This window comes from Etheostoma cragini, chromosome 7 (assembly GCF_013103735.1).
Source record: "Etheostoma cragini isolate CJK2018 chromosome 7, CSU_Ecrag_1.0, whole genome shotgun sequence".
NCBI lineage: Eukaryota > Metazoa > Chordata > Actinopteri > Perciformes > Percidae > Etheostoma > Etheostoma cragini.
In genome coordinates, this window is record NC_048413.1 from 21,690,058 (window position 1) to 21,791,755 (window position 101,698).

Here is a 101,698-nt window from a genome sequence, read left to right on the forward strand (position 1 = left end):
TGTGATTGCACATCCCTGCATCAGCCGAGACCTGCGGCCTTATGGAGCTTTATGTTTCGGCAGGTTTCTACACTGCCTGGCTGCTTCCAGCGGCAGTGGTTGGAACCCTTGTCTTTGTGTCTGGAGTCATGTCCATGGGTACAAACACACCAGCGTGAGTCCACACACTACACAGTATAATTGCCAGGTTTGATACCATCATGCCTATACAGAGACCTGTACCTAAACCTGCGCTTACCGATCATTTCTGGCAACCGGCACAATAGCCATAGTCCAGCTCTGTAAAAAGCAAAGACATGAGATTCATGAGATAAAACTCTACTTACACTCTTCCTCCCAAATTATGTAAATCACCCACAGTTTAAGAAAGCATCAAAGCACGGTCTGTTCTACATAAAAACAAACCCCATAATTATTCAACCCACATGGGCATTGTCTGTGCCCAATAGCTTATGTAGTATTTATCACCACCATGGGCTGTACTCCTTCAAAGCATTGTGGAATTACTGCTCTTTCAGAGTAGTATAACTTAGATTGTTTGTAGCCTAATATTACCATGTGTTTACCATTCTCTTTCTATGACAGCATATTCCTCCTGCTATAAAGTAAAAAAAAGAGGAGGTGAGCGGGAACGGAAGACGTCTCAATCTCTCAGCAAAGGAAACATCCAAATGTTTCAGATTCAGGGGGTTCATTAGTTCAAACTATAGATTTAAATTGTTGATAAGTGGAGAATGGATGGAGAGCAATCTGCAACAGCAAACTACAGCCATCTTATTTGATAATGGATAATTAGTGCAGAATCATCTCACCATTACATAAATAAGGAAGGTAGACTTTTCTTGTGGGTCCGGCCTTTATTTGTGCAGCATGGGTTGTCATGGTTTCAGTAACTCAACTGAACAACTGTAAATTAGAGCAGTAGCTCTACTCGCTGGCAGCAAACTGAGAGACTGATTTCAACACTTTCCATCTCTTCTGTTTTCTCTCTCAATCAATATACACCCAGTTTGTGTGAATACAAAATATATCACAATTAACTCACCCAATCTCTCAGCACTGACATTGATAACTATGAGTTTAGTTTCTGTCAAATGTGCTAGGCCACCTAGTACAACAAAATCTGAAAAGCAGTCCTATTTTGAAAGCTTTAAAATACATCTCCTCAGTTGTAACTAATCTGTTTCTATGTCCCTGTCAACAGTAAGGACATCTGTAACAGCGGAGCTAGTTATCTGATGTGTCCTCTCTGTAATACATGCAAGGCCTGGAATATGTCTGATATCTGCACAATGGCCAAGGTAATAAGCTTTAAAAACATTTCACTTGCCCAGTTTTTCATCATAATGCAAAAAGACTTAAAGTTGATTTACATTCTGCATTGCAGTTGGGCTACTTATTTGACCACCCAGGTACAGTACTCTTCAGTGTGTTCATGTCCTTCTGGGCCGTAACCTTCTTGGAGTACTGGAAGCGCAAGATGGCCACCCTGGCCCATCACTGGGACTGCATGGACTTCCATGAAGAAGAGGTCTCACATTTCCTTTTTGCTTGCTTTCAGTACGAGTTTGACCAATCTAGTCTCACACATATAGGGCCCTAATTTAACGATCTAAGTGCATGCCGTGAAGCGCGAGGCGCAGGTGCGTTTTGGGGTGTGTCCAAATCCACTTTTGCTAGGTTGACAGCGGAAAAAGGGTCTGTGAGCTGGCCGCATGATTCAAAAGGGTTTTATTTAGTGTCTTCATTAATTCATAGGTGTGTTTTGAGCGTAACATGCAATAAACCAATCAGAGTGTCAACTCCCATTCCTTTAAAAAGTATTAAAGACAGACTAACTTAGCTAAATAAATACATGGATACAATATACATATCACAACATATCCTTGACCCAGGTAGACAGCGGTAAGGTTGAAATCGACGAATTATCCCTTTAAGTCTAATTAGGTTATTATTTTGCTTTTACCATTTTTTACGCAGAAGTTAGAATAACTAAGAATATATATATTTTTTCAATTTCTTTTTCCAATATTATTATCATTATTATATATATGTCATTATATAAATATATATATGTATATATATACAATTTGTTTATCTCTATTAATTAACACATTAACACTTTTCAAGCCCCTGGAGGGTTTTAGGCAATTCTCCTTTACATTTACCTAGCAACTTATACTGTACATTATGTCCTTTTACTTTTTATGTGTAAATAAAGAAAAAATACTGTTATCCTGAACAAACCACACATCAAAACATGTAAAAAATAAAAATAATTCTCTCATCTTATGGAACTCCACCTTTGGAGAAGCTACTTTCTACTCATTGGGTTCCCAGACCTGAGGTCTGCAGCTGGACCGTTCTAAGAAAACCAGCAAAAAGTGTGTTCATTGATACTGATGTCATCAGTGTGTTCCCTCAGGAGCGTCCTCGTCCAGAGTTTGCAGCCATGGCCCCAACTTTGGAGCCAAACCCAGTGACTGGCGTGAAAGAGCCCTACTTTCCAGAGAAGACCAGGTTTACCCGCATGTTCACTGGCTCCATGGTTATCATCATGATGGTGAGACCCTGTTTACAAGTGTTTTAAAGGCAGATGTGCTGCCTTTTAAATTTAAGCGTTTCCCCAGTGTATTGCAAGCCTGGTGGCCCACCGGGCCTGAGTTGCCCCCCATCATGCCATAGCCACTGTGAATTATTTTTTTAATGTATTTTATGTATGTATTTTATTATGGGATTTTTTTCGTCTCTGTTGGAAACTTAGACAGTCATATTTTCAAATGTCTAGTTAGCTTTTAGCACTGACTTAATGTAGGGCCATATGTCACAGTCTTCTTATCGGATGAATACAGTGCAGTTTGTTTGATTATCGTGATTAATTACTTTACTTGTTTCAATAGAAATAATTACATATTATCTATGTACAAACATATAAACGGATCTTATTCTTCCAAGTCATTGTCATTATACTTGGTTTCAGTGAAGAGTCTCAGTGTCTTTGGATCTTTGACTTTTGTGATTATGAAAAAGAGATTACGAAAAAGACAGGTGGGGTTCACACCTGTGTGCTATTCCATTGAATCCTGCAGTGGTAACTGAACCTTTCTCCAATAATACATCCAGGTCATTTGCCCACAGGGCTGGATATGATCTGATAATCTTAACTGTACACCATATGCTTAGTCTCAGGACCAACTTGTTCTTGGACAGAGATTTGAGGATCAATTTACCCTTCCCCTGACAATGATGATGGAGGTTAAAAACTGAAAATGCTACCATGGCAGCAGGTTGGTAAAGGCAGCTGCATAAAATATGATCACTTTCTGTTAAGCAAACCAAGAAGAGTGACTAAGAATTACGCCGATCCAAAGAAAAAAACTATGGGAAGTGGTGTAGTCATTACTGGCCTTTTGCACCATTCAACTTGATGATGTGCCACATAACATGTAGCAGCAAGGGCGCGGAAACCTGCATAAATGGAGTGCGCCTCCTAAACCTCACAAAGAACAATTTAACAGAGATGTCCAAAAGTTCAGAATATTTCTCTGCTATTCTTCTTCAAAAAACCCACCAACTGTAATTTTTTTGACCCCATTATTTGTCTATGTCGTCCCTCTCAGCTGTGTGTGGTAATGATCTTCCTGGTGACGGTGGTCATGTGCCGCGGTATCATCAGCTTGATGATGTTTCGTACTGGGAGCCCCATCCTGCGTACAGAGGTATTTCGGAGCTTTTTAGAATTGTGTGTGTGTGTGTGTGTGTGTGTGTGTGTGTGTGTGTGTGTGTGTGTGTGTGTGTGTGTGTGTGTGTGTGTGTGTGTGTGTGTGTGTGTGTGTGTGTGTGTGTGTGTGTGTGTGTGTGTGTGTGTGTGTGTGAGAGAGAGAGAGCACACTTTATATTCATACATGTGTGTGATCTCCTCCTCAGGCTGGGACCATAGCCAACATCTCCAGCAGTATTGTGAGTCTGGGCCTTATCTTGTTGATGGGGCAGGTCTACACTGCATTAGCTGAGCAGCTCACTAAATGGGGTAAGAATCAATACTGCTCTTTAACACCTCTAACCTCAATGCTTGAATCAATTCAAGCATTGAGGTTCAATTTTCATCTAAATTCAATTTCTCAAAATTCAATTTCTTCTCATTGGATCTCCACTAACTTAAAGATGAGACTCCAAAACTTCCAGCTCATTTCCTGGATCCTTTTCAAATAGTTTTGACTATTGTTTTTTTTAGATAACAATATAGGGTTTATAATATACATTATTGTATGTATACAAACAACATGCACAGTCATGCCACACAGGTTTTAAGCAACCCACTTGTAGAGCTGTAACAATTTCAAATTTCACTGTAAAAATCAATTGTCTCAGAAAAAAATTGCAATTAGCTATACATTTGTCTCTTTTTGTCCAATTTAATAATATGTATTAATGTTTTTTTTTTTTTTTACTAACAAGTTAAAGTTTTCACTGAATCCCAACTAACAATTACCATCAACAGTCATACCATGTAGGACCTTAGCAAATAATTGCAATTTAATAAGGAAATGGCGATTATACAAAATAAAATGTGATTAGACAAGTATTTAATAATTGTTACAGGCCTCCCATCTTGTGAAATAAATTAATCTAAAGGAGAGAACAAAGGCAAACAGTGAAATTATTACTCTAATTTGATTTCAATGTATTTGTCCGTGTATTCTCTTTGGCAGAGATGCACAGAACACAAACCCAGTATGACAACGCCTTCATCTTCAAGGTGTTCATCTTCCAGTTTGTGAACTTCTACTCATCCCCCTTCTATGTGGCTTTTTTTAAAGGAAGGTGAGACACAAGTCAGTCTCATCAGACACACAGATATTATTGAGAAATGTTGAACATTCTTTACCAAATAGGATTTACGCTGTCATAATTTACCCTTTTAAACTTACTTCTCTGTGTGTGTAGGTTTGTGGGTTATCCCACCAACTATGGGACCTTGTTTGGGATTAGAAATGAAGATGTGAGTCTGTATTTTACATACAATACATGTCAAAGGGAGGAAGTAATCCAGATCCCTGCTGTTATATTTTTTCTAAGCATGTAAGAAATATGATCATCCATTGTGTCATATCTCTGTTTCTGTGTCTTCAAACTCATTGCAGTGTGGTCCCGGGGGTTGCCTTATTGAACTGGCTGAGCAACTCTTCATCATCATGGTGGGAAAGCAACTCATCAACAACATTCAGGAGTTCATTATCCCGTATGTTTCATGTCCAATAAGTATATATATATAGATATAAATAATATATATACATATGAATTTGTGCTTGTATTTAGGTTGTAAATGTCTACAGAAGAGACAAGAAATAATCAAAACTATGTAAACAAAAGTGAAAGGCAGTATTAAAATAGAATCCGATAAAACATGAGCATGACCTTCCAGTATTGAATAAAAGCAGTTCTATATTAATGTCATTGTCATGTTTATTGCATATATAAGCTACAGCATGTCTTTCTGCACTGACAGTAAAGTGAAGGCCTGGCGTCAGAAGAAAACTTTGGCCAAGGTGCTGGGTGATAAGGCTTCCCATGAGCCTCAGCGTTGGGAAGAAGACTACCAGCTGGTGGAGTGTGAAGGCCTGTTCGAAGAGTACCTGGAAATGGGCAAGTATTTGCCACCTTATCTTAAGTACATGATGTCACTGCCATTCAAATGTCAATGACATTATTATACACTGTTTAATGAACATAATTCCTCTAAGGAGTTGTCTGCTATGTTCATATATATATATTTGTTCTCCAGTGCTTCAGTTTGGGTTCGTCACCATCTTTGTGGCAGCGTTCCCCCTTGCTCCGCTCTTCGCCCTCCTCAACAACTGGGTGGAAATCCGTCTGGACGCCCACAAGTTTGCGTGCGAGTACCGCCGGCCCGTAGCAGAGCGTGCCCAGAACATCGGAGTCTGGTTCAACATACTGGAAGCCCTGTCACACCTATCAGTCATCGCCAATGTGAGTCCATTTAATATGATATCCACACCAGACTGGATGCTAATCTCTTTTCCACAACATTATTCTTTTTTTTTTCTTTCTTCTTTCCATCTGCAGGCTTTCCTAATAGCCTTCACATCAGATTTTCTACCTCGTCTGCTCTACCAGTACAAGTTTGATCATGATCTCAAAGGATACGTCAACTTCACCTTGGCTTATGCCCCACTTAACTACACTGAGTACCCCATGTGCAGGTACACTGTATGCTGATTGTCTAAATGCATGCAATCTTAAAGTGGGGGAAACACTCTTTGGTTGGAAATTCCATATTTTGCCTATAATAGATATATATAAAAACGTTTTAAGTTAAATGTTAAAAAAAATCACTTTTGCTAAATCTTTGTTTCAAAACAAAAGCAAGTTTCAAAAACAAGTATAAATGTCAAAGTTTTGGTTTCAAACATGAGGATTTCAGTTCAGAGACTTGACCAACAGAGAGCAGTATAACTGATGAACACATTGTTCAGTTTGTTGTTGTGTGCTACTGCTGCTGCATTCACACCATCACGTAGCCTGTTCTGCAGTAACTCTGCATTTTATTTATTTTAGATATAAAGCGTACAGAGACAACGATGGAAACTACTCACTGTTCTACTGGGAGCTTCTTGCCGTCAGACTTGGTTTTATCATTGCTTTTGAGGTATGAAGGCACCTGCTTTGTCTCTGCTCGTTTGTTTAATTCTGCCTGTTTCAGTGATTTAAATGCCCATATTTTGATGTGGGCATTATCTCTGTTGATCTGTTTGACTTTATCTTTGACCTACATCACTATCCCCAGTTGTGCTTTTGTTCCCAGGTGCATACTTGAACTACTGGCAATTTAGCTCCTTCTCAGTGTATGTTTTAGTGTTTCCATCTTATGTAATGCTTACTAATATCAGTAGTTCATGTTATTTTGTAGCTGATGTGCCATTTTACCATGTCTCCTTTCTTTGACACTTCCTCACTTTTTCTGTTTTCATCTCCTTTTCCAACATTCCAGTACTTTTTTTAGCATCTACCTTAGGTTCCCTATCTCTTTCAAAGTTTTTATTTATTCAGTTGCATCCATTTTGGCCCTGTCTTCTTCATTTAGAAGTCAGCCAGAGATCAATACCCATTTGGTGTGCTAGTGTTTGCGTATGGCAACAGGACAGTGTATGTGGGATTGGCTTATAATTAACTATAGTGGCAGTGCTCAAACTAATGAAGAAACATGTCACCCAGTGCAACAGTGTGGCTCTATATATGAGTCTTTAGCAACACAGACACCACTTGTTATTTGGATCAGTTTGTTGTTGGTTTTGGTCTTTTAATGGGATTCGTTGACATTAAGGAAAATAACCTAACCTTATTACTGTGCAATTCTGACCTGTTGTGATCCCTGAAGTACTGGGAAAAGGAAAAGAGTAATTAGGACAGTCATAGTTAGAGGATGGCGCAGGGTATTTTTCTGTCATGGAATTCTGAAAGAATATTGTAAAGTTTAAATGGAATATTCCAGATAGGAACGTTTTAAATGAATATTATCTCAGAGGAAGATGAGGGATCACTCGAAAAAACATGGGACTCTCATAAGGGCGGAGGAGAGTATTCTTAAGGTGGAGTAGAGAGAGACAATAAGTATCTAGGGTAACAGTTGTTGCTCAGACATTTGGTTGTAATACAGATTTCAACACTAAATGTTTTCCACAGCTTCACATGTGATTTCTAACTTCTTGTGTACTCAGGGTTCAGACTTCAGATTTCGGGACAGGAGAGGCAGTTTTTCTCAGTCTAATGAGGAGCTGAAATGTCCTGCTGTTTGGTTGTTTTCCCTCCTGCAGCATGTGGTGTTCTTTGTGCTGCGAGCCATCGACTGGATTGTGCCGGATGTCCCAGAATCCCTGGAGCTGAAGATCAAGAGGGAGCGCTACCTGGCCAAGCAGGCTCTGGCTGAAAACCAAGAGGCTCTGTTGGTGAGTCGAGGCCGAGGGGCCGCCCCTGCCACTCCGGGCACCTCCAGCCCAGGTCAGTAGAACATGGGACACACACACACACACACACACACACACACACACACACACACACACACACCGACACCCACACACACACACAGTGCAGTACAACACAAACTCATTCATAAAACTGGTCACTCTAATTCTATAAGAAAAAGTTCAGACGTGAGCAAGCTAGAATCTTAGCCTTCTATATCATAATAAGTATCAAATGATAAGTATTACTCCAAGTTATCCTCTAACTTTTATAATGTCTAGATCATTCAAAGGGTCAATTCACCCAAATCACACTAAAACGTATCTTCTCATTTGGCCCTGTTTTTATGTAGTCTCACTGATTTTTTTAGATTTTAGATATCTGCCTCTCAAATATTTGCTGCTATTCAAATACAACAAAGGCGACAAGATTTTTTTGGGTGCTTTTTCTTACCAGAAACAATGTCCTTGTTATTATCAATAATACAGGCATTTGACCTAAATATCACAATTATATTGTTTATGTTTGATGATCTGCAGTATGTTGTAGTCCCATTTGGTTCCACACAGTTGATCAATGAAACAATGCAACATCAGAGGTCAAAGGTTACATACAGTGGTCAGCCGGTCACTATTAACTCACATTAATAAATTCCAGAGTTGCGAGGCTTTTAAAAGCTCACCCATCCCTGCACACACCTCCACAGAGCATTTGAAAAGTACCTGCGACTGGTTTGGCTATTGTAAATGGGCTACAAAGCTGCACGCAACATTCTTAATTAAAGGAATTCTGTGTGGGACCTGAGCCAAATATGTCAGTCTCAGATTAATGTCTATATATCCGAAGACCGTGAGAGCTGTTGGACTAGTTCATATTAGACCTTCCTCTATAAAAACTGCTGTTGATTGATAGAGGTGTGACAGACAGTCATGAAAAAAAACATTTCAATCAAGCAGTAATCAAGGAACAGGTAAAATACACCCTTTGTTCAGATTCTCCACCTGTGGATTACAGCCTTTACATTCACATTTTATCTGTGGTGAATACAGTCCCATCCTCATCTGTGTGCGTGTGTGTGTCCTGTGCTCTGACCCATGCTGTTGTCGTGTGTCTCATGTAGTCATGTTGCTGGATCAGGCCAGGTGAGTACTACATAACACGTAAGTAAATGTCATTCTCAAGAAGGATTTTATTGTTTCAGTAACATTAACTTTGAGCAAAATTGATCTAATTAAAATGGACTCAAGTCTATAAAACATTCAGTGGCATTAAACCTGAAATACATACAGTACTACAGCACAGTTTTCATTTCTCGCCACAACTGTATTATCAAATGTTATATGTGATAAATAACTACATAAGTGAACAGGATATCTGTAAAAGATAGGAGCCCAGTTTGGACAGGGTCCTTGCTCGGAATTATAGTTACAAAGTATTGTGTTAGGCTTTACGTTGCTACCTTTTGGTTTAAAAACAAATATCTTTTGCTAGGTTTTATACCTCTAATTCCCACTGCTCTTGCGTTTCAAAGCCTCTAAAACAGAGAAATTTGAAACACTCCTGACCGTGATGAGGGTAATAAAGTTGAAGCATTAATATTGTATATATTTACAATATCTATATGAGTATTTTTTAATATATTGCAAAATAAATGTAATACATTAAAGAAATATGAAATTTCATCTACTCTCCAAATCAATTTTGCTTGGAAATAATTCATTTTGACAGCATCATTTTGTAAAATAATAAGGCAGAATAATCTTGTCATTATGATATGATACCACTCAGTTGATAAACATTTAAATATTGAATTAGAACCCAGCCTTAATGCTAAAGTAAAATAAACTTCAAGCAGGCACAAAACATTTTGGTAATTAATTAATACTACAGCCTTGTCAGTGTAAATTATCTCATATATGTGTGTAAGCAACAACAAGACGTTGGAAGGCTGCACACAGTCACTGTCTGGCTGTTTATCAGAGAAGAGTTGTAAACATAACTTTATCTCAGGGGTTATACAATTAAGAAATAATACTGTATGTGAAATAGTAAGCTTTACGTGGGTGTATTTTTTAACTTTGGACAGGCTAGTGGTTTTGCGCTATACTAAGCTAACTATGTCCATATTTAACACACAAACATGAGATTGACATTGATTTGGTTCTCGGAGAGAATGCATATGTACGGATTAATGTTTTAAAAAGCATAGTAATTGAAATAATGTGTTTTACTGCCAATGTTACTCCATTGATTGTAGCAGCCAGCTGTAATTCAGTAGCATGTTGCAACATTTTGACTGTTTTTTTTCCCCTTCTTACATTTTACAGTAGTCAGTCTGACTGAACTAATTCTCTCTTCTGTCTCTCTGCTCCTTCCTCCCTTCCGTGTCCAAATCCAACTGCGCTGTCTTCCCTGAAGCAAGCAACGCGTCCTTTGGAAACATGAGATAGGACTCCAGTGTGGAAAACGTTTGAGGGGATGTGGCAGGAATAAAAGACACTCCTTCACATCTGGGATAACATGAGTGAACTCTTTCACCTAAATGGAATACTGTTTCTGCACTAGCATTTTGTTTTCATTTTACTAATTTGCATACTGCCTCACAGACATTATGATAAGCAGGTGTGTAGTGGAGTCTAAACTTTTTCATATGGAGAACACAGTTCATATATACAGTATGTGATGTATATAATAGGAAAGCAGCCTCTTGGGCAAAATGCTACACTCTCAAAGTTACAATATGACACGCATAATATGAAGCCACATCCATGCCAGCACTGCAATTAGTTGTGTTTCTAGTGTTCTAGTGGCTAACTACAGTCGCAGCATGAATTGTTCATTCTATCTGTTTTCAGATTCGGTTCAGTGTATTTAGAATTTTACACAGGCATGACACCTGTAGCAGTGTGCGTCGGACCCAACCAGAAAGTGTGGGCCCAAGACCTAATAGTGTTACATTGATGTCATATATTTTTAATGACATTAAAGACTAACCTAATCCCCCCCTTAAAAAAATCTTGTTTTTGCTGTCCTCCTGTAGTTTAAAGGTCCAATGAAATGCTGCTGTTTTGATGTTTTTATATATCCCAAAGTGGTCCCCCAATGTATCTGAAGTCTCTTTCCCGAAATCCAGCCTTGGTGCAGAATTACAGCCACTAGAGCCAGACCCACAATGAGCTTTTCTTGGGATGTGCCATTTCTGTGTCTGTGGCCTCAAAGGGGTGATAGAATGCAAAACCGATTTTACCTTGTCATAGTTGAATAACATCTATTTTCTGGGTAAATAAGACATACATACAACCTTGAAATCCCATTGACCCCTCTTTACAGGAAAGCGCCATTTTGGGAAAACACTCCTGACCATTCTTACAACGAACTCTGTGCTTGAGCTATGTTACTGGTTACTGGTTGCACATTGTTTGACTGGTCACGAGCGTTATAAGCTAATTAGGGGTTTGTGCTAAAACTGGTCACATTTGATTAGCATGAAAAATTATCCCAGAGAACGGTCGACTCGGTACCCATGCATTATTAACCCATAATTCATTTTGCGACGGAATTGTCCTTTAAGGTTGGAGGACAATGCAGCAAAGGCCCAAATAAGACTAAGTCCAGGTACGGGTCAAACTTAAAAAACGCTGGTAGCGAAGTTAGAGTAGTTGTAGTCAGGTTCATTATAGTTGAATCAATAATGCAAAACATAAGTAATCATGCTAGAAAATATCTGGATATTTTAGTCAAGAATTTTTGCTGTGTACATAAAAACATAATTATAGTTAAGTAACTCTCAAGGTGCATTTCAGTAAGAACCATCCAATCACTGACCTAAAATTCTTTGACAGATAACTCCGGGTCACTTTTGCCTAAATTTGGCAATTACGGCCTATATTTGGAGCCTCCCGCCAAGTTGAAATGTGTCAAACTAATGGCCATAAACCTACAGTAACCTTACATTGTCCAGGACACTCTTTTGCGTTTTTATGTTTTACGTCTTTCTAACTCCACTTTCAAGCCGAGGTAACCTCAAGGACATCATCTGGGTTATTTTCTCAAAATCTACAAATTCTGTGTATTCCTCTCCATCATGAGTAGACTGATCTTTACGTGTAAAATCAGAGGAGTGCCCCTTTGAGTTTACATTGTTGTTGTTTTCTTAATGATGACTTCTGACTTAAGGTCAGGTTAAGTGCACCTTTTTTTCAATGTTAATTTTATAAATGGCTTGGATTGTGAGCTTTTCTTATTCTGTTGTCTTCACTGTAATGAAGAACATCTGCAAACATCTGCACCTTTGTATGCAATGAGGACACATATACTGTACGTGTTTACTATCCTTGGATGCTGAGCATGTCCGTCTTTTCTACTTGAATCCTCTGCAGAGTTGCTGCTATAGGATACTGTAAACAGCAGTGAAATAGTACCTCAATATAGGACATATTTTCTGTGTGAGCTGTTTTTCATTTAATATCTTTTAGACCAAAATAAATGTAGTTTGATGAATGCATATACCTTCTCAGCGTGTGTTTCTGAAATGCTAATATGTTAGCTGGGATATACTGTTCTCACTGTGCTTTAGGGATGAACTCCATGTTACCATGCCTTCCTACCTTCTCCACTTTCTTTTTTCCAAACAGACAGACTGAAAAAGAGGCAGTGATTTATTAGGAGTCAAAAACAGACAGGTGTTTGTTGATGATTTCTTTTTTCCTCCCCCTCCTCCCCTCACAAATTAAACCATTGCTGTGGCCTTGGGCAACTCCTGACTTTTATTTTATCTCCTCTTCCTCTTTACCTTTTCTTCACCCTTTCCTGCATTATCTCCTCCCTCTTTTTGTGAGTCTCTTTTTTTTACTTTTATCTATTTTTTACATTTGTCATCCTCATTTTTTTATGTACTCTCTCTCCCTTTCCTCTCTCTTGGCCACAATAATTTTCTGATTGTTATGATTGCAGTGCGTTCCTCTGCCATGGCCTGCAGGAAGAGTGAGTTAGTACATGTCAGCTAGCACAGGTATGCACTGTGGACACTGGCTGGCTCTTTCACCGAGTGGGGAGGACACCCTTGCATGCATGGGCTGCAAAACCAAGCTCCAAACCAGCCACAAGGTAACGATGCAGCAAACGACACGCTGCAACACTGCATGTAAAGGAGACCTGCCTGAAAAGTAAAATGCCCCAAAAACATCTTTTATATGCATTTATGAGACCAATCAGTTACAAGCTACAGTAGGTGATATGTCTGAAATCAATATAGTATATTAATAAGAATATGTTTGCAATACTAATATGCTGTATTGTATGTAGAATATATACAAAATGGTATTAACCAATACGATCAACATTTTTGATCAACATCAACAAGTCTGTCTGCTCCCTCCTGTTTCTCTTTCTGTCTCAAAGCAGGTGCTGAAATGAGACACTAAATAACTATTAGAGTTAGAGGCAGGGCAAGAGAAGGGGAGGAGAATGAGAGAGCACTTCCCCAACAGTAGCAGAGAGAGGGAGGGAAAAGGAGCAAGAGAGAAAGAGAGCAGAGGAGCTTAGAAAAGGGATCTGCATTGTAAGTAACTCTGGGAGCCGCAAGTGGTGGCTGTTTTTCAACCTGTTTTTGTTTTCCCAAGGAGGGGTTGAACAAAAAGGAGAAGAACCAGTCAGAAAAGCACAGATCTACAGAGTCTGAGCTGAGTTTCAAAAGAAATACAAACAGAGAGCAGAACAGGGGGGAGCAAAGCCGAGAGGAACACAAGGCAGCAATGGATAGCAGAGTGGCTCAGCCTGACCCTGGGATGGCATGGATTCACACACAGCTGCTGGCTACCACCCAGCACACACACTAGGCTGCTAACACCGATGAGGTATAGTACTGAAAAACAGCAACAGTAACTATTAACAAAGCAGAGGAATACTTACACAGTCCATGGTCTTTTGTTCCAAGCTGAAGATTTTGGCTGCTTAGTGAAAGTTGAGCTGTGCCATTTGCCTGAGAGTGGAAGCTCTGCTTTGTGTGGTGCACTTGGGAGAAAGTTCTCTGCAGCTTGTCAGGTGCATTGCATTTATCTGACAGCATATATGCTCTGAATGTGGGTTACATGAAACAACAGAGGTATGGAATGGGTTATCAAGACAGTTTGCCTGGATATTGTTTTGACTCAACTAATAAAACAAGCTGATTTTTATCAATTATTTGAATATATGCATGTGCATTACAGTGAAATACAGGATAATATGTGACATGTTTTTTACCTGCAACACAGCCAAATATCCAGCACAAGTAGATGCATAAGTAAGTGTGATCATTAGTTTTATTATTCATTTATTCTCCTGGAAGAAGTTGCTGCTTGCATTGATAATGTTTCCAGCAGCTCCCTAGGCGGTGCAGAGGGAGGTGAGTCTTGAATGTGATGGTTACAGTGCAGCAATAAGTCGTTGCAGAGCGGGGCAGGTAAGTGCACGTCTGGAGTATGTTGGATGAGGGGTTGTTAAAAACTGTACATGGCTAAAACTTCTCTGTTCTTCTCCAAGGGATGTTTTAGCATAAGACTCACAGCTTCTCTGCCAGTAGCTTCAGGACGAAGACAGAGCCCAGGGTTGTTAACTGAGGAGTGCATCCGTGTGTTTATGTGCTCTTAAACATGTAAATGCGTTCATGTACATATTTGTGTTTCTCAAAGGCAGTGCACAGTGGTTTGGGTTTTCTTTCACCCTGTCTCACTGTTTGTTTGTTCACTCACGTGGATCCTCCGACTGGTCAGAGTTGTTTACACGTTTTTATGAGAGATGCGCAACAATGCAGTCATGCCATTAAGCAGCCAGGTTATGATTGTTTATTCCAGAGAATCTTTTTCTTAGTATGGCAGTTGTGTGACCCAACTGTAAAACACATTAGCACTTTCACTATTTTTCTCGACATCTTCCAAACTCCATCAGTGAGAGTGCACGCTGAGGTGACGACTGACTTTTTTGTCTGCCGTCCAGATGACTAAGTGTATTGCCATGTGAGTTGACGGCTGCTGCTGCTGCTGTGTGTCTGTGTGTATGGATGGTGCATATTTTGGCTGAAGCACACATAGATAGCTGTGGGTGTTTTCTGGATTATCTGCTTTACTACAGAACGCACCAGCTGCAAATTGGGCAAACGTGTACCAGCACAAAGCAACAAATCAGGACCTTCAACGGTTTTACTGCACTGTATTACAGGCTGGAGATCCCCTGTGTGATGGCACACTACTGATAATAATTATTCTTTATTGTCATCACAGTGGCAAAAAGTGTGAGGGATTTTATGTGATCCGTGATTGAATTTGGAGCCTGTAAGCACAGTGCTGTACTTAAGATTTCTCTCTGCATGCCTGCTCATATCACACACCGATTTATAACTCCGCTCACCACAGTGCTCCTCCCTTTCCCTACTTCCTCCCCCACAACTGTATGTCTGGAGAGCACCTGCCCCATCACCTGCCACTCAGACAGTGGCTGTCTGAGCGTGTGTGTGTGTGTATGCTGTGTGGAAGCGTTCCAGGATGCCACACCTCACCCTCCTTCTGTCCCATACCTCCCTCACCTCCCCCAGCTAACCTTGCATGCAAATGCTACCTGTGCTTCTTGTGGTGTTAACATTCATAAAGATACACTCAGCTGCTTACCTAAACATGACTGTCTCTGCTCTGTTTTGCACTAAAATCATTACACACCATTAACTGAAAGCAACCGGCGCTTTAAACATCAGTGACACCAATATTTGAGGAGGCCCTGTCACTTTCCAGGCGTTTTGGCTTGTGGCCTAAATAGCAGTGGCCTTAATAGCCCATAATAGCAGCCCTTGCTCCTGCACGTGTATAGTTGAGCTTCTTTGTTTGTCTTCTGCTTCGGTTTGGTGGTCAATTTCAGAGGAATGAGCTTGCCGAGTCATCCAGGGAATGTGAAAAAGTATCTCTGTGTGTCGGAGGGTCTCATCGGGGGGGTTGAGTGCCTCTGAAGTTGGACATGAACTTGTCTTCGAACCTGGACTATAAAAGAGACCACCTACTGTGTTAAACCCTGTGCATTTGGTGAACAATGATACAGTAATGTGATGGCTTTGATTTGTTAAGTTGAAAAGTTGATTTTCTAAGACAAACAAAGAACTGTAACTGCACAGGCTCTGTCATTTATTAGTTAATCTGCATTTTAGAGAATATGTGGCCCATGCATGAAGGTTAAAACTCGAGCCCAGAGGCGATGTGTGCCGAGCTCTACCCCGGCTGTGTTGCTGCACACCTGTCTGGCACTGTAGCCCTCGGGTTATTTCACATTGGGACTTGGCCAATAGGAGGCTGTGTTGTGTGTGTGTGTGTGTGTGTGTGTGTGTGTGTGTGTGTTTCACTTTTATAATCAAAGGAGATAACACTTTTCTGGCTCAGGAGGCGTTGCTTCTTCACTAAAATGTTAGTTTTTTTGTGCCTTCTTGCTCTTTTGAAATAAAAAATGTCAAACCTCTCAAGTAAAACAGCAGCAACTCTTCTTTTTTTCTACATCTTCAAAGGTGTATCTTTCTTTCAATTCATCACTTTCCTCCTAATGACGATGCTTGTATTCAGAGTTTGGCTTTAAATCGTTTATAGTTTTAGCTCTGGGGAATAGTGGAATTGTTTCTGGATGGGCAGCTTGTTAGGTGTGTTCTACTTTTACCCGATCACATTTCAAAACAACGAGCAGCTCAGTGGACGGCTTGTCCATACCTGTCCAAATAATAAAGCAAGAAGTATAGGGTGGTGGAGGGGGGTGAGGAGAAACTGCTGGTCCTCAGCTGAGAAAAAAAAGTGGAGCAGAGAGCTAGAAAAAAGAGAGAAACTAACAGAAGAATGCCGAAGATGCATCTGCAACTTGTTGTAAAGTAGGTCAGCCTCTTCAGTGTCAGTGACAAAGGATCAGATTGGAATCAAAGTGCTCTGATTTACACTTTAAATACAACAGCCGCCCCCTTTTCAATGAATTTAAAGCAGAAAAATAAAACCCCAAACTGAAACTACAGCAGATACATGAATTGCACACCTCCTTTTGATGGTATTTGTACTTTTCAGTTATTACAAAGCTTCTAACGCTATTATGATTGGTCGATCAACAGAAAATAAACCACTAGTAACTTTGAGAATGGATTAGAGGATAAGGCTTGGCGTTTTTGATTCACAAAACAACTTAAACATTTAAAGGACAAGTTTGGTTTATTTATTACTTTGTTATTGTTAAAAAGTCCCATAAAAGGACCCAAACCAAAAGTGCATTAGTCCATGGACGATTTTAGACCATCAAGCCCCCCTTAAACGGGGGACGTCTAATCTGCCAGAGGGAGAGCAGAAGTGTGGTTGTAAAGTTTGACGTTGGTAGTTTCCCGATCCTAGAATCCATCCCTCAACACTTTCCTTCCTCCCTACTATGTGCTTTTAGCCCCATTTGTTCCTACTGAAAACGTAAATTTTAAAAAATCTGTCACAAATTAGATTTCACATTTGATAAAGGCTGAATAATTCTCTTCCTAAAAACTACCAGTCACTTTTGTTTTTAGCAAACTTTACACAAAATGGAGTAAACAGTGCATTTGATTTTTTTTAGCTGTAGAGTCACATATATTTGGTGTTGTATTGAGTATTTAGAGCTGCAGGATGGTGCATGGGAGATTGGCTCAAAATTAGTCTCGCTTTTCCAGACCTTCCTCCATATTGCTCCACAGGAGGGTCTGGCTAGTCCAAACAGCATTGTGGGATTGGAGAAAAAAGTGCTCTGGTTTATTGGCATTTCTCCAAACCAATTGCAGTCGTCTTGGGCAGTGCTAAGAGCCGGACAGAGCCACAGCACTGCTGCAAAATAGCCTCAGAAAGGAACTTGATTTGGTTAGTTAATCTTAGTCCACATAAATTGACTGGAGTTTAAATCTTCCAACACAAAGAAAGCTAAAGTTAATGGACATCCAGTCGAAAAGAATGAAATCCAGCGGCACTCTAGCAATCCCCGATGTGGAACTAACTCAAAATAAACTACAGCCTGTGTGTATGCGTGCGTGCGTGCGTGCATGCATGCATTTGGCGTGCGTGCGTGGTGTGTGTGTGTGTGTGTGTGAACAGTGTGGCTCATTAATGTGAAATGTTTTTTGATAACAATGGAGTCTTTTTTTTATGGAAGGATTTAGCGCAAGAAAAATATAGAAAGTCACTTTTCATCAAATCAATTTGTCAAAAAGTTGCTCATTGGTCAGGATCTGCTGCTTTCTATCTGGTTTGTATAATTGTAAAATAAATATCTATGGGTTTTGGACGGTTAGTCAGATTATTATAATCTTAAAATCTATTTCCTGACATTTAATTGAAAAAAAACAAATTTTTGAATCCACAGATTAAACGATAATGAGCAGAACCATTAGTTGCTGACCTAGAAGTCTAATGATGGGTCCCTTTGACAAATTCAGTACTTGCTCATCACTTCTATTACATAGTGAGATATCTTTTCTTGGAGAAATTGTTGATAACAGCCGTATGAAACATTAAATGGACTCATGTTGAGATATGTATTTGAGTCAGGTAGCTATTTGAACATATCTTTAATTTTGCATATGTCCATGTAACCTGACAATACCTCCTAGATCATCACGCTTCTTAGAATCTCATCGCATACAGATAACCATTGTCTGTCAGAAGGTACTGATTAAGAGATTTTCTGGATTTACTGTGTGTTGGATCCTTGGCCCTCCATCGACTTGGTAGCTTTGGCGACTTATGACAAAGCACCATAATTAGACCAGGTTATTTCCATAAAATTGTCAATAGCTCCTTTGTTTACTATCCTGGCTGAATGTCTCCTGTGTCTCAGCTTATCTGTAGTTGTTATGGTTGAAGAGCAAAGCCGGGGGGGAGGGAGGTTAAAGGTCTAAAAGTCTTGCCGTTTACATGTGAGATGGTCACCATTTTTTTAGGCTTTTAAATGAGAGATTGCTGTTTGTCCGTTTCTGTTAGCCGGAATCCCAATGGGGCAGACAAGGTCAGGGAAGGCCTCTCTACGTTTTGTCGCTTTCAATTAAAGACTCAAACACACACTCACATACAGGTGTGCCTTGTGTGTGTCATAGCTTTGTGTGAATGTAAGCCAGGTTGTCAGTATGCATCTTCATAGTGTCTCAGAAGGTCGTGGGTAAATTGCCTGAGGCTATAGAGGCAGATTAGGAGGACCCACACCATGTTTACACATGGTGTGGGTTCTTCCCCCCCAACCCACCTCCTCTGTAGCCTCTGGGGTGCTCACCTGTCTCAGTGGGTGGAGGCTATAAGAGGAATGAATACCCAAGAAACTCCCTGACCTGAATTTACTCAACCATTCTCACAACATTCAGGCATCTGATCTTCCCATGAAGGTTAGTGCACCACCTTCACATCTGGTGAGCTTTCTCTGATTGGAATTCAAGTTTCGCTCAGCAGTTTGTTTTGATTGAGAGATTTGAAGATGAAGCCCATTAAAATACCAAGAAGACACTTCCTGGATTCCCATCCAGGTGTTTTAGGTGTAGGGTATATTTGAAATGTAATGCAAAAAAAAAAAGTCAAGTTATGTGTCAGCTGGGTCGAGGCAAATCACTTGGCAACTACCAATCATCTAATCATAAGGGGAGACACATGGGAGAAACATTTAACTGTTTCAGAATATGCAGAGCCAAATCATTTATTGACAAATCAACTTTCCTACCTCAAATAAGCATAAAAACGTATTGCATGATGTCTGACTTTTATCAACAAGTTACTAGTTGCCCTTAAATGTTTTTATGTCAACAAGTCATCATTTTCAACCTAATAATTGGATGGAAAACACGCACACAAGACTGCAAAAAGCTGTGGTGAAGTTTTTTTAGCTGTGGTGAAGGTTTGTATTTTTAAGCTATTTTAGATCCCTAGCAGTCTTCCACTACACAGCCTGCTGCATCACTCTGTAAACACAAGTATAGTAATATATTTTGCACTGAAATGTAGCACAAACACTTATAATTAAACGTTGTAAATACTTTCACTAATTCCAGTTTAGAAGTTAAAAAATTAGTAGTTCTTGTTGGCAAGTTAACAGAGTCCCATTGCTATTCCCAAGTTTTACAAAATAGCCTCTGAGCGTGGTTTTCCCAGAAGTGATGCTAAATGATGTCATGTCTTGTCTCGTCAGACAAAGCTGGGCTCTTTAGTCTACTGCTTGGCAATTAGTGGTCTGATGTGACCAAGTTAAACTGCAATCTCACACACACACATGAGCTGGTCACACCACACTGTCGGGACACTTTAGTCTGTCTGACCAAACACACCAGACGCTGGAGAGAAACTGTGTGTGGGGGAAGCGACTGATGCTATAGGAAGTTTCCACAGTCTGATTATTGTTAGATGAAATATGAATTGGTTGGATTTCCAGATTTTTATTACACACACCATATCACTGCAAACAATTAGAAATAGTCCTCCAATATGTTTTTTTTGTGACCTCCATCTGTGACCAGTAGGTACTGCAACAACATAAAAAAGCTCACAGTGTCCTCTTACAGATTAACATGTTCATGTTACCCAATTTCAGATGGGGTGGGGGGGGTTTAATATTATTTTGTTTTGCTCTAACTGATCAGTAGCAAGTGCATAGCATCTCCTTTGCAGCACAAGTTGCTGTAGGAGCAGCACTCATTTTGCACGACAATCAAGAATGGGTAATAGGTTAACCATTCAATTAAGAGTGGTTATTTGTTTAAACTGGCTTACGACAACTTGTTCAGCTGTGTGAATTTCATCAGTGCAGCTTTTTTTCTGACTCAAAAAACACAAATAGACAGGACAAAACGATGTCCCCACCTCCTTAATCCTGCACACAAAGCTCGGATTTGCTCTATCTGGAACCATGATTCTTATACTGTGTATCACCACACAAACTACTGGAAAAAAGAATTGCTTTGGGATTTGTTTTTTTGACATCACAATTGGAGTTTTTTTACTTCATATTTAATATGGGTTGCACCCAGGGGTCACTTCATTGTTTTTCACTAGATAGTGTAGAGAGACAGATAGGAAAGGGGGAGTGAGAGATGGGATGACACGCAGCAAAGGGCCGCTGGTTGGATTTGAACCCTGGCCCCTGCCAAAGACTCAGCATACATGGGACGTACACTCTACTGCAGGGGTCTTCAACGTTTGTTAAACCAAGGATCCCTTAACTGAAATAGACACGGAGCAGGGACCCCCTACTACATATATTTTATAAAATGAAGTTTATTACACTAAACTGGGCCTACAATAACAAAGGGCGGCCTAAAGCCTTTATACATACCATTTTTGCATAGAATACTAAGCTATTAAAATAGGCCTATAATTGTTGCTATGGTTTTATAAATCATGTTTTCATTTTAAAACATGCATGTGACACAGTAAAACTTTAGGATTAACTGGAATTTGGATGGCTACCTTAGTGACTATACCTTACCTATATGCCAGTAAGCCTATCTTCAGTGGGGATTTATATTTGCTAATAAAATGTTGGATTCACTTAAAAAACTTTCAAAAATCAACAATAATTTGGAGGCCCCCCTGCATTGACTCTAAGGACCCCTAGGGGTCCCTTAACCCCTGTAGAAGATCCCTGCTCTACCGGATGAGCTAATGGTTGCCCCGGAATACTTTTTTTTTTCAAAGCAGACTGTTACAGCGCCCAATAGAAATCAGGCCTTAGAAAAGCACAACCTGACGACATGAAAAGTGCGCCAACTTGCAGAGATGGCAAAAGTTTTTACTTGCTGTACTCAAATAGAAGTACAGATACTTGTGTTAAAACATGCTCTGGTAAAAGTAACAAAGTACAGGCTTGGAAATGTAAATAAGGTATAAAGTAGCCTTGCAAATGACAACCATTTTTAATGCAAAGCTACCTGGACCACACACATTACTAGAGTGCATGCTAAGAAACTTCAGTGGACATGGAAAAAAGGGTCTTTTTATGCTGTTGCTTACATTTAAAATGGATTTCTGCCAATAGGCCTAAAATCACATGTCTGATGATTGTGACAGAGACTGGGACTCCAGGTTAATAAGATTTGGACGAGCAGCAAGATATGAATTCAGTTGTGATTCTGTGAGAATTCACAGATCCAGTTTCTCTTTTTTAGTCCTCCCCTTAACATGTAAAGGAATTTAGATGTATGTGTGTGTTCAAATATGGCTTCTGGAAAGAAAATAAAAGAAAAAAATTCTAAACTGACATTGATGAAGAAGTTCCCCATACTTTTAGAGTTATGCAGCACATTGGTGCATCTCAAACATGTATCTCAGATAAGGCCGAGGATGATTGAGAATGTCTTGCTACTTGTCTGCCCATCTAAGGGATCTCCGTTGTCTTCATTCAATCATGTCGCCGTCCGTACTACGATGTGCTACCGTTACCGCCATCAAGCCGCAATGATTTGCGGCAAATGAAGGCCGCCGAATCTGTCGAGTTGTCTTGTAGTGGTGCGCCAAGTGCAACGTAGATTCCAATCCAATTAGATTGAATTCGGTATTGATGACGCAAACAATAATAACTGTCACTCCAGTGAAATGATTAAAACTTGAGGACTAGATTTAGGACTGTATTTAAAGCTGATTCTGGTTTACAACTTTGCCCCAGGTGTTTCTGTTAAAAAACGGACGGAGACAACTTCTCTCTGTTGATGCTTCATTACAATCAAGCAACAGTAAACGTGGGTGTGGGTAGCTCTGCTATGGCTGTGTGTCTGTGTGTGTGGTTTTGCAAAGAAATAAATAACATTGTAAAGGCTACCATACCCAATACATAGGAATCATATACAGTATATGCTAGCAAATAATAACAATAAACCCACTATTTACATTATCTTAATGCAGTGTAACTGTAGCATGTAAATAATGCACCTAATATACAAGCGTGAGCGAGGACGTTCAACTATCGCCATTATATCGAATCAACAGCCACATGCAACCTAGCTAACAGATGAAGAACATAGACAACAAAATCCCCAGCTGACTTTCTTTTGAATTTGCAAGAACTAAAGTCCAATACAACAACAGGCTTAAATGAACTGCCGACATAAGTTACAAAACTCACAGTTCTCAAGGAAGGACCTCACGATGTGAGGCGCCTGTCTGTTTCTAGTCTCCGACATGCACTCACAATCTCACCTGATAGACGACCTTTTGTTCAAAACTAAAGTAACAAGCCAATTTTGTAAAATGTAAGGCGTAGAAAGTACCGATATTCGTAATAAAATGTAAGGAGTAAAAGTAAAAAGTCGCCACATAAATAAATAGTAAAGTAAAAATATCTGAAAAATGTACTTGAGTACAGTAACAAAGTATTTGTACTTCATTACTTCTCATCTCTGCCAACTTGTGATGTCATCTAGGTAAGGTTCATGTTGATGTTTCAATGATATGAATGTTGATGTCTGACCAATGTGAAGTGACGTCTGCCCGAAGCAAAGACCTAATAAGCCTTGCAGGACCACACTGAGCAAAACAAAGTAGATTTCTTATTTCCAAGTCCCAGACTGACAACTCATATACCGGGCAGATATTTCATAATCATTTTCCTTTCTGAAACAATAAACGTCTTTTATACTGCAGTGTTACTGTCACACTCAACGCTAACATTAGAAAACAAAACCGTTTAGAAATGCATTTCTTCACCTTCATGAACCACAAGCAGCTCCAACAGTGAATCCATTTGTTTTAACTCTCATCTCTCCCCTCTGGCAAACATCAAACAAACTTTAATTATGCGATTACACAACATTTTGCCCTGTCGTGAAGCTGAATCAGCAATGGATTTATGCTCATATTTATGTGATACACTCCATTAAAGGATTATTCTGAGACATTCACAATGAAATTTATCACAATTAAAAATGCTCCTCGTATGGCTGATGGCATTAAAGGCATGCCAGAGTGCCATTCATTAACTGCTGTATGCAGACATGGCGTCTTAGAGCAGCCTAGTGAAATTACAGGGGAAAACACTGGCAACAAAGTCCATAACAGTCACAAATAACAGCCTGCTATGACAAGGGAAATTACATGTCTTTGGAATTGAAATTTTAATAGCGCGATATAAGTGTATCAGTGTGAGGAATGTGCAGCGTAGTGTAATCGGATGCTTTCATGTTTTGATAAATGTCGTGGTGAGGCTTTATTGTCAGTTTTTGGGATCTTTGAGGTTTCTTGATCAAATAAGCAGATAGCTAATTTTCTACAAAGAACATGTTGATTTATGGCAACTTGGCTGTTGATGGAGGATTATGTGAACATTCATTCATTAGCATAGTATTGAAAGAGAACACAATTATGGAAGCTGAGATATCGTTTTTTTTCTAAACAACACATTGTAGACTTGTATGTGTAAACTAATATTTAATCTGATATGGCAGACTGCGGATAGAGGTAAGTAAAGTTTTGTTAATGATCTACATTTACATCGGGATTACAGTATAACCAGCCAGCAATCACATCCAGACACCATTAAGCTTGTGTCATTGTGTAGCAGTGGTCTGGATGTGTTTATATGGCTCAGTGGCTGCACTATATGAGTGGATCAGTATAAGCAGTTCCCACACCCTCTCAGGTGTCCTGTGCTCAGGGCAGCCTGGCCCAGGTGATAAAGGCGGCCTTTGTCTACAGCAGGGAACAGGTAACCATTTGTGCCTGCACTACTGTGTGTGTGTGTGTGTGTGTGTGTGTGTGTGTGTGCTTACATGCATGCAAAACATGTGTGTGAGTGCTGGAGAGAAACCAAGAGAGAGCGATAGGATTGACCATAGTCTCATATTCACAGCATACAGCACATGTGCAGTTGATAAAAGGGAAGGTAAAACATTATTTTTCAGTCTGTGATTCTCCAAGCAGAAAAAACACAAAATAAACAAAGTTATATTTTAAGGAAACACATTGATTTATGCCTTTGTCCTCTTTACACTTCTTATTATGTAAATTACAGGTGTAAAGTTTAATGTGATGCTACTTTAATGTAAAATATGTGTATCTCATAAAGATTTACTGTGTGTCATAATTATACTTAAACTCTAAATGACAAATACAAAGGCATTATTGGAGGGTATAATTTCTTTAGCATTATCCATGACAAGGAGGCTGCAGTGTATGTGCATGTTGTGGTTGTGGTAAAATTAGATAAAAAAGTTAACAATTAACATTCACACAATGGGACTCTGTGCCCCACATTGCACACTATACAGTATACTAATTATGTGTTTTAAGATTATGTAACTGTCATACTGCTTGATTTTTAAGTGTAGTTTCGATGGCTAAAAAAGTCCCACAATGCAACATACAAAGAGGAAAATGGTAAGAGACTGGTAAAAAAAAATAAAGTTATGTGACTGCTTGGCAACTGTTTAGAAAAAAGAATAAAACCTAATTTAAAAATAGTTGATTTTTTATTCACTATTTGGGAAATTTTAAGTTTAAAAATGGCATTAAGTCAAACTCACTTTATTATTGCCGCATTGCTATTTGAAAAAATGTCAAAAGAATTTTGTCTTGACAAAACATTCATAAGCCACCATGGACGAGAACTTTAAAGTGCTAGGAAAAAAGAAATATGAATGTCTACAATCCCATGACAACTCAACAACTCGTGATATGACTCCCTAACAGCTGCTCAGTGAACTTGTGCTGGGACTGTTTTATAAACCACTGTGTCCAAGGTCAAGAATGAACTTTCAATCTCTGATGAACTGTATGCCTTTGGGACACAATAGCTACTTTTCTCAGCTAAAGTTGCTAAGATAACTTATTGCTAGGTATGCTAACTGTGTGGGAGTGGGAGTGTGTTTGGCTGCACCCTCTAAAAAAATAGAAAAAAGAGATACACAGTAAACTGAGATTCTGACAGGAAAACTACTCTGAAAGTAGTTATTGTGGCAAGGCTAATTGATAGGCTAAATGCTAAGCTAGCTACCGCCTTAATGAAAACATAAAAGGTTTAAACTAAGGCCTGGCTAGCTGCTTTGTCAGAAATAATGTTAATGTAATCAACAACATATAGAAAAATGGTGTACCGTAACCTCTTTTGGTTATAAGGTGCCGCTTTTGTTTTTGTACAGTACTTTGAAGGATACAAAATGATGTGGGCCTGGGACTGTTGAGAAATGTGACTAAATCAAAAATATAAAGCCAGCCTACCTCTGCATCCCTCTGTGCATGTAGTTGAGACCGAATGTGTTGTGTGTTAGCATCTGTAAAGTTCCTGTTTATCTGGTGTTTAATTCAGGAGTTGAGGATTACCTGTTCAGGAAGCAGGAGGGTAAGAGGAGCTCCACAAGTATGTGTTTTAACAGCCTGTCAGGAGAGCTAACTTTATAACCCGCTGCTGAGTTTTAACAGACACTCACTGTGAATATTCAATCAGAAAAAGGTTTCTGCTAGCTAATGTAGGCTGACAGCAAGGCAAACCAACAACCAGACTGATGGGTGACTTTAAATCTCAGGTGAAAGGTGAGAGTGCTGAGGATGTGCTCTCTTCCTGTCTGTCTGTCTGTCTGTCTGTCTGTTGTGGTATTCTGTTTGGAGCGTGTGTGTGTGTGTGTGTGTGTGTGTGTGTGTGTCTAGATGTTAAGTACAGGTAGCGTGGAGAGAGGTCTTTAATTAGAGCAGAGCAGGAAGACATAGCTCAGAAGACACACTAAACTTAAGTGTGTGTGTGTGTGTGTGTGTGTGTGTGTGTGTGTGTGTGTGTGTGTATGCAGGTGCGTGTGTGGTGTGACTGGGAAACTTCCTGCACACGTCAATAGTTTCAGGGTCCATCTTGCTAATCCCAGGTGTGTGTGTGTGTGTGTGTGTGTGTCTTTGTGTCTTTGTGTGTGTGTGTGGTAAAATGAGGCTTCATGAATCCCCGAAAAGCACAGAAGCCATTTTAGAAATTCATTCCTCCGCCAACTCCATCAACTAATCGTACACAGACTGTCTGAATAGGTTTATTATTTATTATTTACGGTTGTTGTCTTACTCTGGCAACACTGAGCCACATGGATAAAAGTGAATTGTGTCTAGTCAACCATATCTATTTGCTGGGTAAGGGGTTTGTCTCTGTACTGGTTTAGACTTACATAACTAGTCTATTTGTTTCAGTTATTCCAGGTTTCCCCTCTTTGCTCCTCTGTTTGCTTAATGTCAATAGTTCAATCACCCCAACTAATTTTTAATTTGGATAAATCTTTGCTCCAACCACTTATAATCTCCTATGAAGCTTGCAGTGTGCCACTAAAGTAAAGTTATGTTCTGAATGAAGAATGGATTTGTTTTTCTTTTGTAAAAAGAAAATACATTTTGTAAAGTGATGAAAATAATGACACTAAATAATGACAATTATTCTGTAGTATTAAGGTTGAATGTTAAGGTTAAGGTTAGGCTACATCATCTTACATTCTTTATGCTTTCCCAGTTTTACTTTTAAGAGTGAATTGTGTCGTACCAATACAATTATTAGTATTATTTTGAGATTATTGGTGGAGGGTATTGCAGTTTTTTCTAGGTCAATAGAAGGGTCTAAACAAGATAGTGTTGAGGCTCTTTCCTTTTTAAAAAGTGAAACATAAGATTTGACACTGATAGTTTTATACAGTTTCTTGTAGCATAAGCATCTAACACATTGATTTCCTAAATTTGCATTTGAATGAGACATCCATAAAGCCAAAAGAATTGATAAACAGATCATGTGGAGTAGTGGCCTGAGAAAATACGACAGACAACCGTGTTAACAACAGTTATTTTTTCCCTTTCTTTCCCCAGCTCCCATGTGTTCGTTCAGCCATGCTTCCTGGGTATGGATTCTCACCTTTTCCTGATTTCCAACCCCACCTTCACGCTTTCCGCTGCCGAGGAGAGAGTCCTAGCATGTGGATCCCTTGCTCAGGAGAGTCCCAGGCTCTGAGCGAGGCCCAGGAGGACAGGCCTCTCCTGCACCCGTGCCACCACAAGCATGTCGCCGTGTGCCAGCAGGAAACATTGGCTTTTATTGAGCTACAACCACCAGTAACTCCTATACTTAACAGTCTTGGCTCTCAGAGGCCAACTGTTATTCCAGAGGCACAATACACAACACACTCTCTGCCCCTGAATGGTTTCAGACACACACTAAATGAACTAAATGACATGCAGAACAGCTGTCACAGGACAGACAATGAGCATGTAGCCCTGTTAAATTTGAACTCTCATACACCTGCGGGTGACTGTGAGCTTAAATGCCATAATGGTATCAGGACTGAAAAACCACATGCTGTCACAACAGTGTGCCGTCCTCATCACGCAGCTCTTAGCCTGCCTCTGCCGTTCCCTCTGTCCTCTCGATACGCAAACCGAGACTCTTGGGAATCTCAGATACATTGCTCCCCATCCTCGCCTACAGGTCCCGGGTTTCAGAGCCCAGACTCCTCCCGGCTCCAGAGGAGGACATCACAGGGTTCACTGAAAGAGAAGTCTATCCGTGAGTGTACAGCTTTTTTTCACTATGGACAAAGTTGACATGACAAATTAGGCTTTAAAAGCTTTTACATGTGTCCTCTGGAATAAAAAAAAACAGTTTTCTTGTTTACAGGGCGAAAGATGCAGGTTTATTCCCCAGACAGCCAGAGCGATGACTCTCTCAGCAGCCCAATCCTGGACGCAGACTACATCTTCCCAGGACCTTTTGCATCTTTCCTGGAGGAGGACCTAAGTGGAGTATCTTCCCTGGAGGCCCTTTCAAGCCCCTCACAGACCCTCACAGACGGTTTTACAGATTTGCCAAACCTTGGTCACGATGATATTTTTAATCTACCTGCAGAACCACTGCAGATAATAGAGGACCCAATGCCAGGGGTGGGGGAGGACAGCGGGAGTGTAGAGGCTTCAAATGCCACAGGGGGGAGCTTTTTGTCACGCGTCGGTCGTCATGGGGATCAAGAACGGCGGCGCTTCTCAGCTTCAGAACTGATATCTAGACTGCAGCTTTCTCAGAGGAAGAGCTCCTTCACCTTGAAGCTGGGGAAGTCACTGTCTGCACGGGTAGCCTCCAGGGACAGACAGAGCTCCAACAGCCTCAGCCCCAACACGGACAACAAACATCATGGTAACATTTCTTTGAAAGCAAGTCCATAAACCTTCCCCTATATGTTACAGAAAACAACCAAGAGCAATACAAAAACCCATTACAAATAAATACCACAAAGTCAGGTTCAATGTCATTCTCCTTGAGCAAAGGCAAAATATGTATGCAGTTGGGTGGCAAATGGAAGTAAAAAAACTGCTGTGAAAGTGCAAAGTGTAAAGGTTAACAACTTCAATGTCCATGCACATCACTCAATGTCGAACCTCAACCGTCAGCGCTGTTGGATAAAGAAAACTTGGAAAAACTTGGAACAAGTAGAATTCTAGAATTCTCAAATTCTTGATTATTATTCTAGTGCTGAATTATATATTATATATAATTAACAGATTAATTGTAAATGAAAATAACTATTTTGGGTTTAAGATGCTGAATCTATGATCACCGTGTGTGTAGCTCTGGACCTTTGTTGCATGCCATCTTCCTCTCTCTGTCCATTCTTCTCTCCTGTCACCTGTCTTCTCATAACTCATTACAGGGTAATGTGTCTGAAAACATACTAGGAAAAAGAAAATATATGTTACTCTCAAAGTAACTAGGTAATGTATACATGTTTGGTAGATTAAAAAGAACAAGAAGAAACAAATAGGTGAACTGTGATAAAACAATAAAATAAAATGCAGCCGACCATGTCAAGAAGCTGTTGCTGGAGTTTAACCTTTGAAGAAGCACCCAGAAAGCTTAAAACGGTGTGCATTGTTTAATGAACCTTAATTAAATGAGGTCTATTGCTTCATCCCTGGACATAGTCTCGCATTACAAGACCTTCCTCCACAGAGCTGCAGAGGAGGTTCTGGCTAGTCCACACACCATTCCGGGATGGGATGGTCCGGCAGGCATCCGGCCGAAATGAAAGACATCCGGCGGAATTTCCAGCGGCATTTGAACAATCCTGAAAGTCGAACGACATGGATAAAGATTAGCTTGGACCTAACCTCTAGAACTTCTGCTTTCATTCTGTTTAGATAAGTCCAACTCCAAGCAACGCAGCTCAGGAGGCTCTAGTGATGGCGCCCCCCACAGTCCTGTAGGACATGCACCTACTCTGCCCAGCAGTGACAATGGCATGCCTTTGCATCGGTGGAGCACAAAACTCGGGTAAATACCGATTTAAAATATTGCCACACATGAACTGCAAAGATTAAAGAACATGTATTGATGTCAGTTCACATTTTCTTTCGCAGAATGCGAAAGAAATCCATAGAGGAAGACTTCTGCACGCTTCCAACTGTTTCTAGTTCAAATCGCTTATCACGGTTTTTGCCTAGTTGTGAGTTTCCCTGAACTATTTGTCTTTTTCAAAACACCTGATTGAACCAAGACTTGATTGGATTTTTTTGTAATATCCCTCTTCACTTTCCTGCAGCAATTTTGTACCAGGAGTACAGCGACGTTGCCATCAACAGAGAGATCCAGAGGCAGCAAGGGAAGGAGCCAGGCACAGAGGAGGAGGGCCTCAGGGATGAGGGGTCAGACGGGACCCCGTCTCCTTCTAATCTGTCTCCATCCAGCTCCTTTCGCTCATCGAGAGGCTCTGCTTTTGCACTGTGGCAGGACATCCCCGATGTTCGAACCAGCGGCCAGCTCGACAACTTTAGCAACGAGGAACGGAAATTACAAGAGGTGGATGAGACACTGCAGACGGTCACTGCTGTTTAATAGTGCATGTACTGTAGATAAGTGGCTGACTTCTGTGTTTTCCTCGACTCAGGCAAAGTTTGAGCTGGTGACGTCTGAGGCGTCGTACATTCGTAGTTTGACGATCGCAGTGGACCACTTCATGTTGTCGCAGGAGCTCGCAGAGTGTCTTGGAGCTCAGGATAAGCAGTGGCTCTTCTCCAAGCTGCCTGAAGTCAAAGGTGTCAGTGAGAGGTGACGTAACATGCTCTTGATGTGCCTCTGCTGCCCATCTCAGTTCTTTATTTTAACTTGTCAGCTATCATGACTCCTTCTCTGAGTGTATGTTCTGCTCACTGGGTGCTTGTAGGTTTCTTCAGGACCTAGAGCACAGGCTGGAGGAAGACATTCTGCGTTTTGATGTGTGTGACATCGTTTTGGAACACTGCCCGGCTCTGCGAAGGGTTTATTTACCTTATGTAACCAACCAGGCGTACCAGGAGCAGACCTACCAGCGTTTGCTGTGAGTAACTGCTTTCATCACATGTACAACATATCAGCAGTTTGAAACATATATGTAGCTGTAGCTAGGCACTATCTCTCTGCACACACTTGCAGCTGTAGTGCATGAAATACAATTGTTTCCTGTCCATGATTCCCTCTAAGGGCGTTCAGGTGTTATTTTACACCTGCATGACTTAACTTGCAAAAGGTTCATCTACAGTAGACGAAGCTGAACATTTTTTTCTCAGGGTAAGAAGCACTCTGGAATTTAGACACACTTTCACTAAAAGTCATTAAAGTGTTTTTCTAAATGAACACGCCTTGTCCTCTCAGGCACGAGAACTCTCGTTTCCCCGGAATCCTGGCTCGTTTGGAGGAGGACCCCATCTGCCAAAGACTTCCTCTGACCTCTTTTCTAATCCTCCCATTTCAGAGGATCACACGGCTAAAAATGCTGGTGGAGGTACACCATCAAACATTCACTGCAAAAATTCATGTTCACACTTGAAACCCAATTATGTGAAATTGTAAATGGGCTCATATTTGGACCAGCTGAGAAGCAGGGTTTTTTTCCTTCCCCAACAGAGCATAAAAAGAGTATTGTTTACTCTTTTGGCTTGTCTTCAAAAACATCTTTATTTTTCAGAACATTTTAAAGAGGACGACACCAGGCTCCCGAGATGAGGACACTGCCACGAAAGCTTTCAATGAGCTAAAAAAGGTGGTGATTATCATCTGTAATAGCCAGTTGGATGAGTACCAGTATTATCACTGCTGAGGCACAACAGTAATAACCATGTTGGTATGTGTCTTCTTAGATCATCAAAGAATGTAACTCCAGTGTGCAGTCAATGAAGAGGATGGAGGAACTTATTCACCTCAATAAGAAAATCAAATTTGAGGGAAAGGTAACTGATTTTTTGTAAATAGTCTTTTTTTTATCTTCTTTGTTAACATGTTTTAGTGTTTCCTATTTCGTAACTTATTTCCTTTCTTTGTAGATCTTTCCTCTGATCTCTCAGTCCCGCTGGTTGGTAAAACATGGTGAACTCCTGGAAGTGGACACTCAGACAATGAGTATTTCCGGATCAAAGCTCAAGTTGCCCACCAAGCCGGTGTACCTCCACCTGTTCAATGACTGTCTCCTTCTGTCCAGGAGGAAGGAGTGAGTGATATGCAGCTACTACAAAGAAACCAGGAAATAAAATCAAAAGATCTGTAGCAAACAGCACCACACATTCCTCCTCTGATATTAATGGTCTGTTAATAACACGTAGGCTGCACCAGTTTTCACCAGGATTATCTCCTTTGTCTACAAACATAAATGTACACCATTCGAATAATTTGAAATATGCCACAACCACATACAGATTCTACACATACATGGCTTTAAAGATTGAACAGCTGGTTACTAAGGTAAAAAAGTAATGAATAAACACCTTTTTTTTCAGTACGTGGAAGTTCATGGTGTTTGTGCACGCCAAAATAGGACAGCTGAAAGTGAAGGACCTCAGTCAGAAGCTGAAGGGCATCTCAGGCTTCATCTTCCACTTGCAGCTGTGTGAAGGCCAGCAGCTCAAACACCAGATTCTGCTCAAGTCACACACTGAGTGAGGAACAACACTCTCTCTACAATAATTTAGCTTCGGTTGAAACTGGATGCTTTAGCCAACGGTGCTGTAACGGCCCTTTCTTGTGTCCATCCAGGAGCGGGAAGCAGAGATGGATCACAGCCATGTTTCCATCTGATCCGCGCGAGGACATCGAGCAAGCCAGCGAGAATGATGGTCAGTAGAGAGCTTTTGGTGAACAATGAATCGGTGTACATCTTTTAATCTTCTCATTCATCTTTTTCTTGTCTTTTCCTCTCAGATATATCCCAGGTTCAGTGCATCAAAAGCTATCAGGCCCAGGAGCACGATGAGTTAACACTGGAGAAGGCAGACATTCTTCACGCTAAGACCATTACAAGTGATGGTAAGATTTTGGACAAAGTCCTCTTTTAGATAACCTGCATTCCACCCTAAACCTGCACGTACATTACCATAATATAAAAAGTCAGGTCTGTGTGTCCCACTGGCCGTCTGAGGGTATGAGTAGTGGTTTGTTTGATGTCTAAGGTTGTCTTTCACCAGGCTGGGTGGAAGGCATCAGACTGTCTGACGGGGAACGGGGCTGGTTCCCCAAAACCTACGTGGAGGAAATCACAAGTCGCAGCGCTCGCCTCCGCAACCTCCGAGAAAATATCCGCATCAAATGTGTCACGCAGAAACTGGAGGGGGAAGACTAACCTCTTTACTGCAATTGGTTGTGTATCAAAGGGGAATTTCTGTTACTAAGTTGCATTTTTAAGCTTCTGGATCATTAATTTTAGATGCATGTGGGACCTACGTTATAGTATGCAGGTGCTAAAACAAGACAAGATTTTTGACTGTGTGAGCATTTTTATTTAGCAAGCTAGCTGCAAATACATTCAGCTTTTAATGCTCCTGTACATTTGAATATTTAGACAGACATTTTTGTAACATTGAAGTTACTTTTTGCGGAAGCAATCACTTCATGCATGCTTTCTGTGAATGCAATCCATGACCATTTTAAAGTTTGAGAAACACATGCACATTTACTAGCACAGGTAGGAATTTTAACCATATCCAAAGGAAAATGTGTATATTTCTTGGTTCTTGTCAGAGGAGAATGTGACTATATTTCTTTCTGTCTCATGTGGCCAAAAGTCCTCTTAGAACTGTTTTATGCAACTCAACTGAGTTATATGAGGTGCAAGAGATTAACTGATGTAATGTTACGACATCACAAAGTCGCTCAAGGCAGATCCTTCTTCTGAGTTGCGTTAGGACACATCAGAGGTCTTTTATCTTTTGATTTTGTTCACACTGAGTGCTGCTTTACTGTCAGAAGGCAGATGAGAAGTTGCCATGTTGTGTAGTCCACTTGTTCAACTAAAATGTACAGTGGTGGTTAAGAGAAGAAATGAATGTCTGATGGGTTTTTCATCCATTTCTGATTTTGATACACTGCAGTGCGTCAATGTGCTACAGTTCATTGATCATGTCAAGATGTGCATTGTTTAAACATCCTTGCCTTTTTTTAAGAGGACACCCTGCCTGTATATGATCTGTAGTAACAATTTGGAGTGCATGATGGTTGTCCAGACAAGACAACTGCCAAACAGTGGTTAGATGAATTCCCAATACTACTGTAACATATATGAAGGACAGACTAGCCTCTTCACATGGCCACACTACACCAATGTTTTTTTTCTGTCAGTGCCCTAATCTGATTAAAGGATTAGGCAAACTACATTCTATATTTTTATAATTGTCAACAAATCCCTCAAACAGACCAAAACCAGCAATTAATTTATCCCTAAATCTGTGGCCAAAGCCTAATAGATCTTCTTTCTCTGTGCCATGGAGCAACATTGTTACACTGGGTTACATGTTCCTTCATTGCTATGAACACACACACACACGCACACATACTGTATACAGAAAAGTCCCCAACAAATGCACTATTTACTCCTGTTTGAGGAACATTTGCTAAAAACTATAGTGCCCAGCTGATTTAGGGAATGATTTAGCCTTCATTAAGTATTGAAACTATATATTTCTGACTGATTTTATAGTTTTCTGTTGTCAGTAGTAACAAGCTGGGATTGAGGCTAAGCTCCACACACAGGGTAGCAGGTCAGACATTGTTGGTTTTGTTCCTTTCATGACATTTGTTGCAAAAAAAGATGAGAAAGTAAGTGTCCTTTAAAACCCATACATTTTACACCAATACCAGATTCACATTGGAACACATTTACATTGACCAGTTGTATGGTAAAAGTGTAAGTTTCGCTTCATATGTATGTACTTTTAAAACTTTAGCCCCAGTTAAATAAAAGCAAGACATTGTTGCAGCAGTCTAATCATACAGGATCAAGTAATAATGTCATACACTAATCATTGAATCATAGGCCTATGTCCACAGCGTTCCCATCATTACGTGTAAAAATACCCAAATGACCCACAGTACAGTGTAACTGAGCTGTTGCCAATAAACCACTATAATCAACACGCATATGTAAACTCTTCCAGTGGCACATGAAATGTTTATAACCCTTCTTTCTATATCTGCATCGTTAGTTGTAATTTAAGCTGTTGCTGTTGCAACTTATGTATTTATACTCCTCTAGCTGGTTGTTCTCTAAGGAGATTCTGATGTAAATGTACTTTACTGTAGATGGCTTTATGTATAAAGAAAATTATTCATTTACTATTATGACTGTAACTTATATGAACAAAGATTCAACAAATATTACATTCCTTTCAAACCATACAAACCTTTCAGTTTCCTTTCTGTTACAACAAAAAATATAAATACTGTAATACACTGGATGTTTGCTGAATCTCTGCACACTGTAAATGTTTAACTACTGAAATAAATACTTCCATTTCATGTTTTAACAGTTTATTGTGGAACAAGTCAAACATCTCTAAAATTGCTACATCTAACATTTCTTCAGCTTTGTTATGGCCTAAAACTGGGTCATGACTCTGTTTCTGTTTGTCCGCACATGAAAAGAAACTATTAGTATCTTTTTTAGTCCTTCAGAGGGTCAAATCCCCCAAATGAATCAATGTGGTGAGAATATGTCAGAGCCTCCTTACTGCTGCACTTATTTTGTGGCACACTTAGACATAAAAGTAATATGTACATACTATCTACACATTATTTCATATTTATAATTACATTACAGTCAAGCTTTTCCCCTTTGGATAAGTCAGCTGCCTCCATTGATGTGACATTGGTCGGCTGTCATTATTGGCTCCTGGGACTCCTTCCTGCTCCTCTGCAGCTTTGGCATGATTGGAGGTGCAGCGGGACTCACAGTAACGTGGCTGCTTCTATCTGGCTGCAGGTCAAAGAGATAATCTTGTTGATGCAAAGATGTTGAACACCATTTAAAGGTATTCAACATCTTCTTGGCACATGAATATGTCTTGCAAACACAAACACATTTTTTGGAAAATCAACAAAACTTTGAATTAAAATGCTTTGGAAGTTAAAAAATGGTTATCTTCCATCTACCAAAACATGTTGTATTTCCTATAAAACCCTGAGGAATTTCAAGCTGCTTCCAACTGCATTTCCACAGAACACCCACAGACCAAAATTGACAAAAAATAAACTAGAATGCTTTTGATCTCAAACAAGTTTGTACAAGTTGATTTTCATTCCAAACTTAACCAAACCAGGAGCAAGGAAAGTTGATATGCAGGACTGTAAAACAGTGCAGCATGCATTAAAAATGGTCAGCAGTGATGGAAAGGCACTGTATGTAGTTAATGGGCTATAGATCTTAAACCTGCATTAACTGATTGCTTGGACCTCTGGTGGCAATACAAACAAAGAAACTACACCCAACATCGGTCCACTAAATGCTTTTATATAGCGCTTTCATACTTTATCTCTTCATGCACCCATTCACACAAACACACCAATGTAATGTAAGGTGCTTGCCTTCCCATTGGGAGCAATTTGGGGTTCAGTGTCTTGCTCAAGGACACTCCGACATGCAGACAGGAGAAACCAGGGATCAAACAGCCAACCTCAATGGATGACCGATTGTACCTCCAATCTACAATCCCGTTTTAAGTTCACCTGAATAACGTACTTTAATTGGTACATCCTGCAGATACAAAGCAGCATAAGCATTTATTTGGTGCAATGTATGTATGTCCAAAATTCACTCGCTTTGTTTTGGACTAACTCAACTGAGGGAAATATCTGGCGCTTGAGCTGTTAAATGCTCCTTTGACAAAGTAGTGAAAAAGTCACAAAGAATTTACCAACTCTGCAGTTCCCCCAGCTCCATTAGGTCTTTTAGCTCATTGTTTTAAGGCCAAAACATTGTTCTGATCCATTTTATATTCCTTTAAAGATATCAGACAGCACAGTTCTAACCTGTTGTAACTGAAACATCAGGTTCCGATAATCCTCCAGACAGGTACAGGAGACTCGCAGGGGCTCCACCATCTCACCTAAAACACAAAAGCATTTGTATGAAATACTTGTATTCCTAGCTGCACTTTTTTTTCTATAATTCAATTGTACATTTAGCTAAAAATGTATCAAAATGAATGAGTGTATAGTATACCTATCAGCTCAAACTCCAGCCGCCCAGGCAGGGCTGACCTCTCCACTGCTTTGATGCTGTGTCGGGGCAACCTGCCCTGTTAGAGATGACATAGAAGAGAAGGAAATGCCTTAAAATAAATAACTTTTTGTACATGATCATGATTGTACATGAAGAACCTCACAAGCTACTAACTGAAATGCATTGACTGACGTTGTAGGCGGCAGGTGTGAGTTACAAAATGTTCCACCCATGCTTTATTTTGTGTCTCAAAAGAACAAGCACTGTGTTGAGATTACCGGGACACATATTCATGCCACAGGGGTTGAGGAAGTGTTATTATGGATGTTTCCCATAGAGTCATTTTACACTACCTCATATCTTATATTCAAACGCTTGTTGTCAACTGACAGTAGCAGGAGGTCTTGAGGAAAGAGAACAATCAGTCTTTCTTGGAGTCCCTGAAAGAACAAAGCAAACAAACAATGTTGCTGTTACTGCTATTAGCTGCAATGCAGGTGACAAATTACTGTGACATGTAAAATAATGTTCTCTATAATATAGTACGGACACTTATATTTACCATATTTGCATGTGGCACAAGTACCTTTTTAAAGAACAATTGTAGTTTATCATAACTGTCTTAATTTTGTCCATTGATTATATTAGTAATAATTCTATTGTACTCTCCGAGTCAATTGCTACGACATGCTTTCATGGCTATGTTGCTATAAAGTCAGAGGGGGCAAGAAAAAATAAAAATTATTTGGCTTTATTGGGCTTTGTTGTAGCCATATTTACACTACACTTACCATGTACAATGATATCAGAATCAATAAAGAAAATGTCAAAATTAATCAAATAATACCTTAGTTGTAGTTAACTTAAGTCATTTATTAAAATAAAACAATCATTTCCATTTTGATTTCAGATACTAGCACAGTTAATGTGTTAAATAAATGACGATATCACTTTGAGCAGCTGCTACAAGGACATGCCACTTTGTGTGCCAGCAAGTCAAATTTAACATGATACCTGACTTGCTTGAAGGTCCAATATTCTGCTGATTTTCAGGTTCATACTTGTATTTTGGGATTCTACTTTAACATGTTTACGTGCATTAATGTTCAAAAAACCTTTTTTATTTTTCTCAAACTTTCTTTCTGAATATACCTGTGGTCACACTCTGTCTAAAACGTTCAATTTTAGCGTCAAGCCAGCCAGGTCCAGAAGTAAATAGTCTTAATGCTGACAATAAGTCATTATTGTAATCTGTGCTAATTTGCCGATTCTTACATACAGTGTGGAAGAGTATTTCTTACCTGTCTCTGTGTGTTGATGACATGGACGATAGATGTGTATCCCGGCTGACCCATGTGCTGTATTGGCGAGCCCTCCCACTGCCATATGGGAGCTTGCAACAAGTACTTTTTCAGTTCTTCTCTTTTCCAGTGCTCATCACAGGGCAACTATGGGGGAAATATGGTGTGTGATCAATTTGTTAATTACAACTTAACCAGGCTGCGTCTTCATGTAGAGTTGTAATCAGATGAACAGCAGTAAGTTAGTCATTACAAGATAGGAGAGCGCACAGTGGGAGGGACTAATGGGTTTTGCCAGTGACTTGTATCTTCTGTCTTCTATGTGTTGCATCCACTTCTGTAACTCTCCAGCACTGGAACATATGAAGATCTTGGAGTCCACCATTGGACCTGGATGACAGAAGGAACAACGTAAATCGGGCTCAGTACTTTACAATGTGTTGGTGTGTCTTAGCTGAACTTGAAAATTTCCACTGACTTACTGCTGATCTCAAACATGGGTGGTGAATGTGACGTGTCAGGGTCCAAGGAGACAATTTGAAAGGAAAGTCCAGAAAGGGGAAGGATGCCCTGCAAAATAATAGAACTCAAAGTGTAAGAAGAAGAAAAATGCATGTCATTGTGCTTTAGCGTCCTCCAATCTGAAAAGATTATTATGCATTTGTATTATTATTGTCACCTTAAAAAAGCTCTTATTGCTCATGTGTGGTTGTCTTTTTACACATCCAGCAGATATGGAGTCCTCCTGTCCTATTCCCTCACCTTTTAGTTTGATTTTATGCATTCAGCAACTCCTGAGAAAAAAACTTATTTATGTACATTTAGCAGCTAAATGTTCCACTATTGTCATCAGCTAGTCACTGTCTGTCTGCAGTCTGGTGCTGGGCAGGTAAATGACAAAGGGTTTATTAAAGGTTTTTCCTTGAAAACAGCTGCTTCAGTTTCTATGCTCCTCATATCTGGAATAAACTCCCAGAAACCTGCAGATCCGCTGCTACTCTCAGTTCTTTTAAATCAAGGCTCAAGACCTTTCTTTTAATGTTGCCTTTCTTTAAATGACTGTTCATTTCTTTAATGTTTAATTTCTTATGCTGCACTGTAACTTTTATTCTTGTGTTTTATGTGTCTTAATGTTTTTATTTTTAACTGTTTATTTATGTGTTTTATTGGTTTGTATTTTTTTAACAATTTTTTAACTGATTTTGTGTAAAGCACTTTGAATTGCCCTGTTGCTGAAATGTGCTATACAAATAAAGGTCTGTTGTTAAATAAAACATATTTAACAAGTGCTGCTTACATATGTGGTAAACTCTTAGCCACTATTTTACATTTCATTGTGTGAATGCAGCAGCATTTACAGTATTGTTACCCAATTCGAATATTAAGCTTTTTTCTTTTTCCGTTTAAATGTCAATGGTGCAATCTTCAAATTCGCTTTAGGCTTCCTCAACTTCGAAATGCTACTTCTCCCACATACCTTTACCTAGAGATGTCATTCAAACTTTACCTTATTTACAAAAAATGTAGCTACTAGAGAAGTATTCAGCTTTTTGATATCTTTCAGTTGTCACATCACTTTTGAAATGTAGTGCTTCTTTCAAGCTTTTTCTGCATTAATAATGGGTGTGTATTGCATGACTTTTCTGTGGAGTTTGTATTTTCTCACAGATTTTCTTTGATATACTATGCTATGACTTTTTGCAACATCCTATACTATGATTTTGTAGCGTTTTTTGACACAGTATACTATGACGTTTTTGACATTTCATACAATTATTTTTTTTGATATTTTAAATTCATACTATGACTATTTTTGACATGCTATACTGTGAGTTTTTATCACTTTTTTGGACATACTACCCTATGACTTTTTTCTACACACTATACTATGACTATTAATAACTTTTTTTCAACATACTATAATGTGACTATTTTCAATATAATATACAATTATTTTTGTCACTTTTTTCAACATACTATACTACTAATATTTTTGACATGCTATACTGACTCTTTTCAACATACTATACTATGACTTTTACATAATATACTTTGACTATTTTCAACATAATATATTAGGAATTTTGTATTACTTTTCTCAACATATTATACTATGACATTTTTGACTTGACTTTTGTCGACATGCTATAATATGACATTTTTTGATATGACCATGCTATGATTTTATTTTAATCACCTTTTTCCACATACTATACTATGAGAGTTTGTGATGACTATGACTTAATCATTTTTATTTTTTCAACAAACTATGACCTTTTATTCACTTTTTTTGACATACTGTATACTATGTTAAAAAAAGTGATAGAAATGTCATAGTTTCTAGTATACACTATGACATTTTTCAACATACTTTACTATGACATTTTATGGCTTAATTTTCGACATAATAGACTTTCACAATTTGTCACATAACATACTAGGAATGTTGTATCACCTTTCTCTGTGACTATTGTGGACATACTAAGACTGTTTTTAATCACTGTTTTAGACATACTATACTATGACTATTGTGAACATTAGTGTTACCACAGTGGCTCAGAGGTTAGTACAGCTTAAGTAAACTGCACCAAGTGTTAAAGACTGTCGCACTTGGTTCAAATCCCAGACTGGACAGTACCATTTTGTGTGGAGTTCGCATGTTCTTCGAGACTTTTTTGACATACTATACGATAACTTTTTAGGACTTTTTGAAAAAATACTATACTATGATTATTATGGACATGCAATACTATGACTTTTTTATCACTTTTTTGACACACTGTACTGAGACTTTTTTCGATATACTATAGTATGACTTTTTATCAGTTTTTTTGACATAATATACAATTATTTTATCGCTGTTTTGACATAACAGTCTATACAAACTACACTATTGCTTTTTTTCTCTTTTTCAACATACAGTACTGTGACATTTGTTAATATACTACACAATTACTTTATCATTTCTTTTTAACACAATATAATTTGACTATTGTTGACATAATATACAAGGACTTTTTATCACTTTTTTCAACATACTATACTATAACTTTGTCGATATGCTGTAATATGACATTTTTTTATATGACCATTCATATGACCGCACTGTTGCTTGCTATGGAGGAAACTACTGGAACTGTTGGGTCCTTGTGGATTCTGAAGTGTGGTCTACACCTGCTCTATCTGTAAAGTGTCTTGAGATAACTCTTGTTGTGATTTGATACTATAAATAAAATTGAATTGAATTGAAATTGAATAGGATTGTTTTTTATCACTTTTTTCGACATACTATACTATGACTGTTTGTGATGAATATGACTTTATCACTTTTATTTTTTCAACATACAATGACCTTTTTATCACTTTTTTCGACATACTACATACTATGACATTTTTCAACATACTTTACTATGACATTTTATTACTTTATTTTTGACATAACAGACTTTCACCATTTGTCACATAACATACTAGGAATGTTGTATCACTTTTCTCTGTGACTATTGTGGACATACTAAGACTGTTTTTAATCACTGTTTTAGACATACTATACTATGACTATTTTGAACATTAGTGTTGCCACAGTGGCTCAGAGGTTAGTACAGCTTAAGTAAACTGCACCAAGTGTTGAAGACTGTCGCACTTGGTTCAAATCCCAGACTGGACAGTACCATTTTGTGTGGAGTTTGCATGTTCTTCAAGACTTTTTTGACATACTATACAATAATTTTTTAGGACTTTTTGAAAAAATACTATACTATGATTATTATGGACATACTATACTATGACTTTTTTATGTACTCTACTATGACTTTTTTATCACATTTTTGACACACTGTACTGAGACTTTTTTCGATATACTATAGTATGACTTTTTTATCAGGTTTTTTGACATTTACAACTATTTTATTGCTTTCTTGACATAACAGTCTATACAAACTACACTATTGCTTTTTTTCTCTTTTTTAACATATAGTACTGTGACATTTGGTAATATACTACACAATTACTTTATCATTTCTTTTTAACACAATATAATTTGACTATTTTCGACATAATCTACAAGGACTTTTTATCACTTTTTTCAACATACTATACTATAACTTTGTCGACATGCTGTAATATGACATTTTTTGATATGACCATACTAGGATTTTTTTTAATCACTTTTTTTAACATACTATACTATGACATTTTATGACTTTATTTTCAACATAATAGACTTTCACCATTTGTCACATAACATACTAGGAATGTTGTATCACTTTTCTCTGTGACTATTGTGGACATACTAAGACTGTTTTTGATCACTGTTTTAGACATACTTTACTATGACTATTTTGAACATTAGTGTTGCCGCAGTGGCTCAGAGGTTAGTACAGCTTGAGTAAACTGCACCAAGTGTTAAAGACTGTCGCACTTGGTTCAAATCCCAGTTGTGTCAGTGCCATTTTGTGTGGAGTTTGCATGTTCTTTGAGACTTTTTTTGACATACTATATGAGAATCTTTTAGGACTTTTTGAAAAAATAATATACTATGACTATTATCGACATGCTATACTATGACTTTTGTATGTACTCTACTATGACTTTTTTATCACCTTTTTTAACACACTGTACTGAGACTTTTTTCAATATAATATAGTATGACTTTTCTATCACGTTTTTCGACATAATATAAAATTACTTTATCGCTTTTTTTGACATACCAGTCCATACAAACTACACTATTACTTTTTTTTCTCTTTTTTAACATACAGTACTATGTCATTTGTCAATATACTATACCATTACTTTATCATTTTTTTTCAACACAATGAAATTTGACTATTTTTGACACAACAGACAAGGGCTTTTTTATTACTTTTTTAAATATACTATGCATTGACTTTTTCAACAAACTATGACGTTTTCTGATACACATTACTATGACTTTTTAATGATTATTTTTTGACATAGGCCTATTATACCATGGCTGGCTACGATGTTTACGTCGCCACTGTGGCTTAGTGGTTAGTAACACTTTAACTAGCACCAGCATGTGGGCAATGCGAACTGTGAAATTTGATTCTCAGTTTCAGCTGGGCCCTTTTGAGCATGCTACACAATGACTTTTTTCAAAATACTATACTATGACTTTTTTTCGACATGACGACATACTGTGACATACTGTGACGTCTTTAATCACTTTTTGGACATACCATACCATGACTGTTTTCAAAGTTCATGTTGACACTGTGGCTCAGAGGTCAGTACAGGTTCAACTACCACCAACAAGCATGCAGTGAAACTTGTGACCTATGGTACGATACCCAGTCTGGGTGGGACCCTTTTGCGTGAGGTTTGCATGTTGTTCCAGACTTTCTGTGACATACTATACAATAATGTTTTATGACTTTTTAAGATATACCATACTATGACTATTTTGGAAATACTATACTATGACTTTTTTCTCTTTTTTTTAACAAACTGTACTATGACAGTTTTTGATATACTATACTATGACTTTTGCATAACTTTCTTTGACTTACTAGTCTATGACTATTTTCAACACAGTATAATTTGACTATTTTCAAATTTATCCTGTAATTTTTTTCTGGTATACTTTATGATTTTCTTTCAATATGCTATACAGAATTTTTGTCGGCAACAGAGCATTCCCGGAAGTGGAACGTTGAGGATAAAGACTATTACAGCTGTAATCAAACCCTGGCTTTGATGTTTAATTATCACACCTGTTTGTTTATAAACTGCTTGCTATTGAGATTACTAAAAGAGCAGTGGCAAACTTCCCATCAAAGACAAAAAAGCTCAAACAATACGTGGTATCAATATAATGACCTTACCGTAAGCCCCACAAAGCATTTGAGAACATATTGATATGTATTTTGTGTGGATAAATTAAAAGATGTGCGTGTGTGTGTGTGTCTCCTGAGTATGTTTACATTTGTACTTAGAGCTGTCTACTTGGAGCCAATCACTCGTGATTTTAATACAAGCTCAAAACAACACAAGTCCGTAGGGAGTTGGGTTGGGAACTGGAGGGTTGCTGGTTCAAGTCCCTGTCTAGACTAAAGTGTGAAGTGTGGATTGGTAGCTGGAGAGATACCACTTCACCTCCTGGGCACTGCCAGGTGCTCTTGAGCAAGGCACCATACCCCCCCAACCGCTCAGGGTGCTGGTCCAGCTGGCAGCACACTCAATCTCACATCTCTCCATTTCTGCATGAATAGGTCCTGAGCATGTGTGTGTATTTCAGGCTTGTGTGTAGGGATTACTAACAAAACAGAGCTTAAATTCTAATTTCCCCACTGGCGATTAATAAACAATATAAATTATAAAACGGGGCCTCTCTCATGAAAGACATATGTCTTTTTATGTCATTGAGTTCAGGCAACATGACATCAGACTGATCAGCTTTTGTAATTGGCTTGATTCCTCCGCTTATTTCTTTTCAGTGGCTAGAGCTGACAGAGGAAGCAGCCGTTCATTTTCACAGTCACAACACAAACACATATGGAGCTAACATATTTTTAAAAATGCAAGTAAAAACGGTTTTGTGTGGCAGGGGACCTTTAAGACTCTTGTTAATTTAAACTATTTCCACTTTTCCACATTTCCCTACAACTTCACCTTCTTACACATTTTAACCAGCAATTGAGTGTATCAACAGCTTTTTGAAAAACCTTAGAATATTCTTGTAAACAATTGTGTTTTATACATTATTGGTGTCTTCAATAAACACATTTCAATAAAATATATACTAATTAAAACCATTCCCAGTTGTCCACCTATGTCACTACTTCACCTTCTTTTTACATAACTATGCCAGTAATCTAGTTTAGCTTAGCAATTTAGCTTTTCAGCATTCACAAGCATTTTCTGCAGAAAATGCCTTTTCAAGTTTTACCTCATAAATGAAGTCTTGTCGAGAGTGGTCCAGAGAGAGTATCAGGAGGTGGAAAGAAAACAACACAAGGAAGTGTTCACTAGTTTCCTGTGGTGGAGAAAATGAAGAAATTACACCAAAACACCAAACAAGCAACAGAAGCCCAACACCAAACAGCATTGGCTACTGACTGACAACCTGTGGGCTCACATATTCAGAGGCTCGATCAATAGTTTACTCATGCCTGTGGAATAAAACTCACTATTTTGAATTAAAGATGTTGCTTGCCAGATGTTTATCTTACTGTTTCAACAACTATTACAACTCTTAAACAAAAATTATTCTAAAAGAGAATTTCAGATAATATGCCCCTTTAGAATTATGTGTTGATGGAGCCACACCTCATCATTCCCAGCTGACCCCTATGTGGAGTTCAGTGTTACCTGTGTGTAGCTGTTATAGAGAGACACCAGGGAGGAGTGGATGATCTCTCCATACATGTGGGCAGGTTGGCCCTCCCACTCCCTGATTGGCTGGTGGGAGTAAATCCTGTGGTGCAACTCGTCTCTGTCTCTGCCCCACAGCACCACCTACAGACACAAAACTGTGTCAGCCCAAATCTCTTGTTATAAGTATTTCAGAGCTTTTTGTAGTGTTATTCCTTAGGTGCAATTAACCTTGTATGGTGCTGTTAAAAAGTAAGGATCCTTCACATTGTATGTGTCTAAATGTTCTTTTACACATGTATATTCTCATATCATTGCCCCATTAGTATTTATGTGGCCAGATGTTTCAAATAGCGATGAGTCATGCATTACACAGCAAATTGGAGTTTGTTTCCCTGTTGTAAGCCTCACATCATTTTTGTTTGAGCAAAATGTTGCACAATTCAGGAGGATTTGGTATCAAAAATTTAAACAATGTCAATATGTGTTTTGTTGTTCTCTTGGGGTTTGGATGCTTCATATTTGGCATTCAAGTGGAAAGAAGTGGAAAAACTCAAGTTTGTGTGGCAGTGTTTCCTCCCTCTTTTATTTCCTGTAAAGTTTGAATCACACCGAACAAGATATGCAGAACCTCTCACTTTTTGTCATGGAAATTCCTACAGTGTGTAAACAGTGTCTGCTGGCCTCAACACAAATAACAGCACCAAATGGAAATTGTTAATATTGGTGTGAGGCACACTTCGAGCACTAAAAAGTGTTACCCAAAGTGAGCTACACATGTGTGAAAAATGCATGATAAAGTTTATGCTTGTGTCTTTGTCACTGTCCTACATAACACACACAACACACAACACACACACACAAACACACACCTTTTGTTCCAGGTTTCGTACTGAAGGGTAGTGCGGTGGTGGTGGTAGTGGTGGTGGTGGTGGCTGCTCATCTCTGCTGTTCCTCACTGACAGCTGAAGCCTGGTCTCTCCTAGACTCCACACTCTGAATAAACACATTTCATGTTTCATGTTCACATGTTACTGTAACACTTTTCACCAGACAGCATTTTCACATAGCAGCAGTCAACGCTAAGGCCACAGTGGCCCAGTGGTTTTTGTGGCCTCATTGTAGCACTAAGACGTGGGCTCAGTTTCTGGTTCTGTCTGTGCAGCGCAAATGTTAAAGTGCATGTTCTTTTTGGTTCTGTCCTGCTGTTCAAAGATACTTGAGTCAGAGAGACTGGAGACTCAAAAGTATAAATTGTGAGTTCCTGTTTGTAAATGTTTCCTTGTGGTGCATGCTTGGACTGGCTTCAACCACGGTGAGCCTAAAAGAAAATAAGTAGAGATTGAAGAGCATTTGACCATATCACAATTTAAATTCTGCCATCCAGCAGCAGCCAGACATAATCAGATTAGAGCAGGCAAAGCAGAGACAGACCCACCTGCTGACCTTTTACCGCCATGTTTTGTAGCCTATGCTGCACATACTAATTCTATGGAGGTTTTAAATGTGTACTACAATGGACGTAAACATAAAAACAGTAAAAACATGGTTACAAAAAATGCTTGATTTATGATGTTGCCCACTACTACAATACAGTGCACAAAGGAAGCAAAGGAGCAATAGATGATATTCATAAAATAAGAAAAAATTGAATTTGATGCTGCATATTCTTAAGAAGCTAAATATGTTAAGTGTTAAACCTGCCCATAAAGCCCTAATTAGCAGTGACATGGTGGTACTGAACTTAAGTACAATGTTGAGGTTCTTAAACTGAGTATTTTTTTTTTCGCCCGCTCTACCCACTGAGCTATCCAGGCACCCAATATTGTACTTTTTACTCCATCTGATAACTTTAGTTACTTTACAAATTATCATTATAATACAAAATGTGATTACCAAATAAATTATAATCTAATTCTTTTAAAGATAAGACTTTATTCATCTCTTGGTGTAATTCACAAGTTACCGCAGTAAAACAAACTGCAATATTAAAGCTATGGACACATGAATGCCTCAATGATTACAATTCAATAATATAATACACATTATTCTGTAATGGGCCATTCTGCATAATGTGTACTTTTAGTACTTAAGTGTATTTTGATATTACTACTTTTGGGCAGACATTTTGAATGCAGGACTTTTTCAGCACCTTCTTCCACCACTGCATCTTTGTAATAATATCTTTGTCAACGTTGCATAATACAAACATGAGTAGGCTGCAACCATAAGTAGTAATCATTAAACAACCACACATAAGAGCGGGTAGCTGCTGTTGTAATTAGCCTCTGCTAATCCCCCAGTCTAGAACAAGCAGGGATTTGTCCCGCCCTGACTTTATATTAAACCGCTCCATGCTTCAGCCATTGCCTTATAGTAATCTGCTAATCACGTCAGTGCAGCATCACTGAGTTCCCATGTTCATGTTTAGTAAATAGGAGCCAATTAGTTTTTCTGCCTTGTTCTTCTGGGTGCTGAGGAGTGGAAATCATATGGATGTAATGTGTTCTTCTGTTGTTTTCATCATGGTTAAGGAGTTTATAATTTAACCTTTTTCTTCACCGCATTAGCTGGAAGTATTCTGCGTAAAAGCACATCCTGTTACTTTGTAAAAACAAACATGTGGCGTGTACATCCTGGAAATAGTATCACTGAATACTCTGAAGCTTTAAAAAGGTTTACATATCCTCGTTTAATATATTCATCCTAAAAATGACGCATGACATGTCAAAGATAAACCACATGCTCTCTTCACTTCACAGAATGTCACAGCTTCCTCCTACATAACTCACAAAACCACATTTGAACAAACCTAAAAGGTACTCTCTTGAAAACAGTAAAAACACATTAAAGATGACTGAATCTGCATTTTAGGATCCAAGAACTACATTCATAATGTGTAAAACCCCACCATTACTTTTCTATTTGTTCTGAGGTTCAAATTGAAAGCTTGTATTCATGTCTTACCCTAAATTGTCTCCAGAGAGTTCCAGGAGCTCGATCTCATCAGGGCCCACCTCGTCCACTCCAGTATGCCTCTGGGTCACACTGCAGCATCCCATGACGACCCAGGAGTCTGTCTATCACTGCCTGTCTCAGCTTCTAGTCCACAGACTGAGCACCATCTGCCCAGACAATCATCCCCACTGGGCTTGAGTGTGTGTGTTTGTTTGTGTGTGTGTGTGTGTGTGTGTGTGTGTGTGTGTGTGTGTGTGTGTGTGTGTGTGTATGTGTGTGTGTGTGTGTGTGTGTGTGTCTCGTGCCACACTAAAACCAAAGAGATAACAAAAAAACACTGGCTGGTTGGGTCCAAAAGAGGATGTTGTGAGCTAGAGATGATGAGGGAGGGGCTGGTGCTGTTAAGCTCTAGTTCCTCCTTTCTGCCATACATGTAGTTTATATTTTCACAAAGCCACAACAAACGATAGGTGTTAAAGCTTTTTGAAGAAGAATTGAAAATAAAACTGGCAAAAAGTGTTTGTCGAGTTGCAGCGTGGTAGTTCCTTCCTTCCTGTCAGTTGGCTGTCTGCAGATAACCGAGCTTCCTCAGGTTGTTTTTTTTAGACTAGAACTCAAACTGGGAACCTACTGACGCTTCACCCAGACGACTAAACAACGGTTCTATTGTCATCCAAAGCTAACCATCTTTAGATACAAAAATACAGCTGCAACCGATACTGCACCCTTTCCCATTGACAAATCGGGCTCTCTGATGCTCTCAGCCTCCTTGTTGAGAAGCATGTGGATGAAGCAAGCATCCTGTTGGGAAAGACGGGACCATGCCTGCCTATGTTTTCATGCAAAGAGCCTGAATATGGATAGGCGAGTGAGATCATTATGAGTCATGAAACAGAGAGGTAAAGGGCTGCAGTCAAAACAACAAGCCGCAACAACTGAAAAGTGGAGCCTTGTGTTGATCTTCCTGCTAGAATTACAGTAAGATGGTGGGAGGGTTTGTACACTATCATGTCTGAGTGTGTCTGTCTTTCCACAGTGCTGGTATCTGTGAAGTGATGCAACTTGATGTAAGATAACTGATGGATATATTGATGGATATGTTTTCCATTTGTTCCAAATCAAATGTGCTCTTTACGACACAAAGCAATTAACTTTGTTCTCATTATTCAAATGATGAACAGATTCTTTATTTTTTATTACTTTTATTACAGCACCAGATGTCAAAAGCTCTTTGGATCCCAGCTTTTCACATATAGTACATCATAGTTCCTCTTTCATGTTAGAAACTTAGCTGTTTGTGTCCTTATTGAGCACTTCTTCACATTTGTTCCCACACACAGGAAGTTCAGCATGAGGAGGGAATGGTGTCTTTGTCTCTGGAGATTCACCAACGGAGATCCCTGGTGGCAATAGCGGCATGATGATACTCGTCTTCTGCTGAGCCTTAGAGTGCTTTACATCATCCGCACCTTTCAAATGATGATGAAAAGTACATTTGCCCAGCTTGAGTTCGACTCGAGACCTGGGGTTCTTATTCCTTAGAGTCCGCTTGCTGCTGTGTAAATATGAAGGTCCCTGCAATGACGGAGAGCTTTGATGGAGCGTTGAGGCGTCTGTGGAGGTGGTGGGACACTGGTGAGACTTTGAACTACCCCTTCCTTCAACACTTGCTGACATATCGACATTATCAGGGGTTGATGTGTGCACAATTTGGCCCTCTGTCCCTGACTTACATCTTCTGGGTTCAGTCTGCTTGGTGCGTTTTTGGTTCAATTCACCATTTGTGTTGTTCTTGCTGCAGGCCAGCACTGAATCAGGAGGGAAAACTCCATTGTAAAGCAGCACAAAGTCCCTCTGACTGGCCAAAGGAAGAATCTTCTGCTTGAGACGACACTTGTTGAAGATCTCCAGAGATAAATCTACAGCATGAAGTAGTGACAGCAGATAAAAACATATTGGGTGGTATTGCACATCAGCCTGTTGAGCAAAGTAATTAGTAAACTAACATCTAACTATAAGAATTGTATGTGTGTGCGTGCGTGTGTGTGTCGGTCCGTTGTCTTTTAATTAATTTTGAAACCATTCATCTGATATAGTTCACACTTGGCTAGTGTTGTTTCAACACGTGACACGTTCAGAATAAATAATCGCGAAACTTTTTTTATAGCGGCCATATTGATTGTGAATCACTTTTTGCTGCTACCAATGTTGCATGATTGCTGGATATACCAACCAAACCTTTCTTCACTTTCCTGGAGTCAACAAGCATGGGCAGATAGCCTACAGGAACAGCGACGTCAAGCCACTAAGCCTGTTGAGAAATGAATAGCTCTGCTGAATTGTAAAATTTGTTAAGGATAATGACGAGACGAGACAGCAACGACGTCAATGTAGCTGTAGATACCTGTGTTTTTCATCAGATAATGAATTGACATAATAAATAAAATCCAATGTAGGGCTGGAAATTGTTCAAAATTTTGATGCCGATACCGGTTCCTAAACAATGCCGATACTTTTTCCAAAACTAATTTTACATAAGTTTTCAACTTCTTTTACGTGAACCCTTTCTCTTTGCGTAACAGAGTTTTTCCTGCCTTTCTCTGCAACATGTAACGTTAGTCAGCCAATCACCAGCATTATTGGAAAGCATGCTGCCTGTTTATCGGCTCACTGGCACTGATGAGATTTACACCTTAGGTATTAAATTACAAGGCATTTTTTGATCCTTCATACTTTAGAGCAGGGGTGTCAAACTATTTTTAGTTCATGGGCCACATACCCCTAAAAAGTTCTCAAGTGGGCCGGACCAGTAAACCACTTCAGAAAGAAACTTTGTCTGCCACAGAGTTTCTCGTCTGCTTGATGTTACCAAACACAAGTTGCTTCTTCTACGACAGTGTTCTAAGGTCATTGTAGGAAAAAATAATAATGTGACGGACCTGGGAGAGAGGATTAATAATTAGAGAAAAAACTAAGATTAAAGTCATAAATGATACACATAAAGAACTTATTACTTTTTTGCATTTGTTAAAAGTTTGCAAAGTCATCCAGTAGGCCTGATTGGACCCTTTGGTGGTCCGGTTTGGCCCACGGGCCGTGTGTTTAAAACCCTGCTTTAGAGGCAATTTGGTCGATGCCTAAAAAGTATTGAATTTAGAACCCAGTCCAATGAGAAATTAGTTTGACTAAAATCTGAAAATTATTGGTACTGGCAAGACTAGTTTAACTGAAAGGTTCAATATAATAATTTGATAATTTTGGGTCCCGGGCAAACAGCGCCTTGCTGTTCACTATTAACTCTTAATTGTAAAACTATACCGCGCAGCACAAGTCCTGCATTCAAATGTTTCTTCTATTGAAAAGAGAGGCATTATATCTGCAAGCAGCAATACAGGAGGCCAAGCAATCTGCCAGTTACAAGCAGGCACACTTTAAACGGGCACTGCATTACAGTAGTGTTTCATAAAGGGAACTATGATGATTTTTGTTTGAGCATGGTGTTAACTTTCCACTTTAAACATCTACTGAACCGGAAAAAGAAAAAGGAATGATCAGCTGTGGTAATGTGAGCTCACCCAGTGCTTCCACAACAGTCCCGGGTATCACCTCTTTCAGCACTTCACAGTTGGTATGAAGCGCTGGATTACAGTTCATCTCCAACAGCCACACCTTAGGTGCACACAAAAACATGATAAGTCCAAAAACATGCACATTAACACACAAACACTGACTGCCACTCAGATTTTGAGTGACGTTTCACCAACCTTGAAGTCCTCGTCAACCATGAAGTCGCAGCCAATCAAGTCAAAGAAGCCCAGTCGGCTGTCAAACTTGGATTTGACAGCTAAGAAACAATGTGTCAGGATCTGCTGCATGTACTTCTGATGCATGGAAAGGAAAAACAACCTGTTGGTCAAATTAGGCTTCTGAGTAATGCACAATATAGCACATCCTCCGGCAGCCATTTTTAATGTCTGCAGCTCTTAATAACTCTATTTGAGAACATGTGGTTGCATTTCTTCGATGATTTATTTGTCTGCTCTTTTTAAATGACTTGATCGTTACTTTAGTCATGCCTGGCTTGGTGTTGAAACAATTTAGTTGCATTAATAGATTTTTTTATAACCACTTGGGGGCAGCAGGAAAACACTGACTTTCTGTCTGCTGTTGAGTGCAGGTAGCATAAAGTTGCTGAAAAAATAGCCACCGGCTGCTGGAAATGTGGCTGATGAGAGACAAATATGCCGGCTGGAAAACCAAAACAACAAGATATATAAAGCAAAAGCTGGATCATATAAATATAATATTAATTACTGCCACTTAAAACTTAATGTATGTCACTAACCATAATACCACATTACCTGAGTAAGTTTAAAGACCAACTTAGAGTAGCAGCGTGTAGGATTGATTTACCAATGGAGTGGGTTAGTATCGCATTGCCAGATCTCCATAGCGCTGTGTCAGTGCTGAAGTATTGTCTCACTACACCACCTATCTGTTCTGGGATAGGGGAAAAAAACGCTCTGGCTTGTTTTATATTTCTTTAAAACAATCCTAACCGTCCTGGCCCGTGGTAAGCCCCGATAGTGGAGATAGCAAAAGGGACAGTGCTGGATGTCAGGCTTTATCCCAGCAGTGTACTACATCTGTTGAGCCAGACTAGGACCAGACCATGTTTCTACAGTAGCCCAGAAAGAACAAACCAAACAATGGCTCTCGGGAAGGCCACCGAAGGTTCTTCTCGATGCTTGGAAAGGGAGGGGAGAGGGTTATTCAGTTGATTGTATCTGCAACCTCACCACTAGATGCCTCCTACACACGGGTCCTTTAAGAAAATACTAAACTACAGCCTAACAGTGTCAGTGCAGTATAAGTTGTATTAGCAATGTGAAAAAGTTAAGATTGGACTTTTATTAAGTTTGGGGCATTGTAAGATAGATGTTAAAAGAATAAAACAAATTAAACTTCACAAAGCTATCACACACTGAAGGTTTGAGGTGCAACTTAAAAAAGATTTTTTTTTTAATTGTGCCCTGTGGCGTTTGTTGTGCTAAAAGGCCCTTTGGATAAAAACAATCACCAAACAGCACATGTGATATTTCCTTTTACTAATACCATGATGTATCCTCAATCCCGAATGATGTCATCCAAGCCTAAACGCAATCTCAATTAGCTGCAAGTGCCAACAATCATCATTATATGGTAATTGGTCCCAAAGAGCTACAACACACAGAAGCACTCACTGCAAAGGTGTCCAGCACCCAGTCCCTGGGCAGACCCTTGGCAACCTGAAATCTGTCGTTGACGTAAGTGTTGAAGCTCTCCATGGACCACACAGTGTCCTCCTTTAGCTGGCTGTACAAAGGGTTCTTCTTCTGCATATACTGGAGACAGACAGCAGAGACACATAAAAAAGTCAGCAGTAGCAGAGAGACAGTTAGTGACACGCAGCTAATGCTTGATCTATTCAACCTCTCTGGAAGTAATGCAAATGTCTCTCCAGTATTTTCATGAATGGGTTTGCCCTTTTTAATTTGTGTTAATTGTTAGTTTACGCGGTACATGGTAGGCCTTAAACAGCATAAACAGTTACCATGAAATGTTCTACAGTGAAAGTCAAACCGAGAATTTAAAGTCTGGGATGAGCTAATGAATGCCTGTAAACTCCAAAAAATAACAGTGATATCAGTCCAGTTCCCAGTTCTTCTTTTTCGCCCAGCAACTGCAAAGAAGGGGGTATCTTTCTAAGTTTGATTTGAAAGATATCAAATTGATTTGTGTACTCAGACTGATCAAGTTTTATATTAGTTTCAGATATATGTTGCAGTACATTTATAATATACATGTCAGTATTTTTCTGCACTGTTTTCACTGTTTTCGCTCATTCGAAAGGGATCTTTTTAAGACCATGTATGAACAGTTTAGGAGGAGTGATAAAAAAAAAAGTAAAGTAATGTTTTAGAATGGACTTAAATGGACTTAAACGCTCTGAACCTTTAAACTTTCATCTGCCATTTAACCCTGGATATTTGGGCAGTCTGTATGTTACTGAGGTGTACCTGATTGGTCAGGTGGGCAGAGAGGTTGTTGGAGCTGGGGTCATAAAGGTCGCAGGTCAGTCGCACATAACCATGGCGAAAGAAGACCATGTAAGGTGAAGTGCAAGCAATCAGAAGGTAAGAGCGCACATCAAACTTTTTCCCTCTCAGGAGCAGCGGACTCTGGATGTAACTGAGAGAAAAAATGTCAGATTACATTTGTCAATTTGTAACAACCCAAACATTTTGCCTTTTTTGAGACACAAAATGTGTCATAATATTGATTTTAACAACCCAGTTGTTAGGTATGTTCACCCACTGTTGGACAACGCGAGCCTGAGGCTGGCGGCCGTGCATCTTTCTGTTGGCCTGGCGGTCCTCCGTGTGCTGCAGCTTCAGTCTGAAGGCAGCTACGTCCTCCTGGTTCCTCAGGAGAAAGATCCCTCTGCCCTGGTTCAGGCCCGTGGGCTTACAGATCCACATGTGACTGTCATTGTTGCTCACACCTGGTAACAGTTGTGAACTTACTGTACAGCAGGCAAATCAACAAATGTTTGACATATAAAGATAGCTCTGTCCTGTTCTATGTTGTTTCTTTTGTTGCTTTCAGACCTACAGTATTTTCAGGCATTTCTTTCTGTTGTTGTTCTGTTATATTAACTTCTTTATTCTATGAATGCCAATGACTGCTGTGTCTTAAATCACTCCATATTTGCTCTTAAGTTCACCATGTACTTTCCCCCATTTACCTAATGAAAAAAAGGGTGTCCTATAAATCCCACAAGGCAATGCTTCACCATTGCTAGATGTGTACATTAATGTTATGCCGTAGTGGAAAGTAGCTGTGTACGTTTACTCAAGTATTATATGCAATCTTATTTAGCTTTTACTTTCTAATACTGTACTTTTTACTCCGCTTATATGATGGCTGGTTACTTTAAATGTGAAAATTCAGATTATATAAATAGACCAGCCCATAAATATGCTGCATTAAACTACCCAACAGTGTATAAAGTGGTTAAAAGTAGCTTCAAATCAAGCACCTACAAAATTAATGTGCCCATATTATGAAAAGAAATCACTTTTTACGTGTTATTTTTTGTCTCTGGTGCTTCCTCACACATACAAACTTGAAAAATAAAACTATACATGTTGTTTCGAGTGAGATTCGGTTTCTGAATGTGCCCTGCCTTAAGTCTGCGATTGAGGTGTTCAAAATCTAAACCGCTTTCTACGTCACTAGCTGAGATGCGCTGGCTAACCGTAGCACATTCTAGAATGGAGAGATATTTCCTTCTTTATAGAGCTGTGTAGACTGAATTATTACTTTATGTTATCACTATTATTATTACTTCAACTTTTGAAGTAATTATTATTATTAGTAGTAGCTTGTTCACAATGGCAAACCACTGCTATAACACACACTAGTTCACCATAATCTACAAAAGAACAACTTACATGTCCCTGTTCTACAGATATTCCACAAGTGCGCCCTCGTTTATAAGAAATCTCCCAGCTAATCTTCCTTGCATTGACCAAAGTTGCAGAAAGAGTTATCTGGCTGATGTGATCTTGCCTAGCTACTGCGCATGTGCGACTCCCAACAACAATAGTATAGAAGTGAGATGTCTCACTCTGTAGCTAAAGCAAGTGAGATGTCTCACTCTGTAGCTAAAACAGAGACCTAATCACACAGGGTGAAAAGAGGATCTGCAGCAATGTACAGTACAATAAAAATATGTTTTTTGAAAATGAAACCATGTAAACCTATTCTGGAACAACCTCAAAATACAATTATGAACCTGAAAATTAGCATAATATGGGTGCTTTAAAATGGGTCTTTCATGTTGATGCATCAGCAATAATAATCAATAAACAAATTAATACAGCTGACCGAGGCTAATCTTCTGTATTATAGGTATATTGACTTTTGCAGCTATACTTTCAAGTGTAGAATTGTACATGGCGTTTTCTCACTTTGAGGCGTAGCAACTTTAACTACGTCTTACTAATAATTCTCCTATTACTGTGTTCTGATCTGTTCTTTTCTTTAGTCTTCTTTTCCACAAATAACCAGCTGTCTGTGTCTCTCTCCTGTTTACTTAGTGATAACCATGTTTGTCATTATGCGCACACCACTTATCATAATGCTGTGTTTCTGTAAACAATACAAAAAACATGCGATTGTTTCATCTCCAGTATTAAAAAATCCATGTTTTTAAAGTGTAATATTACAAGTATTGGATTTGTGTCAGCCCTGTCCTGTGCTGGAGCCGCTTTACATCCAGATCCTGTTGAGCGTTTCTCTGTGTGTTTGTGTCTTAGCCCTGCCCTTTGACTCATCTCTATGGCAGCCGCATGTTCCCTTGGTGATTTAATCAGGGCCTTATGGGAGGTGAAGTGCATTATTTTCCAACGTCCTCAACCTCTTGATTAAACAATCACTAAGGCAACTGTTGTCTTAACACTGCCAAGCAGTTTATTTCAAATAGGAGTCTTCTAAATAAACACAAATCCAGTTGAACCAGTGTTGTGTTGTTACATGTAGTACTAATGTACTGCAGGTAAATGTAGATGTTTGGGCATTTTACCCTCTTGCTGGGCAAAGAAAGCCTCCCTCTCTTCCCTTACATCCATACGGAAGGTAGTGGGAATAAACTCTTCCATTTTCAGCCTCCTGTGAAGAACAACACAACAAGGATGAAGCCGTAATGAATGTCTTCTTGCTTGTTTTATATACATGGATTGAAAATTAAAACTGCCTGGGGAAGTTACTTTAGATTACATTATGTTTAACCCTCATGTTGTCCTCGGGTCAAATGTACCTGTTCTCCTATATCAATGTTCTTTTTAACTACCCAATTGTAATCACCCAATAAACATGATTGATTCCACACAATGCTCTTTGGAAAGCACAAATCCCTACTTTCATGAATGTTGGGGTGTCTTATTCAATTCTGTTTTCATTTGGGAAAAAAAGAAAATGGTTTTGAAATAGTATTGAGTAAAAGTTGACATATTCCAGTCTTGATTAACATGCATTAATTTTAGTCTAAATAATTCCTAATTTTTGCTTTTACCTCAAACATTAGGTACAATTTCCTTTACTGACCATAAATTCCAAACATAACTGTAAAACTAAAGTTAATGAATTAGTGTTACATAGTGATGAAAACCTAAAAAAGTGACAAGCATTGAGAAAAAGCATGTTGAAAAAGGGACAAAAAGGTATGAGAAAGTTAAAAACATTGACAAAAAGCATCCACAAAAGTGTTGATTTTCAAATTTGACGGGAAGACAACAAAAGGGTTAAATAACATGTCATAGAGTACCCTGTTTTTTTTGTTTTTTTAAATGAATCCTACTCTAAATTACTGGTGACCACTTCACATGTCAAGATGATTATGTCAGACTAATTTGGCCAGATGGGTTTTCTGTTACAACTATTCCTGTTATCATCCAAAGTTTGTAGAGGGTAGTTTTAGAAATGAGTTTGTACATGTGGAATTACATGACATTTCCGCCAGCCTTGTTTTCCAATCAATGTATTTCACTACAGTATATGAACTCACTTGAGTGTAATAATAATTTAGAGTGATCATCCTGTTTGCTTGAAATGTTACATTGCCATTGAGTGGTCAGACATTTATACCAAGTACCAGACATACAGTAACAATGTTCACTATAATGGATTTACTGAATCTTACATTTTAATAAATTAATTTTCTAAATGAATGGAAGTCAACGGCTTGTAGGAAGTAATGTCCCAGAAATAATGTAAAGGAACGAGTTCCAATTTGACTAGTCAAAAAAAAAAAATACTATTCAAATGGGATTTTTTTATAACTATGTTGGCTAATATTAGGTTATCTCCCTCTTCTTCCCTTGGCCTGAAAATGAAATGTTTTTATCACGTCACTTCTGATGAACAATAAGTAAACAGGAGAGAGAAACACAAGGCATTGTGATGTCTTAAGGTGGGAGTGACAGGCTGCGGCTGGAAATCGGGAGAAGGATCAGAAATACTTTTAACATGACTTTAATTTCGACATCCACCGAGCTACAATGCTTATGTTATTATCTATTAGCTCGTTCTTTATTTATAAATCAGAAGAATAGCGGTGATAGCACCGTTTGGCTTAGGTATCAATGGCATTAGCATCGTGGCTAACACTAGTGTTACTTATTTTATGACAAATGGTTTTGGCTGTGCTTTCTAACATGATGTCGTTGTGCTAACCGAGCACCGTTAGCCTTTACAACAGAGCCGCTTCACTACATTTGTTAGATAATGTTTCATTTCAGCGTTCTCTGTTGATTTGTGTTTGAGGCTGTTATTTAACACATATATATACACGTATAGTATGTGTACAAAATACGTTTGGCATAGATGGATAGATAGATAGATATTTATTGATCCCCAAAAAATGGGAAATTACAGTGTTACAATGTATTGTGTTATCAATGAATGTTCATAAACCTTTGCTGGGTTATCAAAGGTACTCTGTGACGTTTTCTTATTCTTACATTCCGTGTATCCCTGAGGCCCGACAAACATGTTGAGATAATTTTTCATGTATTTTTAATACTACATTCTTTCCATCCATGTTTGCTAGCTTGCAGTCTTCTTCCTTACCTTTGCTGGGGCATTGCTACATTTTTATGACAATTTACGGCCACCAGCTGTCAGTTAATGGAAGAGTGTGAAACCTTTAACAAGAAGGTGTACCATTGTGAGAGCTTGATAAATAAAACCTTTTACAGGTGGTTACTATTAGATTGTACTGTATGGTTAAATGGTTTGTCTGAACTTTGTACAACTTAGCTGATGTTTAAGACTTATTTCTCTTTCACATGTTGATCAAAGGAATCGGGTTTGAAAAATGTTTTTCACCGTATTCATTTACTATCAATAATTAACTATTAAATAGTTTATATAACTGATGCACAACATGCTCAACACAAGGCCTGTGAGACAGGAGGCCTGCTTTCTGAGGCCTGTTTATTAAATAGTGTCCCAGTGTGATATGTCTTTCCATCTATTTGAACAACCTATCTATTCATAATATTTGCAGAGCTGGGCCTCTATTGAACATTCATGATGGCACCAAATTGTTGCTAGGAGGTTTGAGACACAAAAATACATACATTGGAAAAGGAAAAAGCTGCTATATCTGTCTGCTTTTAATACCAACTACCTCAATCCTCGACCGTGGTGGACTTTGCTGCTGACTCGTTCATATTCCCGCAGACTGTTGAGAAGGCCGATCTTAGTGGTGAGCACCTTGTTGTTGGGAATCTGGTACACCAACTGTTCACCTGGGAAAAACACATGATTTAACTTTCCTTTGTGTGAATGGAAGGCAATACACATTGTTCCTACTAAAAGCAAAATGAGAACAGAAACGAAACATTTATATTTTGAAATACATATTTCCAATTTTCCAATTCTTCATGGCAAAATTCTATGGCAAGGAGAGGTACCATTGTCATATGTTTTTACGGTTTATAGTAAGATACAGCATTCAGATTATGTCTTGTAAATGAATATAGTGTTGGACCTGCTCTGAAGTTCCAGTAGTTTGCTGGTGACTTGGTCTCACACCACTTAAGTTTGAAATCCTCCCTCTGCTTGTTGTAAATCCTCTTCCATCCTCTGCTGTCAAAGTACCCGCTCACTCTAAAGGAAAAGTCCCAAAGGAAATCAATCACACTTCTGCTTTAATCACAAAAAAATAAGATAGAAATAAATAAAATAAATAAAAGGTAAGAGGTCACATGTAAGCCCATAACAAAATATACAGCAGGAGAATCATCTTTTCTGCTAGCATGAAATAAATTATTTCCTAGAAGTCATCACTTTTCTTTGCTTTTTATTTTAAAATTAAACAACTTCACCTACAATGTAATCTTTTTTTTTTTTAATACCTACAATCCAGCACATTATTGATACCCCTCATAGTCTTTATTTCATATGTCTCTACTTACAATTCAGCCCCATTGGCTCCTCCAAAGAAGTAGAAAGGCCCAGGTCCGCGGGGCTCCTCCACCTGCCTGTTCCTGTCTGGATAGGAGCAGGTCGACAAGGCCCTGGGGACAGACTTTCGGAGGAATCGCTCCACCAGGCCTGCACCTGCTAATTTTACATACACAAACACACAAAAATCATACATACACACTGTCACTCATTCTCAAACAAACACATAATCTCTGTCACATGCATGTCAATTGTGTTGATTAACTGTATTCTGTTATGCTGCAATAAAGGATCAACATATTGGAAAAAAATAACAAAATACTTCACATTTGACATCCCACTTTCCCCTCCACACACCTGACCCTCTATCCCGGCTTTCCAGCTTGATAGTCATGTGGGGAAACCTCTCTCTCTTTTTCTGTGTCTCCTCCCTCTGGACCTGCACCAGTCCACCTTCTGATGTCACTTCCCGCATGACATTATGATAAGGTGAAGAAGGCTCTTCGCCTGGCTCCACTTGCCTCAGTATTCCTACAAGCTGGTTGTCCCCACAGGGAACCTCCACTTCCTTCTCCATCGCTTCTGCCCCTTGTTGCTCATCTGCCTGGCCTTCCCTGTAGGGCTCCACCCAGAACTCAGATGACATGATCTTGTGCTGGTGCAGATCCCTGGTGATGGCTAAAGATGTTGGAGGACAGGTGGACTCTTTTCTGTTGTGCAGTGACACTGTAGTCAGAAATGGAGACCAGGAATGAGATAGGGTTTTAACTTGTGAGTCAGAACACTGAAGATTTGTTGGAGTATGAGAGGAAAAGAAGAAGAGAACTAGATTGCCCTTCATTAATAGTACTGTACTGTACTGTATGTCCGGTATGGTCACATGATATTTTTTTCATTAGCCACGCTAACGTCGTGGCTCTAAGGTTTGCTATTTCAGTCTGTTGGTAGGTCCACCACTTTGGTTCCAACAAAAAAGTATCTCAACAATAACTACTTTCAAATTGGCATGGATATTGATGGTCACGGTAGTCAGAGGATTATTCCTAATGATTTGGTGACCCCCCTTGTCTTTTGTTGAACCCCAATAGTTCCAACTTTGCACTTAACCATCACTTCTGTCCATTTATAGTTCTCAGAATGGTGGTCCCTTCCATCTAGCAACACCATCAAAGTTAAATGTCAAACTCTCACAATCTAAATGTCCAGCTGCTATGAAATTTGCACCTTCATGGTCACATTGTTATTTAATGACCCCATTACCTTTCGTCTGGCGCCACCATCAGAACAAACATTAAATTTAAAGGCTCACTACTGAAAAAAAGTCTCAATAATAGTTTTGATTGGTTAACAGAAATGAACCTTTCATCTTCTAAGGGTTAAGACTTTTAGCCTTGTTTTTGTCTGTATAGTTAATAATGCAATATCACATGTGGCAAACCTGACAAAATAAAAAGTGTAAGGAAAATGTGCTATCTTAAAATACAGTAAATGTGGTGTTTTGTATTAGAAGACAGGAGCTGCCCTTATTGTTGTTACATTTAGAAGCAAAAGGGGTTTACCTGCAACTCCTCACACACAAGGAAAGCCAGACTCCATGAAAACCTTCTCAGCCTGTTCATCTGCCATGTGCGCTCAACCTTGTAGTCCAACGGCAAGACCCGGACACACAACAAACCAGCAGACTGAAGGTACTTGGCTGTTAAGCCAAATGAAATCAGCCGTAGTCTTTTTAAACTGCAAGTAAGCAAACCCGCAAGACAAATGTAAACAATTGCCGGTTACTCTGGTAATGGGACCCTTAGCAACAGTTGCCGCTTGTAGATTGAATCTTACAACAGCACCTCAAGACAAACTAACTACTCAAGATTATGTATCCCACACCTACCCCACCTCTAAGTTTAGCTTCATTCAATATTAACTGTCTGTAAGCCTGTGTTGTGTGAACCCTAGGTAACACAATAGCAGTGTCAATCAAAAAGGATTTGCCAGTTTTCCACGATATTATATCTTGACACCAAAGGTAAAATAATGTTTACAGTCTCAGTGACATACAAAGTATTTATTCTGTTTATTTATTTATTCATTTAAAATTTGATTCATTTTATACTGATTGATTCTTTCTTGAACGGCCCCATAGCTTCAGTAAGCTCCATTTTACACACTAAAAACCAAAGCCTAAATGGTTATTTATCCACAGTAACTAGAAAAGTTACGTTTTTTTAGATTCAGTGAGTTTAGTGTAGTAGGGGATACAGTAATTAATTATTAGAACCAAATATCAAGATGCTTTTTGGAACTTGAGCTGTAAGTTAACCTAAGCCCTTGATCGACTTAAATCCTCCAGACCTTATTTTTATTGTGAACATCAAACTATTCCAACATTAATTAATCCATCTGAATCATTGTTGTTAATGGTTTTATTGCAGACATTACCATGAATCATATTGTCTAGAGCCATATGCAGCTGCAGGTATGCAGTTGGGCAACATAGTATTTGTGTACTCGGGGGTAAACCACCTTTCTATCTCAGTGATTTGGCTCAGGAGGAAACACCCAGGCCCAGCCACGGATGGCAATTATGCATAATCTCCTCTCTTCCTCCTCACAGTCTGATAATTGACAGGGGTGGGTGCCTCTTAGACCCGGCATCCATGCAACCGTATAATTACACATAAAGTAGTGTAACCACCAGGAGTGATGCGAACACCTAACACCTGTAGGTTAAGTATGTATTCACACCTAGCAGAACAGATTTAAAGTATTTTAAACATATTTAGAGCAGGTCTGTCAAACTGTGGAGTCTTATAACAGATGAGAACTGAACTGAGCCACTAATGAAATGAGCTTCCAAGTTCCATATAAAAAAAATGCAAACTGTCAGTATTGTCCCACCTCATTTTACATGTACGTGTTGTCACACATTTCTAGCAAGATAAAATTTACAAGATGGAAGCAATAGTCAACAGATATTCACATCAGTTCATTCATTTTCACACATTGTACAAAAGAGTACTGCTTGGCAATGATGCGAGTCCACCCACAGTGCCCCAGTTATTAGAAGCGGGATTCCCATATTCCTGTTTAACAGAGCTTTGTGTGGAGCCAGTGTCAGCCACACCTTGATAAAGAGCTGCCATCTGATAGACACACTGTGCAAAGTGCTGCATAGGTAGACAAAGAGAACAGGCTTGTTTTACAGCCCTGTCGCCTCATGGTTCACCATCTGCCAAGAGGCTGTGTGCATGTGTGTGTATATGAGAATGTACGCTTGTGTATTTTATGTGGCTAATCTGTATGTTCCCATTTTGTATTACATAGCCCATAATTAATAACTTTGCCATTTTTATTTGACCTCTGTATGTCAGTCAAACAGTGTGGGCCAAGTGTGACACTTTTTTACCTTACCTTAACTTAATTGAACTTTCCTTTTGTTTTCTTTGACTTTCTGCAGGTGGTGCTCTTCTCATGGTGTGTTTATCCATGGTAGCTACCACTGCTCATGCTTAAAAGCCAGTTATTCTCCTATTTACTGCAAACAAACCTGAAAAAGACAACATCACTACATCATTCCTCCAACTTCCTAAGTGTGTGTGCGTGCGTGTGTGTGTGTGTGTGTGTCTCATGGCGGTTACACCATAAAGTGTGTGTCTTTGGAGACTCGCCCATTCCCATGTCATCTCAACTGCCTCCTGAACCAGGACGTGCTCAGCAATTACAGGGATGTAGCCTGCAGCAATGGTGTCGCTACACAACCCATTACTTGGAGGGATTCTCCTTGTCAAGGTGTTATAGTGGAAGTAATGGAGTTAAGTTTCGATGTAAAGAAAGGCTCGTCTCAATAGGGTCTTTCTCTCTCCTGCTATTCATGATTTCCTTACAGAGTTACACCGGGAAAGCAGAGGTGCCAGTAGTAGTGGGGGGCGACATTTTGTTCCCAGGATCTGTATTCGCCCATTCCCACTGCACACAAATGCAAGATGGAGACACAAAGACATCAAATTTCACCAAGACTGACTTTATCATGGGAAATGTACAAGTCATATGCAAATGACTCACCCCAGATAAACAGTTGTTTCGAGACAGATATGTACAAAAATATTAAAGATAAAATCAAATACATGTGGTGTCTTTATTGCCTTTGTACATCTTAGGCAGGCGTGTATGCTTATTATTCAATAATGAGGTGTCTGTTATGCTTGAATATGTCCACAGGCTTCAAATCTGACTGCTGTTGACTAAGGCATTGGCAGTTGTGATATTTTTAGAATTACTTTTGCAGTGATTAGTCATAACAAAATGGCTACCAAGTAGCTTAACATTGGGAGAAAATGTGGTTTATGCGCTATACATAATAAAAATCACTGATATGGCTCTTAAATAACGACGTCATGTACTTCATGCAGCTTTGGTATTTCACACTATCATCATAAGGTGATGAAGGTGGAAAAAGGCTGCCACAGCCCACCCAGTTGAGCCTCTCACTCCAAATGCAGAGAAAAGATGTACATGATTCAAACTAATGGCAACCTCCTGGATTAACATCATCCAGTATGTTGGTTACACCCTATAAAGTTGTATTGTTGTGGTATTTTGTAATAACCCACAAATTTCTGAATTTTCAGCACTATCCTCGATCCGTGCATAATGAAAATCATTAATTTATCAATGCATTCTTTCTCGGTGGCAGGCATTGACATTTCCGTGCTTTGGTTTCTGGGTTTAACACAGTACCTGAGATGGGTCTATTCAACTACTGTGGGAATTCACCAGCAGTCCAAATAAATGCCTCTTCAAAATTAAGTCAGGAGGTTATTAGAAATACAGTATACTGGCATCAGTGCTAATGTATCAAATGTTCCTGGGTTTTTACCGTACCTGCCAACAATCTTGTTTTTTATCTCCAGGACCCCTCCCAGTTTGTTATCTCTCCCAAGAAACTCCCGTAATTTCCATGGCCAAAACTCCTTTATAAATAATCGGACCAATATGTTGACCAGTTGCCAGATCTTCTATGAAACACATCTTATTCACACAATCCACACACCACAATTTTCAACCCGTTTGTCCTCTTAACCTGTCAACCTATTACCCAGTTGCACAGCTGTCTCTACGCAAGCTTTGCGGAAAGTTCAGACCCGAAAGTCAGCTGATAAAAATGTAAGATGAAGGTGGTATTCCCACAAAGAAAACCAAATATAGCTGTAAATTTCAACAGCGTTGGGCGCAACAATTTACATGCATTTTACCTAGTCATATCAACAACATCCACGCCTTTTTTAGGGTGTGTCACACTGATTTTAATTTTTTTTATCGTGAGCACATATTCATGTTTACAAAACCTACTGATGTTTACCAAAAAGAGACAGTTATTGATGTTGAAGGAATGATGAAAAATGATTAAAAACACATTGTGGTAAAAACACATTTAACACTGTTTTTAATCCACAGTGTTAAATGTGCTTGTACCAAAATGTTGGCATGTATGGTTTGTACATTAGCTAAGATTCAGTATCTCAGCACGCCAGTCTTCATGTCTATTAACAACACAAAGCTAACACATCAAGTTTACCAAAAAAAGCTGAAATAAGTAACATATTTCACAGAACATGTCTAATCAAGTGGTTGTTTAGAATGACTGCTTGTTAAAGGTTAATTAAAACCACTAATTGCTTAAGTAGCTTATTACATGTTACAGGGTTACCTTTATTAGAACAGCACTTTTGAAAATTTTATATTAACCTACCAATAGAAAACAACTAACAGTCAATACTCTTCATGTGGTTTGAAAGAGTCAAAAACAAAAATCCTGGGTGCAGTGCTCACTTGGTGGCCCATATGTAGAGGCTAAGTCCTCAACGCATGGGCCGCAGGTCACACCCCCCTTCCCCCTCTTTCCCCTTTCATGTCTAAACGGTCCTGTTAAAATGAAGCCCTAGAATACACATAAAATAAATAATCCCGTATTAGCTTTGCTAGCAAACTATCGGAAACAAAACAAGCTTAGCCACAAACATTAGCCACAGTAAATCGCAAAGAAACACACATTGAATTGATCAAGTTTTTCTTTAAAATACTTTCCTAAATAAACATGTATTTTTAATAAGAGTTAAACCACAAACAAGCCACAGTTCTAACGTTACAATAACACTGAGGAAATGTAACATACAGGCTGAGTTGCTGCTAACGTTAATGTTAAGCTAAAACCCAGCCCAATAATTTCACCATAATGTTAGCTAGATGTGTTTACACCACACCGCATGGAACTACCAGTAGCACATAACATCCCACACTCATAAACTCACCCATAATGTCAAGCACTGGCTGCAGGTGGCAAAAGTATTAGGCAACTTCTCTGTCCTCTCTAAACTACTGCTGTGGTTTTTCTTGCTGACAGTTGCAGGTTGGACTGTTGCTTATTGGCTGTTCTTGGCAGAGGGAGAGTGGGTATGTGCGAGATTTCCTAAATAATTATTCCACAAGAAACAGCAAGGGCTTAGGGGTTACAACTGTGTAGTTTCTGTAACCTGAGGATATATTGATATATGAGCTGCTACAGCATTATTTGTTGTGGTCATGGTTGGCAAAATAAGCTGGTTTAGCTAGCTGCTAACTTTTGCTTGTAAGCAACTTTATCCTTTTCAATTTGACACCGCGAGTCACCGAATTTTTCCTGCACCTGTAGCCCACCCAACCCGACATGTACAATACTTTTTTTCTTACCTTACCAAGAGCACATTTAGCAATTGTTCAATTTTTGTTGCTATGTTCAATGTTGTGTCAGCATGCTACATAACTCATTTTACTTTTTGACAAGTAGACATAGGTAAACACACCTAGTTTCAATGTTTAGGGAGCAACTTTTGACAGGAAAGCTTTGTGGTGAAATATCTAAAACATACAATAGGCTATCATTTACAATGTGTGCTATATGAGGAAGTTTAAGCTAGATGCAGGGCCTGAATTTCAGTGTGTGATTGCACATCATTCCATCAATTCTCACAACTATAGCAATTGTAATGCGGGAAATTCCGGCACAAAGTCACAGCGTTGTCTCATAATCTTTAGCCATCATTTGCCCCGGTGCGGAATCATGAGGGAAACGCTCTCTGCCTGGAAGCACTGCATTGACGTACACATGAAAGCATGATCACTGGCTGACATGTACATCCATATGTGTGGAACCCATTCAGAAAAAATGACAACAGCAGAGACAGATTTCCATCTGGAACACTAAACATTATCTAGGTAAGTAAAAGTGGCATCCTGCAAAATTTGGTTATCTGTTATAGACTGGCTTGCTAACTCCACACGGGTATGTATAGGGTGTCATAATTACATCTCTTTTTTTTATCAACCAGCTTTATTGTGCTTCATTCCACTCGCATAATATACATCCAACCACTTTTTCTAAGATTAGGAGTAGTGGTTGGAGTGTGTAAGACTTTAAGGTTGACCACTGTTCAGGAGCCCCATGTACGAGAGTAGGCCTTTTCTTTTGCATTGAAAGTAATAAAGAAGTTCAGGGTAATACTGAGAACAGTAGTAAGGCATGGTGGCAAGAATCTTTTTTTGGGAGCCAGTCCCAGAATGATGGCAGCATTAATGTAGAGCGAAATAGTTTCTGTGATGACAGAATCATGGACGAAATTGCTAAATTGAGAATTAAAAAAAGCTATGAGACAGATTTCATAGGGCTCTGCATTAAGTCAATGCTAAAAGCTAACTGGAGATTTGAAAATATGACTACGTCTAAGTTACCAACCAAGCCACCCCACTGTAACTGGTTTAAAAAATGTCTTAAAAATACATTCATATTTTTTTGCTCAGCGGCTTAGGCCTGGTAGGGGGCAACTTAGGTCCGGTGGCCCACAAGGCTTGCAATACACTGGGGGAAACCCTGTAGTTGATTTAATGGTAATCTGTCTGAATGTCTCTGAAAATTGCCAATTAGATTCTGATCTTTAAGACTTACATTTCTTATACTGTACATGTGCTGTACCTTGACATTGAGGCTATCATGTTTTTTATATGTAATACATTCAATTGTTTAAAAAAAGTGTTGTAAAGTATAAGACAGGGCACAGATTGCATTAAATACTCCTACCTTTGTCCTTGACTAAGGCATCGGTCCGGGGGCTGTACTGTGGATACCCAACGGGTCATAAATAGTCAGAATGAGGAGAGGGAGAGCAAATCTCACAGGCATGAATAAAGTCTAACTTAAATGTAGCAATGCTTCTGCTTTAACCAATAATCAGTTGCACTCATTTATGCCTGACCGTAAAAGGAGTTCCTTGTGAGTGACTCCTCAGAATTACTGTACGTCAGTAGGTATGTCACAGCCGTTTAGCCTCTGTTGTGCTGTTGTGCGGTTTTTCCCAGTATCAAGCTCAGCTAAGTGAATCTAGTCTCCTCATCCACAGCAGGTAGCAGGAATCTGGTCTGACTGCACCAAGCATGCACAGACCAGCGCAGGAATCCTCTACAGGCTCTCTGCAAGTCAGGAATGTAATTCAGTAGTGTGACGTCACCAAGGGGGGGAAGTAAATAATTACAGTTACTTCCTCCTTACTGTACAGTAGAGGGGTTATTTTTACTGACGTATTTTGACTTTTGTTAAAATTCCAAGACATACGGTATCTATGAATGTATATATGTATATAAAGTGTTAGTATTAAAAATATAGTGCCTAGTTTCTGTCTCCCCATGAGGAATTCTAAGTAATGACAACAATTCTGTCGGTGCATCCACATAACACACCTCACCCACACCCCTCTTCCACCCAGTTGCTACATAGCCAAGGAGCCAAGGAGGATACGCAGGATTTAAAAAACATGATGAACTCTTAAGAAAAGGTCAATTTCTTTACTCGAGTTTCTCCACGCCAAAGTCGCCGGACGAAGTCAATTTCTTAACATGGCCATACTGAGAAAAAAAGAAGTAGAAACCACAGAGTTTTGTGGAGTAGATACTCTTAACTGGCTTTGTATCCACTCATTTGGCAATCGCTTAAATGTAACAGACATTCATTATCATAAAAAGTGACGGACTAATATTATTATATTAGCCTATATTATTATTAGCCAAATGTGTGTTTTTCCAAGTGACATGTCAAAATATCCTTTAAAGTAATAACACATCTGTCTCCATCAGCAACATATTACTGACCTATGAGCAATATGAAAAAAACTAGAAACATGCTTATTATATATAATGTAATATATAAACACAGATACTCAAGAAAGTTTCTCTGCCTCACGGTTTCTTGTAAATAGAAGCCAGTGTGTGTCTTTTGATCACAGTCCCGTGAAAGGTGACTCTGCTGTGAGATTGGTTGTTTTTGGTCTTCTTTTCAGGATTTGGATCTTTATTTGTATAAGCTGTTACAGGAAATTGTTTTAATCACCCATGAATCACAGAAATCGTGCTAACTTAAACACAATATTATACTTGCTTGGAAAAAACAGATTGTTCCAGCTAAAGTTTGCTTTGTTTAATGATTGATGGCATGCTAGCATGAAATAATGCTAATAAGCTAACTTTAAGATAGCTAACGGACAGATTTGGGGATTTTATTTACATGACTTACTTACAATTACATTATTACATAACATATTTCTTATAAAGTGCTTGAGAAATAATTTTTTTAAAAGAGCCCACAGAAATTGGGAATTAATATATCTGGGACTGAAAAACTCTTTGTGAGCCTGCACCCTCAGCACAGGAGATCAATTAAGCCTGGAGCCTGTTATGTTAAACGGCTAAATGGTTTTGTGTTTGTGTTTGAACTGATAAAATCAGAGCAGCGGTTAACCAGTCAACTGAACCCCTGAGCTAACAGGCCTAATTAAACACCATGCTATTGGCTTTGTGTGTGCGTGTGTGTGTGCGTGTGTGTGTGTGTGTGACTGCACAGGTAGGTTAAAGACAGACAAGAACAGTGCTAAAAAATAAAACAAATACAATAAACCTTCCCCTCTAAGTCTGCCAATGTAACCAGTGACCATATAGACAATGCGTATGGATTTCAGTGAGTTAAAAGCAACCTACTATAAGTGGCCCAGCACCCAGCAGTGAAAACGAGCCTTGTGCTACTCGGTTTTTCAAGCTAGCCTACTGTGTGCTGCCATAGACTGGGACACAATGAGAGCTTAGCTGATGGGGGGACCTCATGGGTAAATTGAAGCATTTAAAAAGAAGCTGTGTTCAGCAGTAATCTGATCCACACCTGACTGGGGCTCTGCATTCCGGTCTGACTGAGGGAAGAGTTCACAATGATCAGAGAAACTGCTACAAAGGGCCAGCACAAAGGAGATCTGAATAAAATGTAAAAAAAGAAAAAAAAAGTAATTCTGAAAATGCATTTAGAAAGAGAAAATGAACAAGAGAGACATTTCAGTTTTCATTTCACTTTATTGAATCTTTCCATTTACATTATATGAAATCATATTTACAGTACATACAGTTAACATTATATACAAAGTGTTTCAAAGATAGTTTTTGTTAGATGGTTTTTGATAGAAGTTTCAAAAACTGTGTGCATTGTTCTACTGTACCTGGAGAAAAGCCAAGTCCCCAGAAGGAATTCAGTTATTGCTGTGAGAGGACGAAAGCAGATCTTTCAACAGATAAAAGTCATGTTTTCTAGAATTATTTATTTATCTACATCAATATTCCTGATAGAAACTAATTTACCACGCATCATTCAAGAAAGCTTGTTGCAAGTAGACTAGTCTTATCCTGGACTGCTGCTCAGTGGAGAAACTTTGACTCAAGTCACGTGGAAGAAACTCAGAGAAATTAATCAATCTTCCAGTGCAAGGATCATAGTTTCATAGTCATCATCACTCAGCCCCATCTGCCACTGCTATAAATATGTTGATGTGTTTCCCTGTACTGCTCTTTGTCAATACACTGCATGTCAGATGCACAGGAGCAAGAGAGGGGGAAGTAAGAGAGCAGAAGGTAATGCCATTTAATGGACGGCATTACCAGACAGTATTAGACACCAATAATTACATCTAACCATGTCTGGTAAGACGCCTATCAACAGGCTGGAAGGATGACCTCTGAGCTTTCACCTGTGCAAAAGAGGAAGAAGAGAGATGGAGGGAACAGAGCAGTGTAGCAGAAAATGGTTGAAATTAGCAGTTCCTCTTTTGTTGCAACCGAAGATTCTATACACTCTAAACTTTCACTATTTGCCCGTTTTAATTGGCCAAGCATGCAGAGCAAGAGTAAAGCCACAAATGAACACACCAAGTCATGAAGCAAAGTACAGTAGGCTTGGTAAATTCTTTCTTTTCCAGTCTTCTACAAGAATACACAAATATACGATGGCAACACAAAAAAAGGGACAATTGGAGGGGGGGAGCTATTTCATGTTTCTGTGGCTTTAATAATGGAGCTGGGTGGCCAAATAAAGGTGCGGCTCAATATTTGCGGGGTAATTCTCCCTCCTTAAACAAACACTAGGTCTCTGCTCGTTCCATGTCTATTATTTACCTGTTTCTAAATTGTTTGTCTTCAGGTATATATATATATATATATATATATATATATATATATATATATATATATATATATATCCACTGTTTCAAATCAAAGCCGCAAAAAATCAGTGTAAATTTTACATTCTAGCATGCATAACACACTACCAAAAGTCATTTTTTGTTGTAGAGACTCCATTTTGTGTCTAAGCACTTTTGTGGTGAAAGGCTTGGGAAGCTGGGAGGAGGCCACCACATCTGTAGCTCAGGTTTTTTACCACTCTCAGGTGAGCTCATGTGTCAGTTTCAGGATGTGCCACGCAGTAAGGCTAGTCGGACCAACCCGCCACAACACAAAGACCAACGCTGTTCAGGGGAGGGAACAGGGAAATAAAGCCCTGCAGGACCGGTGGAACCATCAACCAACTGCTATTCTTCAACTTGGGTGGGGTGGGGTTGCCATAAAAGGTTTTTATTAAACAGGGAAGGAAGTAAAAAATTCAAAACAGGACCATTTACTGCATGAAAGATCTCCTCTTTCTCATTTCTACTTCAACAATCTCAAACTGTTTTCAAAATAAAAATGTATTTTTATGCAAACTATGTCCTGTCTGTCAACACAGTGCATCATCTGTGACGTTTTTTGCCACCCCAGAATACAGCCAATCCTGCTTATAAGGTTTACCATTCAGTGACATCTAAGGAGTCTTACAGACAGTTTTTGGGGATTAAACATTTGAGCACCGTAGAACACAGGGTCGCCCAGGAAACATCGTTACCAGACAGTGTTAGAACAACAGTTGTACAATCCAGCACTGTAAGGTAAGATGGATCCTGAGAGCCATTTTTGCTGCTGCTGCTGCTGCTGCTGCTGCTGTTGTTAGTAGTAGTAAGTATTTGAGCCGATCCAGGGCCCTGGCCAGGAGCACTTGCCGCTAACGTTGCTAAAGCCGTTTTGGTGATTGCAGATGACTATCATCATCATTACCAGGCAGTATTAGAGAAAGTGATAATATCCAATGCTGCCTCGTAAGATGGAGATAATCACCTTAACGTCTCATCCTAAACGGATGAAATAGGTTGGGATAACTTTGGTTGTAGAACATAATGTGTGAGTGACAGTTATTAAATGTTAATAAATGAATGACATCTACAAAACAGATTAGGGAGTGACTTGTAAACCTTTTCATAAATACCTTTGAAAGAAAGGGGAAATTAATCTTAAATGATTAGGGTATATGCGTGCATAAGAGCAGTGAGGTTACGTAGTTTTATGGTGGCAAAGTTGTATATTAAACTGAGCCATGTATTGCCTAAAAATATCACTGGAAATAGGCGTCAGGAAGTCTATATTTGGAGACCACCTCTCTATAGTATAATTGCTGAGCCCTTGTTGTGGTTTTCAGCCTAAACTCGCTGTCACAGAAGACTGGGCCACAGTAGTTGTTAATGATTGCCCAAACCTGTTCTGACTAGTTTAAGTCTATGGCACTGCAAAGTTGGGAGGCCTGATTTTCACATAATACATGGCAGTTACTAAGTTTAAACGCCACACTTCGTGCACCTTCACTTAAAATTGTCACCAAGTCAAAAGCAGGTCAGCCTCGGGGAGCTGTTTCTGTTCAACATCATATCCTGCCAGAAGAGTAATTGTGCGTTGCAACATACTTTTCTGTCTCTCTCTCTGTTTCAACAGATGTTTTATGGAATGGAAGAAAAGTAAAGCCAATTTTTCTTTTCTGTTTTCTGTTGGTGGACCTCTTAGGCTGTCTTTGTGTTTGCTGAATGATGAAAGGCTGATGGAATGCTGCTCAGCTCGACCTGAGCCGACGCTGTGTATGCAGAAGGTCACTGAAACGGCCCTCGTTTGCTGAATCACATGGATCATTCACAGGTACACCGCGTGAAATCCTCACACCCGATATTACTGACATTTTAATATCCACATCAAACATTAAATAAATATCTTATTGTCTAGTTATTCTAAAAAGTCACTGTACTTTATATCTTGTCACATTAGATATACAATATACTTCAACCAATTCCGTGTAGTTTAACTTTGGAAAGTTCCCCTTTTCTTTCAACAAAGATTTGATTGTTCAAAGCATTTAGAATCGGCCCTCTCTTTTACAAAGTGACTACGTTTCTCTCGGAACAAAAGCCCAAATAAAGAGATGAGACATTATTGTTTTCATTAAGAAAGAACAGGTTTCTAGTCATCCTGTAAGCAATGCAAAAGTAGAGCACATGAGAGGGGGGGAGGGCGGGGAGTATAAGGGAGGGAAAAGTTCAGGGAAAGAAGGAAAATGGAGAATGCACCTGTAACCTTACCGTCATGAAAGGTACCCCCAAGGAAAGAATGTAACAAAACCAAAGTAAAGTGAGCAGGTTTGGAGGGAGGGGGCTGGAAAAAAGAAAGAGAAAAAAGATTTTAAATTTCCACCCTGCTGCCTGAGAACGCTTCGTCTTCCTCTCGATCAGTCAGGCCCCATGAAATGAGAAAGCCAAGCGGACCTGCTCCCAGACTCTATTTAGTTAATCATCAGCATTATAAACCAGTGCTGCAGGCCCTCTGAGGAAGAAAAGAGGGAGAGAGAGAGAAAGAAAGAGTGAAAAAAAGATTAGCCCAGAAAATTCTAGTTGGTAGAAACAAGCTGTAAAAAATAACAGTACCTGAACAAAGTAGAGCATGTTACCTTTCGAAATATCTAAACAACCCCTACGTCCAAAAAACTTGGCCTTAATTTGTCCTCCATTTATCCAAATACTTCTTCTTCTGTTCCCTCGTGGTTAAAAACGGCCAAACTTTTCCCATTGTTGTACACGGTGTAGTGTGGGAGTCTTAACCGCGTATGGCTGCCCACGCTTTTTGCCTGTTGGAAGTGAGGCGTGATCAGGTAACTCTGCCCTCTGTGCTGGAATGTGACTCCACTGTGAAGTCAACCCGATAGGTAAACTGGCCTGGCCCTTAATCAATAGTTGCTGTCTTTGTGAGAAAACAATGGCAGGGAAACCCAAAACCATATTTAACTCCGGACCTTATCTTAACGGCACCTAATTGGGCCTTGAGACAACTGAAGGGCAGCCTGGTTTACGGGATATGATACTGCTTATCATCCATGTGCCACTGCAGTACTTCTAAATGTATCCTTACAATAGTCGATGCTAAAGCTAGTAGCTCCGCCCCCTTGCTCAGTGTGCTTTCACCTTTCTGTTTTGAATATTTCAAATGAAGCACTAACATATTCAACTAATTTGATTATTGAAAGGGTTTTGGACATTTACTGTGCTTCTTAATGCCTTCTACATGTTTTAATTCAAGCTACCTATCCACCCCTCCTCACACTGGACAGGTTTCTTTTGCATTCTATCAAAAAACAGTAGAAAAGTTAAATCTGTCAGAAATTAATATTAAAATGTTATAATCTCCCATGAGGCACAGAATGTAACATTGTGTCTTTTGAAGTTTGTTGTCAAAAAGAGGAAATTCTTGTTTTAAATAGTAAACTGTAAGAACAAAACATCTTGAATTATATTATTATCATCATGGCTTCTTAATTAAAAAGGTCAAACACATCCCTTATATGTTAGCATAGCATTGACTTTTTAAAATGGCCCATAATGCAGTGTCATTTACCCTTTCAACTGAATCAAACCGCAGCTTTAACTTAACCTCTCACCCCACGAGGTGATAAACCCTACACTCTCTTTTAATTTCAAACCTGCAACTCAAACACAAGCAAACAACATCAAAATCACTAAACCGTTTCCTCTTGTTTCCCAATCGTTAAATCTGGCTTTCTGTTGAAATTCTACTCTGCACTTCCCGCCCTGCTGCCATACGTTGGCAGAGTGACTAGCCCTCATGTGACTTGCAGCTATTCAGGTGTATGAAAGAAATGAACAAATGTTGCTCTTTCCACCAATCACAATCTTCCACCTCGCTCTGCAGTCGCTGCTGTACAGTATATGGTCGACATTTTCCCTCCATTTTCCCTTCTCCTTCCCAGATTGCAACAGCCCTCCTCTGCTCAAAAAGACCTTAAGAGCAGCCTAGAAGACTTAATAATGTATACCTTCTATCTCATGGAAATGACCTGCTCGGACAAGTCCTATGCTGCTGTCTGTCTGAAATTAACCCAACCTCAGTGGCAAGGAAAACGGACGAGCAGACATTTTACGCCCGACACATCCATTTCATAACAGACTCTTTTTTCATTTCAAAAGCGCATGAAATAGGCATTATTCTATCAAATATCTACCCTAAAAAGCCAACAAAAGGAAAGCAGTAAGCAGTCAACAGTATAAACAAAAACTCTAGAGAATATCTCCAAAGATTAACCGACAGTTTTTGGAAATAAATTGCCAAATGAGTTTAGAATTATAACTCAACAACAAAGTTTTTTAAACCTATCAGGTATTACTATTTGATTATCAATAGGTAAAGCGGTTTCATACCGTGGATGTCTCCTCGTGAAGCTGATTTAAAAGCTCTAAAAGGAGTCAGCCTCCGTCCTCATATCCTTTGACAAGTCTGGCAGTTTGCCTTTACCTGCCCCAACTGGTCTATCCAGTTTAGGAATGAGCGTTGGCTTCTATTGTTTCCTCTTCTTTCTCCCCGGTTAAATGAAGCTGGAATTTGATACACATTATTTTCGCTTCCCATCGAAACTAGCTAGAGCCTCCAATATCGGCACACAATCACAGAGGGTTCTATACGCTGACCTAATTTCCTGATCTTAGTCGATGAACAAATGTCCGTAAAGTTTTAACTGTTGACGCTGATCAACAGGTTATGACGACAGGTCGAGTCTTAAAGATGGACAATGAAGACAAAGAAGGGAACACATTTGTGCATTTACCCAGTCTTTTCCCAGGTGTGGTCACCGAGCCAGAAACCCAAGACAAGAGGCAGCATTGTATAAGAGCTCTGGACGCCCGGTGGGCTAGTCTTCCTCCTTCCTGCTCCTGCTGAAGGACAGTCGACCTCTGGAGTGGCGGGTAGGAAGAAAAAAAGTCGTCCCTTTTCAGGTAGATGCAAACGTAGAGTCAGAGGAAGAGCCAAACCCCGGAACAAAACCAACCAGTTTGAAGCGCGTCAGCTCTCTTCCTGCTGCCCGAGCAGAACTTGTTTTTTTCCAGGTGCTCTCATCTGCGGTGTTAGGCGGGTAAGCTTCTCAAGAAGACAGAGGCTGAATTTGTAAAGGGCTTGGTTTACATGTAGTCTGACCCCCCCTCCTCCCCTTTCCCCCACAGGTGTAATTTTCAAGTCGCAGCCAATCTCCTTAGCCTCTTGCGCCCACAGGTGTGTCCCCCTCGCTGTCTTTAGCCAATGGTGGTTCAGACGAAACTCCCCCCCCACAACCCCTCCTACCCTCTGACTCCCACCCCACCGGTTTGCTCACCTCCGCCCTCCCCATGAGCCCCCAGGTACCTTGTTGTGTGTTTTTTATGATGTCAGCTCAGGCTTCTGTGGGAACAATATCCTCTGTTCCTATTACAACACAGACAACAGCTAAAGAACCATCATCCTCAACTGCCAGACACACCCATCCCGTCCAAGCAGAGAAAATAAATCATTAGGACCGGTATTAAAAAACATGTATCTGTGAGGTATTATCACATGTATAAACCATTGTCTACTTCTTAGCTGTAAAAGTACGTCATAACCTGAAATACCTGCCCTTTGCTCTCATGCATCTCTTTGTGTCCACACGCCTCTTTTGTCCTAAGCTGAGTTACAGCGAGAGCAACAGGTGAACAAAGTGCAGGTGAGTAAAACTTGAGTAAGACACACCCGTAGTTTGAGTCGTGGGAGATGGGGGAGCAGTGACAAGGGGGCTGGTGGGGCCCCTGGCCCCCAGGGGCAAACAGGGGCCTAGTCCAAAACCTGGACAGGGTTTGGCTGGATGCAGGGCAAGGCAGCCACTTTCGGTCTCGAGGTGTAATTGTCGGGATTAGTCTCTCAACAATGAGCACAATGGCAGACCCATATCCTGTTTCAGCAGAGGCGTGGCACAGGTTGCTGCAGAAATACGTTAACAAAGATGGAAGAAGGCGATTGTTTGAATCTTTAGGTTAAACAAACAGTAGTAGTCTGTGAAATACTGCCCCAGACTACAATAAAATCCCTCATTATCCACCAATCAAACACCTTTCAATAAAGCTCTATATTGACCTCTGTTCTGTACTGTAGATAATGAGTTGATTATTAAAAGCAGAAAAAATAGTCATAGAAAGTCTGTGCTTAAGCATTAAATATTTTTGTAGTCTTTTACCATGTCAACCTTGAGTGAAGCTCAGTCTCTTCAAAGGGAGCAGTTAGTGAATTGCTCTGCTCTGAAAGGTTTTCATTGTTTAGGCCCTTCATTTGCATACCAAATGAGGTTTGGAGTGAAGGGAGAGGCCTGACCCGAACTTATTTGGGTACTGATGGCTATCTGGCCAGCCAGTCACGCAAGTCAGGATGTAAGGACATCCGTCAGCAGCATTGATTCAACAGCCTCAACAAACACAAACACACAGAGGCAAATTCTGCTGCATACACATACTCAAACTCCTACCTGCTATTACTTCTTGGCTTCTCCAAGGCCCTTTTATGACAAAATTAAGTAAGAACACCTTGGAATAAGGAGGTGTTATGTAGGTATTAAAGGATTTCTGTGCACAATTTTAGAAGTTGTTATCTCAAAATAAGAATTCTTGCACTGGGTTTAGCATAACGTATCACCTTCATGTCATTATGCTTGTATTGCCTTCACAAACTGACTTTACTTTGAATTGCTTGGATTTAATACAGCTGTATTTAAAGTTGTTTGAGAGCCAAACAAACATTTTACAGGAAAACGGAGTGTTTCTCAGTAAAAACTTTGATACTGAGAATGACATCCAGTTCATAAAAACTTGTTAAAAGCGTTTAATGAATTTTGTCTTTGTTGTCTATTGTCAACTTATGGTATGTATGGTTAAGTATTATTTTTTCTCTAGTATACCCCACAGCCTCCATAAAAATAGGCAAAAAATGTGTTTTCTACATCACTAAGACACCTTTTCTGTCCCAGTATGCAAAGTGGCCTGTGATGGACTTTTTTCTGTCTTATCTGCCACAGCTTTAGTTTTTGTTTTTTGGTCTTTACAGATACACTGTAATCCTGAATGGGTCTGTGTACTGGATGTGCCTACAGTATCAGACATCCTGGGGATCAAAAGATGAGATGAGAGAACACTGGGACAAGTAAAACCTTGCTCACTGCACCACAAGTCACTGGACAACAAGGTTTATATTTGTCTTTATGGTAACCTGACAGCGCTCGTGTGGATCCTAGTCTGGATAAATGCCACAGCTTGTCAACTGAGAAAAAGGAAAACAATGACTCATGTTTGTTTCATATTTCCCTGTGTGCTGTTGCAGAACATTTCCATGTAGCCCTTCACTAATCTGCATTCAGTATCCAAGGTGACTAGTAACGCTGGATATGTATCTCCCCTCAGGCCTCCAACTGAAGCCATAGCTTTTATGGTGCATAGCCAAATGAGAATCACAATACACACAAGAGGTGACCTTGAAGGGCATGTTAAGTCTTCTTAAAATAAAATCTGGGGAGTCTAAGAGAGTGCTTTCTGCCCATTAAACATATTGAACAACAATTTCACTTAACTTAACTGACTTTTAAAAATCAGTCTGTGCTTTAAAAAAAAAGCATAACAAAGCCAAATAATCTTTTTATCACTTATAAGTACCAGAACCTCGTCATTTAAGTAGGTAGAAGTGATTGACAGTGTGCTGGATTCTTCATTTCCTGCACATAATAGAGTTTTTGATGAGATAGAGATAATGACATAAGAATGAGTAACAAGTCTCCTTTAGTTCAATTTCATACAACACTTAAGCAAACTGAGAGAAGTTGCAACAGTAAAAGAAGGAAACACATTCTAGTTGTAAATCTGTAAAATATATTAAAAAAATAATTTTGGAAAATTAGTTGGTAGTAACGTGAAGCATCTAGTACTTGAATTGTGATGAGTAGGCTAAATACACGATAAATTGAAGAAATTGTTATATTACTTACAAACCTGATGTGCAATTGCATATTGCACTATTGTAATGTACCATATTCTTGTGATAGCCTGCTGCTGGGCATGTATAACTCATACTGTTCAACTTTTACCTCTTTGAGGAAGTATCTTTATCAACAACTGTGCAGAGAGACTGGGTTCAAACAGAATGAATAGACAAAAAAAAAACTGCGCAGTATTCGAGGTTGATTTAGAATTTGAATGTCAGTGTTATGAATCAAGCTTTGAAGGTTTTGAAACTATTATTTTGGATTTTGCAACATACATATTGCATCTTCAGAGACTGTCCATTAGAAACAAACTTAACCTGCATTGCAACTGTCGACCTGAACATCGTATGCAGAAGGACTCAAATGGATTATGCTTAAAAAAATAAAAAGGTAAATGTGTACTATAATGGATAACTAACAGCATTTTGATACAAGGCTGTGTGCGGATACTTTGCTTAGCATGTCATGTAGTAAATAGACACCTTGTACTGTAAACCAGACCAATGAAACTGATTTTGAACAATATCCTGTGTGTTATAACAAATTCATCAGTAAGGAATACTGACCAACATATATCCACATTCTCTTAATGGGCAAAGCCATCATTGACTGCTGTTCTCATAGGTTTTCCCAAATTATAGGCCTTACCACTCCATATGCAGCATCTGTCTGTTAAGTCTTTTCTGTTGTTTTATCCACCTGTCTCCTCGACCTGCCCTGCTGCTCAGGTGACTGTGGGATAATTACAGAGATTTACATTGTCTTAAAGGAAATTGGAGGACTTAGCCCAGGTGTGATTTTTAAAGGACCCTCATTACATTGATCAACACTAAACCAGTGATTTTTACCAAGTCTCTTGCCAATTAGTTCCCTGTCTCCCTTGGCAGCAAAGCCCCCCCCCATGCCACCTTATAAAGAAAATATAGAATACACAACTATTTGAGGTGTTTGATTTTATCTACATTACAATATTTAACATTGTATGTTAAACGTTTACCTTTGCCTGGTTGTGAGGAGAAACAAGCCTCATGTTTTTTCACAAAGCCAGAGAATCACCAAGGGAGCAGGGTGCACACAAGCCGTCTAGCAGCCACAACCGTGCTCTGACTTGCGGCCTGCCACCAGCGGCAGGTAATTGGCCCCAATGGATTTAGGGCGGGATGGTACGTGTGGATGGCGCGGTTGTATCCCATAATCTCCAATGGGGCAGTTTCCATAGAGAAGTGGAGCGAGGCATACCAATTATTACTGCATTTTATTCCACAACACACCTGTTTGGCTCATCTGCTGCTTCAGAAACAAACTGCGATCTGTCTGACATCATTGACAAGCAAAGTTGTGTAATATACAGAATCTATGCACATGTATAAAATGTATGTACCACGTAGACCTCCACACACTGCTGTTACTGTACACTACTTTGATGTTGCTCTTAAAAGTAACACTTTACACTCTTTAATAAGAAAAAAAATCTATTTAAGATATATTTTCGAAGAGCAGAGTCAGTTTTTGTTCATACTCCGTCCACCTGTTTCTACTAGCAAAAACAAACAAACAATGGACTATTGTCATTGTCAATTTCATAATGTCAATGTCTTGACATTATGAAATTGGGGCACCTGGTAGCAAAGATCCAAGGTTCTAAAACTGAGACAATTCTTGCCCGGCAGTCCGTTTTACTTCAAGTTAAAACTTGACTATTGTGCTTGACTGAGCTTGTAATCTTACATTGGAAATATTATTTGTGTATCTTTGTATTTCTTGCTTCTGTATGCTTATGTGTTTCCATTTTGCTATGTTTATTTTTATTTTTTTTCAACAGAGCAAAATGGTGGAAACACTAAACGGTGTACTACACAGTTGAAAGTTTTATCATAATGAACACAATGACCGAGATGCACTGCTGTCACTATAAGTATGTAAGGCAAATCTGAATGCTTTTGTTGATTAAATTCAATGACTCTTAATGGATTCTTGTCTGTCTTAAACCTACATGTGCAGTCACACACACACACACACACACACACACACACACACAATCACAGACTCTAAAGTGTGACGCGTTGCCTGTCAAACGCAGCTGCATGCTGCTGGCTGGGTCAAGTTTCACTCATTGACAGTTGAGACGTTGCAGTTTGTTTAGGAAATGAGTTTGAATGCTGACCTCCAGGTCTTCATTCATTGTGCCCTTCTTTAAATAGCATGTTAGCCTAGCCTGCCTCACGGCAAACTGTGGCATTGTCAAAGCTTTAAAGGGTTTGTGTGTGTTCAGTTTGAGTGCATTATGAGGTACCATGATATAATACAATCTCCAAACACACCTGCCTGTTTCTTCCATGAGACTCTCTATTTTGTCCCATATAATTAGTTTGCTGTGTAATGTGTTTACCAAGGCATTAGAGTGCAGGGAACGACAATGATTTTCAGAGGGAGATCTATACGGTTTAGTTTATGTGTATGAGGATTCATCCAGGCATGAACAATGTTGAATGGCACTAACAGAAGGTGAGCATCCATTTCATGAGCCTTTTGAGGTTATTCAGAGAGGGAAGCATCGTTCTCTGTAGCCATACTCACAGCTGATAATCGTTTGGGTCAATAGTCAGTTGCTGCGTGTGAATTTACAGTTCAGTAACATCCTCAGTAATAGAATTTTACAATAATATTTCCTTTTAGGAAGAACTCCTTTCTCATCCTGATCAGTCCAGATAACAGTTTTGATGACAAAACATTTTGTATGAGAATCCTAACTGCACTATCACTCTCCATCAAACTCATTTTTCCTATATTTCTGGTGATGATGATATTTACTTTACATTTGTTTTCCTGCACTAGAAGTACAGTCATTGAAGTGAATTTTAGCCCTTTTCAACCAAGTGGTACCAGGAACTTAATGTACTTCTTCTTGTTTAATCCTGTTTGCATTTACAACACATTTAAACAGCCGTGCTGACTAGACAAATAGACCCATGACAGACACATTTTTGCTAATGATGAAACAATAACAAAGAGTCACCACATTGGCCCCATAGTTGAGTGTTACACAACTGACGGGAAGATTGGGGTTTTGAATGTCAATAAACTTCACAAGAAATATCCTCCCCTAGTCTCAATATTGATACTACTGGCAGGCAGCACTTCTTCTTACTTCTTACTGTCGGAATGAATTCTGCTCTTGTTGTAGCAGCTTCAAATGTTGTGTCCGACCAATCAGGGAGTCTCAGCACAGAAAACCTATCAGAACCTGTGGACTTTTGGGGCGGCAGGAAACACGGCAGAGGAACTCAATTTTGACCCTGGTTCCTCCATATGGTAAACTCTGGGAGTTCCTAAAAAAGGTTTGTGGATTCCTGGAAAAGTTACTACAGTGGAAAAGGACAGTACTACACTATTCAATGCATATCTGTTAGAGTTCTATATTTTTTCACTTTCTTGAGCTGAATAACTATATCTTAGCCTCTAAAACTATTTTGATAAAATAAGGTACTTTTTTGGTAAACTGGTACAACCAGCATACATGTGCAACCAGTGAAAAATCTTTTAAGTCAACATTGCTTTGAATTATTACTTTAAACTACACTTTTAACATCAATACATGTGTCTTGCGTATAATCATTTGTGTGCTTTATATACTGCTTACACGTCAAGAAACTTGAATGTGGTGGCAATGGCACATCTTGAAAGCAAACTTTACAATGGAACATGACATAGTTAATCACTGACAACTATGGACTGGATTGAAATGGGGTTTTAATGATTCGCACAACTACTTCAAGATTCAAATTATGTATTTTTTAGGGGATATGAAACAGCTTTGAACATTTTTCCTTCCTCCTGTTGTTGATTGTGTGATTTTGGCAGACTCAAAAATGCAAGATCCTCAATGAAAATAAATATCAGCATTACAGAAGTTCTCAATACACTGTGAGTTAAATCATGATTTAAGTTTTGACTTTATTCAATTACTGTTATTGCTAATTTGTGTTTATAATGTTGCAACCTTCAATGTAAAGCTACGTCTTTCTGAACATAAACAGTACATCCACTGTGTGTTACTGCGTGGGTAACGACTGATCTCTCCCACAGAGTGTATCATGGGGGTCTGGCGGCAGGGTGACAGCAGGTCCTGCTAATGATGCAAGACATGTTTATGATGTGGAGGCTCCCTGGGGAGGCAGGGTTCAGGTGAAGCTACAGCAAGGACGCAGCCCACTGGGACCAGTTACCAAGGTAGACGCACAGCTCTCCTCTACTCTTCACATGCACTGCACTGTACCTCTCCACCTCCTCTGTGTGTCAGGATAAGGGCCATGACAAAAACTATGACTATGTCAGACATTTTGAAGTGGCTTAAACAAACTGGAAATCACTCAGAATGAATGTGGTTAAACATGTGTAGTGAAAAATCAATATACCATTGTCAAATAAACAGCAACACCTTAGTTGAAAAATCATATGACCACGTTTCCCAGAACTCCCCCAAGCACTTCCTGCTTCATCTGCTTAACTGAAAACAGTTACCATGTCAAAACAAAATTTACAGCGACCTTTAAAAAAAAACATGTCTTTTTTTTCTGTCTTTGTTGTAAAGCAATGCAGCAGATATCCCATATATCTAAACCCCAGACAAGTGCTCTCACAAAAAGGGTCAAACTAAGAAGCAAACACTTTTCTGGTGAATTTACCCAAAGGAGCATTTCCCATTACAACCAGCATAGTCAGTAAAGAAAAGTCTCACATTGTACTTAATTTATCATCCAAAACAACCACAATTCCTGCAAAATCACCAGATGCAACTCAATGTCTCCATTCTGATTGAATGGTCAGCCTTGGAAGATGCTGCAGCTGCTGCAGCTGCTGCAACATGCTGAATGCTGCAACCCTTCAAACACAAGCAAGTGGCAACACTGCATATCAGTGGTACCTTGTTGTTTCTGTGTCTGCTGTACGGACTTGACAAATGTGTAATTTGCCGGATCCACTTGTTTAGTATTGATTAAAAGGTGCTGCAATAAATATTCCTTCATGTGATTCTATTCAAGAAAAAAGACACAGATTGTGTTTGCCACTAGGCATACTGTACATACTGTACATCACATTTTACCCAAAACTACCTTAAACAAACTATTTTTTTGCTGTTATAAGTGTTTTATGTTTCTGCAGGGCCTCAGCATATAAAACCTTCATAAAAGCATTGCTTTTCGTCACTGTCTGCTGGCAGTAAATTATTGCTGAGCAATGTAAAAATATTGCAATTAATTCAGATTTATAGCTTAGAGAGATGTACCGTTCTTGGTAATGCTGATGGCAACAGCCAAAATATACATCTGATCTAAGCAGCAAGGTGAGCAGAGAGATATCAAGATATCCAACCTGCCCACTCAAAGGACATCATTATTCAAGGGGGGAGAATATCAGAAAAGATATATTAGGAAGCAGAAAAAGTAAAGATTCCTTTCTTATGAAGGTTATTATGGTCAACCTGAAAGTCATTTGATCTGCACTCATGAGTTTGACAGGTTTTTCTAAAGGTAGTGTTACTGGTTGCTTGTGGCCTGCTTATGTAGTGCTTTAAGTGAACATGCCGCATATCTTATCTACGCAGATAAAGTTAACAACTTTGGCCACAGTTTTTGTTCCTCATGCAGACAATCCTCAGCTTCCTCAATTGTAAATCATGAAAAAGGTTTTTCAGTAGATATTTAAGAGGAAACCTGTTAGACTCTATTGTCCAATTGTGGCTCCATAAATCTGACACCAGGTTTGAGGTCAATGCGTGACAATTTTTACCGAATGGTAGTGTGCTATGTTCATGAACTACATATAGAATATTTGACTCATGTGAAAGATAAGATGTAAGTAAGGTAGGAGGTGAACACTGCAAAATACACGCATTCCAGTCTGAAAAATCCCCACGTCAGCATTGACCCAGAATGACTCTAACTCTGCTCTAGGCCCATATGACAGTAAATGATTGGCATATTTCATTCAGTTGTGTGAATTAAGAAGATATTAGTTTCAAAGTCCACAGGCCTAAACATTACCCGGGTCTCTCTGCTGCACAGACCAGTCACTGTAAGAGAGCTACACATTAACACACTCAGCGCGCCGGTTGTCTCAAAGCTCAGCCAGTGTTTTACAACCCTCCAAACACACCCTTTGGATTTGGGCGCCACTCTGTCAACATTGCAGTCTCCAGACGCTAGGCTCTAGAAGGTTCATCTAGTCCTTTCAGCCAATCAACAATAAGCAGCAAGGTGTGACACTATCCCATAGGAGAGCAGGAGCCATGGAGACCAGCTGCTCATTGAACAGTAATGGGTATGGAAGTGTTGAAGGTGACATTTTGGGGAGTGTATACTAGTGTGATGCTGGTGTTCTATAGCCAGTGTACTGTACGTAGCAGTGTGTCTATAGAGTTTAATCCTATCATTCAGGAAGATGCTGGTGTTGAATAGGCTTTGAGTAAACCTCCCAGTAAACTACAGTCAAAAGCGCTCAAAACACATCCACCAGCTTAAATTTAGCAAATACACTCACATGATCTACTTCTATCTATTTACTATACCTCCAACTACACTTGTTACCAGCTTCTTAAGAGTAAAATATGAGCAGAGTTTGCCAACAAAGCCACATTCCTCATGGATCATACGTGCCTGCTCAATGTCTGTTCCCCATCAGGTTGGAGGACATAGACTCACAATAGAAGTGGGAACACCTTCAGCTTTAACCTCAGCTGACCTACCTCTTGATGAACGTGACCTCTGCCCTGGAAGATCACCCAATCTAACCATCTCTTCAAGACAAAGCAGGCTGCAAGGGAATCTTCACCTCGTACTACCCAGCTCATCCAGGGTTGTGATACGGACTGTATTCAAAAGTGAACTGGGAATAAACCAAAGGCAAAGATGTTGGCAGCTGTAATGTGTGTTGAGAGGAATTCACCGTTGTTATCACTTACTGAGTTATGTAAGAACGGGCCGGTGGAAACCTTTGCCTGGTACAGCGTTGGGGCTCAGCCTCCACACACACACACACACACACACACACACACACACACACACACACACACACACACACGGAAAGAGAGAGCCAAGAAGATCCTGCCCTTAGAATTTTCTAATTATCCTCAGTGAAGGGGAGGCAGTCGGACACACAGAGGGCTGACTGCCTGGGTTATCAAACACACCACCAAGACTCCCTGGTCTTCGGAATACACTATTTTTAGCTTTCATTTCTTTCTTTTTTTCCCCTCAGAGGGCATGAGGTGTATGGGAGGCATAACGAGGAAAAGATTTGTTTAAGTGTAGGCCAAGCCACAATAAAAACTTTATTTCAAGCTATTGCTGTCAGTTTCTTCTCCATCACAGAGGAACTCCAATATCTCTGAACAGCTAGTGCTTGAACTAAAAGTCAGGTACTTTTTCACTACCAGTTTGTTTTCTTGTTGCGCTGATTATAAGTTTACCCGTAACCATTTTATATTTCAGCAGGTCTTTTTTGTTGTTGTATGCTGTGTAAACAGCTACAATTCTTGTATTGTATGTGTGGCCACAAGCTTCCCCTTTCATTTGTTCTATTTTACTTTACACATGATGACCATTTCTTCAACTTTTTGTAACTTTTCCCAGTGCATTCTGAACTTAAAATAAGAAAATGTTACATGTAAAACAAAATATTTGCGGATTAAAGATTTTGAGACAGGATCCTACTATTATAGTGGTGCAAAACATAATCTTCACCCATCATCACTATGAAGTCATATGCTCACATGTAGCCACTCACTCTGACATAGTTAAACTGAAGACTTATTAATTTATTTTTTATAATGTATAAACTACAATCTATGTGTATTCATTGCCATATTTTGATACATTTTCTTTGGGAAAGAGGGGTACATGCCAAAGAAATTATAATTTTTATCTCAAGGGAAAGCACCAAACCCAACAGCTCTGACATCGGCAGCTAAGACGCACTCCGATGGTCCTATGCACTGCAACACAGCTGTACTTTTCGAATTAAAGCTTTTTTTCTCTTTGCTCTCTCCGAAATAATCAGAGGCAGCAAATGTATCCATGGCTGAACGTGGTTACAAGCTGTAGCCTCAGGCCACAGAGCTGAATGGAGTGACAGTAAGGTGAGGAAGAGCGGTATCAGATGAACACATGAAAGAGGGAGGTCGCTGGATTTAAGGCCTTTTGTCTTTGGGCGTTCAAAGGAGACAGCTGTCGACTGCACAAGTCTATTATGTGGGGAGGGGGGGACCGCAGACAGAGACCACGCCAACGTGCATACACACACACTTCAAAGAATCTGTGTGTGTGCACATGTGTGTGTCTGTGTACGTCACTTTAAACTGTTATTATCATCATAGACTTACTTTATTCAAGTAATAAGACCTCACATAACCTTAATGTCATCCATGTATTATTGATAAGGTGTGTAACACCCACAGTTCCTAACAAAGCTTACTTCCTGTCCTGCGACAGGCCACGCACTTTAAAGAAACAGTGCAACTTTTAGGGAAATAACCTTGTTTATTGTCTTGCCCTGCCTAAGAAGATATCATTTTCATCTCTGTTTGTGCAAGAACATAGAACACGTTAACCTAACCTAGCACAAAGACTGGAATCAACTCAATTACTGTCTTAATGACATGCTAGATAAACATGTTAAAATTAGAGATTAAGGTTTTAAAAGCGTTACACAGTTGGAACTACAGTATTTATTGACATGAAAACATTACTCCTCCAACTTCTAAAGACTAGGGGACAAAACGAACCCTACCTACAAAGTGCATCAGACGGCAAAAGTGTTTATTTCTGCTCTAAATGGCAACACTCGAAATCAAAGTAAAAAGGCCTATTGTCATAGAGAGGGTCGAGGCGCAATGAATCCAACTAATGTAGATAACAAACACTTTTGTACGGTCTTTCCTGGAAGTTATTCGTGGTTGCAGTGTTAGCTCTGGCTGGGATGTCCCCCGGGTCCTATGTTTCACAGCTCAATAAGGAGACCTTTCAAATGAACTGTTACAATAGCCTTTACCGATCTCTTACAATGTTAGTTTAGATGAAAAACATGGGATCCTGGGAACGTAGGGATGACCCCCACTGGGTTTTTCTTGACAGCCACCCTGCTACACTTTTCCAGTTGTGGTGAGGCTCCTAAATGTCTAACTACTTCTAAAACAATATGGTCTCATTTTTTATGTTGCACATTTATTTTTTCATGTGCTAACGATCATACAGCCTGTTGACATTGTAGCTTTGGAACTGTGACAAGATGTCTTTTTTCTCTTAGGTTGTTTCCCCTCCTTTTTTGGAGAGAGAACTCCAAAACCTCTTTTTCTTTAAAGTGATGTCAATGGGAAAAAGACATGAACATGAAGTCAAAGAACAACCATTTCTTGACCCCAGACAAGCAAGTAAAAACTGGCCACACTGGCTGACACATGATCGCTGACACATGGTGCACGGCACGGCATTTTGTTATAAAGTTAATAAACTAGTACCTATTTAATTATTACACAAGTAGTAGTTGAGTTATTATGTCAGTCAAAAGTCTAGAGAATTACATGAAGTTGATCCAAATGTTAATATTTTAATGGCAATAACTCCTTAAGTGTACAAATACCATGACTATCTCATGTTTAGGATAATAATTTAATAATTAATGGTTAAAATAAATGACCATGAAATAATGAGACGAGGCCTTCAGGAGAAGCAAAGTTGCACTAGGTGTACAGAAAGTCCCTGTCTGATACTGAAAGTTGAATCTCTCTCTCTCTCTATTTCTCTCTCTTTTTCTTTCCTTGAAGCAATTTTTATCTGCTGTTTGAGCTCCATCGTCACTGAAGTACACCATCAGTTGATATTTGCATGAGAGGCAAATTAGTCAACCTCCATGAGCGTGTCCACCAGTAGAGCTGTAGCTACTGAGCAATATATGAGCCAGATGTTTAGTATTGTGTGTTTTCCCAAGTGTTTGTTTGTGTATATTTGTACTAACAGTAACCCTTTTACTGCCATTCACTCTTACATCACAATTTTTAGCCACAAAATGGCTAAAGTCAAACTAGTAATAGAAATCACAGTAGCATGTAATACAATTGTAAAAGTTACTTGTTCACAAATTTTTTAATTCTTCACAGCACCGTACAGCATATCAGTACACTTCATTTGTTGTTGAAATTCAGTTTAGAAACTGAATCCTCCAATTATGGGTCGCACTCCTCTACTCCCAAAGACTTCACACGTACTTTCCTATGCAAAAAACTTTGCATTCACTGAGCAATGCAGTAGCTGCTGCAGGAGACAAGGCTGCTCTGTGATGCTCAGGTCCCTTCCTGGCCTCTTTTGTTCAAATCAAACTAAGATGCAAAACTAGCTTTAGTCCAGTTTGTTCAAGGGAACTGACATAGACAACCAGCAGTGACTCTAAACTGAAAGATCTGGGAATGTATTATATGTGTTTAAAAAATAAGAAGAGCATTAGAAATGTGTTTTATTTTTAAGGAAATGGATGTGAACAGAATGTGCCCTCAAAGGAAATCTTGATGAGGCATTATCTTATGGTTTACATGGTTCAACAGATTTAATCCCCACCATGTACTTCTGTTTTAAATTGGGTAATCTCAGAAGAAAGGGCAACACATGTCATTTGGGTGTCATCGAGCCTTAATTAGCCTGCTTCCCATTTAGTTTCCCCATCTGCTGTGGTGAGTCCCTCTACATATGGGCTGTATTCATCTATAAGAATTATAATGACCACCTTCTTAACAAACAGAGGGACTCTGGGCCAAGGCAACAGCAGGTTGACTACAATGAAGGCAGGATGGAGGGGGTTTCAAACGTTGTGGCATGGGTGGGCTATTGAAGTGTTAAGCATGAACACAAAGGTGGGATTGGTCTGCAGGGAGTTAAAAGAGGCTAAGCATCAAACACGGCTGTTCGGTGTACTTCATGTCACATTAGAGTAGTTAAAGTGGTACCAAATTGTAAGAGAATGATGTAGGTTTGCTGGAATTCACATAAAGAAACTGGCTCATTGCAGTATTTTCATAACTACTGCTGGTATATCATGAGCAAAAACACTTCCGACCAAAATTAGACAATGCTCACGTACCTAGAGAGATGAGCTAGGCTTGGCTGATATTGCATCAGTGGAAATCCCATCATAGCAACCAGGTGCCTGCAGTCAACCTGGGAGGATGGAGAGAACAGGGACATGGAAAATAACAAGGTGCTTACTGTACCTCCTGATCTGAGGCTCATCATGTACTCCAGCTCCTATATATTTGAATCCATATATTGTACATGTAATTTCTTTTGTAGTAGCTGTACTCTGATTGGGATACAACAAGGTAGAACAAAGCACCCGAGTGTCATTAATCATTAACCACTATTGACATAGAAATTGACATGGAATTGACTGTGACTGCCAATGGCCTGCCCAAAAAAATAGGAAGGAACACAAGTCCAGAACATTTTTACATTATCTCAAAGTCATAAACTAAATAGCACTGGGTTTTGCCAGCATACATTTGTTTTGCAGCGGACTAGGCTGAGAAGCTTGTGTATTCTCAGATAGTCATTGGTAAGACGTGATAACACAGAAAAAGAAATTGTATGATTTTATGATGTTTAAAGTGAAGGTGTGGCTGTAATTTGGGTGATATAGCAGGTTGGCTAAATAAATCGTGGTGTTGGTTGTTCTATCCTCCTGTCCACATGTCAAAGTGTCCCAGTGCCAAACACTTATATTGGCACAAAAATGTAGGTTGCTTTGAGAAAGAAATGAATCAAAATGAATAAATGAATGAACGTGATTACATGTTTAATATATTTCTTTCAATCATAAAGCTCTTTTAGTTTGTTTTCATGTTAAGTGGCTCTTAGTCAAATTCTGGTCAGTACAGGACAAGTCATGTGCAGTGTTAAAGGGGCGCTCCTGCAAAAGCACTTGTATATAGTGTTGGGAATTGTAAGAGACGTGTTAAAAAAGGATGGTCAAAATTGACCCAATGACATCATCGTTCATTTTTTTGTCTTTTCGGAGCCAACAGAAGACATTACACAACTGTTTTAGTATGCTGGTAATGAGTGCACTGATTAGTGTGCATCAAATGGTTGAGTGCCCCTTTAAGTGACATGATGGTTGATACATGTTACAACGTAAGTGTTAAAAAGGCAGTTTTAAAGGCTGTTTTATACTTAAAGTGGAGCAGATTATTGTTTTATTTATTTAAATAAAGCTTGATAATGCACATAATTCTCTCACATTTGGCTTAATGTTGTTTTTGTGGTTTTGGGTAGAGGATTCTTCTTTATCTCCCTCTTCCTGATGTCTTGTTTAAAGTCAGTGATTTTTTTCTGGCCTGTCTGACTTTGTAAAATAATGCTCAAAAAGAATAACTTGAATAATCAACATCTTCTCTTTTCAGTTGCTGTCAGATGACACTGGGGACCCATGGGGAGCACTCAGTCACTGCATTCACAAAACAGTAGCAACAACGCTATTTCTCCCCAGCCAACCACCCAATCATGATACAAACCACATTAGCAAATCCTCGTCAATTTTTTAACATTCGCATGTGGAAGGAAAAACAACCTTGCAGGGCAACTTGTTGATGGAACAACAGGTGTTTAGTGTCAGTGTAAACAAAGCCACCTCATCCTGAATGTCTGGTTGGTTTCTTTCTGCTGCAGGGGAGTCCATTCACTAAATCCAATACCATGGAAAGGTCCTGGCATCTTGTGGTATTTTCTACCGAAACATCTAAACCTGATAGTTTAGGGGACAAAGAGAAGCAAAGATATTATTTTGTCAGTGTGATGAATAATCCACCTATAAACTAAAAGCTAAGAAGTACCGGCACTGTTTTTCATGTTTTTCAGGTTTCATGAAAAGATAAGGTTTAACAAAAGTTTTATCACATTTAACAATTACAATTTTGCAGAAGTCACAGTAGTATGTAAAAACTACAAAAGTTAATGTGAACTGTGAATGTAAAAAAACAGCTGTGTTGTATTCAAAATTCAAGGTTCACTTACTGGACCTTTCAATCATATCCCACAGCCTTTATCCAGAATGTGAACTGGTTAATGCTTTTTTTCACTACAGATAGGTGTTCCTAAGTTTGACAATACATATTACATGCGAACTCACTGTTAACCAGCTTGTTTACTGTAACCAGGCAATAGTGTAAACATATTGAATGTCTGACCAAACCAACCAGTATAACTTGCTGATAACCTAAAACAGGCGTCTGAGGCAGCATGGGACAAGATCCTGCTTCAAGCAACCTCATGGCTGAATTTCTACAGTCTTCGTGGATGCGGTTCTATCTCTCCATTTAGGGTCGGTTTCCTTATGAAGATCAATTAAAGAGGGCTCTGTGGAGTTAAAAAAAGCGTATGTTTAAATTCAGATTTACCAACTAAAATACATTGTGTGCATCTTTCTGGCCTAAAAAACGTGTCAGACGCATTTTAATGTAAAACATTTCCAATCCCAGTATCCACCATCTTCTTCCCTGCCTTTGCTGGCACATTGCAGCATATCTTGACGTTTTATCGCCACCTATTGATCAGTGTAGGACTGGGTATCGCATCACCTGCATGCACACACACAAGTAAGGATGTCCTTGTACACTAGATAAACAAAACACTTTTAGAAAACAGCTCCATTGCACAACTAGAGGTGAAAAAACAGCCCAAGGTAAACTTTGAAGGTAAGGCTGGGAATGTTGTATATTTTTCTCATTGTTAGCTTATACTATGAAAAGACCTAAATCAATCAGTCTGTCTCTCTGCTTTTCAAATTTCTCTGGTACATAAAAAATTGAAAGTCAAAATTATTTCCCTAAACAGCTGGGCACTGTAGTTCTTATCTAACATTACTCAAACATTAATACATGATTTTTTTTCTTGGAGACTATTTTTTACGGACTGCGGACTAGTACTTATTTGTTGCTATATCAAGTCTTCACAGCAGCAGAAATGTGAGGTAAACATAAACTACAGTGCCCATTTTCATAGTAACCCAGGCAACAATAGACTCTATGCCACAGAGGAATAAGATGTTCCTCTGGCTACACAGCCAATACATGCTGGTAGGAAAAACTCACTGTTGGTTTTGTTGTTTTTATTAGATTTGCTGACAAAAAGGGAAATTAAGAATATCACCAACCAGTGATACTGATTAAACAACATCTCTTTAGCATTTTTCCACAACAGAAGAAGTTTTATTAAACTTATGGAATATACTTCTTGTGAAAAGGTGCCTTTCTCCCTTTTCACTAGCCTCTGTTCCCAAAATTAACAATGTTTTGTGTCTGCTTAATCCTTATTTCAGTGTAATGTTTTAGTTTATTTGCTCCTTTATCATTTGACTTAGACCCGTGTAGTGGGTTCATAGTATTTTGCTATGGTTCTGGCTGTGATGTAGGGGGTAGATCAGCTGCTCACCAGCTTATTTAAGGAGAGTGCATGCAGGATTGCCTGATTAGGTCCTGAGGGGCTGGGCACTCCTTTTTTGGAGCAGTTTTAGACATGTATGCATATATGACAGGTCAGTTGAAGACATGAAAGGGGAGGGAGGGGGGGGGGGGATGACATGCAGCAAAGGGTCGAGAAGTAAACCTCTATATATGTGTGCCTGCTCTACCAACTGAGTTAACCCAATCACAGGCTAAGGTGTAGAACAATAGGGACGATGGTTCTGCAGTGAGTGATATTTTTATAATATTTGGGGTGCCTATTGTTGTGGGTGCACATGTAGCAGTATGTATAAATAGTACCGTAATGTCAGCAGAAACTGATCTAATTGTAACGGTATTTTCAGAAACAAAGTGGTGTCTGTCAATGTTTTTTTTCTCAGGTTAGCTCACCCTATAATCACCTGTGCAGGTGGTAGGTTCCAATTAGTGTGTTCCATTTGTACTTGGAAGTCGGGTTTTCCGATGTCAAAGTCGGAAACGTGCCACCTGACCACGGATTTCAAAGCTTGGAACTCGGGCAACCGCCTGAGTACCCCAAGCTAAAAATCCAACATGGCTGCCCTGTGCATCAACAGTTGGGAAGGCTGTAGTAACATATAGTTATGAACACGTCTGTCTCATTTGTGTCTCACTAAATCAGTCAGCTAACTGAACATATGAACAGCATATATTTTCTGTAGAATGTCTGTGTAATGCATGTCTTCCTGCAGTGTTTATTTTATTATGTGCCTCCAAAAAGTTAGATTTCTTTCTGAATGAAAAAAATACATTAATTTGGTTATTTTTCAAATCGTTGGTGCTGTTTCACTGCCTGTATTAAATGTTTCAGTTCAATTTAAGGCCGTTTTTAAACCAACAACCTTTAGTTTAAGTTTACTAACTCACCAACTGATTCGGACCAGAGAAAACAAACTACAGGTGTGAAAACACCCAAAGGTCATCAGGTTGCCGGCCTATTTTATTTGTGTAAAATATTACGGCAGTCAAATGAAAATGTAAAAATGGAATAAAAAAGAAAATTTAAACACTGGTGCCATAGGTTTGAGAGCTCTTGGTGTCTCTACACTGTCATTGCAGCCGGGGAATGACTACGGCACTGTAGTGGTACTTCCTACCTATATATAGTATAGTTGTGACATAGCACCTTGATCTGCTTTACAATCAAAATATGGGTTGCGCCCATGGACACTTTGCCAGATATTCTTTGACAGTACCAAACAGCTTTTCTTTGCTGTTGCTATTGACTCTTGTTTTGAGCTCCTGGAACCCCCGGGTGCTGGCAATCAGGTGCCTAATTCTGCAACCAGTGGCAATCCCATAACTCCACAGTCTGGGAACAAACTCTATCCTCCAAGATGACAACGCCCTTCCCCACAAAGCGGGGTTTATCAGAGACTACCTCCAGAATTTGGGAGAGGAGAGGATGTATTGGCCTGCGAGCAGACCTGACCTCAGCCCCATAGAACACTTGTGGGATCAGCTTGGGCTTGCAGTTCGTGCCAGAGTGACCAACACAACCACATTGGCTGACTTGCGACAAATGCCGGTTGAAGAATAGGATGCCATCCCACAGCAGTGGGGGCCAGGCTGTGTTTGGTTCTTCCACACACTACTGATGCTCGTGTTTGTTAAATGAATATTGAAATTGCCAATATGTCTTGTTACTTACTACAAACTTCAGTCACCCAATCCACCAAACAACACCAAACAAGAGTCAACAAAGAAAATCTGTTTGACATTTTCAGAGAGGATTTGACACATTTTTCATGGGCTAAACTCACACATATGTGTGCATGATGGTATCTTCACATCTAGCTCTGAGCAAGAAAACACATAGGCTAGGTGCATTTTAATAAATGTCGAAAAGGCTCCGGTTACAGGGGTTTCTTAGAATATGTATCTATAATGAGAAGCGTCTTCCTAGTCCTTCCTAGACCTTTTTTTTTTTTACTGTAATACACCTAGGGTGTGCTCCGCTTGTGAGCTGAAGGAGTTTAATGAGCAATAGCCTGTCAGTGTTAATGTGAATCCACTGGGCAGGTAAGCAGTAACTGCTGAGACCAGGGTACAAGGAAAATACAGAGGAAAATGAGTCGGTGAGCTGAAAGGAGAGGCTGCCTCAGCACAAATGGGGTTCAGGAAGCAGATCTGTGAGCAAGTGTGCCCCCTGTAGGATACCTCAGAGTAGAGTCTTTTTATGATCTGTTGAAAGACTTCTAGCTCCACATGCAGTCTAATAAAGAAAATAGCATTGTTAACAATCTATGTGTGGCAAAAATACAGAAAAAACACTAAACATCTTTAAGGAATGGTATACTCATTACAGGGGTTAAGCTCCATGAATATTTGTGTTTCTGACAAAAATTCTGGGTTTGTTACGTCATAGTCACTGAGGTTACACAACAGGAAATACTGTTATTTACTTTGATTTTACATAAACCACTAGATGGTGGTCTCATTACATCCTGTCAACACAAGCTCTGACACTGACACACGTGAGGTGAACTAAATATTAGCACCATCTTACCTGCAAACCTTTAAATTGTGTCAGAGAGGACAACTCTTTGTGGTGCTGTATTAGAAATTTAATAGAAATAAACTGGTATAATCTCGTTACATAAATGTCATTATAAGGAGATAAACAACAGTAAAAATGAACCAAGTAGAAAGAATTCATGAGGAAAATATAGAGGACATTTGTCAGAAAAATACAAATGAATATGTAAAATTGAATGATTAAAGGCTCTTATTTGACTCTAAATATATATATATCAATACAAAAAATCTTTGTAAGGATAGGAAAAGGAAAAAATGTATACTCAAATGCATACATGAGGTTTTTTTTTTTAAACAAGAGCTTTTCCTTAAGTATTGGTTCATAAACTGTATACTACACTGTACTTTCCATTAGGGCTGCTCAATTATGGAAAAAATATATAATCAAGATTAATTTGGTCAGTATTGAAATTACAATAATTTAACACGATTACTCGTTGACTTCTGGAAAAATGTTGCAATTATTGAACTTAAACAGTGGGAAAAGTTAATTAAATCAACAGTAAAAAAACACATACAACTGTGAATTTTGCCTTAAAACTTTTCCTATTTAAACTTTATTTTTTCATTCAAAACAAAAGAGAAAATTAGAGTTTACTTGAAATACGTATTGAGCTGAATAATTGTTTTCTCAATTATTCTGATTTTTTTATCATTGGGAGCAGAAATCATATTCCCAATTAAATTTCGATTAATTGCAGAGCCCTACTTACCATGTGGAATAGCAATTTCAAAATGTTGTTGCTATGTTTTGGAGTTAAATGATAACTATTAGTCCACTAAACTGTACTAACAGAATAATTTTAGTGCAGGCTACTGCGTGAGCTACTAAGTGAATGGTGAAAGTAATTTCTAAAGCTGAAAATCTTTGTAAATGTGTAAGAAAAACAATACATCTGTTAGATTGTAGTGGGTCCACCCAGTGTTGTCTGTCAGTGTATCTGTCATCCTGTTTTCAGAGAGGATGTCACTGCTTAAGCGCTGAGTCATATGCCAAAGCCATTTGAGCCGTAATGAGGACTTGCGTAAGACAATTAGGACTAAGAAGTGGCACACAACAGCCTTTAACTGGAGACGCTGCACAGATAACAGCCAGCCTAAATTGGCTCCAGCAACACAACATGCTTGCCTTCTGTTCTTGTTTTTTTATTTTCCACACTGGAGTTAAGGAAAGTTAAAGGTCCAATACGTAATACTGACAGCTAGTGTTTAAAATAGTTACTGCAGTTCAAATTTGAAATATTGGAGAGAGCCTTCTCCCCGGGGCCATCCTTTCCAGCGTTGAAGCTCCAAGTTGCAAACGCTAAACCCAACATCCCTCAATGACAATGTTAGATGAACTGTATTTATGTAGCGTTTTCTAGTCTTAACCCTTGTGTTGTTTTTAATATCAGGAACTTGGCTTTCTCTCAAACAAATTGCCTAAAAATAACATGGATGCCATACAATGTTTTTCAGGTAAAATGAATGATTACTTTCACTGAATTTTGTTTGTTTTATTGAATTTTATGGAATTTTTAAAAAGTGACCAAAACCTCGGAAGAAATGACTAAAAAGAGACAAAAAGCGCTGAAAAAAACGAGAAATTGTTTTTGTATAATTTAAAATATAAAGTAATGTAATTTTGAAGAAAGAAAATGAATTAAAGGCTATGAATTAAAAAAGCGTAGAAAAAACAGCTAAAACATTGGAAAAAGCAAAAGATGATGGTGGGAGGACAACACAGGGGTTAGCTCAAAGCGCTTTTCCATAGTACAGGAAACATTTACCATTCGCCGTACAAGGTGCCACCTGCTCATCAGATAAACATCCACACGCATGCGCAGCATTGGGGGCAACTCAGGGTTCAGTGTCTTGCCCAAGGACACGTTCTTCTACTACCACTGAGCCACAGTGAGCTGCTCGATGTTAGCTAGTCTCGCATTGGCAGGCAGACATTCGTCCACAGCGTAGCGGAGTTGCTAGTGCTGCTATGTTTACGGTTAAAAAGCCTGTGCTCTCACGGAGCTCTGTACCCAACTGACATTCACCTTTTATAGACTAAATAAAACATGACCGCAAAAAAAAAAAGACCGTTACCTTGCAGAGCTTTGTGCTTTCTCGGCTTAACGTCACTGCAACAGCCGCTGTACACAGGTCTCAGTCATCACTCACTATCTGTCGGCGGCGGCCGCTGAACAGAAGAGGGACATTTTCAGCAGGCCTACTGTTTTCATACATACACTGCATTACACATTATGGTTACATGCGAGTTTGTAACAAAATGGGAATCAAGAGAGTTGACAGATTTCCCTAGTTAAAATGGATTCAGTTCTGACCAATAGTATAATATTTGTGCCTCATTCTTGCGCATGTGATGGCAAATTTTGAGCTCAGAAAACATTTTTTCTATTTGGCAACGGTACCGTTAACAACAAGAAGATTCCATAACATAACACTATACATCTCAATTTTTTTTGCAAGCAACTGCCTCAAGTACTCTACTTTAGAAATGACTTAAAATATCCATCCCTACCACATTAGCTGTGATAGAAATGGCGGAAGCTCAACACTTAGCGTTAGCTAACTATTAGCTATTAGCTAACTATTAGCTATTAGCTAACTCTGCGTCCATTTGGTTTTGGTTTAGTTGGGATCACTTGACCCGTCTATGGGGGGCTAGATTTGTTATGAGCCAATTTCCCTTCAAAACATGCTAAAAAAGTTGAGTAATTAAAACAACAAAAAAGCCATCTACACCAAGTCCTTAGAAAACAGTTCCATATTTATTGCAAAATATTTTTGTACAGAATAAAACTGAAAAAACATCAACAGAGGAGGAATGGACAGTAAGGCCAACATCAGAACTCCAAGAGCTGAACTGTACAAACACCAATAGTAACATTTGCTGCTTTGATAGTGTTTTTATACATAAATTGTTTCCCGCCCTAACAGCAACCTCTTTAAGGGGGAGAAAAAGAAAAAGTTTAAAACAAATTCCCCATTTTTCTAAAACTTTATTGCCTTTGCCTGTAAACCCATCAACATAGAACACCAATGGACAATCCTTAATATGTTGACATTTCTGTAAGAAACTTGTCCCTTGATTGATAATGTTTCACAAAATACAAATATATACTTGTAAAAAGCTCCAAACAATATGGGACAGATAATATTTTAGAAGTGTTGTTTTACTCGTCATTGAGAACATGAGAGAGCACTATAACTAAAGTTAGAGGCTAACACCATTAGCTCAACTTTTAACACCAGTAACCAAGTCTGCTGAGATAACTCTTCTTATTTTGAACAAAATAAAATATGAATGTTTGCTTTTAGTTTACTTCACACTGCTGGAATAATTGAACCCTCACTTGAGCTTGAAGGGGTTTAGCATAGTGTGTCTAGATAAATTCGGGCGTGCATGCCCATGCACATCCCCATGCGATTTGGCACAGATGTAAAAGTTCTTTCCTCAAAGTAAAACTCGCGGTAAACGCGTCTCAGTCTCTCCGGCTCCTTCTCTTACATCTTTTTTTCTTTACACATAAAAAAGGCAGAGTGAGACAGGATACATTTTTCTTCCCTGACATTCAAATGTACATCTTTAACATTGGCTCTCCCAAACTTTGGGATCTAATAAAGACAAAAAAAACTCCTGTCTCTGGAAGTTTATTATAGAAAATTAAATTATATAACGATTAAAATAGATAGGATTTTTTTTCTCATATGCATAAGCCCTTCAAGAAAACAAAACACACCAAAATATTGAAAAAGGATGAAGAAGATGTACAATCCAGACGAAAGGGGGGTTTCTTCTGAAAGGGCTCCATTGGGAAGATAGACGTGGAACTAGAGGTGCAACACAACAATGTCATGTTTTTGCCCTTCTGATTCTATATTACATAATAGATCTGGTGGATGAATAACATAACACCAGTATCCACTGCTTGTTGGGGTCTCTACACCAGTTAGAGGACAGATGGACTGTGGTCTTCAGACACAAACAGGCTGACCAACACAATGTTTTTTTTTGGAGGAACATATCAGTTTTGTTGCAGAAACTATGTTTGCTTTTATTAATTTCA

At 39.1% G+C, this 101,698-nt stretch overlaps 4 protein-coding genes and 2 long non-coding RNA genes across 13 annotated transcripts in view; 2 read left to right on the top strand and 4 right to left on the bottom strand.

Moving 5' to 3' along the window:
* Positions 1-11,024, top strand: part of ano11 (anoctamin 11) — a 14,101-nt gene extending 3,077 nt beyond the window's left edge. For 2 of the 3 annotated variants that reach the window (XM_034876559.1, XM_034876557.1), the window contains exons 10-24: positions 64-154; positions 1,205-1,301; positions 1,388-1,531; positions 2,426-2,563; positions 3,621-3,719; positions 3,928-4,030; positions 4,713-4,824; positions 4,948-5,002; positions 5,145-5,242; positions 5,510-5,646; positions 5,786-5,991; positions 6,088-6,224; positions 6,580-6,670; positions 7,836-8,019; positions 10,402-11,024. In XM_034876559.1, coding sequence (XP_034732450.1) covers positions 64-154; positions 1,205-1,301; positions 1,388-1,531; positions 2,426-2,563; positions 3,621-3,719; positions 3,928-4,030; positions 4,713-4,824; positions 4,948-5,002; positions 5,145-5,242; positions 5,510-5,646; positions 5,786-5,991; positions 6,088-6,224; positions 6,580-6,670; positions 7,836-8,019; positions 10,402-10,433 — 1,724 coding nt within the window. In that variant the 3' untranslated portion in view covers positions 10,434-11,024. The remainder of the gene's footprint in view (positions 1-63; positions 155-1,204; positions 1,302-1,387; positions 1,532-2,425; positions 2,564-3,620; positions 3,720-3,927; positions 4,031-4,712; positions 4,825-4,947; positions 5,003-5,144; positions 5,243-5,509; positions 5,647-5,785; positions 5,992-6,087; positions 6,225-6,579; positions 6,671-7,835; positions 8,020-10,401) is intronic. The other variant, XM_034876558.1, reaches the window with a different exon arrangement.
* A 2,465-nt stretch (positions 11,025-13,489) lies between these two features.
* On the top strand, positions 13,490-35,707 carry arhgef19 (Rho guanine nucleotide exchange factor (GEF) 19). 2 transcript variants are annotated; one of them, XM_034876555.1, is made up of 16 exons: positions 13,490-13,838; positions 27,774-28,467; positions 28,579-29,091; positions 30,093-30,225; positions 30,312-30,397; positions 30,494-30,750; positions 30,839-30,999; positions 31,115-31,267; positions 31,582-31,711; positions 31,895-31,969; positions 32,067-32,156; positions 32,250-32,413; positions 32,700-32,858; positions 32,956-33,035; positions 33,121-33,225; positions 33,384-35,707. In XM_034876555.1, exons 2-16 carry the CDS (start codon positions 27,795-27,797, stop codon positions 33,536-33,538), a joined length of 2,934 nt encoding a protein of 977 aa, XP_034732446.1. In that variant the 5' UTR covers positions 13,490-13,838; positions 27,774-27,794; the 3' UTR covers positions 33,539-35,707. The 2 variants fall into 2 exon arrangements, with proteins under 2 accessions (XP_034732446.1, XP_034732447.1); XM_034876556.1 differs by having other exon boundaries at positions 28,579-29,078; positions 30,092-30,225.
* LOC117947545 (probable pleckstrin homology domain-containing family N member 1) lies at positions 35,389-49,736 on the bottom strand. The gene is made up of 11 exons (XM_034876581.1): positions 49,015-49,736; positions 46,920-47,043; positions 46,045-46,191; positions 45,623-45,709; positions 39,195-39,282; positions 38,966-39,102; positions 38,713-38,859; positions 37,765-37,851; positions 37,412-37,487; positions 37,219-37,295; positions 35,389-36,166 (listed from the first exon to the last, which is right to left on the bottom strand). The coding sequence occupies exons 1-11, from the start codon at positions 49,107-49,109 to the stop codon at positions 36,035-36,037; spliced, it is 1,197 nt and encodes a 398-aa protein (XP_034732472.1). The 5' UTR covers positions 49,110-49,736; the 3' UTR covers positions 35,389-36,034.
* Positions 49,737-50,218: 482 nt separating this feature from the next.
* On the bottom strand, positions 50,219-67,398 carry ttll10 (tubulin tyrosine ligase-like family, member 10). 5 transcript variants are annotated; one of them, XM_034876570.1, is made up of 13 exons: positions 67,323-67,398; positions 64,426-64,561; positions 61,378-61,698; positions 61,032-61,179; positions 60,605-60,723; positions 60,242-60,362; positions 57,635-57,720; positions 55,363-55,549; positions 55,065-55,236; positions 54,249-54,389; positions 52,770-52,886; positions 52,581-52,674; positions 50,219-50,924 (listed from the first exon to the last, which is right to left on the bottom strand). In XM_034876570.1, the coding sequence occupies exons 3-13, from the start codon at positions 61,664-61,666 to the stop codon at positions 50,293-50,295; spliced, it is 2,106 nt and encodes a 701-aa protein (XP_034732461.1). In that variant the 5' UTR covers positions 61,667-61,698; positions 64,426-64,561; positions 67,323-67,398; the 3' UTR covers positions 50,219-50,292. The 5 variants fall into 5 exon arrangements, with proteins under 5 accessions (XP_034732461.1, XP_034732462.1, XP_034732460.1 ...); XM_034876571.1 differs by lacking the exons at positions 64,426-64,561; positions 67,323-67,398 and adding an exon at positions 62,580-62,876 and having other exon boundaries at positions 61,378-61,688; XM_034876569.1 differs by lacking the exons at positions 64,426-64,561; positions 67,323-67,398 and adding an exon at positions 62,580-62,876.
* A 4,028-nt stretch (positions 67,399-71,426) lies between these two features.
* On the bottom strand, positions 71,427-77,700 carry LOC117947564. The gene is made up of 3 exons (XR_004657263.1): positions 77,372-77,700; positions 74,841-75,081; positions 71,427-71,616 (listed from the first exon to the last, which is right to left on the bottom strand). It is a non-coding gene; the product is annotated as an uncharacterized LOC117947564 (long non-coding RNA).
* Positions 77,701-81,995: 4,295 nt separating this feature from the next.
* On the bottom strand, positions 81,996-100,025 carry LOC117947566. The gene is made up of 3 exons (XR_004657265.1): positions 99,919-100,025; positions 99,312-99,313; positions 81,996-82,006 (listed from the first exon to the last, which is right to left on the bottom strand). It is a non-coding gene; the product is annotated as an uncharacterized LOC117947566 (long non-coding RNA).
* Between the last annotated feature and the right edge of the window lie 1,673 nt (positions 100,026-101,698).

Coding starts and splice junctions, on each gene's coding strand:
- arhgef19 (XM_034876555.1), top strand. CDS start 27,795: ATGCTTCCTGGGTATGGATTCTCACCTTTTCCTGATTTCCAACCCCAC. Junction 28,468..28,578: donor ACTGAAAGAGAAGTCTATCC/GTGAGTGTACAG, acceptor TCTTGTTTACAG/GGCGAAAGATGCAGGTTTAT. Junction 31,712..31,894: donor GGCTAAAAATGCTGGTGGAG/GTACACCATCAA, acceptor TTTATTTTTCAG/AACATTTTAAAGAGGACGAC.
- LOC117947545 (XM_034876581.1), bottom strand. CDS start 49,109: ATGGGATGCTGCAGTGTGACCCAGAGGCATACTGGAGTGGACGAGGTG. Junction 37,488..37,764: donor GTTTGAATATAAGATATGAG/GTAGTGTAAAAT, acceptor CATCTCTAACAG/GGCAGGTTGCCCCGACACAG. Junction 36,167..37,218: donor TGATGTTTCAGTTACAACAG/GTTAGAACTGTG, acceptor TTTGACCTGCAG/CCAGATAGAAGCAGCCACGT.
- ttll10 (XM_034876570.1), bottom strand. CDS start 61,666: ATGTCATCTGAGTTCTGGGTGGAGCCCTACAGGGAAGGCCAGGCAGAT. Junction 55,237..55,362: donor CAGGCTCGCGTTGTCCAACA/GTGGGTGAACAT, acceptor TTTTTCTCTCAG/TTACATCCAGAGTCCGCTGC. Junction 50,925..52,580: donor GACTGTTGTGGAAGCACTGG/GTGAGCTCACAT, acceptor TTCATGCTGTAG/ATTTATCTCTGGAGATCTTC.